This window comes from Lissotriton vulgaris, chromosome 1_1 (assembly GCF_964263255.1).
Source record: "Lissotriton vulgaris chromosome 1_1, aLisVul1.2, whole genome shotgun sequence".
Taxonomy (NCBI): domain Eukaryota; kingdom Metazoa; phylum Chordata; class Amphibia; order Caudata; family Salamandridae; genus Lissotriton; species Lissotriton vulgaris.
The window spans coordinates 1504720149-1504864327 of NC_141685.1; positions in this window are offsets into that span (position 1 = coordinate 1504720149).

Below are 144179 nucleotides of genomic sequence, written 5' to 3' on the forward strand. Positions count from 1 at the left end.
ATTATGGAGGGCATGGATGGATTGGGATTGTGCTGATTTTGCAGTGTTTTTCGATTTTTTTGTGCTCTATAACTGAACTGATGTTCCTCTGTCTTCCATTTTTTTTAGGTGCACAAGACTCAAGAGAACCACCAGTGCCAGGAAGAAGTCCTGCAGCGGTGTGTGTGTGCAGCATAACGTCACGCGACGTCACGTCTGGCCTCAGACAACTCTACAATTCGTGCAACTGCGGCCTGCTGTCTGACCTGCTCTGAAGAAGATGGCCCGCCCCCAAAGAAAGTTCTCCGTAGCTCCTCTAGCAAGAAAGTTGCTAGTAAGGAGCAGAAGAAGCAAGTTACCAAGGAGGCTGGTGTGCCACCCGCCACGTTTTTTGGGAGCAAAAAAAAAAGTACGCCTGCAGCAGCAGGATCTGCTGGGGACCAAGCTGGGAGCAGCACCCCTGCTCCATTGGGTTCAGTGCCTCCACCACCACGCCAACTTAAGTCAAAGCCCTTGAGTGCTTCAGAGGCAGTCAGTGTACTTCTCCAATCCCCATCGACCAGTGATGTTGGCTCATCGCAAGAAAGTAGCAGCAATGTCCCTGAATCAACACAGGTTGTTGTAACTCATCTGACAAGTGTTGAACAACCACAGCCGCAACAACAACACCATGTGCAAGTACACGCCCAAGTACATGTGGAAGGAGAGGCAGCAAAAGGAGATGCGCAAGCAAAGGTGCATGGAGGTTCACAAGTGCCCACAATAGTTGTTCCTCCCGAAGTAGGGGCACATTTGGAAATCGACAATGAAGCCGAGGTATCATTGGAAGCCACTCCTCCTGATGATCATTCATTGTCTTCCACATCCCTAGCAAGGAAAAGATCAAGGGGGGTGTCTACATCTTCTTCAAGCCCACCTCGTTCTGATGCAAGTGATCTGTCTTGGGAACCACAACTGCGGTCTGACAGTGAGGCACACCATGATCTGACACCGGTACCTAAGCGTAAAAGGAAGGTCGTCCAAAAACTCAAACCTATGGAGTGTGATGAGGCTCAACAAGAAGTGACAGATACTGCTGGTGATGAAGCCTCTCACGATGACGACGAGCCAGTCATCACAAAGGTCACTGCAGCCCCACCGGGCATGCAGCAAAGAGACATTTTGACCCTATCCCGAGAAGCTGCTGAGCGTGATGATGATGTCGGCGAGGAGGCAATGGAAATGGAATCATTAGATTTGGAGTTAAGTAGTACACCAAAACCTACCGCCTCCATATTTCTTCCTCGCAAGAAGGTACCCACCTCGTCCTCGACCTCAATTCGTGGTGGTGAAAGTGCAAAACGTACTGAAGTTCGGCAATCCACATCCTCCACTTCATCTGGCATTAGCAGCAGGACCACCACCACCAGTATCGCCGCCTCCTCCGGCCCCCGAAGACATTTCAAGTCTCCAGTTTGGGACTTTTTTACTGTTTGCCCAAAAAATGAAAACGTAGCCATTTGTAGCATTTGTAAGCTTCGAGTTAGTCGTGGTAAGTTGGGTTCCAACTATGGTACCGGAGGCCAGAGAGGTCATCTTAGGAGAACGCACGATGTCCAATGGTTTGTGCACCTACACGCGATCAAGGAAGCCGGAATTGCAAGCAAGGAAAGCCTTGTTTTTTCATCTGGTGATGACGAGGAGGTAGAAGACGATTCAAACAGTTCACTTACACCCAGTTCCCCTGTCAGCAGCACACCCCATGGGAGCCACACTAAGAGTGTGGGAGAGAGTGAGACATCAATGCGGAAAAGTTCATCAGCGAGCGTAACTGGGTCGAAGAGATCATCATCATCCCGTAAATCCTTGGTCCAGGGCAACATTAAAAAGATGTTGTTTACAGAAGCGCAATATGAACGCAACCACCCAATGACCCGTCTGTATAACACTAAGCTGGCTAAAATGCTAGCTCTGGACCTTCTCCCTTTTTCTTTTGTAGAAGGGGTTGGTTTTCTAGAATTAGTGACAGCGCTCTGCCCTAAATGGAAGGTTCCTAGCCGGTTCTATTTTGCCCGAGTTGCGGTTCCAGCACTACATGAAGATGTTCTGAAGGTGATTGGGGCAGCTTTGCAGAAGAGTGCTGTTCACACTATACATCTGACAACAGACATGTGGACCAGTGGCGCAGGCGCTGATTACATGTGCATCACTGCACACTGGGTCTCTTTTTCAGGGGCTAAAGCAAAGCTAAACTCAGGTGTTGACACTAACATTGTTTTTAAAGGTGCTCGGAAACATGCAACACTAGCCATGTTTGGTTTGGAGAAACGTCACACAGCAGAAAACATTTTGGATGTCTTTAACACAAAGGTCCTTAACTGGCTGTCCCCACTAAAACGCAAGGTTGGTTATGTTTCCACGGACAATGGCGCCAATATAGTTAAGGCCATGAGGGACGGTTACTATTTCAGAGTGCCGTGTTTGGCGCACTGTATAAACCTGGTTGTCCAAAAATTCTTGGGTAATAAAGGCAGTGCAGCGTACAGTGTATTGGAGACCTGCCGAAAAATGTGCAAGCATTTCAGGCATTCTTTTAAGGCCCGGAAGCAGCTGAGGAGACTGCTATATCAACGTCAAATGCCAGTGAAAGCACTCATCCAGGAGGTGGTAACACGTTGGAACTCAACCTTCTACATGCTTGAGCGTCTGTATGAGCAGTATACGGAACTCGATCAATATTTCTTTAAAGAGGATATAGAGGAGCTGAGGATGGGTGGGCCGCAATGGAACATAGTTGAAAGCCTGACACGCATGCTTCGTCCTTTTGAGTTCTTCACGCGTGCAGTCAGCAAGGAGGACTCTAATTTGGGAAAAGCTATCCCATTGTTGTACATGCTGGAGGACCAACTGAAGGAGGTGTGTTCTGTGTTTGGAAAAGATGACAAAAACCAAGACTCTTTGCTTCTGGCTGAGCAATTATTAGAGCTCCTACAAGGTGATGAACGTCTTAAAAAGATCCACTCAGAACAGCATTACATTTGTGCTACTATTCTGGATCCACGCTACAAAAAGGCGCTGGCAGGCCAAGCATTCTTTCCTTTTGATGATGAACATGTTCCAAAGTACAAACGTTGGCTAGCATTGTCAGCCAAGAAGTTTGAAACAGAACGGCTGGAAATTGACGGAAATGGCAGTACATCAGCAGGCCATCCCCAGTCAAAACAATCCACTTCTGCACCTGTGGCTGTGGCACAAGTGACCTCTCAGCCGTTAAAGACACCGGCAACCGGATCATCTGCACGAAAGACAACAGAAACATTGGAGGCTGAAGAGGATTGGCTAGCTCTGCGTGGGTTTGGTTCTCAAAAGGTCAGAGGCACAGCAAGAGCTAAGCAAAGTGGAGGAACCTTGGATGAGGACCTTGAGTCGATGGTGAAGGACTATCAGAATGACTCAACAGAGGTCTATGTTAATTCTGACCCATTGGCGTATTGGCATGGGAAAAAAGAATTGTGGCCACAGCTCACCAACCTGGCTTTAAACTACTTGTCTTGCCCACTCGCAAGCGTGTCTTCTGAACGGGTTTTCAGTGCGGCTGGTGGGATTGTAACTCCCAAACGGAGCCGCCTCTCGCCCAAAAATGTGGAGAGGTTAACAACGATCAAGATGAATCAGCACCTCATACCACCAGATTTCAGAGTACGAGAGAGCGTGCCGGATGAAGAGGAGGTGGACAGCAACATAGATGAGGGAATTTCTACTCTGTCAGGTGACACTGAGCTCACCCTGCCTGAATTCGCAGCGTATGATGACGAAGCCTTATTCTTATTCCTGGACCGTGATACCGAGCCCTGAAAATGAGACAACAAATCAATAACTTTCTTTTTCATCCTTATTCACTTTTATTCCTGTGTGTCTGTCTTTCTTTGTTGTGCACAGTTAATATAATTCAAACTTTAATCAGATAATCACAAAAACAAGCCCATCACCAGAACTGTCTTCACTTGTTTGCTAATTGATTTGAAGGTGCCGCAGTCTGCATTCCTCAGGTTCACAAGTTCAGAAGAACATGCTCCTCTATCCTCCTCCTCCAGACTCCTATTTCCATCAAAGCAGAGGGCTGGTTTACGCCCAATGAAGAAAGACTCAGCACTTGTGGGGGTGTTGTTCTACCTCTCTGCAGGTGAGTTGACGGGTCTGGGGCCATTGCTGGGAAGCACTAAAAGTGGTTTGGACCAAATCCGAGGCGGAACATTTTTTGTGTTTTTGATGACTTGCTTGCCTTTGAGGTGCTGTTGGGGGGGGTTCCATCTGTTTGTGGGTGAGTTTCGTGGTCTGGGAGCACTGCTGGGACACTCTAATCTTGATTGCATTTGCTTTTCAGGAAATCCGTCGTGGCAACCCCGACTTATGGCCTAGCTACGCAGTGCGTTTGGACCGAAGGCCCAGAAATATTGCAAGTATGAGATTTTGCTTTTGGCCTGTTTGGGGGTGTTATGCTTCTTGGCGGGTGGGTTGGCGCCGCGGGTCTTGGGGCATTCCTGGGAAAGGTCTAATACCGGGTAGAAGTGGTTGGGACAAAATCCAGGCCGATTTTTTTTTGGCTATTTCTGACATTTTGCTCTATGTAGCGTTTTCGGGGGCCTGTTTGGGGGGCTTCCTGGTGTTTGTGGGTGAGTTTCGTGGTCTGGGAGCACTGCTGGGACACTCTAATCTTGATTGCATTTGCTTTTCAGGAAATCCGTCGTGCCAACCCCGACTTATGGCCTAGCTACGCAGCGCATTTGGACCGAAGGCCCAGAAATATTGCAAGTATGAGATTTTGCTTTTGGCCTGTTTGGGGGTGTTATGCTTCTTGGCGGGTGGGTTGCCGGGTCTTGGGGCATTCCTGGGAAGGTCTAATACCGGGTAGAAGTGGTTGGGACAAAATCCAGGCCGATTTTTTTTTTGGCTATTTCTGACATTTTGCTCTATGTAGCGTTTTCGGGGGCCTGTTTGGGGGGCTTCCTGGTGTTTGTGGGTGAGTTTCGTGGTCTGGGAGCACTGCTGGGACACTCTAATCTTGATTGCATTTGCTTTTCAGGAAATCCGTCGTGCCAACCCCGACTTATGGCCTCCATACGCAACGCGTTTGGACCGAAGGCTCAGAAATATTGCAAGTATGAGATTTTGCTTTTGGCCTGTTTGGGGGTGTTATGCTTCTTGGCGGGTGGGTTGCCGGGTCTTGGGGCATTCCTGGGAAGGTCTAATACCGGGTAGAAGTTGTTGGGACAAAATCCAGGCCGATTTCTTTTTTGGCTATTTCTGACATTTTGCTCTATGTAGCGTTTTCGGGGGCCTGTTTGGGGGCCTTCCTGGTGTTTGTGGGTGAGTGTCGTGGTCTGGGAGCACTGCTGGCTATATATACTTTACTTTGCAAGAGGTTTGAAGCAAATCCATGGTGGCAGAGGGGACTTAGGGCCTAGCTGCAGAGCGCGCGCGGAGTGATTTGGGAAATTTGTGAAAAATTGACTAAGTCCCCATTTTTGTACTTTTGCTCTTTGGCTGTTTGGGGATCTTCTACTCGTTTTCTCCTGGGTTGACGGCTCTGGGGCCATTGCTGGGAAGCTCTAATACCGGATAAAAGTGTTTTGGACCATATCCCAGGTGGAAAATTTTTTGTGTTTTTGATGACTTGCTTGCCTTTGAGGTGCTCTTAGGGGGGGTTCCGTCTGTTTGTGGGTGAGTTTCGTGGTCTGGGAGCATTGCTGGGACACTCTAATCTTGATTGCATTTGCTTTTCAGGAAATCCGTCGTGCCAACCCCGACTTATGGCCTAGCTACGCAGCGCGTTTGGACCGAAGGCCCAGAAATATTGCAAGTATGAGATTTTGCTTTTGGCCTGTTTGGGGGTGTTATGCTTCTTGGCGGGTGGGTTGCCGGGTCTTGGGGCATTCCTGGGAAGGTCTAATACCGGGTAGAAGTGGTTGGGACAAAATCCAGGCCGATTTTTTTTTTGGCTATTTCTGACATTTTGCTCTATGTAGCGTTTTTCGGGGGCCTGTTTGGGGGGCTTCCTGGTGTTTGTGGGTGAGTTTCGTGGTCTGGGAGCACTGCTGGGACACTCTAATCTTGATTGCATTTGCTTTTCAGGAAATCCGTCGTGCCAACCCCGACTTATGGCCTAGCTACGCAGCGCGTTTGGACCGAAGGCCCAGAAATATTGCAAGTATGAGATTTTGCTTTTGGCCTGTTTGGGGGTGTTATGCTTCTTGGCGGGTGGGTTGCCGGGTCTTGGGGCATTCCTGGGAAGGTCTAATACCGGGTAGAAGTGGTTGGGACAAAATCCTCGCGAAAAAGCCTTTAGTTTTGGCACTTTTTGTAACTTAGGGTTCGTTAGGGTTAGCCCTAGCAGCAGGATTGCATGTGTTTCGGGGTGTTCTAGATTTTTCCAACTGAGTTCTGGGGTCTTAGAGCACTCGTGAGAATGTGTAATTTTGGTTGCAAGTCATTTGAAGAAAATCCTGTGTGGGAAAGGGGGGATTTGGCATAGTTAAAGAAAGCCTTTGCCACTATTCTTAACTTAGGGTTCGTTAGGGTTAGCAGTATTTCTATTGCATGTGTTTGAGTGGGGGGGATTTCGAGTCTTGGAGCGATGCTGGCTATGGCTACTTTTGCTTGGTTGCTTGCAAGTGGTTTGAATGCAATCCACGGTGGGTAATGGGTAATTAGGAAGGGGGTACTTCGGCCTACTTTTACTTTCAAAGTAAGTTTTGTCACCAGTTTTCTGCTAGGCCTCGTTTTTTGAGATTTGATTGGGGGTCTTCTACATTTTTGCGACTGGCTTTAGTAAGGGTCTGGGTGTCTGGGTGGGAGCACTGCTAGGAAGATCTAATTTTGTTCTAAAACACAGTTTACAGTACACCTAGCTTGAGGGGCAAGATCCGCTACATTAATTTGCCCATACTTATTTATCCTTCAAAAGGTGACTCAGAGTACGCACTTTCAAAAATATTGTACTGTCTACTAGGAAAATCAAATTGTGACTTTTTGCACTCCACAGCCTACATACCTTATATTTATTTATCAGTGGTGTTGTAATATTATATCACTTCCTGTTTTTCGTTGAATAACTACAGGCCGGGTTTCAGTCTCTGCAATGGGGAAAAAAGGATGGAGTCAGGCTTCACAGTAGCGAGCCACAATTCAGCATCAGGCAGGCAGTGGACAGGGTGTCTTCTGGTGACCAACATCGATGGACGAAGCGTCGGCTGCAAAGGAGGAGTGCCGCTAAAAGGAGGATTTTTTTACTGCAGGCAACTTACTTACCACTTCCAACAGGACCACTACAACCACATAGATACAGTATCCCTTGCCTTTTTCTCTGACTGTGACTGCATTTCTTGGATCTCTCTCTGCTTCTAAATTGATCCCTTAACACATCACTTAGTCCACTCCACTATCACATCTGCACCACACATAGTCATTTGTAAGTGCTCCTACGTAATTCGCAAGTCGCAGCACGCCCCAGGCCGTAGAGGACTGGGATGGCCCCAATGATGAAGCATGTCACCAAGGGGCAACCCTGGTGAGTGAGGGGACACCTAGAAAACAAGCAATTTCTCCTTTTCTATCTACTATACCTTCCAGACCAACCACACTGAGTGTTGTTGTGAATGGATTTATAGTGACCAGCAAGGCTCTCGGGTATCTGGCTAAGTACAGAGACCTTATGTTGAATATCGTTATCAATAATTACACACAGGCCCTGTACTGTCGCATTCTTTCTTCCACAGTTGTCGAATGTACTACTTACTTTTCACTGACATGCATGCAGTAGTGCATGCACTTTCAAAGATTGATGGATAGGTTTGTACCCAAAGAATTGTTTATGTTCCATTCTTTGTCTATGCTGTGCTTTTTTTTACAGGGTGTCTTCTGGTGACCAACATCGATGGACCAAGCGTCGGCTGCAAAGGAGGAGTGCCGCTAAAAGGAGGATTTTTTTTCTGCAGGCAACTTACTTACCACTTCCAACAGGACCACTACAACCACATAGATACAGTATCCCTTGCCTTTTTCTCTGACTGTGACTGCATTTCTTGGATCTCTCTCTGCTTCTAAATTGATCCCTTAACACATCACTTAGTCCACTCCACTATCACATCTGCACCACACATAGTCATTTGTAAGTGCTCCTTCGTAATTCGCAAGTCGCAGCACGCCCCAGGCCGTAGAGGACTGGGATGGCCCCAATGATGAAGCATGTCACCAAGGGGCAACCCTGGTGAGTGAGGGGACCCCTAGAATACAAGCAATTTCTCCTTTTCTATCTACTATACCTTCCAGACCAACCACACTGAGTGTTGTTGTGAATAGATTTATAGTGACCAGCAAGGCTCTCGGGTATCTGGCTAAGTACAGAGACCTTATGTTGAATATCGTTATCAATAATTACACACAGGCCCTGTACTGTCGCATTCTTTCTTCCACAGTTGTCGAATGTACTACTTACTTTTCACTGACATGCATGCAGTAGTGCATGCACTTTCAAAGATTGATGGATAGGTTTGTACCCAAAGAATTGTTTATGTTCCATTCTTTGTCTATGCTGTGCTTTTTTTTACAGGGTGTCTTCTGGTGACCAACATCGATGGACGAAGCGTCGGCTGCAAAGGAGGAGTGCCGCTAAAAGGAGGATTTTTTTTCTGCAGGCAACTTACTTACCACTTCCAACAGGACCACTACAACCACATAGATACAGTATCCCTTGCCTTTTTCTCTGACTGTGACTGCATTTCTTGGATCTCTCTCTGCTTCTAAATTGATCCCTTAACACATCACTTAGTCCACTCCAATATCACATCTGCACCACACATAGTCATTTGTAAGTGCTCCTACGTAATTCGCAAGTCGCAGCACGCCCCAGGCCGTAGAGGACTGGGATGGCCCCAATGATAAATCATGTCACCAAGGGGCAACCCTGGTGAGTGAGGGGACACCTAGAAAACAAGCAATTTCTCCTTTTCTATCTACTATACCTTCCAGACCAACCCCACTGAGTGTTGTTGTGAATGGATTTATAGTGACCAGCAAGGCTCTCGCTCGGGTATCTGGCTAAGTACAGAGACCTTATGTTGAATATCGTTATCAATAATTCCACACAGGCCCTGTACTGTCGCATTCTTTCTATTCTTCCACAGTTGTCGAATGTACTACTTACTTTTCACTGACATGTATGCAGTAGTGCATGCACTTTCAAAGATTGATGGATAGGTTTGTACCCAAAGATTTGTTTATGTTCACAATTGTTTGTGTATGCTGTGCTATTTTTTCTTGTCTCCCAAAACCTTTCCCAAAAACCCCCGTACCCACCCATTTTTCAAACCCTAACCCTCTTCCCCCGGGCTGTGTGGTTTTGATTGATGTGTGACTAAATGACAGCAATAAATCCACACACTTGCTGGGGAGGATAAGGTGATAGCAACAGGCTGGTGAAGAAATCCGAGGATATATTCTTACTCTGCTTGACAAAGAACCATTGCTAATGTGAAAGAACTTCAACCGAATTAGTAGTTATACTTTACCATTTGTTAGGCTACAATGTGGCACTGTTCTACTGTACTTCTGTCACCTGCTATATTCTCAGTTGTACCGTTGAATTGCTCAGGAGGACAAACCAGATTTCATTTTCTTTTTTTTCATAGGCATGCAACTGCCACTGTGTCACACCACTAGTACCACCGCTATGAGGAAATTTTATCCGACCAAGATTGCCAACCATATTCGCTGTCTCCCGTGGAGCCAGACCTGGGTCTAGCCCTACTTTCAAACACAAATTACAGGTAAGATAAGCGTTTGGTGGTTTGGGGGTATAATGGAGTATTAGTACGAGAGACGAGAGACTGAAGGTAGTACTACTAAAGTCCTAGGACTCTTGGATTCACTTCGTCTGTGAGAGGCACTTAGTGTTGAAAACATTTGGGCATTTACACTTAAAGGAAGAAAATGGAACTAAACTTTCAGGAAAACAAAATCAACGTTAAACCCCAACCCACCAGGCAAGCAGTAAGAAACGGGTATGCTCAGATAAAGTTTGAAAAAGTATATTTATATCCCTAACAAAATAATCTCCCGCAAGACCCTCCCTAACCCCAACGATTGTCCTTCAAAAGTCCCCAAAAACCCAACTCCCAATTCCCACCCCCCAAAAGTCTCTAAAAAAGGGGCAAGGGACACTATGGGCGGATGCTGTCAACTTTTTGGGCCAGGGCATCATGCTCCTGGCAGAGCAAGGCGTGCTCTACGCGGAGCCCCTCCAACTGGTTGGAAAAGTGGTGGAGCTCCTGCTGGAGGCGGGACACCATCAGGGTACTGCGGCGCAGGCGTGCCTTCAATGCCTTGTAGGTGCAACGGCTGTGAGAGGAAGCTGTAGCTGTTGTCCTTGCTACTCGGCGGTGGCGTTTGGCTTTGGCAGCCCGGCTCAGTCTGGATGGACCACTGTGCTGGGTGGCACTGGCAGCCCGTGGGGGAACGGAGGCCGATGCAGACGACGTAGTTGTTGTGGTCGACTGCACACTTTCTTCGTCCTCCAGGGCCACCAGCCGCCGATATTCGGCCACAGTGGCATCGATCCTCCGTTGCCCAGCCGCTCTAGCCAGCTCCTTCCTCCTTGTTCGTTTGGAAGGAGAACCTATATGAAGAAAGAAAGACATAGTCTGTAACCAATGCTCCTTAAGATTAACTCAATCATTCAGCAGAAATTTGTGTTGCACTACAACTAGCAACTTGCAAACGCATTACATAACTATTGAGGCCAGTATCTATCTAACCTCACACTTCTTCATCCTTGCTCTAACATTAGTGGGAGTTTAAGGAACAAATTCAACGAGCACTATGGACTTCCATTAGAGTCGACTATGAAAGTACACCAGTCTTATTCTTCTTCTTGTCTCTTGTTTTGGAAAATTGGTACGTTATCTTCTGCAAGCCGGCATAATGCCAGCGCAGTAAACTTGCACCCGAGAAAAAGAGACGCACGCCATGAGGAGTGACCTAGACTTGCGTTGCGTTACTGTACCCGTCCAGTACATGCAGGTGGTGAAGCTCTTACTTTTCTATTACGGGTGGCACTGAGAATACTCTGTTACAACTCAAGGGCTACTCCTTAATTAATTTAACTTTCACCCTACAGTGGAAATGAGTACTAGAAATGGAAAATTGAAGAAGATAAATAATCTGATTATCTATCACTTCAAATGGGATGTTTTTGCTTATATATGGGATGACTTTTGGTGCTTTGCTTTTTATTGAGTGACCAGTGATACATCCACACATGAATGACTGAGTACTACTAAACTTATTAAGAGAGGTAGGGAGTGGCCACCGTAATAACCGGATCTATGCAGTGCTTGCAATACAAACTACTGCTACTATTGATGGTAGTATTTGGACAAAATAAAAAGTTCTTTTCCTTGCCTTTCCTACACTGGAACGGACGTGCGGGTGCAGTGTTACATGCTCTTCAAAGTTACACTTAGTTCATCCACTGACCGTCTACTCTCTCTAGATCATGGGTACTCACAAACTTTCTCTCAGGGGCTACATTTACAGTGTAGTTTGGGGCCGAGGGCCGCACTGGTGGGGGCGGAGTCAGAGGGGGCGGGGCTAAAGCAAAACGATAACTTGTGACCATGAGGTTGCACACAGGTCCCTGCAGCAGATGCCCTCACCCACTGAGCCACCAGACCCAGCATTTACATACATCTCTCTCCCTCCTGCTCTCCCTCCTGCCCTCCCTCTCCATCTCTCTCTCCCTCCTGCCCTCCCTCTACCTCCCCCTCTGTCATCTCACTGTGTGTGTGTCTATCTGTGTCAGCCTTCAGCCCGGGTTGAGACCGCTTCCTCAACGCGCACACACAGACAACAACACCAAAGTACTTAACAGGTCTTTAAAAGACCATTAACACATTATTGAGGCTTTGTTTGTTGTAGCGCCCCTGCTTCTCCACCCTGACAATCACTGCTTGCCCGGCCCCACAGAGGCTTTGTTCTATTTCACCTCTTTGTGGCCTTGCATCTCCACTCTGCTCTGTGGGGGCCGGGGGAGCAGTAATTGTCTGCAAGGTCTGCGCACCGCCAAGGAAGGCTTGCCGGGCCACCACCGGCCCGCGGGCCGTACTATGAGTACCCCTGCTCTAGATACACATATGCTATCTAAGAGTCAGATAGTAGCATGATCCAGGTATATGGACACATACAGTTTCTGTGTCACCCACCCAGGCTGTTGTCCTTCCACCCATCATTGCTTCATCATTCACCCAGCCATGCATCTCATATTCTTGCCTTCCCAGCTAGTCTTCAATCTCAATAAGTAAGGAATATATAAGAGCTTACCTCTGGCCGCCACCACCACCGTCTCAACTGTCACAGCCGCCGCCTCCTCCCCTGAAGAATCGCCCTCCGCCTCCGTGTCGAGCACCACCACCTCCACACTGGCCCCGCCACCAGATGTTCCACCTACAAAGTACATTTAAGAATGTTAGAATAAAGCACTCACTAGTCTTTGGTCTAGGAATGAAGACATGTGAAAACAATGTAATTTGTGACTGTCTACGTTAAAGTTAAAAAAAATGTCCCTTTTTCCAGGGAAGGTTGTCTTGCTGCACTTTTTGGCACAACTGATGAAGGCTGTTTTTTTAACACGCACCATTTTTCTCCACACAGACAGAAGATGGACTTCTAACAACAAGATCAAGTTGAAACCAGGTGAGAGCTCGGCTCGACCACAAGAAATGTCTTCAATTAATCGTCAGCACTAACCACTTTTCCATTATCAGTTAAACGTTTAGTTTTATTATGACTTCATTTTAATAAATGTGTTTACTTTTAATAAAGCTTTTAAACTTAAATACAATCTGTGTATTTTGGTCCAGACTAGAGTGACTGAGCGAAAGGTTTTGCAATTTTTGCAAGCATGAGTCCAGATAGAACACTTCAAAAGACATTATGGACAATCCCAGAGGACTGCACTAAGTTGATAGAGCTATTGTTGACTAGAATCATGGGAGTTCCGCCAACCGTGCAATCTTAGTTAGCTACACAGACAGACTAATAAGAATAATCTAGTAATACCACAGGGAGTCATAGTAGAGGCAGGATAAGAATTTAGATACAGTCTACAAGAAGAGCAAAGACAATTTTGAAAAAAGTCAAATGAGGAACGCTAGGAAAAATAGGTACTTGTCTAAAATGAAAACTTACTGGGGCCAGCAGAGGAGCCCTCCCCTGCCCGATCCTGGCCCTGTTGAACAGCATCCGCCGCCTGCTGCTCCTGTGTCCTCCTCTCGCCCCTGGGGGGAGCTGACGTACAACATGAAAGAAAGAACAGAAAACATGGATGATTGTTGCTTGTCAATGTCAACCAAATCAAACATTTCAAAAGAACAATAACAAAATATTTCCGTGAATTTATATTGATTAAGGTTAGTTTTCATTTATTTGCGGACCTGTGACTTCGAAAGTCACGTAACTCACTAAACAAAGTACTGAAACGTTCACCTAGGACTGGCAGGCAGCAGTCCGCAGGCAAGACGCAAAGTGACAGACAAACTCCATTGTGATTTCAGTCAGATCAGTGACAACACTAACAGTTGCCTGCTACATTACCAGTCATTGAAATAGTCAAACTATCAATCCACCGCCACTATTTTTCTTATTGTCAGGGGTACAAAGGAAGGGGCAGATTTAAGCCCCTTGCGGCTCTTTTGCGCCGTTCTTGCGTGACTTTTGTGACGCAGCAGCTAAACAAAAAAGGGCGCCATGGTGCTGCGTATAATATTATAAGAACGTGACGCATTTGGGAGATGCATCCCGTTATAAAGCCCTGCGCCATCAGGGGGCGTTCCGGCGCAAGGGAGGGCATTCCTGCGCTGGAACACATCCTAATAGTGGCTGAGGGAAATCTACAAAATTTCAATCAGTCACCTTTAGGACAATGATGCGTCACACAAACCCTGCACCTGCTTGAAGCAGACGTACGGCTTGACCCAGCATTGGGGAGATAGGGTACCCCAGAGCATTGCTGGAGCTGCGCCATCGTTGTGACGCAACTCCAGCAGTAAAGCTTCGGTGACGTTTTGGGCCCATGGTGCGCCGCATTGCAAATACGGCGCACCATGTTTGGTGGTGGTAGCGGGCCGCACAATTAATGGCGCATCCCTGCTACTTTGGAGGGATGCGACGGTAATTGCAAATCTGCCCCTTAGGGGCACACTTACTTACGCGTTCTGGCGCATCTCCAGAGATGCGCCAGATCAAATGCGTCACGCAAAACTACCCTTGCGACACGGCAGATGCGCCTCATTTACAATGCGGCGCGCCCTGGCGCAAGGGTAGGCACTTGCGTGACGCATCTCGTCACGTAAGAGCGGCGCATCGCTGGAGTCACGTCGCCAACGCAATGCAACTCCAGTAATGCTCAGGGCCACCCAATACTTAACATGCTGTGTCAGTCCTTTAGCCTGCTTCGAGCAGACATAAGGAATTGAATTGACGTAGCAGCGTCGCAGAAGTGCCTGCGTTAAATCTTGTAGATTTCACGCAGGCAATTTTGCGAGGCGCACAGCCGCCGGACCGCCCACCCTGCGTACTAGGAACGCACCCATTGTGGTGCAGGCCCATGGCTTTATAACGTGACGCATCTCCCTAGATGCGTCATGCTGTAAATGACTCGCAGGGATGCGGCACGTTTACGCCGCTGTTGCGTCACGCAAGGCAACGTAAACGTGGCAACGTAAACGTGGCGCAAGGGACTTGTAAATGTAATCTGCCCCCTAGTGTCTAGCATTACGCAGTTCTGTAAAGTACACTCATACATAATAGTTACTCAGGCCAATGAGACCACGAAATAGAAAACAAATAAGCATAGTAGCAACGCCACTGAGAAGGAGAGCAGCGCACCTGAAATGCACAGAAGATTTTGAAATATAATTTAACTACAATGTAATCATCATCAGCGGCATTATTGGCTTGCTCCATGTAAAAAACAAATATTTGCAATACAACAACACAGAGCAGGAGAAAACATCATAGTAGTGAGTGATTAAATGGCTACTACTACTCACCAAGCCTGGGGATCTCCAAGCCGAGCTGGTCCAGCAGGTCGCGCTCGCGGTCCAGGAGGTCCGTCCAGCGATGGGTGACCTGGCTGTAGGTGCGCTGGACCCCGTAGAGGTGGGATATGGCCCAGCACACCTTCTCCCACCGCTTCCGACGCTCCCGCATGTTGTAGCCGCCGGCCGCGATCCTGCCGCCTCCCGCGATGGTCCTGGGCAGGCGGCGCTGGACGAAGTAGACCAGCGCGCCCACTTCCTCCGGGCTGAATATCTCCCGTCGAGTCACCTGCTCCCCCCTCAATCTCCCGCATGCTGTCCTGGCACTGGGTCCAGCACTACTCCCCGCCGCCGCTGCGGCCCTCAAGTGCCTGGGCAGCTTCACGGCGCCTGGCTTGACCATGGTCTGGGCAGGTAAGGTAGGAAGAAGTTGAAAATTAAGAAAGAATAGGATAGGGAAGAAGAAAAGAAAAGAGTTTAAAAAAGTAGTTTAAAAGTAAAGAAAAAAAGCAGAAAAGACAAAAATATACAGCTAGGAAAAGAGAGGGATAGATAAGAAGCAAAATCGTAAAAAAAAACTGAAAATAAGCAAAGGATGGCAAAGATACCAAGAGGATTAAACACCATGCCCAGACACAGGAAATGAATGAAAAACAAGATGGCCGGCGCCCGTTCACGAGCGCGAAAGTGAGTTCGCGCGAGATTTTCCTCGCGATCTCGTGCAAACCTCTAGATTTCCCGCGCGATCTCGTGCGAACCTCTACTCGCAATGCGCTTACTGCGCGAGATTATACATAGCGGGCGGAAACGGAAATACGTCACGCAAACAAAATGGCCGCGCCCGTACTCGACCTTGGGGTAAATTCGCGTGTTGCGCTGCAAGCGGCTCGCGAATACTGCAAAAAAACTCGCGAAACAACAAGCCGCAAAAAAATAAAATGCTCATTCGCACAAATTGGCGGCTTCCGCGGTCGGTTTCGCACGACGCCGCGCCCCGCGAATAGCGCGAAAAAAACCGAAAAACGATTTCAGCAAAAGCAAAAGCATTGAGCAGGTGCAAAAGGTCAACCTCATGATTTGTAACGATTCTTTGTAGTGCTTCCTGAGGGGGCCCTCCAGAATTCGGTTGCCTGCTTGCAACTATTGTGTGACCCTGCTCTGACCTTAACTGTATGCCACAAAGGTCCTGATTTACAGCTAAAGGAGCAGACAAGCAGGTGCCAGGCTGGAACTTGAAATTCTTTCAGTGACACATTAATTAGCCCCTAATTCATTATTGTCAGTTGGGGCAGGGCAGGTGTTGTTAATAAACTAACCCCAAATTAATTCATGTCAGTTCAAGCAGGGCAGGTGGGCTTGCTTTTCCCCCCCATCTTCTACAGTGATGATGAACCAGAGGGTGGCATTGATGTAACAGAGGGTGGCATGGGTCAAAGAGAGGGTGCCAGTGGTGAAACAGAGGGTGCTGGGAGGCGGTGATGATGAACCAGACGTAGAAACAACATAGTCGCGACCGTTGCGAGCCGACAAGTAAGTTCGCAATTGCGAACTAGTACCAAATCCTCGCGAACTGGCAGAAACAATTGCGAACACACACAAAAAAAAAATCCGCAAATTCGCGGGAATTCGCGGATTTTGCGGATTGCGAGTTCGCAAATCCGCAAAATTCGCGAACGCGAGATCCGCAAAATTCGCCCATGGTTACTCGAATGTACTACCATCAGTCTTATACGGGGCTGAACTATGGGGTGTTAGTAAACTGGACCCCCTAAAACATGCCCAAAATAGATTTTTAAGAATGGCAACGGGTCTGCCCCAGTCATCCCCGCGGATTCCGCTTTTATATGATTTAGGGTGCCAACCGGTGGAGGACCTAGCGAGATTTCGTCCATTGGCATTCTGGCGTCGTCTTTTGACAACGCCGGAACTCCATTACTATGCAAAGGCCTGTTTGGAGGTTAAAGATTGTTATGGTTCCTCTAATATAGGCTGGTTTAGAGACCTAAAGGCTACCCTAACAGCCCTGGGGTATGGTGACCTGTGGTCTGGCCCCGAAACTGCAACTTTTCCATCCAAAAAAGATCTAAAATTGCACTATTGGGACTGGGTGGTACATAATAGACACTTGAAAATGTATTCTAGTAGTCTTACTGGTCTGTTTATTGTCTTTAAAGACACATCCAAGTTGGAAAGGTATTGGGACACTATAACAAAGCCTTTGGATCGTAAACTATTCCACCAGTTTAGATGTGGCTCATTGCCCCTAGGGGATTTCACCAAAAAGTGGGGAGCTGGTAGGTCTGGGCATTGTCCCAAGTGCCTAGGCGTAGGTGAAAGTATAAACCACTTCTTGTATGTGTGTCCATTATACTCTGCCCCAAGAGCCAAATGGTTAAGGCCGGTATGTAGAAGCCTAGGCACCAGATCGGCTGAGGAAGCAAGCAGAATCTTAAAAACCAACTTGACCCCTATAATTGTTGTGGGGGTTGCTAAATATCTGGGGTGGGCTTGGTTGCTTAGAATCAGGTTCATCAAAAATAATCAAATGGGGGTTTAACAATGTGGTTGCTTTCCGGTAAGGTCTAGTTTATTGCTGCTGATGTATGTATGTAATTTTAGTGTAACTGTTAATCTTGTATATATTCAACAAGAAGCTTGATTTAGTGATTTATTGATTTAATACTGGTTTTAGATGTTTTCTAAATATGTATATACAGTAGTTTATGTCTTTTATGATGAATTAATCGAATAAAGACTTCTTGAAATTGAGTGATCAAAAAGTATTTTTTGTTTTTCATACTTACCGTAAAAATAATGACAAGTTAATAATACATTTTATTAAAAATATATTATCTGTGGAAGAGAAGAAAAAATTGAGTTATAATATATATTTCACAATACAAGATAATTTGTACAATATGTTATATATATTTTTTTGCTGTTCTCAGAATATATTGAATTTCACTGAAAACAGTGAGCTCAATAGTACTTATCATATAACAGCGGGCAAAAAAAAGTCAATCAATAAGATTGTCTTTAAAAAACTCATTCAACATTTTCATTAAGAATGTAAAAATTAGAAAAAACCATATCTTAAATGTTTTTTTCGAACAGCAATTTCTTACATAAGTTTGGTATATGTCCAACAATCGCAAAGTAACAAAACATTATTACTCCTTTTTTATACATTCTAAATAAAGTTATGTACAAACATATGCAAACAACATTTACCCGAAATAGTCCTTTTTCTTTGACATACATTTCCTTATGGCCAAATAGTATGTGTAAAATGAAGAGTTTGGAAGATACTTAATAGTACTCTTAAGCTTCTTTTTCCCAACCTTCTGAATCAAAAGCACCAACTTCTTTTGTACCATCTAACAATGTTTATACCTCCTCCTGATGCTATTTATCATATACATAGAACCATACACTACTAGCATGCTATCAGAATCTCAACATCATCTGGTTTGGCGATGACACTCTGCTCATCCTTTATCTTACCAAAGAGCTGTATACCATTAAAAGAAATTCTACAAGGGAATACAAAATGTCACCAACATCTACAACAACTACGGCAAATGTAAAACACCTCTGCCTCACTGATGATCAACATCTCCTGTGATAGCCACATCACACACTATCTGATCCACTTACACTATCTCTACGTCAACTACAAGAATTTTTTTAACCTGTTCACCCTCACTCACAAAGTACTTTTCCACACCAGACTACCCTTTCAAAACAGCAGTAATTTTCCAAGGCCAATTTTTCCTCCTAATATTTGGGTTGTAAAAACACTAGGTAAGAATTTGGTAAGTCATAAGGCAAACGTTGTTTAAAAATCAATTGACTATCATTGCAATGCGTCCAGCCTTTTGTAAATTTTGAATAAGCTGGGAAATGTCCTGATGTTGTGGAACGACCATCATAGAAAATAATTGCTACAGTTATAAAAGTTCTTCCTGATATTGATAATTGAGAAACAACAATTTTTTTTATTAAAGTTGTCAACTTTCTTCCATCAGGTCTACATCGTTGCACCATCAAAATGACATACTGTCCATAACTTTGTATAAATAAAGTTGATAACATTTGTGAATTACATTGGGTACAGACCATGTTTTGATTTGCTTCTCTAACTAGATTATTAAAATACACTGATTTGCAGTCTGGTAAAGTCAAATATATAAATCTTTTACTGTCTATTGTAGTACTACTTGAAAAGGAACAATTGTCACAGTCATGTTGCCATTTATAAGAAAGGTCAAAAAGATTTTCAATATATATTCCTTCATCTTGCAATACAACAAGCATATACATTAGAAATTCCTGACAATCTTGCTGAATATTCTGTGAAAATTGATTTAAACCAGAACAAATGTCTAAAACATTCCGATTATCAGAAATACTCTCTATTTTAGTTTTATCACTACTACATTTCTCCAACACAGAATTCAACAAACAACAAAATCTTTTGTCCCGATTTTCAACAATATATTGTTGTAAACTTTCAAGAAAAAGAACAACATGAACCACTACATTAGCATAGCAGTTGACACCCGAGCTGTTTTCAAACTGAAAACCAACAACCTCTTCAACTGAATCCTTTTTCTTTTTGCTTACTATCACTGGTTCCTTTATTTTTTTCTTTTCTTTACAATCTCGCTTCAATTTTTCTCATATCTTCTTTTTCAATCTACCACATGCTTTTCAAATAAAGGATATTGAGGTAAATTGTGAGCATGTTCTCTTCTTAACCTATTATACTCTTTTACACAATTCAGATCTGCACTAATCTTTGTCTCATCAATATCAATCAAGTATAATCCAGATAAAGTACTGACTCGAGATAAAGCAATATATGCCATACCCTCTTTAAAAACAGAACTTCCAATATTCACCAAAGCACTATCTACACTTAAACCTTGAGATTTATGAATAGTCACCGCATAAGCCAAACAAACAGGAAACTGTTTTTGGCTGACATATAAATCTTTTACAAGCAAAAATCGAGTTGAACAATGACTCAATTATTGCACCTCTTCAATTTCATCAAATTTAATTCTCAAAAATGTAATGTCATCTCCATTTGGGTAATTAACAAAATCAACAACATTACCCATTGCTCCATTTACTAAATCTCCTTCTACATGTAAATTACGTCGTAAAATTATACGACAATTTATACATGCATATAGATTCTTTTCTAAACCAGCAGTTTTAGATATTGACTTCTCTAAAGAATCCAATTTTGACTTTAATTTCTTTGACAAAATAATAGTAGCTTCTTCATGCTCTATTCTATCAATAGCTTCCAGTTTCATAATTTCTTGATTTTCTAACTTTAACATTTTTTCATCGAATACAGAACATTCTTGCAGAGTTGGCATCAAGCATATCACTGTTTCCTTTTCTGCAATTTTTCTATATATATTTTCTGGAACAATATTTTCGTTTGGGAACAAATTTGAAAATAATCGTTCCTGTAAAGCTTCTTTGCCATGTTCACTTACTTTTCCAAATCTTATATCTTCAAGAATACTCTTATAATCAACATCCTTTGCCTGTCACATATTTGTAATCAGTTCTGTGTATTCAAAATTTGACCAAATATTAACATTTCCAATGCTTCCCAGGCACTTTCTGGAGTCTTCATGTGTAACTGTTTTAAAAACTGGCTGTCCTTTCACAGGAGTTAGTTGCAGTAGATCTCCAAAAACTATGACGTGTTTGCCTCCAATTAACACATCATACTCTGTCATAAGGATTTGTTGCATTCTTAAATGCACAAAGGCAAGCATTAAATTTGATACCATGCTTACCTCATCAATAATGAGAAGTTCCATTTTTTTCAAGACTCTAGAAACTTCACAACAAGCTTCTCCAGATAGCTTGTGGTATTCTAATTTATTATCATGCTCTACTGGCAGCATCAATAAATGATGTAAAGTAATCCCTTTAATGTTATGTGCTGCCAACCCAGTTGGAGCAATAACAACACAAGAGAGTGACGACTCAGTTCTTCTCTGTAGATAAGTTTATTAGAAAACTTTTTCCAGTTCCTGCTTGTCCACTCACGTACAGTCGGACAGGTTTAAATGACGTACATGAGCACTCTTTTTCCTCATGATGTAAACCATGTTCAATCTGCTCTGTCACTTGATCATATATTTGTTTTTGCTCAACATTTAGTTGTTTTTCCAATTCTTCGAAGTGTACTCCATCCTGTTGAGCTTGTTGCATTGCTCTTTCCCCCTCATCCATGGCAGTTGCTGCTTCATTTTGGATAATTGCTTCTCCTAGTGGATCCTGACTCAACGAAGCAGAACTTTGACTGTCTTGAGAACTGTCTCTTTCAATCTCTGCTGCAATCGAAGTTTCTTGCTGTATTTCGTCGTTCAACATTTTCAGATAAGTAGTAAAAACAGGACATTCTATAGTATCTTTAGTTGCGTTCAATGAATCTTCATAACTGAGAAAATTTCCAAGTAGTTCCACTTCTGTACGCCAAGAATTGCAAAAAGAGCTAAATAGTAAAACTCCCTTTTGTCAGGATTTTCGCAACCCAGTTTTCGGTGATTAACACCTTGGCTGCTAGGGGGTTTTCCCCTCCTGTGCTGCTTTCTAAGTTTTCCCATTGTTCATGACAAGGTCAACTCGTCATAAGCACAGCTCAACCGTGCCTCATGACGAGCTGGCCTTGTCATGAGCATGGAAGGGGTTAAACAACCTTCAGATCCAATCACAGCATATACTCCTTTATTGATGTCTTCTGTAAAATTCCTCTTAAAAATATAGCTTTGCAGTACGTCATAGAGACAAACGTTCTCAAGATGATGACTTCTATTTGGATAGTATGTATCCAACATATTTGTCTTCAAAAAATCTGTACTGTCTGTTTCTCTCTCTGCTAAATACTCAATTTCTTGTACAGACCAAAACTCACCCAAATGATTGTTCTAGATTTGGAGTATAGACTTGTAGATGATAAATGATCTGAACATTCATAAGCTCCTATTTCTCGATGAGACAACATCTTCAAACTGTAGCTGTAGCTGTAGAATTTCTTACTTAGGCTCTTTTCATGAGAAATTTCTTCCCACATTTCCTTAAGTTCCGTCTTTTCAGATTTAGTAATGTAAGATGTTACATATCGAGCCACAGCAATGGAGTTGTCTGCAACAAATTGAATATCCATGTTAGCATTCCATAAGGACAAAATGACTGGGTTATAGTCATTTATGTATTTTGACTCTTCATTGCTTCTTAAGTTGTAAGTATTTTTCAGTGATTTTCTTGTGACAGTATGTCGCAAAGATGACATAAAATTGTTCACTCTTCCTTTTGACCTTACTGGTCGTGGAAATGCAAAACAACATTTTGTGTAGAACTTATCCTTAGATTTGAACTTTCGAGGACAGTATTTTCCACAACGATGGGTTTGAAACCGTAAGACTTGATGTCTTAAATTGTTTTGTTCTGTACTTTTTGGTACAGCACATGTAGAATATTGTTCAATAAAACTCATCACTGTATCATCTGAATCTGTTCCAAATTTTGGGGCATCTTTGATCCATAGCAGCATATGTATATGAGGAGCACCTGTTGCTTGATACTCCTTTCTCCAGAAGAAATCCAGAACCTCTCCAAGAGGAGGATTTTTTTTGTCAGTGATAAACGACATCATAGCTTCAAATCTGTGATTGAAATACCTGCATACATAAACTGGATCAAGAGAGCACAGTTCTCCAGGTGTCTTGAAATCCATACTTTCTATGTTTGCATTTGTCTCTTGAAAAAATTGAAGTAAATCTTCCCAAGCCTACTCCGCACAGCTTAGAGTAAGTAACCATGTAGGACTTCCTAAGTTTCTTAGCATACATTTCAATTCCCCATGACGATGGTACCAATACTCATTAGTACCACGCTGACATGCCATGAGATTAATTAGGTGAGATTCCAAAACAGTATCTTTCTGTTGGACTTTATCCATAAAGTCCTTTGCCGAAACATTTTGTAGATGTACTCCACATTTTAGTATATGGTTCACTGCATAAGAAAGTGCAGACAAGTCACTATCAAACAGAAGATGAAACAAATATGGAATACATTGATGAAACCTTGGATCTTCTGCATTCAATCTTGTTGTTTGATATTCAGATGCAGGAATCTGCACAGGACGTTCATCATACCGTCCACCTTTGCCTGTTGGAAATAACTGCGGGAAACAACGAGCTTCCAAGCTTTCTTCCCATACACTAATGGGACTTCCTTTCGCTTCTTTCATCTGGAATAACTCAATAGTATTCCCCATCACTTCTTTAGAGTGAAGTGGATGCACACTATAATGTTCATAAATTTCTTCAGTTCTGGACACATCCACTTTTTCAATTTGTCCTGTTTACAAATCAATGTCCTCTTCTACAGTTATTTCCTCTTCTCCTACATATACATTTTTGTAGTATTGATTATTTTTTACCAAATACAACGTTGCCTTTTTCACTTTCCTAACATCCACTAATTCTTGCCAGATTTTCTTACTCTTCGTAGGGACACCATTAACTAGAATAACTAGAGGTTCCTCTTTCACATTCTCTACACCAATTGCTTCAATATTTTTCTTTAAATCTAGAGGCAAATATACAACTCTTCCCTTTAATCCTCTCTGTAAATCTGTAGGAGGCAATTTCCCTGTCTTAGGTTCCATACGAACAATAGCCTGAAATGGATGCACACATTGAATAAGAATAGACTCATAAGTATTTAAATTCATCAGTTCCGTATTATTTACCAACTCAAGATTATTATGTACAGCTCTAGCAGGCATTTTGTTTTCATTCAATTTATTATAACAATATTTACAAATACGTTCATCAGAACCCAAATCAAAACAATTCCCTACTAACAAATAAGTGGTAATTCCTTCCAATGATTATTATTCTCCTTTTCACTTTTTAAATATAGATCAACCAACCTGGTCTGATTTTTATAATGAATTCATTTACAACAAATACAAGAAAAGTTAGGCCTTTCACCTGAAACAACCTTAAACCTGGTAATTTCTTGCTCAAAAAGTTCTGTACTAAAATTCTGTACATTTTCTTCCACATTTCCTTCTGTTAATGTTTCAGTTTCTGCACTGTCTTCTTCAGGACCAAAGTAACTAACCTCAATTTCTTAACAAATGTTGATTACATCTAATACAGATCAATGCAAAGGAGCACTGTTTAACTTCTTTAACATTAGTACTGGACTTTTTGCATAATACAACCTTCTCACTTATTTCAGTGTGATGTACTGCTAACATCCTGAAATGGTGAAAAACACTCTGACATTCTTTTTTAGAAAGGCAAGCCAGAGAATGACCTTGCAAACCCGTTTTTTCTCTCACTCTGCAAGGGTCTAACTCGTGCAAAATCGTAATCTTTTATTTAAGACTTTTCTTAGTATACTTACGTAAGAAATTGCAAAAAAATCAATTGAATCCTGTCGTACACTACAAATACTACTACAATTCCAAGTGTACACTGGAGCCTTAGGACGTCTCCCTAAAATTTCATCATCTAAAACCTCTTCTGCCTTTCTAGGGACAATTTTCTCTTTGTCAATCGCACAACCATCCTTAACTTCATAAGCACGACCACTGATGTCAACTTCATGCAACAAATCATTACTCTGAAGGTAACTCTCTTCATAAAAAATGGTTCACAACTTGAACTATGTTTCCATTCTCCCGAAAATACATTACAAAAATTAGTTCTATTAATTAGTCTTTTCCACTTACTTTTGGCCTTCATAACTTTGATTGGCTTATCTAGTGATCAAATTCTATTGATTACTAATATATACAACTTCTTTTTTACTTCAAAAGCCTTCTCAACAATAGTTTAAATATGTTTCTTTTTCTTATAAAAAGCTGTTTTTCTTTTACAATTCTTTAAATTTTTTAATAAATTTAAAACAACTGTGTTATAAAACATCCGCTTGCGAATTTCAACGAACTGATTCAAACGTCTTTTATTATACACCACTTCTTTACCATATAGTTTTCCATCATTTTTTTTCTCTGGTTTCTCTTTGCAGTTACAGATATATTTTTTGTTTTTTTCAAGATTAGCCACATCTTTTTTAATTTGTGTTATCTTCCTTATGAAATCCTTTGATTTCTTACCAGGAGCTTTCCTCTTTTTCTTCCCACGTTGTTTAGATAAATCTTGTATTTGTTTCTCTTTGGAAAACTAAGCCTGTTTATGTGTTTTTCTTCTTTCAGTCTTTGAAGGCATGCAGATTTTTCTTTCTGTAGATAATTGAAATCTGTTTTGAAGAAAAAAAACATGAACATTTAAAAAAAAATGTATAGACCACTACTAGCATACTACATAGCAATACCATAAGTAAGTTTAAAGCACAGCAGCAGTGTTTGGGCAGTGTAGGAGATCATGCAGGGAGTACTGCTTCAGGGTTTTGGACAGTGCTGTGGTGTTAGGGTAGTGTAAGGGGTCATGGAGACTATTTGGGAATTAAAAGGCCTAACACACATACTGAATATGACTTTCTAGCACTACTTTATGTTGCACTCTATGATGTAAGATTTAGTTTATACCACAATAACTTGGCTACTACCTCAAACATTACAACTGTAGAAGAAGACTCTCTGAAATCATTTTTAATTTTTCATCATAAATTTATTCTTCATTCAATTCATAATTTAATAGAACTTCTAACATAATTTGATCGGGAATTTCATCTAGTTGTTCATTAATTTCAAAACTTGATTGATTAGATTCAATCTCATTTAATACATCAATAAACTCATTGTCCAAGCTTTCATCGAGAAAATAACAGGTTATTTCTCCTGCACACATAGCTTCTTCTCCATTGTTGTTGTCCTCAAAAGGTATATTAGAATACTGTAGAACAGTGGTTTCCAAACTTTTGAGTCCTGAGGACCCCCATTGACTTACCACTGGAAACCGGGGACCCCCAGCAATGTGTGCGATTTAAATTTCAAACATTAAAAGATGAATTCGAAAAAAATAAACACATGTGCACACAAAACAAATACTCGGATTACTAAGGATTTTAGTATTTTATTTTGAAAGAGTTTGCAAAAAAATGAAAATTTTAATGGGAAGGTTGGTGCTGCATCTCTGTGATTACCTTTTAAATGATTACTTTTATTTCACAGTACAAGGCTCCTGCCAGGGCCAGAGTGGAAACCCAAAGCAGCCCTGGCAGATGTTTTCATACCAGTCCCCATACAGTGCACACCAAGTGCAGTGAGTGAGGCTGCCCACTACTAAGGAGGTTTTGGGAGGCTCTCCCCCTAAGAATATTTAGGATACAATGGTGCATTCTACAACACATGTATCTTTACATATTGAATTGTAGTAGCTTTTAGTGAATAGTAAATGATGACCTTAGTATGCACCAGGATATAACAATCTTTGTTGGCGTTCTTCAATGATTCCCTTATTATCACCCTTCAAAAATGCCTCTCATTTCTCCAAAGCACATCTGTCAAATGTATTTCAATTGCTTTATAGCATTTCTAATACCATTGTAGGATGTCAGAGCACTTTACATCACACACATATAGAGACAACGAATCATACTTGTAAATCAGTGTAGAGAAAATGTTACATAAGGCAAAGGGGACTACAAGGTGTAGGATTCACATGTCATTCATACTGGTAGGCATTTCTAAAGAGTGCTTGGTCTGGAAAAGCACAAACTCGGGATTCAGAACTTAACACAGTGGTTAGCATTGACTTTAACAATAAAAATGTATTTCCACCAAAAGAAACCCCTTTAGCAGCATCAGGATAATGACAGACTGGGAAAAAACTAAAGTTACTAACTTGTACCATGCAGTATGTAAGCGACTCTTTGATGACAGTCTATAGGTCACTGTGCTAGATTATGATTGTCTCTTATGAGCTGAAGAGTCACATAAGAATCTCTGTGACGAAGTAATGCACTGACCTATGCACATAAAATACCGTTTTTTAAAATGCATGGCACGTGTTCTTTGCAGCAGGCATTTTAACCCTCTGTGCTACATTAGATAAGTTAAACCTGCCACTGGACAAAACTCATCTCTCTCCAGCAGGGACACTAATCACTGGTGTTATCTTGACACTTTTAATGTTACTTGAAAACTGCTAATTCTACAAGGAATTTTGGAGTGCCTTTAAAACTGCTGCCTGAGGACCCCCTGGGAATGTGTCACGGACCCCTGGGGGTCCACGGACCCCAGTTTGGGAAACACTGCTCTAGAAGACTGTCTGTAATCTCAAAACTGACCTTAATCGTCTTCTCAATTGTATCCATTTTAATTTTTAATAAGGTGTTGTACCTTGCAGAAAATATAAATACTTATTTTTAATATTTTTACTAATAGATAATACAAAACTAGCTTTATCAACTATTTTAACCTTTAAAAAAGTATTATACAGAAACATTTCTCAAGTACTTTATATGATTATATAAATTAAATTAGTTTATAGGATTGTATACTTATAAAATGTCCTTACATTTTCAAACTAGTCATTGTTTATCTTTTTTTAAATAAACTAAAGCTATTTCTTCAGCTTCCCCAGGTCTGACTCACTCCATGACTGCACGCATTGCCATAATTTTAAACACATCAACTAAGCAAATTATTCTGCCACAATTTTGTGAAATGAAGTCTGACTCACACTGTGATCTTAGACACATGAATGTATGCCTTGCAATTCAGTAAAATGATTACTGCAGTGAAAGACAGTCTTGCTGGGAGTGCTGTTTTAGGTTTTAGGATAGAGCAGTGGTGTTCAGGGAGTGTAGGGGCTCAAGGTGGGAGGGAGAATGTAGAAATGAGAATTCACTGACATGATTAGTACATGCTACAAAGAGACTTGGTATGCAATTTCTATAGCTCCCCCAGGCCTGACTCAATCCATGACTACACGCATTGCCATAATTAAAAAAACATCAACTAAGCAAATTATTCTGCCACCATTTTGTGAAATAAAGTCTGACTAACACTGTGATGTTAGACGCATGACAGTATGCCTTGCAATTCAGTGAAATGATTACTGCAGTGAAAGAGAGTCTTGCTGGGAGTGCTGTTTTAGGTTTTATCTTAAAAAAGAGAGAGTTTCCCTTGTTCCAGAAAGGACTGGGAAGTACAAGACGTAAGAAAAAAAAAAATCTCCTTTCTGTGCAAACCTAAACTGTGAGGCTCAAAGCCTTATCATACCATTTAGAATGAGACCTGAAATATATACCTCTAACACAAAACTATTAAAATATTTGTTCCGATTTTATTAAAAGCCGGCATTAAATACCACAAGTGTCATAATCATTATACATATACAATACAAACTTAAAAAAAAAAATTCTTTACTTTTTGCATAGCGTACACATTATACAAATCGATTAAAACAGTTGTCCTTTAGTCGACGCGTTTCGGTGTCTTGATCTTTTTGTAAACACCTTCTTCAGGACAGGTACACAAAATCTACAACATTTCAAATCTGCAAACAAATACATACAGTTAATATCATCTAAGAGGTTATATATCTCTCCTATGTTTAATCTAGGTTTTTGTTAGATTTGATAAGGTCAAAATGGTCTTACTTTAAAAACATATGCCTTTATGGTATTCCTAGTTTTCCTCAAATTCGAACCATCTCTTGCCTTTTGGTCCTATTTTTTAAAATTTACGACGGGGCATGGACCTGTTTTGACAAAAGGGTAATATAAATACCAATCTCTATCATGGTTTTTACTAAGCATAGGACCCCCTTAAAATGATCTTTTGTTTGTCATGAAAGACCGGTTACTTACATGTTTCTGTCACACACTGGATTTATTACAATGGGTTTTGGTCATCAGTCTGAATATTTAGATGATCTTGGAGTTTTGAATTCTCCTTTTCTGTTATATCCCAGGCATTCACTGTCCCGGTTTTAGTCCCCGTGTGATGATGGACTTACTCCAGGTATGCTTACTCTATAAATAAAAGACGGATATTATTTCCTGCTCTTTATTGCATGTTATTATGGGCACGGTTTCGATCTACTTTATGCATTTATGTAAGTTTTGTTGATCTGGAGACAGGTCTTCAATTATTCCCACTTCTTACTTTTGAAAACCGTTCTATGTATCTCAAGCAGAATATGAACTTACTCTGTTTATAAGTATACCCCGTCGTAAATTTAAAAAAAAAAGGACCAATAGGCAAGAGATGGTTCGATTTTGAGGAAAATTAGGAATACCATAAAGACATATGTTTTTAAAGTAAGACCATTTTGATCTTATCCAATCTAACAAAAACCTAGATTAAATATAGGAGAGATATATAACCTCTTAGATGATATTAACTGTATGTATTTGTTTGCAGATTTGAAATGTTGTAGATTTTGTGTACCTGTCCTGAAGAAGGTGTTTACAAAAAGATCAAGACACCGAAACGCGTTGACTAAAGGACAACTGTTTTAATCGATTTGTATAATGTGTACTCTATGCAAAAAGTAAAGAAAAACATTTTTTTAAGTTTGTATTGTATATGTATAATGATTATGACACTTGTGGCATTTAATGCCGGCTTTTAATAAAATCGGAACAAATATTTTAATAGTTTTGTGTTAGAGGTATATATTTCAGGTCTCATTCTAAATGGTATGATAAGGCTTTGAGCCTCACAGTTTAGGTTTGCACAGAAAGGAGACTCTTTTTTTTTTCTTACGTTTTAGGTTTTATGACAGACCAGTGGTGTTCTGGGAGTGTAGGGGCTCAAGGCGGGAGGGAGAATGGAGAAATGAGAATTCACTGACATGATTAATACATGCTACAGGGAGACTTGGTATGCAATATCTTCAGCTCCCCCAGGCCTGACTCTATCCATGACTACACGCATTGCCATAATTAAAAAAACATCAACTAAGCAAATTATTCTGCCACCATTTTGTGAAATGAAGTCTGACTAACACTGTGATGTTAGACACATGACAGTATGCCTTGCAATTCAGTGAAATGATTACTGCAGTGAAGGAGAGTCTTGCTGGGAGTGCTGTTTTAGGTGTTATCTTAAAAAAGAGAGAGTTTCCCTTGTTCCAGAAAGGACTGGGAAGTACAAGACGTAAGAAAAAAAAAGAGTCTCCTTTCTGTGCAAACCTAAACTGTGAGGCTCAAAGCCTTATCATACCATTTAGAATGAGACCTGAAATACATACCTCTAACACAAAACTATTAAAATATTTGTTCCGATTTTATTAAAAGCCGGCATTAAATGCCACAGTGCGGATTTCCTATGGAAACTAGGTCCTAACTATAACTACCTTCTGGCGACCGCCAGTAGGTAATATATATATATATACATATATACATATATATATATATATATATATATATATATATATATATATATATATATATATATATATATATATATATATATATATATATATATATATATATATATATATATATATATATATATATATGGTTAGGAATTAGCATTTAAAAAACCATTGAAGTTGCTCCTATATAGTTAGTTGTACTAACTATATTTTCCGCAATCCAATGCTGATGATGTCACACATTACATCATTCATGACATGGTCAGTGACATCACTTATGACATCACTGATGACATCTCAAATGACATCATTGATGACATCTCATTTGATATCACTGATGACATCACTGATGACATCATCCAGTGACTGTGTGTTTCTGTGAAGTTTAAATATGTTTTACATATTGAAGAATGATTGGATGTATAAGTGTCTGGATGAAGGATTTAGTAGGTGCGTGACTGACTGTATGAGTGAGTGATTAAATGTGTCTTACTAAATGCATGGGTTAGTGACTAAACTGTCAGAATGTGTGCATCAGTATGTCTGTTGTTGTGTAAGCTGCTGCATGTGTTGATCAGTAGCTGTATGAGTGGCTATATGGGTTATTGATTGGTTGCCCAAGTATTTGAATGGGAGACTGAGTGTGTGTGTGGGTGGCTGGGAGATGTGTGACTGTGCATAGATGTGTGAGCAGTTGATTCACTAGGTGTATGAGTTCAAGAGTGCATGTGGAAACAGCTATATGGGCGGTTGACTGTGTGCATGGGTGTGTTGGTGAGTGAATGGATATCTCAGTGCTACATGTGCAAGTAAGTACATATGTAAAACACAGTGCATGTGAGAGTTGGCATATATAAATGACTATACATGAGAGCCAGTGAATGTGCGAGTGGCTATATGGATCATTGTGTACTTGTATCAGTGATTGTATAAGAGAGTAAGTATGTGTTAGTATATGTTTGAATAAGTAAGGTGTTGTGTGTATAACTGTATAGTTGAGGAAATGGGAGTGTGATTGATTCTTTGCATGACTGACTAGGTGTGTGAGTAACTCCATGGATGAGCGGCAGTGTGTGAGTGTCTGTATAGGTGTATGAGTGCATATGATAGTGTTGTATTGATGAGTGACTGTATGTATGAGTGATTCTATGGGTGAATGAGTGAATGTGTGTGTAGACCTAGAAATCAGTGAGTGCGTATGTAGTAACTGGTATTGGTGTGTCAATGGTTTCAAGAATGGTAGTCTGTATTTAACACTGGGTGTATCAAAGGTTATATTAGAATGTGAGGAGGTGCTTCGTATTATCACATGAATGATATCATCAGTGATGTGATCAGTGATGTCAAATGAGATGTCATCAGTGATGTCATCAGTGATGTCATTTGAGATGTCATCAGTGATGTCATCAGTGATGTCACTGACCATGTCATGAATGATGTAATATGTGACATCATCAGCAGTGGATTGCGGGTGCGCGAAATATAGTTAGTACAACTAACTATATAGGAGCAATTTCAACGTTTTTTTAAATGCTAATTCCTAACTATATAAGGCCTGAAATCTATGTTTTTTTTAAGTGAATTTGCAAGGTTTTTAAAATGCAAATTTTTAACTATATAAGGCCTGAAACCTATGGTTTTTGAAGTGAATTTGCAAGGTTTTTTAAAGGCTAATTCCTAACTATATAAGTCCTGAAACCTATGGTTTTTTAAGTGAATTTGCAAGGTTTTTAAATGCTAATTCCTAACTATATAAGGCTTGAAACCTATGTTTTTTTCAGTGAATTTGCAAGGTTTTTTAAATGTTAATTCCTAACTATATCAGACGTGAAACCTTTATTTTTTTTCAATAAATTTCAAAGTTTTTGTAAATGCTAATTCTATTAGCTGATAACGTTTATATATGTTAGTATCCTTCTGGGACCACCTGAGCAGCCATCTTGTTTCTCAAGAGAAGTGAGGCACAAGAGAGCACAAAACAAGAGTGGAAAATGCAAAAAGGGGGCAGGGTTGAGACCCCCTGACCCCCTGACCCCCTAGCCCTTCTCAGGGGGTCCCAGAAGGACCACCAAGTGCAAAAAAATGTTTATTTTTTTTTAAATCGCAGGGTATGCGTACCGTGCACATACCCCGCGATTCTTTTTTTTTTTTGTTTGTTTTTGCCTATGAGGGTCCTTTTGGGACCCCCTGAGAAGGGCTAGAGGGTTGGGGGTCTCTACCCTGCCCCCTTTTTGTGTTTTCCACTCTTGTTTTGGGCTCTCTTGTGCCTCAGTTCTCCTGAAAAACAAGATGGTGGTCAACACTTCCTGGTTTGGAAAGTTTGGAATGTTGACAGTCGACTGCCAGCCAATCAGAAACTCGCTCGCGCACGTAAGGGTACGCGCATGTACGCGTACAGTGCGCATGCCGTACGCTTACGGTGCGAGTACGGTGAGCGCATATAGATATATAATTTGATCAAATTCAATTTTCTCAACAACTACTGGAGGGATTTTCACCAAATATAGAAAAGCCATTACTGCATACCTGTCCCTACCATTTTGCCAAGTTTGGTGTAATTCCGTTCAGCCGTTCAGGCTGTAACCGTGTCTAAAGGTCCCATAGAAAATGGCATTTGAAAATTTTCAAATTCAATTTTCTCAAGAACTACTGGAGGGATTTTCACCAAACATAGCAAAGGCACATCTGCATATCAGGCCCTACCATTTTGTCAAGTTTGGTGTAATTCCATTCAGCCGTTCGGGCTGTAGCCGTGTCTAAAGGTCCCTATGGAAATTAACATGGGGAAAACATGTTTTGGGACCCCCCTTTTGGCCCCTGCTTGGCGAATCCCCCCGAAACTTTCAGGGAAGGAGCAGAGCGGAGCTGGCCAAAATTCTAGAAAATTACACACAGATTCCTCAATCGACGCCAAAGTTATTCCCAATAGAATGTTGAGCGCATATAGATATATAATTTGCTCAAATTCATTTTCTCAACAACTACTGGAGTGATTTTCACCAAATATAGAAAAGGCACTACTGCATACCTGTCCCTACCATTTTGCCAAGTTTGGTGTAATTCCGTTCAGCCGTTCGGGCTGTAGCCGTGTCTGAAGGTCCCATAGAAAATGCCATTTGAAAAATTTCAAATTCCATTTTCTCAAGAACTACTGGAGGGATTTACACCAAACATACAAAAGGCACTGCTGCATACCAGTCCCTACCATTTTGCCAAATCTGGTATAATTCCGTTCAGCCGTTCGAGCTGTAGCCTTGTCAGAATGTCCCTATGGAAATTAACATGGGGAAAACACGTTTTGGGACCCCCCTTTTTTCTCGGCCCCTGCTTGACGAATCCCCCCAAAACTTTCAGGGAAGGAGCAGAACGCAGCGAGGCAAATTTAAGGAAAATGACAGGCAGATCCCTCAATCGGCGCCAAAGTTATTCCATATAGAATGTTTGGAATTTCCTATGGTAACTAGGTCCTAACTATAAATACCTACTGGCGACCGCCAGTAGGTAATATATATATATATATATATATATATATATTGGAAAGGGGCGACCATTCGGTCCCCCCGAACGTATGGCAGAGTACCACGATCCCCCCGGGAAGCCATCTTGGGCGGGAGGCGAGTCTCGGCTGGTATGCCCGAAGCGGCGTAGCCGGGGCGCGCCTTTTTCCGCCCTAGAGTGGGTTGGCCTAGACACGGACGCGGCTGGCCACGCCCTTGGGCAGGCAGGGGCGGGTTTACGCCCGCCCGGAAGACGGATAAAAGGAGAAGTAAGACCAGAAGGCATCCTCTTGTTCCGGTGCTCTGAAGCTGCACCTCCTCGCTGCACGTGAGCTCGAGACGGAACGAAGAGCCAATTTTGAGCGTTGTAATCGTTCTTGTTTGTTTTTCAGATACTCTGTCGAAGAATGCCGAAGAAGGCGGGAAAGCGAATGACTACCGACCAGATGCTGCGTGTTCTCATGAAAGAGGTGACCGACCTAAAGAGGCGAATGGATAAAGACGAGGAAGGGGGGCCGAAACGTCCTTTGGCGGGAGCAGCCCCGGGAGGAAAAGGCAAGAGGCCCAGGAGGGGAGCAGCTGGGGGAGACATCCCGGGTCCCAGTACCCCGCTCGAAGCACCCACTCCCGTGCCGGAAGGAGGGAACCCGATTCCCGTAGTGGTCACTCCCGTGTCCGGGGAAGATATGCCGCCCGAACTGGCAGCACAATTAGCAGCGTGGTTGGGTAAAGGTAGCGAGGGCGCCACGGCTGTCGACACGCAGGTCTTGATGAAGCAACTGCGTGAAACTCGGGAAGCAGCGAAGGTATCCACGCCGGCTGCGGCAGTAGAGAAGTCACAGGGGACTGGTTCAGTCGCAGAGACAGCGTCCGGTTCAGGTAAGCGGCCATTGCCGATTGCGAGGGATGAGTCAGCACCCTCTCGAAGGGAAAAGTTGGGGCAGCATGTCCCTGTAGCTCTTAAAGAAAAGATATGGGCAGGGGAGTATGTAAACATCTTCTCGTTGCTTACTGATCATTATGAGATGGAGCATGTTAAGGGCCAGAAAGACCTCATGCATCCGAGTGTTTGGCGCGCAAAGATGGCCGCCTTTAAGGTAAATGAAAACATTGGCAATTGGGGCAAAGCGTGGGGAATATTTACATCGATCTTGGGGGAACGAAGGCCCGAATTGCTACCCGAATTGCCGATTTATCAGTCACGGATCATGGGGTACTCTGTATCACACGAGGGTAATCATTGGTTCTGCTATGATAATCTGTTCAGAAAGGCAAAAGAACACGATAAGAATTTAACTTGGGATTGTTATGATTCGGTGTCCTGGTCCAAAATGGAGGATACTGGTATGTTGAAATTGCCATTGGTAGGGAGTAGCGTTGGCGAACCCTCCCGCCAGTATGCGGGGACGCCCTTTCGATCAGGTACGGGTACCGACAGTCACTCGAGGCCTACCGGCAATACAGGTAAAAGGGGGGTCTGTTGGAACTTTAACAGGGGTAAATGTACTAGGCCCCAGGGGTCGTGCAAATTTAGACACAAATGTAGTGGGTGTGGGCAATCATCCCATCCTGAGTCCACGTGCAGAGCCAAAACGGGTGATAACGGGGGTAGAGGAAGCGCCAAACAGGTCTAACATAGTCCGAGGGGCGCCTTTACCTACCCCGATTGATACCTTGGCAATGATTCCCTGGCTCAGCGAATACCCGGATCGTACTTCCGCTGGGGTGTTACGAAACGGGTTTTCATATGGTTGCCGCATCCCAGTGGGGGACTTTCAAGGAATAGAGAAATGTAAAAATCAGATATCGGTCTTGCAGCATACGACCGTGGTACAGGAAAAGATCCGGAAGGAGGTTACTCGAGGTCGAGTCGCCGGTCCGTTTAGTGTACCCCCGGTGGCTAACTTTGTTTGTTCTCCTTTAGGGGTGGTCCCCAAGAAAGACCCGGGGGAGTTTCGGCTGATACATAATTTATCAGCCCCACGTGGTGCTTCCGTAAACAAAGCGATAGACCCGGAAGTGTGTTCGGTGCGGTACGCATCCTTCGATGAGGCCGCAGCCATTTTGAATCGCCTGGGGCCCGGTGCGCTGATGGCAAAATCTGATATCGAGTCAGCATTCCGGTTGCTCCCGGTACACCCAGACGATCAGCGTCTCCTAGGTTTCAGGTTTCAGGGTCATTATTACATGGATAGGTGTATGCCGATGGGGTGCTCTATATCTTGTGCCTATTTCGAGAAATTCAGTAGTTTCCTATAATGGGTCTTCACAAAGAAGACGGGTTTCCAACATGTGATGCATTATCTCGATGATTTTTTGTTCCTGGGGGCAGCCGGGGATCCGGAATGTGGGCAGGCTTTGGCTGCATTTTGTGTCTTAATGAATCAGTTTGGCGTGCCATTGGCACCAGGTAAGACTGTTGGTCCTTCGACTTGCCTCGAGTTTCTGGGGATCGAGTTGGACTCCGGAGAAGGTTGTTTCCGTTTACCAGGGGACAAAGTGTTAAGGTTCAGGTCATCCCTGCAAATGTGTATAAGTGAGTCTAAGGTTAAGCTGCATCAATTACAGCAGTAAGAGTGAGAGTTATACCAATGGCCCGCCCCTTTTCCCGCTCGATCGCTCAAGCCATGGTCGGCCTGAAGGAGGGCCATCATCGCACAAGGCTCTCGGCAGAGGTCCGCCAGGACATGCGCATTTGGTTGGCATTTCTGGCGGATTTCAATGGTCGAGTCGTCTGGAGCAAACCGGCCGTGTCCTCTGAGGAGCTGGGGCTGTGGACAGATTCGGCAGGGAGCATAGGTTTTGGTGCCATTTTTGGCACTCGTTGGTCTGCACAAAAGTGGCCGGCATGGTGGCATGGCAGTGGACTGACAAGTAACATTGCTTTCCTGGAACTTTTCCCCATCTTGGTGGCCCTGAGAACATGGCCCGAAGGGTTCAGAGATCACTCTGTGGTATTCTGGTCTGACAATATGACCGTGGTTGAGTGTATCAATAGCCAGGCAGCACGATGCAAATGGATTTTGAGGCTGCTCAAGGAAATCGTATTACTGTGTATGCAATTGAATGTGCTATTCAAGGCAAGACATGTCCCTGGGGTAATGAACCAGGCGGCTGATGCCCTTTCTCGTTTTCGTATGCAGGCCTTCTGGGGTTTTCTTCCCACAGCGGACCTGGAGCCGGCACCCTTTCCCGAAGCTCTCTGGTCTCTCGGTGCCCCGAACTTCGTAACCTCGTGGGAGAGAGTTTAGCACCCAGGACAAGGAAGGCATATGAAGGGGCGTTCCGGTCCTATTTTGCCTTCTTGGGGACTGCTAGAGAGGAGCTTTGGGGTCAGGAGGAATGGGTAGTGAACTTTCTGATGTCTTTACATCCGGCTGGGAAATCGGTGGCCACGGCCCAGAGGCATCGGGCTGCCATTTCCTTTGTTGCTAGGGCTCATGGGATCCAGGACCCGACAGCGTCTTTCGTTGTACAAAAAGCGCTACGTGGGTGGCAACGCCTTGAGGGTCGCAGAGTAGATGAAAGGCGCCCGATAGGTTTGGATAGGTTGGCCCAGTTATTATCCAGACTCCCTGCAACTTGTTCATCTCAGTTTGAGACAGTGTTATTCCGAGCCGCTTTTACGCTGGCATTTCATGGGGCTATGCGGGTAAGCGAATTAGTGGCAAGGAACAAGCAGGATGTGACGGGAGGGCTGTGCGCAGAGCACGTACAGATCAGAGGGGAGACAATGACTGTCTCGTTTTTGAGGTCCAAGACCGATCAGAGTGGGATGGGTGACTGCATAATCATACGCAGGATTCCCGGGTCCTCCATGTGCCCGGTGAAGTGTTTAGAGGATTATTTAACACGAAGGGTGGCATCATGGGGGGGGACCTTGTTGAGACACGCTGACGCCACCCCACTGACAAGGTTTCAGTTTCAACGGGTGCTTGTGATGTCGATTACAGCTGCGGGCTTGAACCCGGGCGAGTTTGGGACCCATTCCTTTCGGATAGGGGCTGCTACAGAGGCTACAGCCAGGGGTCTGAATGTGGAGCAAGTTAAACGGGTGGGGCGTTGGTCCTCCAATTGTTATAAGAGGTATGTGCGTTTGCACATGTTGTGAAGCTGTAATGATGTACTCACGCTTCTTGTTTGTTTGGTTTTCAGTTACGCAAGCCTACGAGGCGGGGCGGACTATGCAGTCGACCCAACACCGGGCCAGCGGTCAGACATCACCGGCTGTGAAAAGGGAGGTGTGGGTCGTGGGCCACTCATACGTGAGGCGTGCCGCGGACGTATTCAAGACAGGTGACATGATTCACGTGGCTGGGGAATACGGGTACAGTGTGTCCTTCTACGGAAGGGGCGGTCTCTGTATTGACCAGTTTCAGTCGTTTTTCGAGGATTTGCTAGGGCGGATGAGGTCACCGCCGTCTGTAGTCATAGTACATCTTGGGGGCAATGATTTGGTCACCACTGGTAGACGACTTCTCCTTGAGGCAATGCTTTCCACTGTAAGTTGGTTAGCAAGGAGAGTTCCAGGGTGCACGATTGCGTGGTCCCATATGATCCCACGAAAAGTGTGGCGGGGGGCTTTTTCTGTTTCAGCTTTGAATCATTCTGTAAGGAAAATTAACAACAAAATGAGTAGGTTGTTCCGTTCCAGTACACTGCATTCTATTTCGCATGGTTGTATTAATGGGGACAGTATGTATTTGAGGGATGGTGTGCATCTGTCTCGGGTGGGGAATGAGTTACTCATAGGAGACTTCATAGCCTGGCTAAAGACGTTAAAACATGACCTTTAGGTAGGAGTGTTGTGGGGGGTCCGGATAGCCGGTCAACTATCCGGTCCTGTGGCGGTAAGGTCATGATCGGTGAGCACTAATTGGAAGATCCCTATGAGTGGGCGTCACCCATTACGGATGGGAGCGCGCGGGGGAGGTGGCCATTGGCCCCTCAACGGGGAGGCGGTCCCTTCTAAGGATGGGTCGCCGAAAGGAAAGGAAAGGCGGTCAAGACCCCTTCCTGGGTAGGAGGGGTTACAGCCCCCTCCTGGGGAATTTCCCGGGGCCAGGACGTCTGCGACGGCAGATGTGGTAAGTTGTGTGGGGTTTGGGGGGGGTCTACGCTACCTTCTAGATACCTCACATGAGTCCTCGTACGACCTTTAAGTGGCGTCGAGTTTTATTGGGGCCCCCGTCAAGTCAAGGGAAATTGGTAAGTTGCACTTGAGGTACGCCTCTGTGCCGCCCCTCACAAGTGAGGGGGATATTTCTGGGTTAGGGATCTTGACACCGGTTACGACCTTGCCGTTGGCCCTTAAACGTTAGGATGTACAATTTCAAAATTTCAAGTAAATGTTTTGTAGGATGTTAGTTCGGCTAGGAGGACCTTTGTATTAGAGAATATGTTAAGGTTAGCCAAACATCGCAATGTGGTTATGAAATTGTACATAATATGAAACTGTTAATTTTGTTTTAATTTTGTTTCATATTTTAATAAATACGGCCGGGAGGGTCACTCCCTCCCGTCTTCCACAAACTTCAGAATTGTTTCCGGTTTCCCATCCTTGGGGATTTGTGTTGAGAGGGGGTGGCGGGTATCTCAGCCATATGGAAAGGGGCGACCATTCGGTCCCCCCGAACGTATGGCAGAGTACCACGATCCCCCCGGGAAGCCATCTTGGGCGGGAGGCGAGTCTCGGCTGGTATGCCCGAAGCGGCGTAGCCGGGGCGCGCCTTTTCCCGCCCTAGAGTGGGTTGGCCTAGACACGGACGCGGCTGGCCACGCCCTTGGGCAGGCAGGGGCGGGTTTACGCCCGCCTTGAAGACGGATAAAAGGAGAAGTAAGACCAGAAGGCATCCTCTTGTTCCGGTGCTCTGAAGCTGCACCTCCTCGCTGCACGTGAGCTCGAGACGGAACGAAGAGCCTATTTTGACCCACCCACCAGCCCCTGAAGACAGCGATTGGTTTTGAATAAAGTTTGATGTTAATTCGAATTTTTCGTTTGCAGGTTGTCGTATTATCGTGATGACTTTGAGTATGCAATAAAGAATGGTCGATTGGTGTTATGTTTCGCAAATAAAGTAATTCTGCTTTAGTGTCCCTGAGTAAGCATGCATTTTATAAAGTTGTTGTTGCTACTGTCCTTTAGAATTAGTCATTTGTAATTTAGTTAGCATTGTCGTATTTATTTTGGTCGGGCGGTAAGGTCATGATCGGTGAGCACTAATTGGAAGATCCCTATGAGTGGGCGTCACCCATTACGGATGGGAGCGCGCGGGGGAGGTGGCCATTGGCCCCTCAATGGGGAGGCGGTCCCTTAAGGCGGTCAAGACCCCTTCCTGGGTAGGAGGGGTTACAGCCCCCTCCTGGGGAATTTCCCGGGGCCAGGACGTCTGCGACGGCAGATGTGGTAAGTTGTGTGGGGTTTGGGGGGGGGTCTACGCTACCTTCTAGATACCTCACACGAGTCCTCGTACGACCTTTAAGTGGCGTCGAGTTTTATTGGGGCCCCCGTCAAGTCAAGGGAAATTGGTAAGTTGCACTTGAGGTACGCCTCTGTGCCGCCCCTCACAAGTGAGGGGGATATTTCTGGGTTAGGGATCTTGACACCGGTTACGACCTTGCCGTTGGCCCTTAAACGTTAGGATGTACAATTTCAAAATTTCAAGTAAATGTTTTGTAGGATGTTAGTTCGGCTAGGAGGACCTTTGTATTAGAGAATATGTTAAGGTTAGCCAAACATCGCAATGTGGTTATGAAATTGTACATAATATGAAACTGTTAATTTTGTTTTAATTTTGTTTCATATTTTAATAAATACGGCCGGGAGGGTCACTCCCTCCCGTCTTCCACAAACTTCAGAATTGTTTCCGGTTTCCCATCCTTGGGGATTTGTGTTGAGAGGGGGTGGCGGGTATCTCAGCCATAATATATATATATATATATATATATCCAGTAAAAAAGTTGTCACCAGTATCCATAAGACAACAAGCTGAGGCCCAGTTGCATTCAAGGTGAGTTTTTAATGGCAGAAAACACCCAACGCGTTTCGCAGCTGCAGCCGCTATATCACGATAGACTCGATATTTATATAAAAAACCCTTTCAGGCATAGAGTGACACATACATTATACAAAAAAATAGGCAGAGAACTCTGGGTAGTTCTCAAGTTTAGGTGGAAAGCAGCTCCTGTATAGAGCACCCTCAACACGAGCGACACCCTAATTTTGCACCCCTCAAATGCCTGCTTTTCTATCAAAGTCTTTAAGCATAGGGTTAGCGCAGTGCCATCCTTTGCCGAGATAGAAAGGGACTAAGGGCCAGAGTCTTCAAAGTGTTTTGCCTATTCTGTGTCTATGGGAAAATGTGTTGATGCTAATGGCTCAAAGTCTTTTGATATATTACATATACATATATTACCTACTGGCGGTCGCCAGTAGGTATATATAGTTAGGATTTTTTCTCTATGGGATTTATGAAAATTCTATGTCTAATAACTTTGGCGTTTGTGGACGGAATTGGCTGAAATTTTCAGGAAAATGGAACATTTTGTTTCTGAGCAGCCCCTGACAATTTGGGGGGGTTTCATCAAGGGGGGGCCGAGAAAAAAGGGGGGTCCCAAAACGCGTTTTTCCCATGTTAATTTCCATAGGGCGGTTGACCTCACTTTTAGCTCGAACAGCTGAATGGATTTGCACGAAACTTGGCAAAATTGTAGGGACTGTTAGCCCGATGTGCCTTTGCTAGGTCTCAATATATGTGCTCCAGTGGATTTTGAGTAATTTAGGTTCAAAAAAATATATCTATCTGGGCGGAGCCTAACCACACATCTGATCTGATTGGCTGTCAGCACTTCATCCAAGAAGTGTTGGCAGCCATCTTGGGACCAATATACATGATAGCACCTCATTAAAAAGCATTGTAGTTAATACAGGGTTTTAGGACTTTAGTTACATTATAAATCATTTGTTGATGGTACCATACTCGTTTTAGGAATTGTGGTGGGTTCTAAGGTGATTTTACCATGTGAAAAAGCCTTCTGCTGTGATATCATGAATATTGTTTGAAAGAAAACTAATATCTCATGATTTTCCCACAGTGGTTTGGAAGGGGATCTATAAGCTAAACTGAAAGCATATTTTCTGTAAATTCACATTATCTTTCTCAGTCATGTGAAAATGAAGTCTGATATTCTCAGTAAAACATGTACATCCAACAAGGACAGAGACTGTCAGTTGATTCCTTTGTGCTCTACTGCAGCCTCCTAAAGTGTTCTAAAGAACAACTAGAGCGCTAACAGTCCTACGTATTACAAAGGTATAGCACACCTGGAGCCATCGTGATGGGAATAAAGTGGTAACTCTTAAAACATTTAATTTAAAAAGGAACAAAATGAGGGGGTATATTATGCAATAGAAGGTATTATTAGTGCTGAAGAACGAAAAATTAGGGCACATTTTGAGTGACTTTTCAAATCCTCTTCTATTTCATTAAAAAATTCTGACATGCAGTCTCCCAAAATGGCCACCAGAGACAAAAGAGCCCAAATGTAGCCCAAATATCACCCAGATGTAGCCCAAGTATAGCCCAATGACAGAATGTCCCAGAGTGTTCTAAAGAACAACTAGAGCGCTAACAGTCCTACTTATTACAAAGGTATGGCACACCTGAAGCCATCTTGATTGGAATAAAGTGGTAACTCTTAAAACATTTAATTTAAAAAGGAACAAAATGAGGGGGTATATTTTGCCATATGAATTATGATTAGTGCTGCAGAAAGAAAAATTAGGGCACATTTTGAGTGACTTCTCAAACCCTCTTCAATTTCATTAAAAAATCCTGACATACAGTCTCCCAAGATGGCCACCAGAGACAAAAGAGCCTAAATGTAGCCCAAATATCACCCAGATGTACCCCAAGTATAGCCCAATGACAGAATGTCCCAGAGTGTTCTAAAGAACAACTTGAGCGCTAACAGTCTCACTTATGACAAAAGTATGGCACACCAGAAGCCATCTTGATTGGAATGAAGTGGTAAGTCTGAAAACACTCAATTTAAAAAGGAACAACATGAGGGGGTTAATTTTGCCATAGAAAGTATGATTAGTGCTTCAGAAAGAAAAATTAGGGATCATTTTGAGTGACTTCTCAAATCCTCTTCTATTTCATTAAAAAAATTCTGACATGCAGACTGAAACATGCACTTTGAATACCAGCAGCAGACGTCCCTGGTGAGCAGTAGCTTTACTACAGTGATCTAATGTGCAACTAGAGTGCTAACATTCAGAATTTATGGCAAATGTGTGACACATCTGAATGCCTTCTTGATGGAACCAAAGTAAACAAGCATTGAAAATGCAATAGATCTCGCCCTCGTTTAAGTTAAAGCCATTCTGATTGTAATGAGGTGGCTTTTAGCTTTGCTTTTATTAGTGTTTTTTCAACTTTCATGTAAATAACATGCATCTGTATGCATATAAGTATATGTATGCATGCATTTATGTTTGTATTTATATAGATATACAGATGATATATGTTTATATATGTATGTATATATATATATTCACTGAAAAAAACATAGGTTATAGACCATATATAGTTAGGAATTAGCATTTACAAAACCTTGAAAATTCACTGAAAAAACCATAGGTTATAGACCATATATAGTTAGGAATTAGCATTTACAAAACCTTGAAAATTCACTGAAAAAACCATAGGTTATAGACCATATATAGTTAGGAATTCGCATTTACAAAACCTTATTTTACTCACACAAAACCATTGAAATTCCATATATAGTTAGTTGCACTAACTATATATCGCGCACCCGCAATCCACTGCTGATGATGTCACATATTACATCATTCATGACATGGTCAGTGACATCACTGATGACATCACTGATGACATCTCAAATGACATCACTGATGACATCACTGATGACAGCATCCAGTGACTGTTTGTTTCTGTAAAGTTAAAATATGTCTTACATATTGAAGAATGAGTGGATGTATAAGTGTCTGGATGAAGGATTTAGTAGGTGCATGACTGACTGTATGAGTGAGTGATTAAATGTGTCTCACTGAGTGCATGGGTTAGTGACTAAACTGTCTTAATTTGTGCATCATTATGTCTGTTGTTCTGTAAACTGTTGCATGTGTTGATAAGTAGATATATGAGTAACTATATGGGTTATTGATTGGTTGCCCAAGTATTTGTATGGGAGACTGAGTGTGTGTGTGGGTGGCTGGGAGGTGTATGAATCTGTGCATAGATGTGTGAGCAGTTGATTCACTAGATGTATGGTTTCAAAAGTGCATGTGGAAACAGCTGTATGGGCGGTTGACTGTGTGCATGAGTGTATTGGTGAGTGAATGGATATCTCAGTGCTACATGTCAAAGTAAGTACATATGTAAAACACAGTACATGTGAGAGTTGATATATATAAATAACTGTGCATAAGAGCCAGTGAATGTGTGAGTGGCTGTAGGGATCATTGTGAACTTGTATCAGGGATTGTATAAGAGAGTAAATATGTGTTAGTATATGTTTGAATAAGTAAAGTTTGTATAACTGTATAGTTGAGGAAATGGAGGTGTGATTGATTCTTTGCATGACTGACTAGGTGTGTGAGTAACTCCATGGATGAGTGACAGTCTGTGAGTGTCTGTTTACACTGATTGTATCTAAGGTTATATTAGAGTCTGAAGAGGTTCATCGTATTATCACATGAATGATATCATCAGTGATGTGATCAGTAATGTCAAATGAGATGTCATCAGTGATGTCATTTGAGATGTCATCAGTGATGTCATTTGAGATGTCATCAGTGATGTCATCAGTGATGTCACTCACCATGTCATGAATGATGTAATATGTGACATCATCAGCAGTGGATTGCGGGTGCGCGAGTGCAACTAACTATATATGGAATTTCAATGGTTTTGTGTGAGTAAAATAAGGTTTTGTAAATGCGAATTCCTAACTATATATGGTCTATAACCTATGGTTTTTTCAGTGAATATATATATATATATATATTCACTGAAAAAACCATAGGTTATAGACCATATATAGAATTTCAATGGTTTTGTGTGAGTAAAATAAGGTTTTGTAAATGCGAATTCCTAACTATATATGGTCTATAACCTATGGTTTTTTCAGTGAATATATATATATATATATATATATATATATATATATATATATATATATATATATATATATATATATATATATAAATATATATATATATATATATATCATGCAAAGAATCAATCACACCTCCATTTCCTCAACTATACAGTTATACAAACTTTACTTATTCAAACATATACTAACACATATTTACTCTCTTATACAATCCCTGATACAAGTTCACAATGATCCATACAGCCACTCACACATTCACTGCCTCTTATGCACAGTTATTTATATATGTCAACTCTCACATGTACTGTGTTTTACATATGTACTTACTTTGACATGTAGCACTGAGATATCCATTCACTCACCAATACACTCATGCACACAGTCAACCGCCCATACAGCTTGTTTCCACATGCACTTTTGAAACCATACATCTAGTGAATCAACTGCTCACACATCTATGCACAGAGTCATACACCTCCCAGCCACCAACACACACACTCAGTCTCCCATACAAATACTTGGGCAACCAATCAATAACCCATATAGTTACTCATATAGCTACTTATCAACACATGCAGCAGTTTACAGAACAACAGACATAATGATGCACAAATTAAGACAGTTTAGTCACTAACTCATGCACTCAGTGAGACACATTTAATCACTCACTCATACAGTCAGCCATGCACCTACTAAATCCTTCATCCAGACACTTATACATCCACTCATTCTTCAATATGTAAGACATATTTTAACTTTACAGAAACATACAGTCACTGGATAATGTCATTGGAGATGTCATCAGTGATGTCACTGACCATGTCATGAATGATGTAATATGTGACATCATCAGCAGTGGATTGCGGGTGCGCGATATATAGTTAGCGCAACGAACTATATATGAAATTTCAATGGTTTTATGCGAGTAAAATAAGGTTTTGTAAATGCTAATCCCTAACTATATATGGTCTATAACCTATGGTTTTTTCAGTGAATTTTCAAGGTTTTGTAAATGCAAATTCCTAACTATATATGGTCTATAACCTATGGTTTTTTCTGTGAATTTCATTGGTTTTTTAAAAGCTAACACCTGTAGCTGTAAAATGTATTCTTCTTTAAATCCCAAAATATATTTTAGATGTTTATTGATAATTTTTTTTTTAATATTTTTTTTCTTCGCTTCCGGTAAGCGAACCGGGAAGCTTTCCATTAGCTCATCTTGATGCCGCGACCTAGTCCGCGAACCGGTAAACGTTTCGTTAGCGCAACTGTGACGCGCCGCGGAAGCGCGACGTATCATTGTAGCGTAATGCGTCTTATGACGCGCCGCGTTAGCGCTCCCGGAAGTGTTCCGGACCGCGAACCGGAAACGATCCGGGACGCGGCGCGCACCGCGTAACGTAAGCGGAACAGATCATGTGACTTGTTTATCAAACTTTTCATTGGTTCATTTCACTTTTGGTTTCCAAATGATGTATGACTAGGTCATGTGACCTAAAAATAACACTTTTCATTGGTTCAGAACTTTTGCTTTTCCCAAATCATGAAAACCACTCCTTCTTTCCTCACTCTGACTTTCATCTTGGTGAGAGAAAGACCATTTTCCTGTAGTTCAGCAATGGCTTCTATCCTTGCTTCAGCTGGTGGACCCCCACCACCACCTCCACCTCCTCATGAGAAGAGAGGACCACCATCTCAATTCATCTCCAATAGAGAGGAGGAAGAGGATGACCTAGAAGAAGAGGACACAGATGAACCACAGTTTATACAGGAGTTGCCCCGTGTTTCCCGACGGAAAACAAGTTTCATATGGCAGTTTTTTTCAATCCCTCGAGGGGAAAAGAAGGTCAATGCGAAGTATGCCACCTGCCTCATTTGCAAATCCAGATTATCTAGAGGCACTGAAAAAAAGTATAGTATGGGAAACTATACTATGCATCGCCATATGGCCAGGTGGCATCCACTAAACTACAGCCGGGCAGAGTTAAGGGACCTGCAAGATAATCCCCCAACAACTCCTGTGGCCAGGTCAACGTCAACTATCTCTTTGACAGGAAGAGAGGCACAGGAAACCGTGCCAAACATACAGCAAAACTTCAAACACATGAAGTTTACCTGCATATATTGTGGTGCTCTGCTCTCATGTGGGAACATGAGCGTGAAATTAATCAACATTGCGTACGAAAACCAAAATTGCCCTAACCCACCCAAACAGTAATTTTTTTTTTGCTCCTGTTGAGCCCTTTTCAATGCCTGTTTTTTGTTGTTTCCCCTCCATGAAAAACACAAAAAAAACATAAAACTGTTCTAAAAATACAAAAAAAACAAAAAATGTTCAGAAAAAATAAATAAATAAATAAAACAACAAAAACATAAAAAAAAGTTCTTTTCAGAACTACCTCCCCTTTCAAATAAAATTGCTAGAATGTTTAGCACTCTGGCAAGCTCTATTTCTTTTGGTTCGCTTTCCGGTTCGCTGCCCGGTTCGCGAACTTGAAGCGAACCAAAATAAAAAAAAGAAGAGTTAGTATAAGGGAAGTAAACAGAGAGTAATGTTAAAAGAAAGACAGCTATAGGGAGTAAACCAGAGATACTGTTTAATAGATCTATTTATTAATTCAGGATGACGATAGATTTTGATTATGCCCTTACACCATTTTTGGGACATTATTAACATGCCTATGTAACTCCCATAATCAAAATCTAAATTTGCCAACCGCAAGTGGGAGCGTATTTACAAGAAACTTGCCCCATGAGGTACGCTTTCCATTTAAAAAGGGTAAAATAACATAATAGACACTCAAATGCCTTATAAATATGACCCAAAACAACCTATGAAGCTCTAGCAGGACATATCCAGAAATGTAATTGATTTCAAAAATCGTTTTTAAACACAGCATATAAATCAATTGTATACCTGCATTCAAGAGGAAATGACTGAAAATGTCCTTGAGACACATGAAAGCGTTTTTTGGAATGCCCTAACACCATTTTTTTGACATTATTAACATGGCTATGTAACTCCCATAATCAAAATCTAAATTTGCCAACCGCAAGTGGGAGCGTATTTACAAGAAACTTGCACCATGAAGAACGCTTTCCATTTAAAAAGGAAAAATAACATCATAGACACTCATATGCCTTATAAATATGACCCAAAACAACCTATGAAGCTCTAGCAGTACATATCCAGAAATGTAATTGGTTTCAAAAAATCGTTTTTAAACACAGCATATAAATCAATTGTATACCTGCATTCAAGAGGAAATGACTGAAAATGTCCTTGAGACACATGAAAGCGTTTTCTGGAATGCCCTAGCACCATTTTTTGGACATTATTAACATGGCTATGTAACTCCCATAATCAAAATCTAAATTTGCAAAGCACAGGTGGGAGCGTATTTACAAGACACTTGCCCCATGAGGAATGCTTTCCATTTAAAAAGGAAAAAATAACATCAAAGACACTCAAATGCCTTATAAATATGACCCAAAACAACCTATGAAGCTCTAGCAGTACATATCCAGAAATGTAATTGATTTCAAAAATCGTTTTTAAAAACAACATATCTGTTTCAGCTTACATAAGAGACCATGGAATGGGCTCCATGTACAACAATAACTTGTGTTACTGCATGCCAGAATGCTACACCGAATATGCAATTACAATTTCTCAAAGAAACAAAATCTATTTGTATATCACTAGAGACAAAGCCACATTTTAAAAACACAGCTTTCTTCATCATTTTCTCCTTAAATCATACTATTCTCTATCTAAATTAAATAAATCTTTTCTCACCTTAGCAAATACTTTTTGAGTTTTGAAAACAGTCTCAGAAATACACCAAATTGTCTTCAGCAGAAGAAAAAGGATGCACTCCAGAGGCTGCAGCTATTGAAAGCACAGAAATACAGATATTCATTTCACATATCTCTCATATTAGCCAATCATAACTCTTCCCTCACTTTTTTCAAATCAAAACCCTTCCCCCCTCTGCCCTCTCTGCCTTTTTTCCATAGCAACCACCTCCTGGAAGACCTCTCATGTTTGCAAATTCACACAACAATGTTTCAATTGTACTCTGAACTCTCAGTGCACCTGCGTATCCAGTGCAATCTTTCATTAAATGTTTCTTCCTTGACCATTCAAATTACATCTTTCAAAGAACACATCCATGCACCCTAACTTTCTGTTTTCAGAAATGGAAATGCACCAATCACTGCTAATGAATCATTAGCATTGGAAATCCACAGTTTTTTTTCTTTACAAACTCCTACTGTTTCAACTGCCCTTTCATTACCACACTTCATCTGACTGCAGCACAACCTTCTCCCACCATGTTTAATGTCTGGATTGTTGGACATAGTTACATCCACTGGGCTCAAAGGTATGCTGAGAACAGAAATTTACCTAACCTCAATTTACAAGATGTGGAAATTAAGTGGTTGGGCCAAAGAGGATTAAAATGTCACCAATTGATACCATTGGTGAAAACCTTTATGCATTTGCCAAAACCTGACCTGTTAATTGTGCACTGTGGAGGTAATGATTTGGGCACTTTGACTGGGGTAGGTCTGGAAATGCTTTTAAAGGACACCTTTGAGCAATTAATGGCACTTTTTCCTCAAACTGCCTTGGTATATTCCAATATATGCCAAAGACAGAAATGGAGGTGGTCCAACCAATTTTGTCCACAAATTGAGAAAGCGAGGATGCATGTAAACAAATCTGTTTCAGCTTTCATGAGAGACCATGGAATGGGCTCCTTGTACAACAATAACTTGCGTTACTACATGCAAGATATCTACAGAGGAGATGGAGTTCACTTCTCAGATGAGGGCAACAGAATTTTCATTCTGAATTTAAGACTGTGCATTGGTACCTACTTATAAGTACCTAAATGTACCATAAACCCAAAAGCTCTTCTCAGAGCTACCCTTCATCTGATCACTCCCAATTATTATTTTTTTCTAACTTTTTTCACTAATTTTCCACAAAATACGCTCCCCGGGGCGCTACCCGGTTCGCTAACCGAAAGCTAACCTCGCGGAATTTTTTTTAAAAATGGTTTTTTTCCGCACATATAAGCCTCCTCAGCCACCCTCAGAAAACCTAGGGGGTCAAGATAAGTCTACCATGACTCCTTCTACCCATTCTAAACATTATTTGCCCTCCATCTTGTATCTTAATGCTACCGAAACACAAAATGGTGGACTCCCGTGACGCTTAAGGTTCGCTAACCGAGCCGCTTTCCGGGAAGCGGTCCTAAAAAAAGGTGGGAAAGTAATTTACTGAAAAACGACTAGAGACACTCTCATCAAATATAGATTAGCTCATACTACATAACAATCCCTTTCATTTTCACAAATTTGATTGAAATTTCATTTAGCCATTTAGCCTGTAGACCTCTCTAAGTACCGTGAGGTAAATTACTTCACAAAACCCATCTGAAGTGTTGGAATTGACAACCAATGAAAATGTTACTTTCATTTTCTACTTTTATTACCTGACATTTGATTGGTTATATACCTGAATATATATAAAGGAAGAGAAGGAAACACAGCCATTTTGACTGCTACTTCGTGAAGTGCACAACAAAAAATCAACTGATAACTTCAACTTATATTTAAAAGGTAAGATATTATTTATAAAACTTAAGTATGTTCTGTACTGAAACCTAATTAGAAAAACATTTTCTGAGAATTATATGCTATCACTCTGTAATACTTATAGAAAAAAATAGACTACTCTGTTTTAGTTATGGCAGAGCCATTCCAAGAATTTGCAAGACCATAGGCTAAAAAGGAACGTGCGCGAAGCCCCCTCCAATTTACATAAGTGGCCCCTTGCAAGGAGACCATTCACAGGCACTGAGGGGGCCCCATTGTCCAGCATTTTGACGCCCCCACAGTTTTAACTTTAAATCCACACGCATATCTCACACCTTCATAGGTGTGAGAATTGATTGTGGTCTAAAAGTTAAAACTGTGGGTGCGCAAAAATGCTGGACAATAGGCCCCCTCAGTGCCTGTGAATGGTCTCCTTGCAATTGAGGGAGCGTCTCCTTCTCCCTCCCCTATACCTCCTGACACCATCCATGGGAGGCCCAAGGAGGGGGCCCCCTGCAATAGACCTTAATTGCAGGCGACACCTTTCTTTGTGAAAAAAACACTATAAAAAATAACCAAACTGCCAATCTGTACTGAAACCCAACAATGCCCTTTCTGTACTGATATATTTTTTAAAAATTCATTTTTCAGAATTGAAAATGGAAGAACAACAAAACAACATGAAAACTGAAACAGAAGAAAAAATTGAGACACAAGATGACATGGATTTCTACGACGACACAATAAATAATGAACTTGTGCAATGCGTAGATGCAGTAGATTTTCTACTAAAAAATGAAGAAAAAAATGATCACGATTTTTTAGATTTTCTTTTAAATTTTGAAAAACAAAATGAAAAATAAATTTTAATTTCTTAATTCAAAAATTGTTTGACACATTATTTATTTTTATATGTTTATTGAATGTTAAAAGTTTAATGAATTATGACACACAATCAAAATAAAAAATAAAAAAAATTAAAATAAAGAAAACAAAAAAAAACAACAAAAACAACAAACAATTAACATACAGTATTAGAAAAGTCTATCATTCTTTTATCCTTATAGTACGCTGCCCAGAACGCTTTCCGGTTCGCGAACCTGGCGCTTACCACGCAAAAAAAAAAAAAAGATTTTTTTTTTTTACCCTCCTGGGCCCTTTTAAAACCTCCACATAAAACCTAGGGGGTCAACGAGGATCTACTATGCCCCCTTATGGTAATTTCCCCCTTTGTTTTGGCCTCCTCTTGTCTCTCGATCCTACCGAGAGACAAGATGGCGGCCGCTCCGGACTGTTTAGAATGTTGACAGACACCGGAGAGCCAATCAGCTTCGCTTCGCAAAGTTCCGATACGCGAAAAGTTCGCGAACCGGAGCGCAGCCCGGAGCGCTGTTACAGATATATATCTTGTTTTAAACGTTAATTTCTCAAAATCCACTGAAGCACATATATTGAGACCTAGCAAAGGCACATCAGGCTAACAGTCCCTACAATTTTGCCAAGTTTGGTGGAAATCCATTCAGCCGTTCGGGCTAAAAGTGAGGCCAACCGCCCTATGGAAATTAACATGGGAAAAACGCGTTTTGGGACCCCCCTTTTATCTCAGCCCCCCCTTGCCGAACACCCCCCAAATTTCCAGGGGCTGCTCAGAAACATAATGTGCCATTTTCCAGAAAATTTCAGCCAATTCCGTCCACAAACGCCAAAGTTATTAGACATAGAATTTTCAGAAATCCCATAGGGAAAAAATCCTAACTATATATACCTACTGGCGACCGCCAGTAGGTAATATGACATATATATATATATATATATATATATATTCAAAGCTCCGCAACTCTGCGACCGGAAACCGGCAGCAGAAAGCAACAAGACGGCACTCACAGCAGATATTAAACCAAGTCCGGTTTATTTTGCGCAAAGAAAATGGTATCAGACGCGTTTCAGCACTTGCCTTCGTCAGTGTCAGCTGGCGTCGGCAGTGCAGCAATTGATAAGGCTAAATTCATTGAAACAAAAGAGGGTTCAAAAATACAAATGAAAGCGCCATCTTGAAACGATGAAATAACGCTATTTACAATTCGCATTCCACATTTGTGAGCAATAAAAGTAAACTGTACATTTTTAAACATTCAATTATCGTGTTATTAGCTTATTGAGCCCTGGATGGGCTAATTAAACACAAATTCCTACTTCAGTGAAAAAGTTCATTGCTCAACTAATCTTATACTCGTATTGGTATACAGTTGAAATAACCCAATCCCCGTGATTTCTTAATCTATGGTAACAATTGAGGCCTGGATGGCCATAAACACAGATACCAATGTTAACAAAACCACACAACATAAACCCTAACTAGAGGAAAGGGGTGTGAGGGGGGGGGTGTTTGTTCTTCTGTAGGCCAAGTGATAACTACGCCTTATGTAAAGTAAAAAAGAAATTTCACTACAGACAGTAGCGTGGTTCAAAAACGAGGGAAAGTGTTTATAGGTGTGATAGTAGCTCCTCCCCTGCGTTAAGTCCTCCTGGTGACTTCGTTTGGAGGTCGATAATATATCGAGACTCCAAGCGTCTAAGTCGCCTCTTTAAGTCTCCACCCCTGGTGTCTTGAGGGATGCAGTCTAGGCTGAAAAAGCTGAGTTTTGTCCTATCGCTATTGTGGTGGCTTGCAAAATGCCGGGCCATTGGATAATTTTCATCTTTATTCGCAATGGCTCGTTGGTGCTCCAAGATTCTCAACTTTACTGCTTTCGTAGTGCTTCCTACGTACATCCGTCCGCAGGGGCACTTCAGACAGTATACCACAAATGTGGTCGAACAAGTGATAAACTTGTTGATTTTACTTTTAGAGTCCCTGTGTGGCACCTGGTAGCTCAATACCCTCTGACTATTACTGCAGGCTTTGCATGTCCCGCATGGATACGAGCCATGCATCGACTGCAGTTCTCCTTTGGATTTGCCCTTCAGTAGGTGGCTAGTGACTAGTCTGTCTTTTAAAGATCTTAATCTCCTAAAGGTAATCATGGGGTGCTGTTGTAGATCCTTTCCGATTACATTATCGGATTTCAGGATCCCCCAATTCTTGGCCATATATATATATATATATATATATATATATTACCTACTGGCAGTCGCCAGTAGGTATATATAGTTAGGATTTTTTCCCTATGGCATTTTTGAAAATTCTATGTCTAATAACTTTGGCGTTTGTGGACGGAATCGGCTGAAATTTTCAGGAAAATGGCACATTTTGTTTCTGAGCAGCTCCTGGAAATTTGGGGGGGGGTCGTCAAGGGGGGGCCGAGAAAAAAGGGGGGTCCCAAAACACGTTTTTCCCATGTTAATTTCCATAGGGCGGTTGGACTCACTTTTAGCCCGAACGGCTGAATGGATTTTCACGAAACTTGGCAAAATTGTAGGGACTGTTAGCCCGATGTGCCTTTGCTAGGTCTCAATATATGTGCTCCAGTAGTTTTTGAGAAATTAACGTTCAAAACAAGATATATATCTGTAACAGCGCTCCGGGCAGCGATCCGGTCCGCTTACTTTTCGCGAAACGGAACTTTGCGCGCAGAAAGCTGATTGGCTCTCCGGTGTCTGTCAACATTCTAAACAGTCTGGAGCGGCCGCCATCTTATCTCTCGGTAGGATCGAGAGAGAAGAAGAGGTGAAAAACGAAGGGGGAATTTAATGAAAGGGGGCAAGGTATACCCCTCTTGACCCCCTAGGATTGTTGTTGGGGTTATTAAAGGGTCCCGTGGGGAAAATAAAAAAAAAAAAGATTTTTCACGGTAGAAGCGCTTCACGGGCCGCGAACTGGGCCGCAAACTGGTAGCGAAACGGGAATTCGCCATTTTGTGCTTCGTTTTAATTGTTTAGAGACAAAAATTATCGCCACACATTGGCCACAATGCATGAATATCGCTGAAAAGTCAGCGATATTCATGCATTATCCAGCAAATGCTCTTAGCCATGTTATCCACCTTCCATTGGATAACAGAAAGCTGATTGGCTCTCCGGTGTCTGTCAACATTCTAAACAGTCCGGAGCGGCCGCCATCTTATCTCTCGGTAGGATCGAGAGAGAAGAAGAGGTGAAAAACGAAGGGGGAATTTATTGAAAGGGGGCAAGGTATACCCCTCTTGACCCCCTAGGAATGTTGTTGGGGTTATTAAAGGGTCCCGTGGGGAAAATAAAAAAAAAATGATTTTTCACGGTAGAAGCGCTTCACGGGCCGCGAACTGGGCCGCAAACTGGTGGCGAAACGGGAATTCGCCATTTTGTGCTTCGTTTTAATTGTTTAGAGACAAAAATTATCGCCGCACATCGGCCACAATGCATGAATATCGCTGAAAAGTCAGCGATATTCATGCATTATCCAGCAAATGCTCTTAGCCATGTTATCCACCTTCCATTGGATAACATGGCTAAAAACTGCTCTGTGCGTGAGCTTTTTTTTTTTTTTTTTGCTGCGTGACGTTTGTTAACGTTCGAATCGATGGAAATCAGGAAGTGTTGACCACCATTTTGTCACTGCGAGTAAATATTTTGTTATAAATTAATCCTTATTGATAAACATTGTCTGCGCCATCTTGCGTTTTTGTCCAATGCCACAATTTTGTCGTGCACGGCAGCCATTTTAGATGCCTTGACCAGGGCCACTCTCTGCACGCCGCCGATCCTCAGCATGGCTCCCCACCCTCGCAAGCATCTCCCCCACGCACTGGTCACCCCCGCTCTTTCTCTCATGCATGGGCCATATACTTACCCCCATCTGCGCTGCTCTTCTCTGAGAATCACACCCTGTGCCCGCCCGACACCTCCCTTTCACCCTATTCACTACCGCACCCTCTGACACTCCTCTTCCTCTGTGTCCGATTGTCCAGGCCGGACCTAGGCTATCACCTAGCCCTGCGGATGTAGTTTATGGCCCCAGCTGTAGAGTATCCAGACATGCCAACCTTCCCGATTCAGGCGTGAGACTACTGATTTCAGTGCTAGTCTCCCGCCTCCCGATTCCTGCAAGCAAAAACCCGGGGGCATATTACCAACAACTAGCGATAATTTTTGTCTCTAACTTGTTTAGAGACAAAAATTATCGCCGCACATCGGCGAATTTTATCGCACATAAACCTCGCTATTAGCAAGGTTTATCGCAAATGCGATAAAAAACGGCCGCAATGCATGAATATCGTTGAAAAGTCAGCGATATTCATGCATTATCCAGCAAATGCTCTTAGCCATGTTATCCACTTCCCATTGGATAACATGGCTAAAACTGCTCAGGGCAGGTGTTAGGTTTTGGAGATATTCGCGCTTAGCGCGAATATCTCCAAAAGTTGGTAATAGGAGATAGCGATGGTTAGGGACTGTTTCCAGTCGCTAAAATCTTGGCACACCCACTTTGCATGTCATTAGTGATAAATATCACTGATATGCAAAGCGGGGCCCAAGATGGTCGCTATCTCCTTTTAGCTGTCACTAACTGGTGTTAGCGACAGCTTGGTAATAGGGAGATAATTTTATCTCTTTTTTTTGGCTTTTAAAGCCAAAAAAGCGGAAATAACCCCCCTTGATAATATGCCCCATGATTTCTCGGGGGTTTCAGCTGACAGGGCTTGGTATTGTGTTACGTGCTAATTCTTCCAGGAAACGTCAGAGGGTCGATGCAGGGGTTCTAGAAGGGGTGATAAACCATTTAGGCCTCATGAACAAGCGCATGGTCTTTTAAAGATTTATGAAGTACTCGGGGCGGCGGTGTGTGTGTGCCCTCTTTCAGGAGCGGGCGGGGGGGGCACTGCCAGCAACTTGCCAGGCCAGGCAGTGTTCAACACGTGCATCACCCTTTCTCTGCCTGCTATTGCGCTCCATGCTTCGGAAAGGTAAGAAAAAGAACGTGCATTTGAGTTTGAAATGTCCGATCTTGTAGCAGTACACTTGCAAAGCCCACACATGACAATAATCCGATTCAAGGCCCCATTCACCCGATTTTTTAAACATATATAGCACTCCAACAAAGTTAGATTTTAAAACTTTATTAACATTTAACTATAATGAACGGAACAAAAACTGTAAAAACATTTAAACATTTTTCACCCAAAAAAGCAACAATGGTCAGAAGCTGTCTTTTGTGCGAATAGTCCCAAGGCAGCACAACGTGCAGAGTTCTGGACGGCACCCAGGTGATGTCACCTGGGTGCCGCACTGGTTTTTGGGATCCTACAATGCTGCTCCGAAAATTGGCGTGGGGCGTCCCGGGTGGTGCGGGGGGAGGCCTCGTCAGTAGCGGTCTGTTGTGCGAATAGTCCCAAGGCAGCAGAACGCGCTGAGATGTTGATGGCACCCAGGTGATGTCCAGTAAACTGCCGCACTGGTTTTGGTATCCTACAATGCTGCTCCGAAAATGTGCGTGCGGCGGCCCGGGGGGGGGGGGGGGCGCGTGGGGGAGGCGGCGTGAACGGGCCTCCCCAGGTGGCGGCCATCCAGCTGAGTTGCGCCCGCTCTTGCGGCTACAGCGTCTCGCTCACCATGTTGATGAGTTGCTCCCACTCTTGCAGTGCAGCGATAGGCGCCTGCCACATGACTCTTAAAATGGCGGACGGCTCTTCGGTTTTGGGCCTGGTCCACTGAAATGGCCCTGGGACACCTTGGAACTCGGACGCTTGCCTGCTAGGGCTTGGGCTCCATTCTCGAAAAGCGTCCCCTCAGCCGTGAAGATTCTACAAAAGTCTTGGGGGCCCCCGACTCCCGCAGGCTTCCGGTGGGGAGCGGCTGCCATGATTGCTCGCGGAATGACCACGACGGAGCCACGAGATGGTGGTGCTCTCATGCTGACGCCAGCTTCAGTCTGAATGATCCAGAAACAAGGTGGGGCTTTCATCGTTTGGGAAAAAAAAATGTTCTAAACCAATGAAAAGTGTTATTTTTAGGTCATATGACCAAGGCTTCCATCTTTAGGAAACCAAAAGTAAAATGATCCAATGAAAAGTTTTATAAACAAGTCACATGACCTGTTATGCGGCATAGGGCTACAAAAAGCGTAGAAAATCCGTTGGCACGTGAGGCGGCGTCAGTAGCGGACCGATGTGCGAATAGGCCGAAGGCAGCACAACGCGCTGAGATCCGGATGGCACCGAGGTGGTGTCAAGCAAATTGCCGCACTGGTGTGGCCATCCTACAATGCTGCGCCGAAAGACGGCGTGTCCAGCTGAGTTCCGGTCACTCTTGCGGTACAGTGAGTCGAACGTGCCGAGATCCGGATGGCACCGAGGTGGTGTCCAGCAAATTGCCGCACTGGTGTGGCCATCCTACAATGCTGCGCCGAAAGACGGCGTGTTCAGCTGAGTTCCGGTCACTCTTCTGGCACAGTGACTCGAACGCGCCGAGATCCGGATGGCACCGAGGTGGTGTCCAGCAAGTTGCCGTACTGGTGTGGCCATCCTACAATGCTGCGCCGAAAGTCGGCGTGGGGTGCCCCGTTGGCTTATGAGGTGATGTCAGTAGTGGACCGATGTGTGAATAGGTCGGAACCAGCACAAGGCGCCAAGATCCGAATGGCAAGTCCTGGATGTTGAGTGCCTCAGTTGAGATTTCTGAGCAGTGTTTGTAAGACTGTCTGAAGCTTATGTGCACCTGCTGCAGCTTCACTATTGCCCTGGTGTGGCCAAAGGTCGCACATGATATAGGCGGCCGGCTCCCGAGGTCCGGCGGAACTTTTTTCCTTTTCCTTTCTGCTTCTTTTCCTACAATCCGTTTCATCTGAAGACACGACCAGGTCCCTGAATGTGTGCAGGGGGACGCTATTGATTGAATGAAAATGGCGGCTTGACACAAAGCTGACTCAAGCGTTGCTGTTGATGCTATACAGACAAAAATTGGTTTTCAGTTTGTACATTCTTCAGGATTTTTTTTTCTATCCAAGTCTGATTGACAGTTTGTAGAAAAATGGCTTCAGATTTTCCACATACTACTCTTCAACATTCTTCCTAAATGTAACAATGTGAAACTCACTAGGAGAACGGCTGTTTCTGTTTCCTTTCAAAATGCTGCCAACAATATTTTCTGAATGGAAGACACCATCTTGTAGCATAAAGGGCCGAAAGGGGTTCTGGTCTGGCCGATGGTTGGTGGAGACATTTTGACTATATCTTGGACCTGCCCGGCCTCGCACAAAATGGCGCCGGTATAAATGGGACTCATAACTCCTTGCCCGCAAATGTATATCTAGAAAATGTTATTGTAAGTGGCCCTGTCGTATTTTAATTACAAAATGTACGTCCACCGATTCCGCAACTGTTAGACACCTTTGTTCTTGCAACCTAATGGCCCGCTCGTTACGTTCCTCTACAGTGTAAATGTCTCCTCATCATATACGATTTCAGTTTGCTCCGTGGCCGGCCCACGTGGTTATAGGCCCGTATTTGTATACTGATATTTTCACAATAAAGGTTTTTAAAACAAAACACGGTAGTAGTATTTACATTGGTAAAGTTTTTACTTTTAGTAACTGTTTTCGAATCAGTAAAAGGCAAGTGAAATAAAGCAGTCCAATTACATGACGGATAAAAGGTATAATATGTAGGAACGCAGTAAAGATAAATGGTCAAGGGCAGTTGTGTTTTTCATTTCTGCAACATAAAGTGATCGATAAGAATCTAATAATCAGGCGTATCGGCGACTAAGACAGCAGGCCGAGTCTCTTTTACTCAACGGCTCCGTCATGGAACGAAGAAACGCCCTTTTTCTCGAAAAAGGAATATATTTTACTTGCAGGACAGTTGTAAATTTTCCGGGAAAGTACATTAGCCTGGAATATTATAACATCTATGTTTTAAAAAAAATAATGTTCGAAAACAATAAAAAGCGTAATTTTTAGGTCATATGACCAAGCTTTTCATCATTAAAATAACAAAAGCAAAATGAACCAATGAAAAGTTTTATTAACAAGTCACATGACCTGTTATGCTTACGTTACGCGCTGCGCGCCGCGCCTCGGATCACTTCCGGGTGCGCTAACGCGGCGTGTCATATAACACATTATGCGACAACGTAGGTCAAGAATATAGTCAAAATGTCTCCACCAACCAGCGTTCGGAACACAACCCCTTTCAGCAGTCCAAAAAGTTCTGTTAAATGACAACAGAGGGGACAGGCAAGAAGAACCATCAGTCAAAGAGGGGAGGGCAAGTTCTTCTCTTCCGGGTCATGTTGGGGCGCTACCGGAACTGATCGAATTGGTAGTCTAAAGTGTTTCTGGATGTTTCAGACTAAAGCTGGCGTCAGCATGAGAGCACTACCATCTCGTAGCTCCGTCGTGGCCATTCCACGAGCAATCATGGCAGCCGCTCCCCACCAAAAGCCTGCTGGAGTCGGAGGCCCCCAAGACTTTTGTAGAATCTTCACGGCTGAGGGGACGCTTTCGAGAATGGGACCCAAGCCCTATCAGGGAAGCGTCCGAGTTCAAAGGTGTCCCAGGGCCATTTTAGTGGACCAGGTCCAAAACCGAAGAGCCGGCCGCCATTTTGAGAGTCCTGTGGCAGCCGCCTATCGCTGCACCGCAAGAGCGGGAGCAACTCAACTACATGATGAGCGAGACGCTGTAGTCGCAAGAGCGGGCGGTAAACAGCAGAATGGCGGAAGAGGCACAGTGTAGCAAAAGCGGGCGGAATGGCAACTGAAACGGTAAAGGGGCGCCCCACTACAGCGTGTCTTCAGGTCAAACGGATTGTGGGACAAGGTGCAGAATAGAAGAGTCATCAAAAGGCAAAAAGTTCCGCCGGACCCCGGGAGCCGGCCGCCTATGTCGGGGGCGATCTCAGGCTACACCGGTGCTATAAGACTTGGGGAGGGTGTCGGAGCCAAGCGTCTTCTCCGAGTCCATGGCCATCACACCGCCCCTCAGGGGCCTCCGTCAAGCTGTTTAGGAAGGTAACATATCACATTGTTTTCTAATGCAGTCAGGTCCACAAACGACACTCACTTACTTTGAGAATAGTGAAGCTGCAGTAGGTGGAAATAAGCTTCAGACAGTGTTACAAGCACTGCTCAGAACTCTTAACTATGGCACCCAACATCCAGAACTTATGCCATTTGAGAATGGCAGTGACATTGAAGCAACTCAGGGATCAAAACCATTAACGTACTTTCACGTATGAAAAACTTACTTGGGGAGGGGGCAGGAGCGAAGCGCCCCCTCCCAGTCCGCGCCACCACACCGTATGTTGAAAATCTGAAGCCATCGTTCTACAAAGTCAACCAACCTTGGATTGAAAAATCTAGAAAAATGTACAAACTGAAAACCAGTTTTGGTCTGCATAGCATCAGTAGCAACGCTTGCTATCAGAGTGCATGAGTTTCATGCTCGATCGATTGAGCTAGCCGGATCGGGCAATAAAAAGTATAAAATAGTTATGTAAATAGTTATTTAATAAAATGTTTTACCCTGTTTCTTTGCTGGTGTGTTGTCTATATTTTTAATATTTGCATAGGGTTTGTCGTTATTTTGGGCGGGGTGGGTGACGGAGTCGAGCTGTCTTGCAGCCCTCATGGTGTGGAGCTCAGTTCATCTCACTATTTTCGTATTTCTCATGAAGGGTTGTTCCTAATATTTCTATTTTAGCGAGGTCAAAAAGAGATCCAATTAGTGGCCTACTGATTTTGCTCGATTACTTTTATTTTTTTACACGATTTTTCACTATCTGCAAAGACTAAACAGAGTATTGCGACTTTGTGCTTGTTTGTAAATAGAGAATGATCCAAAGAGAACCCATTCTAAAACAGTAAATGCTTGGATAACAATCAATCAAATGGAGAGACAAGCAGGCACGACGGATTACAACGGGGGCAAAGGCCTGCGTTAACTACCGTTCACTATCTGCAAAGAGAGAGTACTACTAAGAGAAAAGAGGGGAGGGGGGGGCAGCGTTCAAAGCACATCAGCGTGCATGAATACGAAAATGTTTTTATCTATCACGTACTTGACATTTTAAAGCTTTTCATATTTGCTATTAAAAAAACATTGAAATTCACAGAAAAAACCATAGGTTATAGTGGATATATAGTTAGGAATTTGCATTTACAAAACCTTGAAAATTCAATGAAAAAACCATTGGTTTTAGGCCATATATAGTTAGGGATTTGCATTTACAAAACCTTTTTTTACTCGCATAAAACCATTGAAATTCCATATATAGTTATAAGCGCTAACTATATATCGCGCACCCGCAATCCACTGCTGATGATGTCACATATTACATCATTCATGACATGGTTAGTGACATCACTGATGACATCACTGATGACATCTCAAATGACATCACTGATGACATCACTGAAGACATCTCATTTGACATGACTGATAACATCACTGATGATATCATTCATGTGATAATACCATGAACCTCTTCAGACTCTAATATAACCTTAGATACAATCAGTGTAAACAGACAGTCACAGACTGTCACTCATCCATGGAGTTACTCACACACCTAGTCAGTTATGCCAAAAATCAATCACACCTCCATTTTCTCAACTATACAGTTATACACACCTTACTTATTCAAACATATACTAACACATATTTACTTTACTCTCTTATACAATCCCTGATACAAGTTCACAATGATCCATACAGCCACTCACACATTCACTGGCTCTTATGCACAGTTATTTATATATGTCAACTATCACATGTACTGTGTTTTACATATGTACTTACTTTGACATGTAGCACTGAGATATCCATTCATTCACCAATACACTCATGCACACAGTCAACCGCCCATACAGCTGTTTCCACATGCACTTTTGAACCCATACATCTAGTGAATCAACTGCTCACACATCTATGCACAGAGTCATACACCTCCCAGCCACCCACACACACACTCAGTCTCCCATACAAATACTTGGGCAACCAATCAATAACCCATATAGTTACTCATATAGCTACTGATCAACACATGCAGCAGTTTACAGAACAACAGACATAATGATGCACAAATTAAGACAGTTTAGTCACTAACCCATGCACTGAGTGAGACACATTTAATCACTCACTCATACAGTCAGACATGCACCTACTAAATCCTTCATCCAGACACTTATACATCCACTCATTCTTCAATATGTAAGACATATTTTTACTTTACAGAAACATACAGTCACTGGATGTTGTCATCAGTGATGTCATCAGTGATGCCATTTGAGATGTCATCAGTGATGTCATCAGTTATGTCACTAACCATGTCATGAATGATGTAATATGTGACATCATCAGCAGTGGATTGCGGGTGCGCGATATATAGTTAGCGCTTATAACTATATATGGAATTTCAATGGTTTTATGCGAGTAAAAAAAGGTTTTGTAAATGCAAATCCCTAACTATATATGGCCTAAAACCAATGTTTTTTTCATTTAATTTTCAAGGTTTTGTAAATGCAAATTCCTAACTATATATCCACTATAACCTATGGTTTTTTTCTGTGAATATATATATATATATATATATATATATATATATATATATATATATATATATATATATATATATATATATGTATATATATTTTCTCCAGTCCCGACCAAAACAATAGCAATCAGGCGCTGACTCCGTGGGGTCAAGTTCAGAAACAAGTATTTTATTTTCTCAGTGCATTAGGATTGACGCGTTTCGACGGTCAAAGCCGCCTTGCTCACAACACAGAGCAAACAATGAGTCATTGCTTTTAAACATGTCAACATTTGATTGGATCTCAAGATGGTTTCCCCGTAGTCATGGTTACCAGTTGCAAACTCACTGGAAAGTTACAGCGTTTTATGTAGTATAACTGCTCCTACTTAATAAAAGCAGCATAAAGTTTAAACCACATATAAATCATGCTATGTAAATAATGGACAATTAATCTCATTGCCGATTATGAATTTTTCGCCGAAAAACATTGCACCCTTCGCAATTATCAGGTGAAAATATGTAAATTATGTATCACAGTGTGTTTAAACAAATAAACCAGTTAAATCCGCCATGTAAGTACAAAAACCCTGGTTGTACTGAAATTGCAAAATACTGGGTCTAGTGCCCATTTTATAAACAAGAACCTTGAAATTCACAGGGTTCATTGTGTGTGTTTAACACACACAATTAGTTGTTTAGAACAATTTTGAAATTGAGCCCAAGTGGGCAATGGCAACACATTATATGAATAGTAATACATAAACATCACATTGAGCTAATTGTTAAATGCACAAACTAGCAATGTTAAAACAGTGAGAATTAATTGATCGGGGACAACCAAAAAAAATTCTGTGGGCATATGCGAATACACTACAATTCAGATAAGTGACATGTAAGATATATATATATATAATTACATTCTAATCTCTGTTATCGGAGGAATGGTTTGGGAACTTACTGGATCAATTCTGTTTACATTATTAAGGTAATCATAAATGTACACTAAGTGCTTCATCTGCATTAAGGCCATGTGGCGTCTTACTGTCTAGGAGAATGATGTATCGTGATTCCAATCTCCTAAGGGCTAATTGTCTGTTTCCCCCTCTGGCGCTTTTTTTCACATGGTCTATTACAAAATATTTTATGTTGTCTGCATTGCCTTCGTGTGTCATGTTAATATGCCTCGCCACTGGATACGCAGGGTCGTTGTTTTTTATGGCCCTAAGGTGTTGGAGCACTCTTACGTGGACCGGGTGTATTGTACTGCCCACGTATAGTTTATTACAGCTACATTGTAATACATAGACTGCGAAGTCTGTTTTACATGAGTAATTTGCTCGTATCTCTAGTGGGGTTTTTCTGTGTGGCACCTTTACCTGAGTAACATTGGTGCCATACTGACACGCTTTGCACTTAGTGCACTTAAAGAAACCATTTTTAGTTTTTAGCCATGGCAGTTCTTTCTTTTTCAACACTGGGGCATTGTCAACTAGCTCTTCCCTCATACTTTTTGCTTTCCTAAACGTGAGTTGTGGGTTTCTAGTACAGCATTTGCCTATTATCGGATCATTCCGAACTATAGGCCAATGTCTGTAAATTATGCTTCTCACTTGTTTATGGTAAGCATTATATCCTGTAATGAGACATGGGATTCCTGTGTTAGCCTCAGATTTAGGTTTTGCAGTTTTGACATTGAACAGTAGTTCTTTTCTGTCTTTTGGGTCACATTTTTGTTCTGCCTTTTCTAGTATTTTTTCTGAATATCCCCTTAGTTTTAATCTGTTGAACAGTGCAGTTTTGGAGTGTTTATAAGAGGTGACTGTACTGCAGTTTCTTTTCATGCGGAGACATTCTGCATATGGTATGCTGTCAATTAGGTTTGGGGGGTGAAAACTGGAAGCATGCAGGATGGTGTTACCTGCAGTCGGTTTGCGGTAGGTGTTGGTTTCAATTTCATTGTCTATGGCTAACAATTCCAGATCTAAGAAATTTATCCTATTAGTACTTGTGTTACAAGTAAATTTTAGGTTTAGACTATTTTCATTGAGCCTTTCAGCAAACTCTCGGGCACTGGATTCATTACCTTTCCAGATTAGGAAGATGTCGTCTATATACCGACAGTAAAACATTACATTTTCTGTCATTTCCTCCATATGTTTCACCCTGAGTACTTGCTCCTCCCACCAGCCCATATGCAAATTAGCATAGCTGGGGGCGAAGCAAGTACCCATGGCCGTCCCCTGTATCTGTTTGTATATATATATATATATATATTACCTACTGGCGGTCGCCAGAAGGCAGTTATAGTTAGGATTATTTTCAATAGGAAAATCGCAACATTCTAATGGGAATAACTTTAGCGCCGGTTGAGGAATCTGCCTGAAAATTTCCTCAAATTTGCCTCGCGGTGCTGCGTTCCTTTCCTGAAAGTTTGGGGGGGATTCGTCAAGCGGGGGACAAGAAAAAAGGGGGATCCCAAAACGTGTCTTCCCAATGTTAATTTCCATAGGGCGGTCGACCTCACATTTAGCCCGAACGGCTGAATGGATTTCCACGAAACTTGGCAAAATTGTAGGGACTGGTAGCCCGATGTGCCTTTGCTTTGTCTCAAGATATGTGCTCCAGTGGATTTTGAGTAATTAAGGTTCAAATAAATATATATATATCTATAAGCGCGCCCCGATACGCGCACCGGGTCGCGAGTTCGCGCGCGGAAAGCTGATTGGCACTCGGGTGTCTGTAAACATTCCAAACAGTCCGGAGCGGCCGCCATCTTGTGTCTCGGTAGGATCGAGACACAAGAGGTGGCAAAAACAAAGAGGGAAATGACCAAAAGGGGGCAGGATAGACCCCCCTGACCCCCTAGGTTTGATGTGGGGGCCATAAAAGGGCCCAGCGGGGCAAAAAAAGAATTTTTTTTTTTGATTTGCGTGGGGGGAGCGCCCGGTACGCGCACCGGGGAGCGGACCGGGGAGCGTACCATGGGGAAAAAAGAATGACAGATTTTTTAAAAAATCTAGCCTTTTTTTATAAATTGGAGGTAGTTCTAAAAAGAACTGTTTTTATTCTTCTTTTTGTTATTTTATATTTGTTTGTTTTTTGGAACATTTTATACTTTTTTTGGCTTTTATGAACAGTTTTATATTTTTTTTATTTTTTATGGGGACAAACAAAAAACAGGGAATTGTAAACAGCTCAACTGGAGCAAAAAAAAAAAAAATTAAGGCTCCAGCACGGTTTATAAGTTTGATGCTCTGCTCCCCATAAGAAATGGTAGTCCCACAAAATATACAAGTAATCTTGTAGTCTCCAAACTCGCGTTGGATGCATGGGACCATCTCTCTAGTTTCAGGACCCGATGGAGTGGGTTGTTTAGAGGTGCTCGGAGAAGAGTGGGGAGGGTTTTTGGTCAGTTCTCTGACCTCTGCTGCTGAATAGTTATTGGGGTGCATTCGTTGCATGTGGCGTAGCATTGTGTAATTCCCAAATGAATATTTTTTTGCAGGGTTTCCCCTGGAAAGTTCAGCGCCACAGATGAGACAGGTCACCTTTGCAGCATTAACTTTTTTGAAACCCCTTATGATTTTAAAAAACTCCCATATGAAGTGCTCCTTAGGTTTACATGGGGGATTGTCTTCAGGCAGCAACTGCCTTCTCTCCTCCTCCTCCTCCTCCTCCTCCTCTTCTTCTACACCACCAATGTGATGTTGTGGTGGTCCTTGTGGTGGTGTTGGTGGTGGTGGTGGTGGTGGTGGTGCAGATGCTCCAGCTGCTGCTGCTACTGTAGTCATTTCTCTATCAATAGAAGCAGGTCTTCCTCACTCAAAGAATAAAGTGAGAATGAGGAAAAAAGGTGGGGTCTTTTATCATTTGGAAAACAAAACTGTTCTGAACCAATGAAAAGTGTTATTTTCAGGTTACATGAGCCGGGCTTTCATCATTTGGAAACCAAAACTGTTCTGAACCAATGAAAAGTGTTATTTTCAGGTCACATGACCCGACACGCTTACACTACGCTCCCCAGTGCGTGCCTGGGGGTGCGCCCCGGGTCGCGCCCGGTGGCGCTTACGTAGCGCGTTCGTATGCGCGTGGATGCTTCCGGATGCTCTTACGCCGTGCGTATCACGCGGACGCGGCTACGCAATATGTCACAATGATGTTTTCATTCGGGGACGCTCACCGGTACGCTCCCTGGGGCGCGCCGCAAGACTGCGCTTACCGGTGCGCTCACCGGACGCGCACGGGAAGCGCTCCAGGGCAAAAAAAAAATGAAGAATACCCATATAAAAAAATAGTATTACATAAATATACAATATAGGATTCATTAAAAAAATATTATATTTCATAGCTATAGAAATTTGCTATTAAAAAACCTATGAAATTCACTGAAAAAACCATAGGTTTCACATCAGTTATAGTTAGGAATTAGCATATAAAAAACCTTTGAAATTCACTGAAAAAAACACAGGTTTCACACCAGTTATAGTTAGGAATCAGCATTTAAAAAACCTATTAAATTCACTGAAAAAAACATAGGTTTCACACCAGTTATAGTTAGGAATCAGCATTTAAAAAACTTATTAAATTCACTGAAAAAAACAGAGGTTTCACACCAGTTATAGTTAGCTGGAAATTTTACTGACATAAAACCATTGAAATTCCCACGTTATAGTTAGTTGGACTCACTATAACTTGTGCGCCTGCAATGCACTGCTGATGACGTCACATATTACATCACTCATGACATGGTCAGTGACATCACTCATGAGATCACTGATGACACCATCCTCGTGACAGAGTGACAGACCTCCTTTCAGTGTAATGTAACCCTTGAAACACATATTCAAAAATAGAAACTAACATTTTCAAAAAAATGGAGAGACCCATACCAGTTACAACAACCAATTCAGTAATACCACCATCTATATACACATCCACTCATTTACGAACAGTTCTATATAGTCACTCATACATATATTCACTCATCATATGTAGTGAAACACCTATACATCCTGTTACACACCGACAGTCATCCAAAAGTTACTCACACACATACACACACACGCAAATAAACTTTTGAACATCCATTTATTTGCATATACAGCTATACACACACTACCACCTTACTTCTATGGAAACTTACACATACTTACTCTCTTAAACAATCACTTATAGAAAGACATACTTATTTAAACAGGAACACTTACAATCTCTTACTCTCACATATACTCACTTATGTACATCAATATTCACATATACTAGATTAAAATATATGTAGTTACTCATAAAGACACTAGTGAGACAGTCATTCACTTAATAACACACACATATACACACGCATCCACCCATACAGTCCTGCACATATGTTGTGCTCAAAACACATACAAACAGAGAGTCAGTCATTGATGCATCTATGTGCTAAGTCATACCCCCACCAAACCATACAGACACTCATACTTATACTAAAAACAACATCTAATAACCCATATACACACACATGTAGGTACTCACAAACCCATGCAGCCACTTATACACAAAGTGAAACACTAATACATATATTTAAATATTTAAATATTTCTCACTAATATATGTATTCACTAAGATACACTTAATAAGCCAGTTAACCAGTCAATTTTTTAAAAAAAAACATCCATTTAGACACTAATTTAAATATTTATTCTTCCATTGACTTTTACATATACATATATAAAACATATTTATTTTTCAGAAAGACACACATTCACTGGATGGTGTCATCAGTGATGTCATGAGTATTGTCACTGACCATGTCATGAGTGATGTAATATGTGACATAATCAGCAGTGCATTGCAGGCGCGCAAGTTATAGTGAGTCCAACTAACTATAACGTGGGAATTTCAATGGTTTTATGTCAGTAAAATTTCCAGCTAACTATAACTGGTGTGAAACCTATGGTTTTTTCAGTAAATAAATATATATATATATATATATATATATATATATATATATATATATATATATATATATATATATATATATATATATATATATATATATATTACCTACTGGCGGTCGCCAGTAGGTATATATAGTTAGGATTTTTTCTCTATGGGACTTTTGAAAATTCTATGTCCAATAACTTTGGCGTTTGTGGACGGAATCGGCTGAAAGATTCAGGAAAATGGCACATTTTGTTTCTGAGCAACCCCTGAAAATCTGGGGGGGTTTCGTCAAGGGGGGGGCGAGAAAAAAGGGGGGTCCCAAAACGCGTTTTTCCCATTCATTTTTCCATAGGGCGTTTGGCCTCACTTTTAGCTCGAACGGCTGAATGGATTTGCACGAAACTTGGCAAAATTGTAGGGACTGTTAGCCCGATGTGCCTTTGCTGGGTCTCAATATATGTGCTCCAGTGGATTTTGAGAAATTAACGTTTTAAAAAACAGATATATCTGTGACAGCGTCCCGGGTAGCGCTCCGGTTCGCGTACTTTTCGCGTAACGGAACTTTGCGAAGCGAAGCTGATTGGCTCTCCGGTGTCTGTCAACATTCTAAACAGTCCGGAGCGGCCGCCATCTTGTCTCTCGGTAGGATCGAGAGACAAGAGGAGGAGAAAAACGAAGGGGGAATTTAATGAAAGGGGGCAAGGTAGACCACTCTTGACCCCCTAGGAATGATGTTGGAGTTATTAAAGGGTCCCGTGGGGCAAATAAAAAAAATTTGATTTTTCGCGGTAGAAGCGCTTCCCGGTTCGCGAACCGGGACGTGAAACGGGAATTCGCCATTTTGTGTTTCGTTTTAATTAAAATACAAGATGGAGGAAAAACAATGTGGGAAATGGGTATAAGGGGGTACGGGAGATGTATCCTGACACCCTATGTTTTCTGAGGGTGGCTGAGGATGCTCATATATGTTGATACATGTCTTCCAGCGGCTGCGCGTGAGCAGATTTTTAATTTTTTGCTGCGTGACGTCTGTTAACGTTCGATTCGAAGGAAATCAGGAAGTGTTGACCGCCATTTTGTCACTGCGAGTAAATATATTGTTAAAAATAATTGTTATAAATTAATCCGTATTGATAAACATTGTCTGCGCCATCTTGCCTTTTTTCCAATGCCACACTTTTGTCGTGCACGGCAGCCATTTTAGATGCCTTGACCAGACCCACTCTCTGCACGCCGCCGATCCTCAGCATGGCTCCCCACCCTCGCAAGCATCTCCCCCACGCACTGGTCTCCCCAGCTCTCTCTCTCATGCATGGGCCATAAACCTCCCTTCATCTGCGCTGCTATTCCCTGAGAATCACACCCTGTGCCCGCCCAACACCTTCCTTTCACCCTATTCACTACCGTACCCTCTGACACTCCTCTTCCTCTGTGTCTGATTGTCCAGGCCGGTCCCAGGCTATCACTTAGCCCTGCGGATGTAGTTTATGGCCACAACTGTAAAGAATCACCCCTCTTCAAAGGAGTTACAGTAGATCAAGGCCCCCACCCCATGAGATCCGTCACACCACACGCGTTTCTATTATCTGATAACGATCTTGTATTGGGGAGGGGATTCTCACTGTGAGGGTGTGTGGGATCGAGCCTGAAGCGGAAGATTCCAGGGATGTCTTTTTGTACATTAAAGTCTTCACAATTATGTGTCACATTAAAAATATATAGCACTCCAACAAAGTAGTATGATTATAACACTTTAATAACTTATAAATATATACAACGCTCCAACAAAGTAAACACGTTAAAAAAAAACATTTTAAACAAAGCAACAATGGGCTGCTGTGAGGTGGCGTCAGTATTGGTCCTTTGTGCGAATAGGCCGAAGGCAGCACAACGGGCCGAGATTCGGACGGCACCCAGGTGATGTCCAGTAAGTTGCCGCACTGGTCATGGCATCCTACAATGCCGTGCCGAAAAACGGCGTGGGGCGCCCCGGGGGGGGGGGGGGGAGGCAGAACGAACAGGCCTCCCCCGCCTCCCCAGCTGGAGGCTCCTCTGCTGCAGTGGGGCGCCCCTTTACTGTTTCAGTCACCATTCTGCTGTTTACCGCCCGCTTTTGCAGCACTGTGCCTCATCCGCCATTCAGCTGAGTTGCGCCCGCTCTTGCGGCTACAGCGTCTCGCCCACCATCCAGCTGAGTTGTGCCCGCTCTTGTGGCTACAGCGTCTCGCCTACCATCCATTTGAATTGCGCCCACTCTTGCGGTGCAGCGATAGGCGGCTGCCACAGGACTCTTAAAATGGCGGCTGGCTCTTCGGATTTGGGCCTGGTCCACTAAAATGGCTCTGGGACACATTTGAACTCGGACATTTGCCTGCTAGGGCTTGGGCCCCATTCTCGAAAGCGTCCCCTCAGCCTTGAAGATTCTACAAAAGTCATCGGGCCCCCGACTCCCGCAGGCTTCCGGTGGGGAGCAGCTGCCATGATTGCTCGCGGAATGGCCACGACGGAGCCACGAGATGGTGATGCTCTCATGCTGACGCCAGCTTCAGTCTGAAACATCCAGAAACACTGTAGACTACCAATTTGATCAGTTCCGGTGGAGCCCCAACGTGACCCGGTAGAGAAGAACTTGCCCTCCCCTCTTTGACTGATGGTTCTTATAGCCTTTTTGGACTGCTGAAAGGGGTTGTGTTCCGACCGCTGGTTGTTGGAAACATTTTGACTATATTCTGGACCTGCGTTGTCGCGTAATGCGTCATATGACGCGCCGCGTTAGCGCACCCGGAAGTGCTCTGGTGCGCGAGGCGCAGCTTCCCGTAAACGATCCAGAGCGCGGAGCGCGGCGCGCAGCGCGTAACGTAAGCATAACAGGTCATGTGACTTGTTAATAAAACTTTTCATTGATTCATTTTACTTTTGTTATTCTAATGATGAAAGGCTTGGTCATATGACCTAAAAATAACACTTTTCATTGCTTTCGAACATTTTTTTTCCCAAATGATGAAAGCCCCACCTTTTTTTTTCTCACTCTGACTTGTAAAGCAAAGGACCCAGATGCATTTACAGTTTATCACTAACAATGTTCCAGGCTAATGTATTTTCCCGGGAAATTTACAACTGTCCTGCAAGTAAAATATTCCTATTTCGAGAAAAAGGGCGTTTCTTCGTCCCATGAGGGAGCCGTTGAACAAAAGAGGCTCGGCCTGCTGTCTTAGTCGCTGATAGGCATGAATATCGGATTCTTATCGATCACTTTATGTTGCAGGAGTGGAAAACACAACAGCCCTTGACCATTTATCTTTACTGCGTTCCTGCGTATTATACCTTTTAAGCGTCATGTAATCGGGCTGCTTTATTTCACTTGCCTTTTACTGATTCGAAAACAGTGGCTATTATTCAAAACTTTACCAATCTAGGTACTACTACCATGTTTTGTTTTAAAAACCTTTATTGTGAAAATGTCAGTATACAAATACGGGCCTATAACCACGTGGGCCGGCCACGGAGCAAACTGGAATCGTATATGATGAGGGGACATTTACACTGTAGAAGAACGTAACGGGCGACCCATTAGGTTGCAAGAACTAAGGTGTCTAACAGTTGCGGAATCGGTGAACGTACATTTTATAATTAAAGTACGACAGGGCCAGTTACAATAAAATTATCTAGATATACATTTGCGGGCAAGTACCATGGTTGACGTTAATTCGAACTTTCAATAGTACAGTAATCAATAACACATCAGAACTTAACATCAATAGGGATGTCCAAATGTTCAATCAGTATTCGTCCCTGCCCGCATGTGCTTCAAAACTGCATACGTATCTCGTGATATCAAGGTTGGGCAACCAGTACACAACAAGGAGTTTTGAGTCCCATTTATACCGTCGCCATTTTGGGCAAGGCCGGGCAGGTCCAGGATATAGTCAAAATGTCTCCACCAACCAGCGGTCGGACCAGAACCTCTTTCGGCAGTTCAAAAAGGTTCTGTTAAATGACAACAGAAGAGATAGGCAACAAGAACAATCAGTCAAAAGAGTGGACGCTTTCGTGAATGGGGCCCATGCCCTAGCAGGCAAGCGTCCGAGTTCCAAGGTGTCCCAGGGCCATTTTAGTGGACCAGGCCCAAATCCAAAGAGCCGGCCGCCATTTTGAGAGTCTTGTTGCAGCCGCCTTTCGCTGCACCGCAAGAGTAAGCGCAATTCAGCTGGATGGTGGGCGAGACGCTGTAGCCGCAAGAGCGGGCGCAACTCAGCTGAATGATGGATGAGGCACGGTGCCGCAAGAGCGGGCGCAATTCAGCTGAATGGCGACTGAAACGCTAAGGGGCGCCCCACTGCAGCAGAGGAGCCTCCACCTGGGGAGGAGGGAGAGGCCCGTTTGCGCCGCCTCCCCCCCCCCCGGGCACCCCACGCCGTCTTTCGACGCAGCATTGTAGGATGGCCACACCAGTGAAACTTGCTGGACACCACCTCGGTGCCATCCGGATCTTGGCGCGTTGTGCTGCCTTCGGCGTACTGTAGCAGCAAGAGTGACCGCAACTCAGCTGGACACGCCGTCTTTCGGTGCAGCATTGTAGGATGGCCAGACCAGTGCAGAAACTTGCTGGACACCACCTCAGTGCCATCCGGATCTCAGCGCGTTGTGCTGCCTTCGGCCTACTGTAGCAGCAAGTGCGGGCGCAACTCAAGTGGACAGCGAGTGAAACGGTAAGAGGCGCCGCACTGCAGATGAGGTGCCTCCAACTGGGGAGGTGGGAGAGGCCAGTTTGCACCGCCTCCCCCCCCGGGCACCCCACGCCGACTTTCGGCGCAGCATTGTAGGATGGCCACACCAGTGCAACTTGCTGGACACCACCTCGGTGCCATCCGGATCTCGGCGCGTTGTGCTGCCTTCGGCGTACTGTAGCAGCAAGAGTGACGCAACTCAGCTGGACACGCCGTCTTTCGGCGCAGCATTGTAGGATGGCCAGACCAGTGCAGAAACTTGCTGGACACCACCTCGGTGCCATCCGGTTCTCGGCGCGTTGTGCTGCCTTCGGCCTACTGTAGCAGCAAGTGCGGGCGCAACTCAAGTGGACGGCGAGTGAAACGGTAAGAGGCGCCGCACTGCAGATGAGGTGCCTCCACCTGGGGAGGCGGGAGAGGCCAGTTCGCACCGCCCCCCCCCCCCCCGGGCACCCGACGCCGACTTTCGGCGCAGCATTGTAGGATGGCCACACCAGTGCAACTTGCTGGACACCACCTCGGTGCCATCCGGATCTCGGCGCGTTGTGCTGCCTTCGGCCTATTCGCACATCGGTCCGCTACTGACGCCGCCTCACAGGCCAACGGATTTTGTAGGCTTTTTATAGCCCAAAGCCGCATAACAGGTCATGTGACTTGTTTATAAAACTTTTCATTGGTTCATTTTACTTTTGGTTTCCTATTGATGGAAGGCTTGATCATATGACCTAAAAATAACACTTTTCATTGGATAGAAACATTTTTTTTTCCCAAATGATGAAAGCCCCACCTTTTTTTGTCTCACTCGGCAATCCAAAAAGGTTCCGTTAGATAACAACAGAGGGGACAGGTAACAAGAACCATCAGTCAAAAGAGGGGAGGGCAAGTTTTTCCCTTACCGGGTCACGTTGGGGCTCCACCGGAAGTCATCGAATTGGTAGTCTACAGTGTTTCTGGATGTTTCAGACTGAAGCTGGAGTCAGCATGAGAGCATCACCATCACATTTTATGTTATGTTATGTTATTTATATTTTTATAGCGCACAGCTGCCCCAGCAAAGGGGCGTCCTGGCGCTTAGACAGGCACTATAACATAACACACAGTAAAAGAAAAGGGACGGCTACTCAGAGGCGGGAAACAGGAAAGTTTTAATCGCCTGCCTAAAGGTGAACAAATCATTGAGAGCTCGGATGTGCACCGGGAGCGAGTTCCACAACCCTGCTGCAAGCACCCGGAAAGAACGGCCACCCATTCTACTCAATTTAAAACGGGGGCAGACTGCCAGATGAAGAGCCTCTGATCTTAATGATCTCAGAGGGATGTAAGGAGTGAGTAAATTGGCAAGTGCCGACGGCGAGGAAAGTTTCAGAATTTTAAAGGCCAGACACAGCGCTTTAAACTTGATCCGTTGTCTGACCGGAAGCCAGTGTAGGGCCGAGATGGTACCTGACACAGAGCAATGTCTGGGGAGGCCCACAATGGCCCGCGCCACGGCATTTTGCACCCTTTGGAGCCTGGAGGCCTCCGCCTAGTTCACCCCTAACATCAGCGAACTTCCGTAGTCCAGCCGGGATAAAATCGATGCCTGGACCACGAGCTGCTGGGTGGGGGGTTAAAAGTACTTTAAAACCGGCCTTATGCCCCGCAGGATGCCATAGCACGTGGCAGCCACCTTCTTAGTGTCGTCCGTGAAAGTGAGCGCAGGGTCCAACCAAATGCCTAGGTTTTTCATTCCGGAGGCTGGGATCAAAGTGACGCCCAGCTCTGGTGGCCACCACTGGTTGCCCCATAGCTCAGCGTGTTTCCCCAACACCAACACCTCAGTTTTGGTGGCATTCAACTGTAGGCAATCGGTGCGAAGCCAGCTTGCCACTGCCACAAGTCCAGCACGGAATCTGGGAGCCTCCACCTCAGGGTCTCCACTAAGTGTCACCGCCACCATCCAGGACTTATGCCATTTGTGCAAGGCAGTGAATTCGAAGCATCTCAGGGACCAAGTAACATACCATATGCAGAGTCCATCCCACAACCTCTGCCTTCCTTCTTACCTAGTTATTGTTCTTTCACTCCCACTCCAGGCTTTTAGTCTGTGGATGGAAAACCATGAACCTACTCTCACCTATGAAAATCTTACTATTGATGGTTTATTTTGAGCCCAAAATACAAAGGCTTGTTTGGATCGATGTTGCAGCAGGCTGCCATGTAAATAGTTATTTAATAAAACGTTTTACCCTGTTACTTTGCTGGTGTGTTGTATATATTTATAATATTTGCACAGTGTTTGTCGTTATTTTGGGTGGGGTGGGCGGCGGAGCCGAGCTGTCTTGCAGCTATCATGGTGTCGAGCTCAGTTCCTCTCACTAGTTTCGTATTTGTCATGAGGGGTTGTTCATAATGTTTCTATTTTAGTGAGGTCAAAAAGAGATCCCATTAGTGGCTTACTGATTTTGCTTGATTCCTTTTGTTTTTTTAACGATTTTTCACTATCTGCAAAGACTAACAGAGTATTGTGACTCTGGGCTTGTTTGTAAATAGAGAATGAACCAAAGAGAACCAATTCCAAAACAATAAATGCTAGGATAACAATCAATCAAATGTAGAGGGAAGCAGGCACGACGGATTACAACGGGGGCAAAGGCCTGTGTTACCTACCCTTCACTATCTGCAAAGAGAGAATACCCCTAAAAGAAAAGAGGAGGGGGGGGAGGGCAGCGTTCAAAGCACATCAGCGTGCATTAATACGAAATTTTTTTACCTACCACGTACTTGACATTTTACAGCTTTTGATATTTGCTATTAAAAAAACATTGAAATTCACTGAAAAAGACCATAGGTTATAGACCATATATAGTTAGGAATTAGCATTTACAAAACCTTGAAAATTCACTGAAAAAACCATAGGTTTTAGACCTTATTTAGTTAGGCATTAGCATTTACAAAACCTTAATTTACTCACACAAAACCATTGAAATTCGCATATATAGTTAGTTGCATTAACTATATATCGCGCACCCGCAATCCACTGCTGATGATGTCACATATTACATCATTCATGACATGGTCAGTGACATCACTGATGACATCTCAAATGACATCACTGATGACATCACTGATGACAACACCCAGTGACTGTATGTTTCTGTAAAGTTAAAATATGTCTTACATATTGAAGAATGAGTGGATGTATAAGTGTCTGGATGAAGGATTTAGTAGGTGCATGACTGACTGTATGAGTGAGTGATTTAATGTGTCTCACTGAGTGCATGGGTTAGTGACTAAACTGTCTTAATTTGTGCATCATTATGTCTGTTGTTCTATAACTGCTGCATGTGTTGATCAGTAGCTATATGAGTAACTATATGGGTTATTGTTTGGTTGCCAAAGTATTTGTATGGGAGACTGAGTGTGTGTGTGGGTGGCTGGGAGGTGTGTGACTCTGTGCATAGATGTGTGAGTAGTTGATTCACTATATGTATGGGTTCAAAAGTGCATGTGGAAACAGCTTTACGGGCGGTTGACTGTCTGCATGAGTGTATTGGTGATTGAATGGATTCTCAGTGCTATATGTCAAAGTAAGTACATATGTAAAACACAGTACATGTGAGAGTTGACATATATAAATAACTGTGCATAAGAGCCAGTGAATGTGTGAGTGGCTGTATGGATCATTGAGAATTTGTATCAGGGATTGTATAAGAGAGTAAATATGTGTTAGTATATGTTTGAATAAGTAAGGTGTGTATAACTGTATAGTTGAGGAAATGGAGGTGTGATTGATTCTTTGCATGACTGACTAGGTGTGTGAGTAACTCCATGGATGAGTGACAGTCTGTGAGTTTCTGTTTACACTGATTGTATCTAAGGTTATATTAGAGTCTGAAGAGGTTCATTGTATTATCACATAAATGATGTCATCAGTGATGTGATCAGTAATGTCAAATGAGATGTCATCAGTGATGTCATTTGAGATGTCATCAGTGATGTCATCAGTGATGTCACTGACCATGTCATGAATGATGTAATATGTGACATCATCAGCAGTGGATTGCGGGTGCGCAATATATAGTTAGTGCAACTAGGAACAGTTCTCACTTCAAAGAACTGAGAACAAAAGAAGAAGACGGGCCAAAGCAAGAGCAGGCAGGAGACGCGACACAGGCGGAGCGACCAACGGACGTCAGAGACCAGAGACCAAAAAGGGAATGCAAAAAGACAAAAAGACTGATTGAAGAGGTGTAAGGAGGCGGAAATGCAGGAACGGACGTGCGAGAGATCTCTCTCTCTCTCTCTCTCTCTCTCTCTCTCTCTCTCTCTCTCTCTCTCTCTCTCTATCTCGTTCTCTCTCTCTCGCTCTCTCTCTCTCTCTCTCTCCGTCATTTGACGTGGAGCTAAGGACAAGCAAAGTTTTGTTTACAAGAAACGGGGAGGTGTTGTGCCCAGGTGGCACTAGGACCCTTCAAGGCAAGGGTCAGGGACAAGGGACACCGGACACCACATCCGGTCAGGGGTGGGATCAGGGACACACACAAGGACCGGACCTTGAGGCGAGAGGTCGCAGGATGAGGGGCGCTGTATGACCCACAATGATCGATATGCAATAAAGGTACCTGTATACCACCACGACGTCTGACGTGTGTTCTGTGGGTTCAGGGAACACGACATCCATCATGTGGTTGCCAGAGTTTTACTGGAACTCCGCTTAACACAGAGTTGGCAAATGTCTGTGAACTCTACTGATGGAACAAAATGTATCACCCATCCATAGAATGAATGATGAGTCTGCTAAGTAACACTTGTAACATGCTTTTAAACTACTTAAAATAAACCAATCTCAGTGTACCTCACCTTCAAGGGCATTGAACTTAATATTGTAAAAGAGTCATGCTGTGAATAGAACCAAGAGGTGCAATAACCAAGAAGTGCTTTTTCCAGGCACCTCAAAGGCAAAGACTAAAAAATAAGAAAGTCATGGTAGCACAGAGAGAAAGCTACCCTTGTCTTTAAAACACCAGCTGGCCTAATTAACCAGAACAGCATCTGAAGCAGGTAATATAATTAGTATGGGGATCGGAGAAGTTTTTCCAATTAGCAGTACAGAAGAAGGAAGGTAATGAGGTGGCAAGTTGTTGCTGCTCTGTGTTTAAATTGGACACCACTTAATTGGCCAGCAAATCAACACAAAGAGCAACTCCTCTAAACCAAGGGGACAGGGTCTACAAGATAAAGTAAAGTTGCATTCACTAGATTTGCTGAGCTTACCTTCATTAGAGCATACGTGATAAGGAGGTAGGGTTTCCTCTTAGGGTGACATATACCAAAGAAACAATCAATGGACGGAATGCAGGAGAATATAACCATCCCAGTTGGACCCAGCTATATGCAAATCAGTCTTGACCCTGTTTCTTGTGGGAACAGTCCTGCCCGAACTTCCAAGCCAGGTCCTCAGTAGACGAGAAAGAAGCATCCTCTGACCTGTTTCAGGGCATCACTCTTCATCAGCCAGGCTAGCCTGAATCCAGTGATGTAGTGAGCACAGGACCCACGTATGGGCATACCCTTCCCACTTAGGGCGACACATACAGAAGAAACAATTGGTGGACGGAATGCAGGACAATGCATGCATTTGCCCCAGGCAGAAGGATCTAGGTTTAATCCATCATTCTTTTGCTCACCACACCACCCCAGTTTGGACCGCACTATTTGCAAATCAGTCTTGTGGGAACAGTCCAGCCCAAAGTGCCAAGCCAGGTCCTCCCTGGACCAGAAACAAGCATCCTGGGACCTGTTTCAGGGCATCACCCTTCATCGGCCAGGCTAGCTTGAATCCAGTGGTGTAGTGAGCACGGGACACACGTCTGGGTATACCCTTCCCACTTAGGGTGACACTTACAAAATAAACAATTGATGGATGGAATGCGGGGCAATGCATGCATTTGCCCCAGGCACAAGGATCTAGGTTTAATCCATCATTCTTTTGCTCACCACACCACCCCAGTTTGGACCCAGCTATTTGCAAATCAGTCTTGACCCTGTTCCTTGTGGGAACAGTCCAGCCCAAAGTGCCAAGCCAGGTCCTCCCTGGACCTGAAACAAGCATCCTGGGACCTGTTTCAGGTCATCACCCTTCATCAGCAGGCAAGCTTGAATCCAGTGGTGTAGTAGCATGGGACCCACATCTGGGCATACCCTTCCCACCTAGGGCAACATATACAAAAGAAACAATTGATATACAGAATGCTGGACAAAGCAAAAAAATCACCTCCAGTCACAGGGATCTGGGTTTAATCCATCCTCATTTTGCTCACCACACCACCCTAGTTTGGACAAAGCTATATGCAAATCAGTCTTAACCCTGTTCCTTGTGGAAACAGTCCAGCCCGAACTGCCAAGCCAGGTCCTCTCTGGACCGGAAACAAGCATCCTGGGACATGTTTCAGGGCATAACCCTTCATCAGCCTAGCTCGCTTCAATTCAGTGGTGTAGTGAGCCCAGGACCCACGTCTGAGCATACCCTTCTGCCTTAAGCATCCTGGGACCTGTTTCAGGGCATCACCCTTCATCGGCCAGGCTAGATTGAATCCAGTGGTGTAGTGAGCACGGGACACACGTCTGGGTATACCCTTCCCACTTAGGGCGACACATACAAAAGAAACAATTGATGGACGGAATGCTGGACAATGCAAACATTCACCCCTAGTCACAAGGATCTGGGTTTAATACATCATTCTTTGCTCACCACCCCAGTTTGGACCCAGATATATGCTATTCAGTCTTGACCCTGTTCTTTGTAGCAACAGTCCAACCCAAACTGCCAAGCCATGTCCTCCCTGGACTGGAAACAAGCATCCCGGGGCCTGTTTCAGGCCATCATTCTTCATCAGCCAGGCTATTTTGAATCCAGTGGTGTAGTGAGCATGGGACCCACATCTGAGCACGGGACCCACGTCTGGGCATACCCTTCCCACTTGGAGCGACATATACAAAAGACAACAATTGATGGACGGAATGCTGGACAATGCAAACAATCACCCCCAGTCACAAGAATCTGGATTTAATCCATCATTCTTTTGCTCACCACACCACCCCAGGTTGGACCCACCTATATGCAAATCCGTCTTGACCCTGTTCTTTGTGGGAAGAGTCTAGCCCGAACTGCTACGCCAGGTCCTCCCTGGACTGGAAACAACCATCCTGGGACCGGTTTCAGGACATCACCCTTCATCAGGCAGGCTAGCTTGAATACAGTGGTGTAGAAAGCAGATGGGACCCTCGTCTGGGCATACCCTTCCCACTTAGGGCAACACATGAAAAAAATACAATTGATGGATGGAATGCTGGACAATGCAAACATTCCCATTGGACGCAGGGTCAAGACTGATTTGCATATGGCTGGGTCCAAACTGGAATGGCATGGTGAGCAAAAAAACAATGGATTTAGGCCCAGATCTCTGTACTGGAGTGAATGTATGACATTGCTCTGCATTCTGTCCATCAATTGTTCTTTTTGCATTTGTCACCCCGAGTGGGGCGGGTATGCCCAGATGTGCTCTCCATGCCACTGGAGTCAACCTATACTGGCTGATGAAGGCTGAAAGCCCGAAACTGGTCCTAGAATGCTTGTTTCCAGTCCAGGGAGGACGTGGCCTGGCAGTTCCTGCTGGACTGTTCACCGACGAACTCAAGAGCTCCAAGAAGAACTGCCGGGCCCTCGAGAAAGCCTGGCTCAGAGACCTAACTACAGACAACATGACCACCCTCAAGCTCGCCACTCGAAAACATCACCAACTGATCCACGCCACCAAGAAAACCGCATTCAAGGAACGACTGGACAACAACGCCCACAACAGCAAGGAACTCTTCAACATCGTCAAAGAGCTCTCAAACCCTAACTCCGGAAACAACGACATCACTCCCTCGCAAGACCTCTGCAACTCGCTCGCCTCGTTCTTCCACAGCAAGATCACAGACATACACAACAGTTTCAGCACACAGCCGACGTACCCTACGACCGTACCAACGCCCCCCAACCGACCCCTGCCCTCACCATGTCTTCAACAAGGCCGACTCCGTCATCGCACCCCATCTACGGGACATCATCAACGCCTCCTTCGACACCGCCACCTTCCCAGGGAGCTGGAAGCACGCCGAACTCAGCGCCCTACTGAAGAAACCATCAGCAGACCCCACTGACCTCAAAAAATACCACCCCATCTCGCTCCTTCCTTTTCCTGGCAAAGTCATCGAGAAGACCATCAACAGACAGCTGTCCGCCTTCCTCGAGACGAATGGATCCCTCGACCACTCGCAGTCCGGCTTCCGGGCCAACCACAGCACCGAGACCGCCCTCATTGCAGCCACCGACGACATCCGAACCCTGCTCGACAACGGGGAAACAGCGGCCCTCATCCTCCTCGACCTCTCCGCAGCGTTCGACACGGTCTGCCACCGCACCCTAGTGCAGCGCCTCAACAACATCGGAATCCAGGAGAAGGCACTGGAATGGATCATCTCCTTCCTCGCCGGAAGAACACAGAGAGTCCCCCTCCCCCCGTTCAGATCAGAGGCCACCGAAGTCATCTGCGGCGTACCACAAGGATCATCACTCAGCCCCACGCTGTTCAACATCTACATGAGCCCCCTTGCGGCCATCACACGCCAACACAACCTCAACATCATCTCCTACGCCGACGACACCCAGCTGATCCTCTCCCTCACCAACGACCCCGCCACCGCCAGAACCAACCTACACGAAGGGATGAAAGACGTAGCCGAGTGGATGATGAACAGCCGCCTGAACCTGAACTCAGATAAGACGGAAGTCCTCTTCCTGGGATCTTCGCCCTCCGCCTGGGATGACTCCTCGTGGCCCCCTGCCCTGGGCAGCGCACCCAAACAGACCACGAACGCAACCTGGGCTTCATCCTGGACTACTCCCTCTCCATGACCAGACAAGTCAACAACGTCTCCTCGTCATGCTTCAACATCCTATGCATACTACGTAAGAACTTCCGGTGGATCCCCACCGAAACCAGGAATACGGTCACCCAGGCCCTCGTCACCAGCCGACTGGACTACGGCAACTCCCTCTACGCCCGAACCACTGCAAAACTCCAGAAAAGACTCCAGCGCATTCAGAACGCCTCAGCATGCCTCATCCTGGACATTCTCCGACACAGCCACATCTCCGCACACCTAACGTTCCGACTCCTCACCCACGCACACAAAGCTCTCCACAACCAAGGCCCAAGATACCTCAACGACCGTCTGACCTTCTACACTCCCACCCGCCAGCTTCAATCGACCAGCCACGCCCTCGCCACCGTCCCCCGCATCCGAAGAGCCACAATGGGAGGAAGATCATTCTCCTACCTGGCTGCCAAGACGTGGAACTCCCTCCCCATCCACCTCTGCCTGACCCAAGACCACCTCGCCTTCAGGAAGCAACTCAAGACCTGGCTGTTCGAGCTGTAGCGGACCCCCCTACCCCAAGCGCCTTGAGACCCTCCGGGTGAGTAGCGCGCTATACAAATGCTTTGATTGATTGATTGATCTGATTGATTGATTGATTCCCATTGGGTGCAGGGTCAAGACTGATTTGCATATGGCTGGGTCCTAAGTGGATTGGCACAGTGAGCAAAAAAAAGATGGATTTAGGCCCATATCTCTGTACTGGGGTGAATGTATGACATTGTTCTGCATTCTGTCCATCAATTGCTCTTTTTGCATTCCTCTTAGGGTGGCATGGGGAAAAGAATTATGTTAGTTCTGCTGCCCATGTTATTACCATAGGTGAAATGCGGTGTTCTGCTACCTGACCAAATGTAGGTTATGATTCCATCATTTGACCAGAAGGTGCATTGTGCAATCTAAGGTACTGTAGGCGATATCACCCAATCTGTGGATAATTTTGTTTTACAATAAATAAGTACATTGTTACTCAAATTTGAATTAAAAAAACTGCACCACAAATAAAGCATGAATAAAGCATTACATAACACGTACCGTTGTATTAATCACCTCTTTCCATCTGAGGCAGAAGCCTGGCAAAACTCTACCATATTGCCTCTGACTACTGTGCCTAAATATTCTTTTGCTCCTGAGGCGGAAGCCGGGTGATAGCCTGTTCCTGCTTTTAAAAATATTGTGTTATTCATTGCTTTTTATTTGTGGCGTAATTTGTGTTTTAATATTTCCCAATCGTTAATTCACATACCGCATTGTCTGCGCGTGTCCCTCCAAGCTCACAGACGATTAGGTGCTGTGGCCGGAGACGCGTGATCAGCCCCCTCACGATTTCAGGTTAGAACTACAAGTCCCAGCGCCCTTACGCTATAGAAGGGACTACAAAGGGAGGAGGTGCACTGAGAGTTGCGAGATTCCTCTTTCCATCCGAGGCAGAAGCCTGGCAAAACTCTACCATATTGCCTCTGACTACTGCGCCTAAATATTCTTTTGCACCTGAGGCGGAAGCCGGGTGATAGCCTCTTCGTGCTTTTAAAAATATTGTGTTATTCATTGCTTTTTATTTGCGGCGTAATTTGTGTTTTAATATTTCCCAATCGTTAATTCACATACCGCATTGTCTGCGCGTGTCCCTCCGAGCTCACAGACGATTAGGTGCTGTGGCCGGAGATGCATGATCAGCCCCCTCACGATTTCAGGTTAGAACTACAAGGCCCAGCGCCATTGCGCTAGAGAAGGGACTACAAAGGAAGATGGCCACCGCTTCGCGCAGCGAACGCGAGCAGCGAGCGTGCCATAGTGGCGCCGGAGTCGAGCCTGTGTCTAGCCCGTCTGCACTCGTCCGCGCCGAGGATGGGCCAGGGGCCAACCACTATGCACAGGTGACGTATTTATCTAGAGAGAATATCTTAGCCCTGAATAAATATGTACACACCAACTGCAACCATGCTCTTAACGTAGATAAGTGGGCAGGCCCCATCAGCTGTCCTTGGGGTAAGAAAGAGCTAAATTGAACCGGGTTTTGTGCTAGTTGTCCTTAAGAGAGAGAAAATTAGAAGCTAATGACTGAACTCACACTATAATTGTACTGATATATTCTATTATTTTATTTATTTTTATATCATCTTTTTTTGTAGAAAGTGTTTTTTTTATCTTATTATAAATTAATACATACAAAAAAACAATACATATAATATAATAGGTGTGAATAATAAAAAACGATCCATTTGATTTATAAAATACAGAAGTGCATTCCCATTTCAACGTGTTCCGGCGTGAGCCTTCTTCAGGAAGTCTGTATTCATGCACAATTATGTTGACTAAGAAACAAAAGATAAATGTCATTAGCAAACTAGAAAATTCTCATTCTTCACATGATTTAAATTACATATCTGTAGATAATTTGTTCAATCTGAATCAATCTCTCTTATCACCTGGTGACAGTAGCCAGACTAAGCCCAACAAATTCATTTATGTACATATAAAATTAAAACAATATAATACATCTATTTGCCTATGTACAATACATAATTGAATCTCACCACAAAAATTATAATGATATATACAATAACTCACCGCAAAGTTTATAAATGCTCTATACAAAATATACATATATACATCTATTGAATAAGCCTGGCTGCTAGATGGTAGAGAGCACAGGAAACAACAATTATATGCCTATAGGTGAAACTGATAACCAATTCATATTTAATTTAAGGAATAAATTTGGCTGGGAAGTCGCATGGGGAGGAGGGGTCCCTCAAATAAACAAGAGATCGCTGATAAGGATGAACTCAATAGCAAGAAGGAATATTAATCTGCATGTAGAGGCACTTGTAACTTATTGGAAAGCACAACAAATTCACGGATGGGACAATCACTAACAAAAGATGATAGGCTGGTTGGAGTGATTACTTACAAAAGGGCTGGTGACAAAGCCATGGTAAATGAAACTATGACAGTACTTTATTGTGAATAAGTAGAGTTGGCGAACTGGGATCCGTAGTTCTATCAATTATAGGGTTCACCAAAACTATAGTGCGTGTTGCCTTATATTTACTGTAACGAATGGGAGAAACATAACACATAGGAGGGTACAGTTAGTCTCGATCAGAGCAAACTATTTATCAATTGATCTACATGTCACTAATGATGTACCTGATAGATAGACTATATTATTCCAGAAAATAAGATGAGCCCTTGGAGAGATAAATGAGGATAAAGAACAGATGGGGGGCCCACTCGAATTTACTAAAAAACATAAAAGGTACAAAAATACAGACATGGTATGTAATTCAGTCTCATGTTGCTCGAGTCTAATAGCCACCCACAAAAAATGGCAATACTCTTCTTACCTTAATAAGAAGATGTATTCCAACTGAACATGATGTTATGGTGTGGTTGAGGATGACTGAGATTCGTCATAAGTACTGTATCTACTCCATCTGCAGAAGGTAATGTATGTAAGCAATGTGAATTGCCATATGAAATAGATAGACAGCGCGCTGAATATAGTCCTATGATAAAAGATAAGGACTGAGAGTTCAACACTAGTTAAATAGAGGCACTGGTTGTTCTAATCAATGAAGGTCCATTGTTGATATTACTGGCAAAAACATGGCAGCCTGGGCGCCAGCAAGGTAAGTGCGACAAAGATGAAGCAAAAAAACTAAGCCATATGCACCAATATTCGCCCTAAATGGAGCTTTATGATTTAGAATCAGAGACTGGCCATTCTGCAATATTGACAGTTCCGGTATTATTTACTCGTAATCATTTAATATTAATAACACCGGTAACATGGTTGATAGAAAGCCGGCACAGCAACTTACGGGGTAAAGGTATCCCTAACACAGAGGGAAAAAAACAATATTAACAATGCTGGATCGAGCTCAACCTGTCCTGCCCTAATGACGAAGAAAAAGTGGTCCGTGTAGAGCAAGGCTGAACTGCAAGGCTTATGAGTACTTACTATAAAACGGATGGCTTCATGCATGCAGCGGGCGTCTTTCTGCAGTTCTTTGTACGCTATGGTTGATGAAGTTAGCCATTTTAAAGTGTGAAGACTTGGCGCCAAAAAGGACAAATCTCACGATAGTGCGCGGTGAACAGAAACACTGATATGTGCTACGGAAGCACACTACGACAACAGAGAAATGTGGGCGCCATCTTAAAGAAGGTCCAAACTTGCTGTAGATATGCAAAGCTACTATAAAGATGAATTGTCACACTTGCTTAGGGATATGAAAGTACACTCACTAAATATTTGAACTAGCAAGAACTAACAGACCCAAAGATAGTATTATCGGGGTCTTTAACAAGTCTTGCGATAATTGCTTAGGGATGTAAAGGTATACTCGCTAATTATATTAAACTAGCTAGGACTACCATAAACCCGAGGATAGTATTATCGGGTTCTATAAAAAGTCTTGCGATAATACGCAGTAAGCAAATCCAATAATGTGTGTTCAATGGCACACTGCGATATCAAAAACTTGTGGGCGCCATCTTAGAAAAAGTTCGAACAGACTATGGATGTGCAGAGTTACTGAGGTATTGGATGGTTTTATTTGCTTGAGGATATAAAAGTACATTCACTGAATGTTAAAAATGGTCAGGACTACCAAAGACCCGAAGAATATATAATCGGGCCCTTCTTGTAAACATTATGTTATACAAATTCCGCTTTGATAATGGAGAAATTACTCCACTGAAGTGAACTAACTATAAGGTGCGAGTGTTATAAATATTGGAACTATCACTATTAGTGGTACAATTTCCCCTCTGAGACCTACCCAATAACATGACAATTGAGCGCCCCTCATAGTTCTGCCAAATGTAAACTTAAGAGTCCTAACCGGATGGGTCATTTCTAACACATCTGTAGGGATGATCAGTTAAACACAGGACTAATGGAAAACAATAAAACAAAGGGTACTAAATAATACTGTAAGACGGGGGATTCTAACGGGATCCTAGTGGTGTCCTATATGATTACTGAAGAAGGAGTCATGGCGGAAAACCACCAGTTAGAGAATCCCTTTAATGCAAACCTCTAAATAATCAATATGTATTGGAAGTATCATCTGTAGGCACAATTCAATAACAGTACATTAAAAATATCTGTATCAGTAAGTGTCAGGTTATATCCAATCTAATCAATAGCCATAATTGAAATTTATATTATAGCCTGTTCCCATGGTATTTCTGCATTTAATCCTGTTACTGCTGTCCCCAACAGAAAGATCCAGTAAACCTCTCGTAGTTTCCTGATCTTATCTTGATCTGAACCTGTCTTTGGGCGTATCCTCTCCAGGATGTACCAAGACATGTTATCAGGTGCATGGTTCTGCTCTAAATAGTGAGAAACCATGGGGGCTGTTAATTTGTGTGTCCTGATTGCAGACCGGTGTTCTGTCAGTCTAACATTCAAAGCCCGACTTGTCTGTCCCACATAGCCTTTTTGACAGGGGCAAATGATTAAGTAGATCACGTTGGAGCTCTTACAAATATTGAGATCTTTGGGTTTAATGAGTTGTTTGTTAATTAGCAAAGTAGGCCCCTGCAATACTGAGGCACATGATTTGCAATTAGAACAGCTGAAAGTGCCTGTGACCGGTAGTGTATTGGTCAATGATTGTTGCCCACTTAAGGTTTCTTTTCCCATGCGGGAACGTACTATGTGATCTTTTAAAGATGTGTTCCATTTGTATGCGAACATGGGTTTGGATAGCCGATTTTCCTTTGGTATGTTCACATTTAATATGGGCCAATGGGAACAAACAGTTTGTCGAATTCGTTCATTGAGAACTGAGTGTTTGGTAATAAACACTAGATTCGGAGTTGTTTTATCTTTGCTGGGTGCCAACAGTTGCTGGCAGTCATAAAAGCGAGCCCGCTTATATGAATCACAAATTATTTTTTTAGGATATCCTCTTGACAGAAATTTGGACTTCATCATAAGGGATTTGTCATCATAATCTGATAAATTTGTACAGTTACGCCGTAACCGAAGAACTTCACCAAATGGGACACTGTTTTTCTGTATAGTCGGATGGTAACTGTCGTAATGAAGTAATGTGTTTCTTGCCGTGGGCTTAACAAATAAATCCACAGCAAGAGCCCCATCTAGATATTCTACTTGTGTCCTGTCAATATGGTGAGTGAACTTAATGTTGTTATCACGCAGATTTATCCACTGAAGGAATTGATCCAAAATATCTTCATTGTCAATCCAAATGAAAAATACGTCATCTATGTATTGTGACCAATTGGTCACAGATTCATAGAATGGCGTAATTTCATTGAAGATGAACTGATTTTCAAAGAGAGACATGTAAATGTTAGCAATAGTTGGAGCGCATGAAGCACCCATGCTGACTCCTTGCTGTTGCTTAAAGAGGTTACCATTGAATTGGAAGATGTTATCCATAAGAACAATTTTGAGACATTCTAGAACGAACACGCTTGGACATATGATGTTGTATTTTTGCAAGAACCAGTGGGTTGCTTCCAGTGCTCCCATGATGGGAATGTTACTGTATAGTGCTTCTATATCCATAGTGACTAACAGTTGGGAGGTGTTGCAAAATTGTACATGTTCCACTTGGTTAATGATGTGTCTGGTATCCTGTACATATCCCGGAATACGGGAAATGTGAGGACATAGAATAGTGTCCACATATTTGGCCAAAGGCTCTGTTACTGAGCCAATGGTGGTCACTATAGGTCTTAAAGGTGGGTCAGTTCTGTTTTTATGGACCTTCAGAATTCCATAAATGCTTGCTAATTTAGGGTTAGTTACATTTAGGTATTCCCATTCCTTTTTACATATTTCTCCATCCCTAAGGGCTTTGTCCGTGAGTTTTCTAATTTTGTTCTTCGTCTGAGATGTAGGATCTCTAGTTATTGGAGCATAAAAGCGAGTATAGCTTAACATGTCTTCCATTTTGGCAACGTAACTGGAAGTATCATAAACTACAATCCCGCCTCCCTTATCACACGCTTTAACTATTAGATTCTTATCTTCTTTGATGTTTTTTAAAGCTTTGTATTCTGCCACAGTAAGGTTGAAAGGTGTTTTGAGAGTGTAGTTAGTAATATTCATAAATATGTCGTAGATGATTTGTTCAAAGATGGCAACCTGGGGAGGTAATTGGTCTATGGTAGGGGTAAAAATAGATTTAGGTCGTAACCCTGACCGATTAGACACCTCTGATGTCTCTTCTTGTCCTAAGAAAAAAAGTTTAAGCCTGATCATCCGCAAGAAGGACTGTAAGTCTCTGAACAGATCGAATTTATTCAATCCAGAATGTGGAGCGAATGTGAGTCCTTTGAATAGAACAGAGATGGCGGACAGTGAAAGATTTTTTTCACTGAAGTTAAAAATTGGAAGATGATCTAATTTCTCCAGTATCGGTTGTTTCTCGTTTCTAGATACTGGTTGTACATTATGGGTTGATGTACTGGGAACTGGATGAAATCTGGTGTCGGAGCATTCTGAAAGCAAGGTTGATAATGTGGCCTCCAATTGCCTCGTCTCATTTGGCAATTCCCTAAATAAAGGGGCCTATTTTGGTATCTAGTATTTGGTCTACCCTGTTGTTAGGTGTCTTCATAACCATCAGAACCTGATTATTCTGAGAAGGTGTTAACTCTTTTGCCAAATTTAGATGGTCTGTTACCCCAACTATCTATTGGGCCTTCAGAATTGGTGAAATAATGATCTGAAAGATAGGGTAGGTGGTCTCTTTTTTGAAAAAGTGAATGTCTGTTTGTAATTTCTCTGTTTTTCTTTTGATTAAATAATCTGAGTATGAGATAACATCTTTTTCTACATCTTCCAGTTTTTTCTTCACGTCCTCTACTATGCCTGAACTTTTGATTTTCTCTTCCAGGTCTGCGATTTCTTTTGCTAATTGCTGTAAAATGCCTTTAGATGTTTCTACAATTAGCATCATGTAGTCTCTGGAGCACCTCTTGGCTATTAATGCCCAGCGTTCCAAAAACTCCCTGATATGTACAAATAGACCTGGTATATTACATACTCTAAGGCCCTGCGGGATAACTCCCGCTTTCAGGTATTGGAGCATGAAATGTCCATGTTGTTCTATCTGCTTAAGTTTTTTTCTTAGCCCTAATAAGGTGTTTTCTCGTCATTTTTGTCTTGTCCTAGGGTGGTGGAATCACCGAAGGAAACAGTCGCGCCGGAGTCGAGCCTGAGTCTAGCCCGTCTGCTCTCGTCCGCGCCGAGGACGGGCCAAGGGCCAACCACTATGCACAGGTGACGTATTTATCTAGAGAGAATATCTTAGCCCTGAATAAATATGTACACACCAACTGCAACCATGCTCTTAACTTAGATAAGTGGGCAGGCCCCATCAGCTGTCCTGCCTGTAGACACACATTTGAACCCTACCACCCTAATGTAAAGAAAGAGAAACCTAACTATATGAAATGTGGTCTGATAAATGCACGTTCAATGTGCAAAAACTCCCTCCACATATTTGATTTGGTCAATGAAAAAGAGCTGGATTGCCTATTCATTACAGAAACTTGGCTGCGTGAGTGGTCTAACCCAGACATAGTTCCTGCTCTACCCCCTGGTTATTCTATTTGCAGACAAGATCGCGTAGAACAGCGTGGGGGTGGTTTGGCCATCATTTATAGGGACATCTTTAAATGCTCAATTAGGGAGCTTCCAGATATTGGAGGAGCTGAGAGCCTAAATTTCTGCATACAAGTGCACGACACTCACTTTTTCGGGAGCATTGCTGTATCGCCCTCCCTGCCAACCCACGCAGTTTCTTGCCAGCGTAGGGGAAGTGCTGGGTGATTTGACCCTCAGATACGCCAACTTTACCATTGTTGGGGATCTGAACCTCCATTCAGATGACCCCAATGACTATTACTCCTCTAGTTTCAAAGAAACTTTGCAGGTTTTGGGATTAACGCTCAGGACTTTAGAAGCTACTCATAAGGCGGGACACTCCCTTGATTGCATTAGTTCCAATCTAGATGAAATGATGGTAAAAGACCCCGTACCACAGACTTGGATGGACCATTATTTTATTGAATTCAATATTGAATTAAAAGGAAGGAAAATGATGGCAAAGGAGGTAGCAAATAAAGGGAATACCCTACCTAGTTGGGGAAAAATCATGGAGCACCCTGATCTTGGTAGTTGGGCCAAGGAAAGTAAACCAACTCTCTTAGGGAACACCACCATAGACTACCAGACGTTTGAGAGATGGATGACAGAGATCGGAAATAAAATTAGAAATCCAGAAAGAGCTAGAGGTTCCATAGGGAAAAGGAGATTTTCCGCTCCCTGGTTCCTGGACAAACTAAAAAAAACAATTGGTGGAAGTTAGACTTTTAGAGCGTAAATGGCGACGGAACTATGAGAATGATGCAAAGGAGATATATAAGAATGCTAGGAGATCATATCCTGCCTCTATTAAAGCTGCAAAAATCAAGTACTTCACTTCCCGCATTGAAGCATCCAACAACAAACAAAAAGAAATGTTTAAAATTGTTAATAGCTTCACTAAACCTAAAATTCTAACCCAAGAGATTCCCCCGTCTCAGACTTTGTGTAACGATATAGCCAACTATTTCACCCAAAAAATAGATACGCTCACAAAAGACTTTCCCCAATTCGAGAAAGAAGAGTCTGGGAAGGAAACTGATATAAACCCTCATCATTCCAGATGGGAAAACTTTGGCCATATTAGTCTAGATGACTCCCTTCAGGGAATTTCTGCCCTTAAATCAGGATCCCCTTTCGACCCCTGCCCCCTACGCTGCTTAAATCCATAATACAGGAGGTTAATCCGTGTATTAATTCCATCATCAACTCGTCCCTTCAATCAGGGGAGATTCCCCCACAATGGAAGGTGGCGGCAGTGAGACCGTTGCAGAAAAAGATGCTACAAGACCCTACAACTTTGTCCAACCTACGACCCATCTCTCTTCTCCCTGCCATCTGCAAGATTACAGAATCCTATGCTAATAAACAACTGATGGCATTCCTAGAAGAAAATGACATTCTGCATCCCTGTCAAGCAGGTTTCAGGAACCACCATTCCACCGAATCTGCACTCCTGTCATCTACCGAAACCATTCGTGCTGCATTGGATCAGGGCAAGCTGGCTGTCATGATCCTATTAGATCTCTCTGCAGCATTCGACGCGGTATCCCATGCTATCCTTTTACATCGCCTTGCTAATGCAGGCATAGCAGGAACCGTGCTCGAATGGCTTAAAAACTCTCTGGCGCATAGGCGCCAGATCGTTATGTTGGGCGATTTTTGTTTGGAAGAAAAAACTATGAAAACAGGGGTTTCGCAGGGCTCTAGTTTGAGCCCCACTCTATTTAACTTATATATGGTCCCCCTATTAAAATTAATCTCTTCCTTTAACATCAGTACTATCGCCTACGCCGATGACACCCAGCTTGTTCTGACTCTTGATAAAAATCAATCTAATGCAGAACTGACATTGAAAGAATACCTGTCAGCAACCTTTAGGTAGATGACACACAACCACTTAAAATGTAACTCGGCAAAAACAGAGATTGTACCTTTTGGTCCTAACAACTGTTTTTCTCCACAAGATTGGGGGCCTGAAAAGGTAGAAGCTCCCCAAAAGACTATCAAATGCTGCTCGAAATCTGGGCATTAAGTTTGACAATACTCTGTCATTTAATCAACAAGCCAAAGAAGTAGCAAGGGTATGCTTTGGTATCATCAGGAGTCTCAGAAAATGTTTTGATCTTCTCCCTCTGAGTGCCAGACGTACGGTTGCTGTAGCTCTAATAACATCCAGGCTGGACTATTGCAACAGTCTGTATGCAGGGCTAAATAAATCAGCCCTGCACAGACTCCAAATGGTCCAGCATACAGCCGCTAGGTTGGTCCTCAGACTGCCCAGAAAGTCCTCGGCCTCTACAGCTTTGGATGCCTTACATTGGCTCCCAGTAAATAAGCGCATCCTGTTCAAGGTTCTTACCATCACATACAGAGCCTTCCACCACCAAGGCTCACTGTATTTGCGCAAGTACTTCAGACAATACCATCCGTCACGGACACTCAGGTCCTCCACAGCAAACTTGCTCTATGTTCCCAGGTTTAAAATGACGACAAGAGGAGGAAAATCCATTGCAGTTATTGGCGCGAAGGCATGGAATAATTTACCTCCATTCCTGCGCCAATATGCAACAGAGCAAAAATTCAGAAAATTATTAAAAACATGGATCTATTCCCTGCCAGACTCCGGATGCATGGTGCTTCTATGATCCTCCCTGCAGACAGGTAGTTTTACCATGACATTTTGCTGCCAACTGACAATCAGGAATCTAAGCGCCAAGATACTCCCTGGAGAGGTAGCGCGCTATGTAAGTGCCAATTCACATCACATCACATCAATGTATCCACATAAAATGGATTTTTAGCCCAGTTAAAACTAGAACTCTCTGCTAGAGATCCATCCCTTTGGATTCAGGAAGATTTCAGTGATCTCCTTATAGCAGCTGGTTCTTCTCTATCCCTCGCTTCCTTTCCCCTTCCAATGCAGGTTTACTTCTGCTAAAGTGATCACTAATGTGTGGGTATCATTTATTCTAGTGAGTGGAGCAGATTGTCTTCGGACTATGTTAGCCAAGACTCACAAATCCTGACAGTATGCTTGTAATTAGCAGAAAGAAAAAGCGGATTTTGAAGTACACAAATATCTCCGTTCAGTAAAAACAACTAGTTGGCAAGGAGATTTTGAAAGCATTACTCGAGTTGCCCGTAAATTCAAAACCAAAAGCAATATGGCGTGTTATTAAAGGGGCAAAGATTCCATCATGTGCTTAAGGGAAGGTAGAAATCCTGACACGTTTTTATTGAGAGCCCATTGAAATGGGGAAAGTGTGTGTCCGGCTATACTAAAAATATAGTTACTGCCTGCAAAGGGTCTGAAAATGTAACCAGGATTCCTTTCAGTGAAAGTTGTATTGTATTTCTTCAGCAGATGTCAATACATCTTTGTTATGACTAGGACCCATTGTGATATAGTACATATGCATATTAAAACATCACCAACTTTAAAACTGTATATACTATTCTATATGAAGGAGAGTGAAATTGAGGTATTAAGAGCTCATTAGTAAATTATTTTGCATTCTGTGACTAGTGAGATTCTTATCATAGCTGGATACCTTATACATTGTACATCGTGCCAGTGAGTACTTTAGAGTGATTGTAAATACACGTGATACCTTTTATTCTCAGTACAATTAATTTATCTCTGACCATATGTAATCGCGTTTGAGAGTAAAAGGGATGGGACATACATGGTTTATTTAAAACAAGGCACTGAGAAGAAGAATTAGCTACATAGTCTTTGCCATTGTGTTGGCTCCCCATACCTAGGGGCTTATTTACAAGCCCCTTGCGTCACTTTTAACATCTGAAAAAGTGACGCACTGGCGGCGCAAGGGGATTGAATACTATCCCCCTGGTGTTTTGTCTTTTGGGTAGCTGAGGTGAACTGACTAAACCTGTTATATGTGCTCTGAAACGGGAACCTGAGGGTTGAACACATATGATAAAACCTACTCACTGATATACCATGTTGTTCTAAATGGGAACGGCCTTCGAAGATCTTTTAAGACCGCGCAGAAACGGTTCTTAGTTCATTTTCTATTTCAACAAGCATACAGGTGCACCAGTGACCAGCTTTGCATGCTTACTGTGAACACCATGAGCAGAATGCATTTTGTATTGGAGCAATATTTTTATTTTATTTTCCTACTTTTGGAGTGCAAAATAATGGGGTCCTCTGAGACTGAGAAAACATTACGTCGGAGAGGTTCTACTTAGAATTAGGAATAGATTCGTGTGGGCATAATTGAGACCATGAAAAGGTATGCTACCAGCTATTGGTCTTTAAACTGACTTGAACTGTGGACATTTAGGGGCATATTATCAACAAATAGGGATATTTAAGTAGGCTTAGCAGCAATTTTTTTATCGCCGCGAATCACCGGATTTTATCACTGAGATAACGTGCTATTAGCAACGTTTATCTCAAAAGCGATAAAATTCCCGGCGATAGTGGCAGAATCCGTGAATATCGCTGAGAATACGGCGATATTCACGCATTATCGCTAACTGGGTCTTAGCCATTATATCCACCTCCCTTTGGATATAATGGCTAAGAACTGGTCTGAGCAGGCGTTAGTTATTGGAGATATTCGCGCTTAGCATGAATATTTCCATCGCCACGCCTGTGTTGGTAATAGGCGATAGCGATGTTAGCGACTGCTGTTAGCGACTACTTTCAGTCGCTAACAGGTTGGGTACGCCCACTTTGCATGTCATTAGTGACATGCAAAGCGGGTCCCAAACCTCACGCTATCGCCTACAAGCTGTCGCTAACTGCTGTTAGCGACAGCTTGCTAACAGGGCGATAGAATTATCGCCGCTTAGCGGCCGAAAACGGACGCTAAAGCAGCGATAATTTCCTACCGCCCCGCTTGATAATATGCCCCGTAGATCTCAAATGTAGACTGTTGAGTGTTCATAAGAGCAGTCTCCTTGGAAACCTATGAAGGCTGGAAGCCTAGCATGGGTGAGGTGTGTTATTTGATGTATTGAAACTATCCATTTGAGCAGCATGAAAGTATGGAGCAGCTCAGTCAGTGCTTTTAAAATACCATTGCAAAAGCTGATTATAATAAGAAGTATTTTAGATCATATTTTAAAGAAATAACCTGCCTTTTCATTATTAATGTACTGCACTTTCCATTGGCCATGATGCCCCCTATTGAAAGTGAAGCTCGGATTTGGATTTTCTTTTTTAACGGATCTTTGTGTGTGGATGGTCAGGAAGTCTCCTTACAAAGAGCTGGCTTAACTTTGAATAACTTAGCATTGTTTATGGACAACGAATGAGGCGTGGGTGTTATATACTAAGGATTAGAATTGGTGCTGGTGTTGAAAAAAGACAAGGCGAGCATCGTGTTAATTAACTTGCCATTATAAAAGCTTCCAGGTGCAAGCTGTGTAGCTCCGCGTGAGCACCGCACACCTTTTAGTAAACCTAGGGGCTGATTTACTAGCGCTGTTCGCTGCCGGTACGTCGCCTTTTCCTATGTTAAAAGTGACGCGCCGCAGTCGCATGGGGCTTGTAAATAATCCTTTAAGCCATTTGGATCAAACTAAAGGATTTCGTTTATTCTATTCCTCAAACGAAACATTCCAACTTATAGTTATCCTTGATACAAGAATCAACATTGTTTATTTGTTTTCTGTGGTGTGCAACTTAGAGCTCAAACGCTACTAATAAGCAAGCTCTACCCATAGGTGGATGTATTCTGCTTTTGGGTGACCATCAGCCTGTCTTACTCAGACTTTGACAGTGTGAAAGGTCAGATATTTTCACGCACGTAATTCAAAGGAGTGTTCAATGAATACTCTGGGAAACAAAGATTGTGTTGATTTTCGATGTAATAATTGTGAACATGAGAGTTTGATATAACTGTGCAAACTGCAACCCCTATAATCGTAGAATGCTACTTTAAAAATATTTAAGAAAGCACAACAAGCTAGCAAGTATAATTGGATAGCTAAGCAGCAATATGAATGAGTAGCTATGTCCTTGTTTTTAGTTATAAGAATTGTTGTTTTTGTTGCTCTAAAGCGTTAGTGGAGATGTTTTAGTTTGGTATGGCCTACTCCTTGCTTGAACTAGGTATTCACCTGTTATGCATGCAAGCCTATTCAGAAAATGAGAATTGTCACCAAGCAATGAGAAATGTAAATGTGTTTGTACTTCCAAGTCCAAGTCTCTGAGACACTCCAACATGGTTACAATCGAAAATAAAATTACATTTTAGCCTCTTTGTTCCTTTCCTAGAATACGTCAACTAAATTATGAAATTGGCATCAATGATAATTCAACCAGTGGATTTCCTGTATGAGGAAATCAGTGTCATCACTATTTAATATATAGAATTTCTTTAAAATTGAAATGGTGACATCATGAGGTGCTACTTAAGGGCTGTCAACGTAGATCCAGGTGAGTTGGATCATTGCTATAGTTACAGGATTATAACTCACTGTGAAATATTTTATTGCAATATGGTCTCTCTGTATGTTCATTTTATGGGGCAATTCGGAAAATATGGCCTGAGTCCAGCATTCTTGGATCTACACTGTACACTTTTGAATTACTGTGTGTTACACTTGGCATCCTTTGTGTTGTTTCCCGTTTGTTTTCTTGCTCTACCTCCTGAATTTTTTACTGTGATGGATTTCGTTTTTGCTGGCTTAGATGCATTAGGCACTTTGCCACTGCTGATCAGTGTCAAAGGGCAAGTGTTCCCTGTGTAAATTGTAAGTATGATTGGTTGATTGGCATATTTGACTCACTGGTAGGACCCTAGTAAGGTGAACTGCGTGTGCCAGGTCCTGTAAGGCAAATACAACACTGGTTGTGCCACCCACATGACTAGCCCTGTAAATGTGTATCAGACCATACACTGTAGTGTCTTTGCACCCACTTCTCAACTGCTATATTGACCTGACAAGTGCACCCACTTGACAGGCCTTAACCTTCCCATTTCTGACATGTAAGGCAGGTAAACGTGCAACTCAGGTAGTCCCAAGATATCCCCATGGTCAGGGTGCAGTGTATGCTAAAGGTAGGACATGTACTAGTGTGTTTTATATGCCCTGACAGTGGAGTACTGGGCATTTCGTGTTTTACTATTGAAAGGCTGTCTGTCCCATATGTTAGCATAGCAGCTGCACTGTAACATCTTACAAGTGTAACTTTCCACTGGGACAAAATAGAGAAACAGAGTTTAGGCTCTCAGGTCTAACACATCTTTTAGTAAAGTTGGTTTTGTATTCACTGCCTTATTCTAGGGTGACAGGAGCTGGGGATGTGAATTCACTCTAAACAGTCACAAAGGGAGTTGAGGTGTGTCCCGCCTTTCCTGGGCGACTCACAACTGGACTACACAGACCTGGTTTGCACTTAGAGCAATGGGAGGAGTTTCACTAGCACATGAATGGTCTATGTGTCCTTTGCACAATGTTGTCTCCACCTCCTGTAGCAAAACTGAGTCAGTGATGACAGAACCGGTTTGAGCTGGTTTCAGAGACTCCTACCACAAACAGAACAAAGAGAAAATGGGCTATTAGTATTGGACCTTAAACCCCAGAGAATTAGATCTCTTCTTGGCTCCAGAGGAACCTCTCAAGAGAAGAGCTGGAGAGTTGTAAGGAGGCGTACTTCCCATTTTCTGTGTGTGCTTTGCTGGGTTGACTGCAGTTGCTGCTTCTGCCAAGGAGAGGACAAAGGCTGGAACTTTGCTGTGAACCTGCTTGAAGAATAATTTCTAAGGGCTTGTGTCTGCTTGCCTCCTAGTCCGAAGTGTCAGGGCCACAAAGAAGTCACATGCACCCACTGACCAGCACCTGGACACCTATGTGGACTCCTGCAAGCAAAAGGGTCCAAATTCCATCTCCTGAGAATTGTGTGGTTGGGATTGCAAAGCAGGAATAACAACTTGGATGGCGTCAGTGCTGCATCCAGTGGCGTTGTGGCCTGCATCAAAGCTCCGAAGCCCTTCAACGCCTGCCGAGCCTTGCAGTTATCACCCGTCCCAGCAACACTGCTCGAAACTGATGCCCTCACTGCCAGCGCCACCATCACGTTATCAAGGAGCTGAAAACTGATATGGGGAACTCCATGAACTCTTCAATGTTGCATCACTTCATCAGAACCGATGCCTCATCATCAACACCGGTTAACTTCTCCTGCCCGGTATTTGATTCCTTGCTTCCTCATGGACTCGACCCTATGCCTCTCCTGTGGCAGAAAGAAAACTGCTTTGCCTTCGCACTGTTGCCTCACCTCCGCGACATTGCACATTTGGTTTTTACTTTGTTTCCAACGTTCTGTTGTTTGGGGGGGCCATGTGACTACGTGTCCTACCCATGCACTTCTCGGTCAGCACTGTACTTTGGATTTGTGCCTGTCACAACATCATTAAAGACTCGAGTGGAGCTATTTGTTCCTACAAGTTCTATTTTTGAAGTAACCATTTTAAAAGTGATGTTTTGATACATGTATGTTCGAGTTCTGTCATTTTGGTGTTGCTTGGTTTGGATAAAGATACTTTATTTGCTAAACTGATTTGGTGTTCATTCGTGGTGTTTTCACTGGGTTACTGTGTGTTTTTGGTACAGATACTTTACACATTGCCTTTGGGATAAGCGTGTCTGCTCATGTCAAGCTACCCTTTGGACAAAGGTGCATACCACCGCCAGCTAGAGACACTGTGAGAAATTTTAGACTGACATTATATGCTGTGAAAAAGAATAATAGTAGACAACATTATCTATATGACATGACTTTAACTTTCAGAAAAGCCAGACGTTCCTTAGTCTGCATTGGAAACAGATCAAAATATTTGAGGGTATGCACAGATTCATATGTGTCAGTTGTATGCAAGTATGTATGTATGTGGATATGTAGTATTGGTACAGTGCGCATCTAAGCTGTAGAGCAATGTACAGGATCAAAAACATGCATACAGTTAACAAATGTTTTAAGAGATAGCTGGGTTTTGGTAGCAGACGTTGACTGTTGCTACATTATGATGGTTTGTTTAAATGTGTGTCTTCAAGATTTCTTAAATTGGAGCAGTGCCGGGGTGGTCCTAATTGAAAGAGGGATGGTTTTGCAGAGCTATAAAAGGAGTGTTGTTTTTTTTACACTTCTTTGCCTCTGTCATATGGCGTCCTGATTGACAGCCACCACAGATGGTAAGGTTTTAGCCAGATAGTCTGGAGGGCTGATTTTTTCAGCTTTCTAAATGATGCACCTAGTTTTAAAGGTAGTGCTTTCTGGCAAGGGCAGCAAGTAGAGTTCCAAGAGGTTTAGGGTGATATAGTCATATTTCTTAAGGGCATTGATAAGACATGCTCTGGCATGTAGCATGTCCTTTAGAGGCGACAGTTTGGGGCCTGGGGGTCGCGGAGCAGGGTGTTGCCACCATCCAGATGCAAAGGAATGAAGGCTCAATCAGCAGATCCAAAGTTGATTTCTGGGAACAACTTTTCACTATCTTCAGGAGAGAGAGCAGCTACTAGCTGACGTATGTTTGCTTGGCAAGTGCTCCTTGAGGGTGTGTTTTGCGTGCAGGGAGAAACAAACTGACTTGGATTTGGTGAAAGTTGAGTTTGAAGTCAAAAGGTTCAACTCTTTAAGCCAGGTTTGGAATTCTTTTTGCTGATTGTTACTAGCAAATAATCGTAATTCTGTTTGGGATATCAGTTAGAAAAACCAAAAAGGGTTCCATGTGGGAACTCTGAGGTGATAAATATCTTCTGGGACGTGTACGTGCCCATGTAAATGAATGGTTACGTGCCCATGTAAATGAATGGTTGCATAGGCTGACAAAGGTCTAGTGAAGAACATTGCCAGGGACTCTCATTCGAGACTTTAACGTTTAGAAAATGGCGGTATAGTCAATGATGTCAACTGAGGCTGAGAGGTCAAGCAATCGCAGGAGGCAGGGGGGCAATATGTAATAACTGGTTGATTGTATGCTAACTTTAAAGTGCGCATCGTTTATCAATTTACACGGATTTACCAATCTAAGACTATGGAGGAGAATGTAATTTCCTTACTGCTGAACGTTATTGACGTGATATCCTAAATGAGAAAGTAGGCCATATGTTTTTGGTCAATGTGAGACATATTGCAATAATTTGCTTAAAACCGTAGATCTTTAACTTTCTAATGATAAAAGATCATCGTTTTAAACTCAGATCCTTAGTGCACTTTTTCCTGAAACACACACATTCAAAACATGAATTGAATTTAGCCTGGAGATTTAAACAAGCTCATAATTCTTAAGTTTCAGTCAGGCAAGAATTCTAAAAAATGATTTCCTGCCCGTACTAGAGAACAGGCCTTTGTGCTAATGTGCCTAGAGCAAATCTTGCCGCGGTTTCAACACAGCTTTTACGGAAAACATTTTTCATTAAAGATAACACGGTTGCAGGAGTTTTGAAGAACGTCTGAAGAAACCCTTTCTGTCGCTATGATAAGGGTATACCTGTTATCTTCACAGGCATGCGTGTGCGCTGGATCGACTGATACATTAGAATACCTTTGTTCCTCTTAGTGATAAATATATACTTTCAGATCGATATTGAGGAATACACAGGTAAGAGATCAAGATCTTTGTGCTGAACTGCCTTGTATTTCAATTATGGTTCAGAAATGAAGGCTAAAGGGGGATGTAACTTCGAATGTAGGCGAAAAGAGATAATTGGGATGTGAGCCCCTAATTTGGGCTCACATTTAAAATACTTGTCGGCAAACGTGACAGAAAAGCCAGTACCAGTTGAAAAGGCCCGATAACAGAAATCTTTCAGTGAAAGATAGCTGCATATTCCTGGACCCTGTTCTCTAAATAGATAGGAAGGTACTTTTTGCTTTTTTGGATAATGAAAAATTCTCGCACTTAGTGTGGCCTTCCGCTATAAGCCAACATAGCATTCGTCAAGCTTCTTTAAGATGATAAGACACGTTTTTCGTACCAGATATACCCACAACTTAGCGTTTGTTGCAGCTTCGAGTTTAATAAAAGTCTTTTGGTCTAACCGATGCTCATGGTAATCTTAGCAAGAGCTGGCCATGGATCCCACCTCTATATATGTCAAAATACTTGGGAAGATGCAGATGATCTCCTTTAAGGCCAGATTGAAAATTTCAATTGACGCTTACGGTGTGGTGGGTCTCCAAAATATGCCGTCCATGTACAATCCAAAGGTTTTACGGAAAGGACATTAAACTATGAGGCCATTCTGAAAGCATAGTGTTTGAAATATAATTATGTCATATGAAATAGCATAGCATATGACATACCATAACATAATGTAACAACACAACATAGCATTCCATAGCATAACATAGCAAACCATAACATAGCATAACATAACATAACATAACAATACACAACATAACACAACATAGCATAGCGTAGCTGTTAAAAAGAATGTCTCTAGTTGGCAATGGTTGGCACCTTTGTCCAAGTAGGGACACGTCTTCCTAGTCAGGGCAAGGGAGTTACACTCCTAAAATAACCCCTGCTCACCCCCTTGGTAGCTTGGCATGAGCAATCAGGCTTATCTCAGAGGCAGTGTGTAAAGCATTTGCACATAACCAAAAGTGATACAGTGAAAACACCACAAACGGACACCACACCAATTATAGAAAAATATCCAATACTTTATATATTTCAAATAAGATCAAAACGATAAGAATCCACCATACAGTACTTAAAAATAAGCACTTTGCAAGAATAACACTGAAAACGCAGTTCCTTGGAGTCTGTAGCTCCGTCCAGGGCTACTGCAGGCTGTAGATAACAGTTCCGTCTGACCACGTGAGTCAGGGCGTCGGCAGACTTGAGAATAGTACTTTTTGTCCAGTGGCTGACACGTTGGTGTGAGCCAGTCGTGACAACCATCACAGTTGCTATGCGAAGCATAGGGGTGCTGCGTGCGGTGCCCTCAAGGTACGGTGCAGGCAGCAGCTCAGTGACGGTCGTCCAATTATGTCAGAGTGAAGGTGTAGTTCGGTGAGGTGCTGACAGATTGCGGTGCAGGTGACAGAGCCGGTTGCGAGGAGCTGGCATCAGTTGGTCCGGACTGCGGTATGGGCCGGGTCTGTGCACCGTGAGTAGGCCTGGGTGGTGAACTCCGTTCCGTTTGTGGAGTTTGCAAAGTTCACTGTACTCTACGTTACGCGGAGTTCTCACTTGGGTGGAGGGACCCCATTCCTAAATACTCCTGATGGTTCTTCCTGAATGCACTGCTGCACAATAGACTAGCGAGAGACGAATTGCACAGAACCATAAATGAGTACTTTCAACTGAATAATCCTCAAGATACCTCTCCCTCCAACATTTGGCACGCGTTCAAGACAGTATTGAGGGGTCACTGTATGGCAGCAAAAATGGCACTTAACAAGCAACGAACCGTGGAAGGATGAATCGATAGCCAATTGCAGCGAGCAGCAAGCAGGAGCAGGAAGACGCGAACCACGGACTGCCGCTGACTGCCCTGCCTCTTTCTCTCTACGGGGGACAACACCCGTGGACCTCTGGAAGCGTGTGGGCAGCAGGCAGCGTGCGGCTAGCTGGGCAACTAAGTCAAGGGGGGCTAAGTGTCGAGTCTCAGCCCCCTCAGTGCTCCGGTTGATTCTGTGAATTGCCGCAAATTTGCCCCTGGATCGGCAAGACCCGCGAGCCGCCTCCTAGTGCGGCGGGTGCCGCAAATTTCTTCCTCATGCGGCCGGGGTGGCAATTCTCCTTTTTTTTGGAGTGGGGCGGGAGCCGCAAATTCCTTCAACGTGTGGCGGACCCGCTTTCCTGAGTGCCTCGCAGTCCAGCGACAGCGAGGAGCAGAGTTTCACCCTCCTTCCTGCATCGTGTTGTATGAGCAGTGAGCAGCAGCAGTAACAGTAGCGGCATCGCCGGCGTTGGTGTCAAGTGGCAAACGGTAAGCGGGGGGGCACTGTAGTGAAACCGGGAGACTGTGGAGGCCCTCCTGATGCCCCTGCTGGTGAGCTGCAAGTCGCGGTCCTTCTTGAGTGAGAGCCGCTTGAACTCGCTTGAACTCACTTGTGGTTGTAGGGCTAGCAGGGAAGGCTTAGGATTAGATTAGAGACGCCACCTCTCTCCTCCCTGCCGCCATGTGCTAAAGCAGGATTGTGGGACAACTGGGCAACAGGAGGCCCGTGAGCCCTGTGAGTCCCCGTGTGTCCCAGGATCTGCAGCAGGTCCACAATAGAAAAACGGGATCCCTGGGATTATCATAAGGCCACAGAAGCTGCTGAGCTTGCCTCTTTTTGCACTCGATTTGCGATTCTCATCAGGTGTTTGAAGGAGGAGGAGTCACGAGAGTCGGTACAAACCACTATTTCTACATCAGCGGTCATTACAGCCAGGTGCAGCGTGGTGCTGAGTGTGGGTACACACGGACAAACTGTCCCCATTTTTCAGCATCCCTGTGAGGGTATAACAAAGGACCACCAAGGGACTACAAATCGGCAGAGCTATGAGATCAGGAACAGTTAGACTGGAAACAAAGTCCAAACCGCCTGCCAAACCTAAAACAAGGAAAAGGAAACAGGGCAACCTAGAGTTGAGCGCCTCATCGAATTTAGGACACGTCCAGGCTACCAACCTCGAAGCGTGCAACAACACTGGTGAGGACCATATGCTAGCAGTGGTGGACACCCCGTCACCCAATTAATCTCTAACCCCAACTGAATCATTGGACATGTTGTAACCTAACCAGCCTCTAACCCAATTCGACTTAAAAAAAAAGTACCCATCAGGCATCTTTGGCCCCCCTGCCGCTTTGTCCAACTAATGTTCCCTTCAACTCACAAGGGCCCGCACAAAAGCCATCACAAGTAGCCCTGGGAAACCTGGTAACTATTGACGGAATGCCGCCAAAGAAAAGGATATGTTCATATCAGCCTAAGATCTACACAAAATTCTCCTTTCTCAAAGACCTAGGGACAGCCATATTTTCAAAGACAGGGGACATCAGTGGCCTTCAAACTCCACTACTGAAAGGTGCAGCAGTTGATACCAACTCGACAAAGAGCCTAGCAGGCTCATCCAGCTGCTCAAATGACTTTTCTTCACCTAGCAGCGGGGCAGCCACACTGGCATCAATACCCCCACAACCAACACCAACAGACCCAGGGGACATGGCCACATTCAATCCTATAACTAGTCACGCTTATACTACCACCTGTAACTTTCCGGGAAACGGGTCAGGCAGGAAGAACCATATGGTTGAACAGGGTATTGCAAACGAAGCGGAAATAACAGAGTCAACATGTGTGCAGACATTATCCACCTTGAACCTGACTCAACCGAGTAAGCACGGATTATCTTCCCTGAGTAGCCAAGAGAGGTCTCAGGAAACTAAGGCCATGGTTCACAGGGAAGTGGAAAGAGAAGACTCGCCTGGCCTCCATCGTGTTAGCAGTTCCCCAACTCGTGAAACCATTGGTATGGAAACTCGAGGCGCATGTACGGAGCCACCAATGGAGCCACCAAAGGCCTTAACAAGAGAAGAAAGCGGGCACCCTCTGACCCATTCGCCAGGACCCCCTTTGACGCCCGCAGTAAAACTCCAAGGCAACCTGAGTAGAATAATTGAGCAACTAACTCCAACTATTGAACTTATGGTGCTAACAACATCTCAACGAGGTACACTGTTGCAGCTTAATGACAACCCACCTATAAATAATTCCATAAACAATGAAATGTCTTCTATTTCTGTACAAGAGTGGGAGGAACTGGTTGCGGCCTACAATGTCAAACCCCCGAAGAGAAACTGAAGATCAACGTCTCCCCAAGACCAGAAGGGGGCATCAACTTAGGCAATTCAGTCCCGGATACCCTGTGGTCTACAATCCTATGCACCTTGCAACAGTCGGTTACTGCCTTGGACTTTCAGTCACAAAAAATGGACTTACAGCTCACCGTCTTGCAGTCAATGGCTGAGTCAATTTCAGGGATTGACTGGAAAATCTTGGATTTAAATGGACTCATAAAGAGGGGCCAAGACGCAGTCCTTGCAGAACACTCAGCTACTATCCACCCCCCCTTATTACCCCCTCTTAGATAAATTATCGTCTTTACCATCTATGTTAGGGGACCTGATAAGCAACTTAAAAGCATCAGCCCTCCAACCATCAAAGCAACATACATCTGACCCTCCTGCAGTCCCTTTGGTAACTGCTTCAAGTCAAGAGATCAAGTTGCCAAGTGACCAGAGCCTAGTCACCACCCTGCTGCCCCAAGCCTCATCCACTGAGCTACCGGAAATAGGGGAAGCGATCGTTATCACGAGTACAACTGAACCTTCGACACAAATCAATGCAAAGTCCCGCAGAAAGAACAAAAGGAAAGGTAGGAACCGTACCCTGACAGGGGCAAGGTTGAATATAGAAAAACTATCACCTCCCACTGTGGTTTTAGACACTGACGCCCGGAGCCCGTCACCCAGTACCCACCGGTCCCACTTGCCTGAAACCCGAGACAGCGCGCCAGCAGAGTCCCCATCACAGTGCTCAACATCAACACGTAATCCCATAAAAAAGATGACATCAATAAAATGCACCAAACAGAAACTTCTACAATTCAAAATAATCCTGCCAGGCCTGACTCAGGACAACAGTAAAATCAAAACGGGTGAAGAAGCCGCAATAAACAGTTGGAACGCGACCCCTCCGGTTACGACCTCGGAGACATGTTCGGAGTCCAAGTCGAAAACAACTACTACCACGATTATGACTTCGGAAACTTGTCTTGAGTCTAAGCCGAAAACAAACAGTGCCCTCTGGGATACGAAGCTAGACAACGACCAAGGCAGGGGGTCACTCGCCCTAGGTGCATCATCCTCTAGCCACGCCTCTGATCAAGCTTCCCAGGCCATCAAGAGCCTACCAATGGTTCCAATAAAAGTGCCAGGTCAGAGCATTCCAACCTCAATTTTGTTCATCCCAGAATATATATCAAGAGGGAATGACGACACATTGAATAGGGGGAATATATTAAGACTCCTACACTCTTCACCAAATCTAGCAAACATCAGCTCGAACGACCTTTTACAAGTAGGGTTCCAATCCAACATCTCGTCCCATCAGCCTGATATTACTAAAACTACTTGGATCTCGCCGGAGATAGCTAACAAAATCTTGAAAGAGGAGGCAATGTTTCAGCAATGGCGAATTGCTTTGAAGCTGGAAAGGCAACCCGGCTATCCAACTCCGCTCTTACCCTCCATTCAACCTCAGCTTCAAAAAAACTCAATTTCAATATTAAAGGGAGCTAGGAGCTGCTCACCGGGGCAACGTTACCGACATATTAAAAGTCCCCAACGGGGTACATATCGCAATCAAGATACGAACTTGTCATTATCAACAGACCCTAACTGGAGATGCATCCAGCGAACTATTGCGACAACGATCGCTGATGTTTGACAGAATGGGCAAATGCCCTTTAATCCCTTGGTGGCACGCAGGACAATAAGAATCTGTTCATGGAACATCAATGGCTTAGTTAATAAAAAGAACGAACCAGAGTTCACACAATATTTAACTTCATTCGACCTCCTGTTAATTCAAGAAACCTGGGAAGACAAAGCATATGATTTACAGGGGTTCACTTCATTCTGTACGCCAGCAACCAAAACTTCAACTTTCGGCCGTGGTTCAGGAGGACTGATGGTATTCGCTTCGATAACAACAATAGGCGAAATCAGGGCCCTGGACTTTCATATAACCCCTCCAAGTGTCATACAGGTGGTAAAGCTCTCACTCCCTCTAATAAAGCAACACCAGGAAGTTATCATTATAAACACATACATTCACCCCAAATGGAAACAAAAATCGGTGGAAGAGCTTAGGCAGGTTTTCCAAAAAATAAGGGACTCTGGGGAGTCTGACACCTTCATCCTGGCTGGTGACTTTAACATGCTTCTCATCAGCAATGAGCAAGGTAATGACCTCTCTTATGAACTAGACACAGTATGGGGCGTGCCGCCACAAGGGTGAACAAAAAATAACAACTTAACAAAACATTAAAAAAACCTTCTTTGGCAATTGAATACTCATAATTTAAGGGCCCTAAACGGACGTTATGCTGAAGATGATCCACCGGCAGCCACTTTCCACTCTAGCACACAATCTTCGCATTTGGATTACATGTTCATGTCCTTAGACATGTTCAGCTGGATAACTTCATTTAAAATAGAGGTGAACGACTTCAGCGACCACCTTCCCTTGGTGGCTGAGATAAAATCCAATTCGGCAAAGGAAAACAAATGCTACATTGGCCCAGAAACAGAAGTAAGTGCAAACTTAAAACGGATACGGTGCAATCCAGACAACATTGACCTTATTTGTTCAACAGCAAAAACCCTCTTACATCAAATTCATTGCTCATCTAAGTTGGCGAATGTCTGGAATGACTTCATCATTACCATCGGGGAACAATTGGGTAGTACCAGGCCTACCAATTCTTGCCTTGTGAGGGGATTCTCAAACACGAGAAAGATGCGGTGGGATATGAAAACACAAAAACGCTTGATTAATCAAACTCTGAGGCGGATACGAAAGGATCAGGGTAGCCCTAGTTTGCAAGTTGTACTTAGGGAAGCAAAAAAGCAACTTAAACGGCTGATATGGGCAAGTCAAAAACAAAGGAATGAAGATCTCTGGGGGAAACTTGTCCATGAAGGAAAACAGAAAAACAGTTCTAGGTTCTTGCAAATGGTGAAAAGAATCCAGAACCCTGACCACCTGGGGCAAAATTCGCACATAGCAGAGGAAGTATGGACCAAATACCTATTGTCACATTTTAATAATGACAAAATAGGAGATACGACAACAAAGTCTCCCTGCATGGAAATCACAAACCCAGGCCGTGATGGTAACTCCAGCAATCAAAGCGGGACAAGCATGTGTGTATTGAGGGAGTACAAGGGCATGACCTCCCCACAACCAGAACATTTAGAAGGGGAAGGAAGACCTATAAAGGACAAGGAGATAGGGCTCACGGGATACACCCCAGCAGACATCGAGCGGCGAATCACCAAGGGAAGACCGAATGGGGCCCCGGGTCCGAATGGAATCCCCCCCACGTTGTACAAATCTGATGTAGCCTTTTGGAGTGCATCCTTGGGCCAGGTCTTTTACGAGGCCAGACTTACCCTATCCCTTCTGGACTCCTGGCATAGGTCCGTCATCAGTCCAAAATATAAACATGGAAGCAAGAGTAATCCAAACAGCTTCCGCCTCATCGCTCTGCTTGATATAGAAGCAAAATATTTCAGTGGCCTCATTCTGGAAGAACTATCGGAGTGGGCGTCCAAAAAAGCCATTATCCCTCCTAACCAAACAGGTTTTCGTAAAGGCCAAGGGACAACAACTAACATCATGGCCCAATCCCTATTGATGGGCGAAGCAAAAACCACCAAGCTACCGCTATACCTCTCATTTATTGACTACACGGCGGTCTTCGACCACGTGGACCGAAACAAACTTTGGAAAAAATTATTCAATTGGGGCATTCCGAAACATCTCCTAGACGTCCTAATACTGCTTCACTCGAACACCTGGATTAAAATCAAACTTGGAAATGGCCAGCACCTCTCGAAGCAGATTAAGACAAGTAAAGGTCTAAAGCAGGGGTGCTTACTAGCGCCAATTTTATTCAACCTGTTTATTTCGGACTTACCAGAAGAACTCGACAAATGCCGCAATCACGCACCCAAACTAGGAAAAGTCACCCTCCCTAGTCTGTTATATGCGGACGATTTAGTGCTGATAAGCCGGTCGCCAATAGGTCTCCAGCACCTTTTGAATTGTACCCATGCCTTCTCGGTAAAGAATGCCCTAGAAATAAACCTCAACAAATCTAAGGTCATGACGGTGAACTACAGGAAGAAAAGGATCCCTTGTTGGTACCTGAATGGAGTAAAGCTCGAACGGGTTGCCACATATAAGTACCTTGGTGTTGTGCTTGATTCTAAGAACACGTCTAGGCCTCAGCTCCAGTCCATCCGAGGGAAGGCAATAATGACCCACCTCGCACTGAAATCTCTAAAGACTAAACTCCCTGATCTTACCCTTAAACCTTTCCTTGAAATCCTCTGAGCGAAACTTCAACCAACGCTCACTTATGGGAGTGAATCGCTGCATGGGAAGGACGCTGCACTATTAGACACAGTCTTAGCCAATTGTTACAGGGCCATCTTTAATCTTCCCAAATATGCGTCTCCGGCCCAAATACGTTTAGAATTGGGGGTGGTCAAACAAACACTAGAAAGACGGAGCGCATATGTAATTAATTGGCGGAAGATCTGTGATGTAGACCCGGACTCCTTAAATGCCAGGGTCTGGGAAGAGCTACTTAGATGTCGCACTTCACTGCCTAGGGATTACCTATTTGGATCTCTTGATGTGCTAGGCTTATCCGACATTTGGGAAACCGCCATAGACCACCAGTCCTTCAAAAAATTGGCAAAAAAATCTGCTTGAATAATTTCGACAATAGAAGATAAGAAAGACCTAGCCAATAGGGCGCATGGCTGGATAACGGTGGGAGACTACGGAAAAATACGGCCACAAGCATATCTTAATATCGGGATGAAAATAAAAATCAAAGAAAAGTTTCTAAAACTGCGCCTTGGAGCCATCCCAATATTACCACATCTGCCGCCATGGGAGAGAATTCATACCTCGGCCTTATGTCGGCTATGTAAATCCGGCAAGGAGGACATTATCCATGTGATATGCATCTGCCCGAGGCTAATGGACCTAAGACATAAGTTGTTGCTACCTTTTTTTAGATTATATGCCGTTCGGACCTGTAGGCAGGCATTTATACTGTGTTTTTCCTCCAGCGATATTAAATTGAATTGTCAGGTTGTGAAGTTCTTCGATTTAATGAAGGAAAGACTCAAGCACACTTGAAAGACTTATCGGGACTTAATAACAACCTTGAATTGATAATAGTAATTGCTGTATTTTAAATCATTTGTATTGCCATATGGCGTTTTATATTTTTGTAAAGATTTTAATTAATTACACACAAAATAAATATTACTTACTTACTTACCGTGGAAGGTCTGAAGTTAGAATCGGAGCTTAAGGCTCTAGAATGAATACACAAACAAACCTCACTTTAGCCCTTCAGCTTAAAGTAACATTGGTGAAGGGGAAATACATTCAATTTATGCTAACAGGGCAGAGCTGACACTTGTATGACTAAAACAAACATCATATACACAGGTTAACAAGGTTGGAGCCCATTTAGCGCAACAGTGGGAAAAATAATTAATTGGAAATATTCGGAGCCCCACAGGAGACCTGGAGACAACTGACTCCGGGAAAGCAGATATTTTTGGACACTTTTTCAAAAACTGTAAACCGCTGCAACCACAAATTCCCTTTTTTTTTATTTGTTTTTTATTAAGAACCAGTATCAGCATAAGACAAAACACTTAGCATAAAGACATTGAATAAAGTATATACATTTGGATTCAGTGAGAAAATTATAATACAAACAATAACAGATATAGTATGCGAAAATTAAAAGAAAAAACAGAAAACAGAAGAGCAAATGTATTAACGGGGATTACAAAAACAATAATATAAGTAGACAGAGTCTCGTTTAACTCAGCCAATTCCACTAGGAAATAAACCTTCTTTCCAAATAGAAATTGGGCGCCAAAGTTCTTTGCCACAAAGTTTTGTTTTAAATCCCCTGGTGGCAAATACTGCAGATTCATAATTAAAGATGGCAAGAAAGCGAGCTAACCACATTTGAAAGCTAGGGGGAAGATTATCCTTCCTACGAGCAGATAAAATTAATCTCAGTACAGCTGTACCTATAAATAATAACCTTTGTTCCGATTTAGTCAAATTTAGTGAGCTATCATATCCCAGAACATAAAGGGTGTCAGATTCAGGAAGTTTATGCTGGAAAACTTTCTCCCAAAAAGACGCCATCATATATTTTATAAGAAGAAGTTCGGGGCAGCTGCTAAACATAGGAGCTAATGTCGCTGGGCCTTGTGAGCAGTGTGGGCATTGATCAGTTTCCCTTTAACCCCACACGAATAGTTTGGCCGGGGTAAAACATAAATCATAAATTGTTTTATACAATTGTGCCCTTAAATTGCTAGCCATAAACAAAATATTGCTCATATCAAGTACTTTATCTATATCAATATCGGGGTTATTTAATTTTACCGCCCATTTAGTTTCTGTTTTCTCGATATCATCCTTAATATTTGTTAGTCGAATATCATAGAATGTTCCTATCCTAGTTTTTGCAATATTGCATGCTTCTATTAGGTCGTTCTTCTGAAGACTAATTAAATCCCTTTTAGCTTTTAATTTTGCATGAAGTTGTGCAAATTTGAGAAAGTCCCCTTCAGGAAGACCAAATATTGTTTTTAGATCTTGAAATGTAGTATGTGGGCCATTTACCCAAACATCTTTAACTGTTCTTATGCCCAGTCTTTGCCATTTCCTAGCCGTTTGCTCAAAATCGAGGCCAGAAGTAATAGTGATTTGGAGTAGGGGCGTGTACCCGTTAATTTTGCCAATCTGCATATGTTTAAGTATCTGGTTCCAGATTAGCCAGGCACTTTTAGTGATTTCACCCTTGAGTTGTTTGTAGTGGGCATTTTCAGTTTTTCTTAATAGGAGGCCATTGGCTTCCTGCCCAAGTACCAATTCATAAATTGTAGGGATAGTGGTGTTAGTAGTACCAAGACAGACGGTGATTCTAGAATCATTGGTTTTAAATGTTTTAAAAAAGCTGCCCAATGATACAGGATAATATTCGGTGTTGTAAGCCCACCTCTGTTGAACAGAATGGATAGATAAGACAGTGACCATCTGATTTTCCCATGTTGCCAAACAAATTTAGAAGTGAGCTTGTTGATTAACATAATTATCTTAGGATCTACAATTAAAGGGATTGATCGAAAAAAATATAGGCATCTCGGTAGTATATTCATTTTCAAATAATTCACCCTACCAATAATGGAAAGATGTAAGCCATTTACCCTGTCCAGATCTGTCTTAATCTTATCTATAAGTGGATCAAAGTTGTTTTAACTAAAGTCTTGATATTAGTAGATAGAATCACACCAAGATACACTGCAGTTTTTGCTCTTCTTGTATCTAGGCATACAGTGTTGTCTGTGCACAATACAATGGTTTTTCCCATATTCAAAGAATACCCTGAGTAGTTGCCATATTGCAGAGAGAGCTGTTCAATTTCGTGCAGCACTTCTATCGGGTGAGTTGTTAATACCGCAATGTCATCAGCGTATGCCAAAACTTTAGTTTCATATTGATTACATATGGTTGGCTTGATAATATTATTTTCTAACAATTTTAGGATAAGGGGATTTATATAAAGAGCAAAAAGTAACGGTGAGCAAGGACACCCTTGTCTTGTGCCTCTTTTAGTGTTAATAAAACCAGATTCCAAACCTAATATTGAAATTCTTGCTTTAGGTTGATGATACATGGATTTTATAGATTTAAGAAATTTGGGGCCGAAATTCAGACGTGCCATGGCAACCCACAGAAAGTTCCATGAAACACGATCAAAGGCTTTCTCAGCGTCAAGCAGGATCATAAACATCTGGCCCCCCGTGATAAACATGGCATCAAATAGGGCAATAGCCCGGCGAATATGGTCTGTGGTCCCTTTACCCGGAACGAAGCCATGCTGCCACGGAGAGACCAGGTGCCCAATGATCCCGCTGAATCTGAGAGCCATCACTTTGGCATATAATTTGGAGTCCGAATTTATCAATGAAATGGGGTGATACGAAGTCAGCTGCTCAGGGGATTTTCCCTTCTTAGGAAATACTATAATATTAGCCTCATCCCAAGAACGTGGGGGAATGCCATTGTATTGAACACCCAAAAGTAAATCCAATAATTGGGGGCTTAGCTGAAAACTAGGGGTTTTATAAATTTCAATTGGCAATTTGGCAGGGCCTGCTGCTTTACCAGAGGCTAAAAGTGATAGAGCTACTACAACTTCATCTAATGTGATCTCGTCTTCAAGTTCTTCTCTCATCGCATCGTCTAGTAAGCTGGTGGCTGCCAAATTATTAAGAAAGCCAGCCAGAAAGGTATCAATGTCTTCTTCCGAATTATTCACTTCTTCAGAATATAAGTTTTGATAATATTGTTGGAATTGTAGAATAATATATGTAGGCTGGACGTACGTCCGTCCACCATCTACAATAGTAGTAATATTATTAGAAACATTTTTTTGACGTTTTTGTAATGCCAATTGTTTACCTATTTTTTCCCCACTTTTGTAAACCTTCTTTCTATAGGCTCCATAAGTTTGAGCGGCTTTTTGGCTTAGATCCGTATTAAGTTCAGCTTTTAAAACCGCTACCTGAAGCCATTGATTATTGGAATCTTTGCCCTGTTCAATCAGGGAGGTATGCTCTAATTCAGCTTTAGTCAATTCAGACAGTTTTATTTCATAAAAAATTCTAGTTTTGGTTCGTGCAGCATATTGAAAGCTGGAGATCTCTCCTCTTAAAGCAGATTTGTATGAATCCCAAACTACGTTTCTAGACGCACTAAAACGATTTATATTAAAAAACTCTTCAGTCCATTTTTTAATGTATGAAATGAATTCAGTATTAGAGAGTAATTTCCTGTCAAATGACCAAGACCGTTGTTGAGTAGAAAGAGGAGTGATAGTAATTGCAAGGATTAGTGCATTGTGGTCTGAAATTATTCTTGGAATTTTTTTTATATTTGATTGTGAAATGAGATCTCCAGTAGCAAATATGTAGTCGATTCGAACCTGTTTTTGATGCGGATGAGAGAAGTAGGGAAATCCTTGATCGTGTGGATAGTTGTGTAACCACATATCAGTTAAGCCAAGATTAGTTATAAGCCTCTTAACAGCTTTGTATACTCTGGGTTTACGTCCTCGATATTTTGTTTTGGAAGAGATATTGGATAATGGTGGTATTAATGAAATATTGAGATCGCCACACAAAACTAGCGGGCCCTGCCAAGTAGGTAATTCGATCTCTAATTCTTCAAAGATTGTGGGATCATCTTGATTTGAGCCATAAACCGTGCAAATAGTTATACCACAAGCGAGTTTAGCAATAGCCCATCTGCCATGGGGATCTGAAAGGTGTCGTACCCTTGGTCCAAGATTATTTTTCGCGAGTATTGCTACCCCCCTTATATTCGAGGATTGTGTGGAGACCCCCAATAAATTGTTCCCATTCATAATTAACCACGATTTTTTGATCCATGGCACATGGGTTTCTTGGAGACAGAGTACATCTACTGGAGTTAATTTAAGCAACTCAGCCAAGCGTCTTCGTTTATCCCCTGTTAATAGCCCTCCAACATTCCAAGTTTGAATATTTAATCTACCCATTGTCTATAGGAAATGATTGTAGCAACGCCTCAAGCATATAAAACTTTATTATACAGCACTTATCTAAATCTGTTAAAGTTCTATTTGGTACCCTTTTAAGTGTTTCTTTTGCTGAAAAAACTGGTTCTTTTTTTCCTTTTGTGTATTCACCACCCTAGGTGACCCTCCCATGCCCCCCCCTAGCAACACCGCCACCCTTCCCCTGAACCCCCTCCCATTCAGTGGGCAATCAGACTCACACAGAGTCTGAGTGATGTAGTCACAGCATAGTATCTAAGCTACCGTTTTAAAAGGTATTTGACTCATAGAATTACAAAAAAATAAAGAAAGGAATGAAGGAGTGAAAGAAGAAAGACAGAAAGAAGCGGATCATTTATACAATATTAGTGCAGTACTAAAAGTGGTATACCCAGGTAATAATACATATATTAATACATATGAAACCTTGTCTAAGAGTGTATTAATCCATTGGTTAAATTTTAAGAGACAAGCGGCCCCTTTTTTTATACAATTACCGCATATCTACAGAGGACAAGGCAGTTTTCAATTTTATTCGTATTCTGATCATTTTAGGAGATCTGATCTAGGTAAGCCTTTGCTTTGATTTCTGATTGAAAAAATTTTGTAAGGCCGCCATGTACGATTTTTAACTTTGCGGGGTTATTGAGATATGCTTGTGCACCTTTATCTTGAAACGGTTTGATCAGGGATCGAAGCCGCCAGCGTCTTTCCACAGTAACGTGGCAGAAGTCTGGTCTTGAAAAATATGCAAAGTCGTTATACTGCACTTTGTGGTCAGGTATTGCTTTATCGGCAACAATCTGTCTTACCAAAAAATTCCCAAAATAAACTAAAATAGCGCTGGAATATATGCCCGGTTTTGTAGGGATATTAAGTGGCATCCGGTGGGCTCGTTGAACCTCTACATTCAAGTTCCAATCTTTGAGGGCGGGAAGGGACTCTTCTAGTAGTTTAACCATGAAAGTTCGGGTAACGCCCCCATCAAGTTTCTCCGGACGCCTAAAATACGAAGATTGTTCCGACGTTGCCGGTTTTCAAACTCCTCCAGCTTCCACTTAATATCTACAAGCTCAGCATCTTGAAGTTTAGCATGCTCGGCATTCAACATAATTTCTTTCTCATTAGTCACAACCCTGGCCTCCATCTCAGTGACTCTTTCACCTATCAGAGTACATGATTTAGAGAGTTTTCTAACAACTCCTTGCATTTTTCGAAGTGCAGCTCAAGATCTCTTGCTATCTTGAGCAGTCTCTTCTCTATGAGCTGCTATGGCTTGCAGAATAGTCTCTACAGCTGATTGAGAAACCTCCAGATTTGTTGAGGCATTTGATGTTGCGGCTGATTGCGGAGGTAGGTTAGGAACCGCCTGATTATCCTGAGAGCCCTTTTCCAATATCCTATTGGTGGCTTTAGGTCTGGCTCTGATCGTGTTAATGTTAGAGTCTTGCTCATCTGTACTTTCATCATAGGAACTGAGCGGCGGTTCAGATTCTTCAAAGCCCTCCAACGAATCAGTTTCATCTGACCACTCCTCCTGAACATTTAAACCATTCTCATCAGAGAAAGAGTAAAATTCACTAGGCTCTTTCTCCTTCTCCTTCTCTTCAGGTAATTGATTCTTTAATGTGCTCTCCCCTGTCGCTATTTGACTTAATGAATGGGCCCCATCTAGCAAATCTGAGTCCGCACAGTCAGCAGTCTGTTGTACAGGGGGTGCATTCGAGAGTTCAGTAAGTGCTGTATGGAGCCCACTAGGAGACACTTGTCTGGATTGGACCGTCCCCGGTGGGGTTGAATCTATTTGTACCCCCAAAACGTTTTCCCCAGCCCCTGAAAAAGACATACTATGTTGTGCTGGCTCTAAGACCTGATTTGCACTAATCGGGATCTCCAAAATATCAGAGAGAGGAGTCTGAGCAGATTCATTGATGCTACTTACAGTTTCGGTGTTCACAGTGGGAGGTTGTAGTTCAGGAGTAGCACAGCTTTCTGTAGATGAATTTTCATGAAAATGTCCTAATTCCGCGGTGGTGATAGTGGTGGAGGTAGGAGATAAGGTGGGAGTCTCATTTGTCGTGTTTCTCTTGTTGGAGCCACTCAGAAGACCTTTCCTGTGAAACAAATCCAATACCGTGCCACCAGTTGAATTTAATTTTTTACGGGCGGCGTGGAGATCCTGTCTTGCTGTTGAATCCAATGTAGCCTGCTGGCTTCGTGTCTTAGATTTGCCAGAGCTAGTTGGTAAGCGTGTTTCTTCATTTTTCGTCAAGCAGCTCCTCCAGTTGCTCATGCTGCTGGCGTTCAGCTTCCTTACAAAGAATCCTGGCTGCTTTAGCCACCCGTGCTCTAGTTGCTGCGGCAGATGCAGAAGACTTTGCAGGCATGTTCTTAATCAAACCCGGATCTATGTCGGGTATTTTCGGGTATTTCTTCACACCCCGTGGTTTTATTGTTTGTATCACAAAAGTCACTCCAAATTCCGCTGTAGTCACTTCACAACTGCAGTCAACACAGGGGTCCGCAGCTACAATGTCGCCGCAATCTTCGAAGTCAGAGCAAGGTTGATCCCGCCGCAGCATCGGAGTTGGAGTCAGAGTCGGAACCCCACCCTGCAGCACCGAGTGCGAGAAATAGACTACAGCTGCGGTTGGGAGGGTCAGAGAAAGCGTTTGCGGCACTGCGGTGAAGCCGAGCGAGGCTTCCGGAATAGTGGAGGACTGGAGCCGCTCGCAGAATTCGTAAACTTCAAAAAGAAGCATACGGATCTCTCTCGGCTCAAACAGTTCAAACAGTTCAACGCCAGTAGTTTACCCAGTTAGCTAGTTCGCGGTCAAGCAGGGAAAGTTAACCGCAATCCTTCAATACTTCGGCATGTTAGTCTTTCAAGCGGAGCTCAGACACAGCGCTGCTTTCACGGTCTACGGACAGACCGCCATCTTGCCGTACCCCGCAACCACAAATTCCCAAGGCCAATTAGATTACCTAGACAGAGTGAAACTACCGAAAATTACAGAAGCACAAAACAAGCAACTAGCAGACTCCATTTGTGAGGAGGAGGTACAGCTTGCTTTAAACACCCTTCAGCTTTTTAAATCTCTTGGGCCAGATGGGTTGACAGCACGCTTTTACAAAACATTTTGTGCAGAACTGGTTCCACAATTAACTTCCCTTATTAACCACATAGCCAAAGTAGGACGGGTAACGGCGTCTATGAGCGAAGCCATAACCACAGTTATCCCAAAAGTAGGGAAAGACCCAACATTATGCAGTGCCTAGTGCCCTATAGGGCTACTAAATCTAGATGCAAAGCTCTATTCCGAAATTCTAGCTTCCTGATTGAAGAGCTGATGCCCAAACTAATCCACTCGGACCAATCGGGATTAATTAAAGGCAGACAGACCCATGATAATGTCAGGAGAATCATCCACCTAATAGAGAAAACACTCGGAGAATGTATTTGAACGTGTGGGACTGGGCGTTTCTCTTTGCTACACTACGGGGATTCCGCTTCAATGAGACAATCATCCCCATGGTCAGGGAAAATTACGCTGTGCCTAGTTCCAGATTTGAACAGGCTGAGTGCAAAGCCTTTTCGATTGGAAAGAGGGACCAGTCAGGACTGCCCACTTTCTCCTCTCATCTTTTCCCTAAGCATCGATCCCCTTGTAGCTATGGTCCAAGCCAATCATTTAATCAGAGGGATTACTTTTTGGGCAGAGGAGCATAAGATCTCCTTGTTGGCAGATGACATCCTGCTTCACCTGACAGACCCACAAAACTCATCGGATGCTCTACAACACAAACTTCGATCATTCGAAGAGGTGGCAGACTTCCGTATGAATCTGGAAAAATCCTTCCTACTTAACGCTACCAGATAAAGTAATGGAGGCCCTAACCTCAACAAAACCCTTCCAATGGGCGAAGAAAAACCTCACCTATCTGGGCATCAAACTAACTCCTAGGATATTATAGCTGTTCAAAGCTAACTATCCACTGCTCCTACATAATCTGAAAGTAGACCTAAAGAGATGGGCTCCAATGTAATCGTCCCGGCTTGGGAGGATCAACGCAGTTAAGATGGTAGTACTGCCCGGATTCCTCCACCTGTTTCAGAGCCTGCCTATAGAGCTTGAGATCGACTATGAAAGGGCAACCAAAACTGCGCCTAAAACATTTATCTGGCAAAATAAACGGGCCCACCTCCCTTTAGATTACGCCGAAGGCCCAGAGCAGAGGGGGCTTGGGATTCCCTGACCTCTATCTTTATCATAAAGCCACTCAACTCAGAGTCATTGTTGAATGGTCTCAAAGGGAGTCAGATAAGCACTGGCTCCACATGGACAGGGCAAGTGCGGAAAGAGTAATCTGGGACTTACTTTGAAAACCAAAAAAAGATTGATCCCCTAACGCATATCTTAGCACCCCAACAGAGACTACACTAAGAGCCTGGGAAGAAGTCCTCCTAAAGACTACAAACAAAAATGCTCAGCACATACCAATATATTTAAAGTATCAAAGAGTAATATAGTACAGTCTATGAAAATGCAGTCTAGTATCAATCACAATCATAGTGAATACGCTCCCACAGCCCAATAAATTTGCTGGAGACTTCGTTGTATCAAAAAAACTTTTCTTCTTTCTTTATTTTGATAGATGATATTTTCAATCAATTATTGAAAACATGATACATGATCATAGCTGACGCGATGCGTTTCGTCTACACGCGACTTCTTCAAGGCTATAAAAATATACAATGATAAGACTGATGTTATGTAATATTTGTACAAAAAATAGTTTATATAACATTTAGATAACATATTTATTCAGACAGTCTAATGACCTAAAATAAACAGAAAAATGATCCTGTCTATAAAAGTTTGTTTATGTCTACAGGTCAGTGTGGGCTATGGGATGATAGGAGCATATTAAGAAGACCTATAAGCAATAAACCTTGATTTTGCATTCAAACAATCATCTATTTAGTTCTACAAAAATCAATTTAAGGTGTTGAAATCGCGGGGATTTTGCTTTAAATAGGTTTTCATAAATAGGATAATAAACAAATCACCCAAGAAAACAGGGAAAAATGCAATAACCAAAAGAATCACCTCAAATGTGACTCTTTAGGGTAACCTTTTCTGAAGGAATTAAAATACAAACAGAACATCAAAGTTTCACAATAATTTCAATACATAGCATTATCATCCTACTTCTTCAAAATATGAAATAATATTCACCCATTACAGACTCCTAGTAATTTCTTTTTTTTAAAAGAGCTGAAGGAAATGATGCATGACAAATATGATACAGACTAAAAACTAGCGAGTCTTAGATACCTTTATTTATAATCCTTTGTCCGTGCTTTCCAATGAGTCTTGCTCAAAAGAGGGCCCAATAGTTTAATTTGCCACATGTATCATTTCTTTCCATTGTTACAATGATTCTCATCTCTTGGCAAAATCTTACAATAAAAAAGAAGACGTTTGACAAAAAAGGAGGTAAAGCTGCCCCAAAGCTCTTACTTCTTTTCTCCAACTCATCAACAAGCAGTGGCTTACCATGTCAAAGACTGCCAACGAATCAGGAAACACTAGCATGACTAAGTGACCCTTTTCCGGAATACTTTGATCCAATTCACCATGACTACGGGACCTGTTTCAGTTCTGTGTGTGGGTCCAAATTCCAATTGTGGGGTGTGTAAATATTGTGTCCTATAAAAATGGGATCTGTTTAGATGCTATGGATTTTAAAAACCTATAACAGATACCCCTGCAATAAAATTTTAGAATCTACAACTGCGCTAATATCCAATGGGTTTGACAATATGTTGACAGGCAGTGCCTTTTTTGGGATTAAGGTGAAGGTTTTTTCATTTTTGGGGAACATCTTTTTAGTTGAATTCGTTTTATATCCATTCAATTTAACCTACCTCATGCTGAAAAGTATATTATTCGAAATGTTAATGAACATAAAAGTGAATTAATAAGTTGGAAGTTATTGTGCAGATTTTAGTTACTTTTGCAAAGTGGCATAGATTTTTACAGTTAAAAGGCCATGTAAACAGCTTGAGCTTTGTCCAAATATACTTAAATCATCAGGAGCAGCCCATTAAAATGTATGAAACATTAGGGATTACCTATAGCGAAATACCTTTTCATTTATGTAATGAAACATTACAGAAAAATATTTAGAGACGTTATCAATTATTCCTCTTTTCCAATAATTACAATAATGGATTGCATCTCAACACACAGATGAGAAAAACCCCATGGGGAATTCTCCTGAAATTGTAAATAGCACACTCAGATTATATAGCAATCAAAAATATGCTGTATTGTAAAATATATGCAGTTTAAAAGTGTACAAAAGTGAATTCATATTTGGAGAAAATGACTACCCACTTCAAGGAATAACAACATTTTCTGTAAGGATTAACCCTCAAAGTTATCAAATTAATCTGAGCTTAACCGCCTGGTAACTATGGCACAAGCAGACCGGCTTAACATTGGGCAAAGCACCAAAAACAACAATTAAGTCAAAACACTAAGGGGTCGATTACGATTTCAGTTTTATAGCCTCCGACCTTAGGTCGAAGGGTTTACTACAGACATCGTCAGTTTCACTTCCGATCGGCTGATTACGAAACAGTCAGTCGGTGTTGAAACTGGCCGATCATTCTGGCTGACTTCAACAGGCTAATGGAGCCATCGACCAGTCGGACCCGGCCCGTAATCCATATTGAAGGGGGTTTAAGCCGTCCGGATTAAGATGCGCGGTTCCTGGCAGGGCTTCAATGCCGGCCTTTCTTACATGGAAACCCTGTCGGAAAGCATGTTTGGGGGCCCCTAGCAGGGCCCCCTTCCCTTGCAGACTCTGGTTGGGGGCGAGGGTTAATCCCTACTCTCTGAGGCATGCAATTTAAGGTGCCTTGAGGTGCCTGCGACAGGGTGCAGGGATTAACACCATCTCCCATTTCTCAGTGGAAGCTTGTGGTACTGCTAGTTTATGGCAATAACACAAGCTCCCATAGAGAAATGGGAGAATGCGACCTCACCATGTACGGTCGCATCATAAGTAGGCAGTCTGGACCGCCAACTGGAGGGCAGTCGGTCCAGTTCCCAGCACAGTGTCGGTAATGGGAAAATCTAATCGATATGGTAATAACCCCCTGAGCAGGAAAACCCCAAACTAAATTAGAAACAAAGTTAAAATTAATAAACAAAATGACGACAAAATGACAAAAATCTAATAAGAAAACACACAGATAGGAATTTTAAAACTTTTAAGCAAGAATAGTGCCAACAAGCACTAATGGTCTCATTTATGAGTACTGATGCATCGCTGAAGTTCCGCTGGGATGTCTCAGAAAGGTTTTGCTGCGGTATGAAATTCCTACACTCCTTGGATGCGTTGCATTTATGGTACTGCACATTTGAAGTGATGCTAACCTGCTTGCAATCTTTGTGCTACAAAAAAGCTTGGCGTCACATTGGAGTGCACCAATCATCAAAAGACCTTCAAAAAACGTTTACATTGCGACAAAAAAAAGAAACCATTTCCAACACATCAAAAGGAAGAAATGGAGAAGGCAGCAGCAGTTAGAGCAACAGCACCAACAATCCTAATACCAGCCAGAATGTCCTAACAGAGTTATTCAGAGTAATTTCAGTGTGGAAGAGAAACAAACTTAATAACAGAAGTGACAAAGAATGAACACCTCTTTGTCACCTCAAAATTTGCCAATCAGGAAGAAAGAAGGCATTTGGCAGTCCATAGTGGAGAAGGTAAACAATGTAGGGTAAACTTGAAGGACAGTGCCAGAGTGCATAACGCGCTGTCATGATTATAAGCACAGGACCAAGGAAAAACTGGCCAAGAACCTGAAGTCAGACATGCTGACCAAAGGAGGAAGAAAAGATGACCAAGAAGTGCAGGACCCCCTGGAGCAGCAAATGGCGTCAGTCATACCAGCGGAGATGGTGGCAGGAGTTTCCAGAGAAGGCAGTGCTGGGTTCGAGAACAAAGAAGCTCTACAGGGTAAGTGGCAATAAGGGACAATATAATTAAACATGCAATGCAGTGCAGTGCAGCTAGATACATTCCCGTGCTGCACTGCGCAGTGTCACAAGGGAAAGGGTGGGAAGCTCTTACATTTTCATTCATACATAACATAAATGTAAGTGCAGTTACATATTATACAGCCCAGTCCACCTCTGTAAAATTCCTCTGGCCCATGTGTGATATGCTGCCGCAGTCCAAGTTCTCAATTGCATACTGGCACTGCTATTGGAATGTATGACGAATGACCAGGACTACAAGTCCCACAGTACAAAGCAAAAAAAACTGGACAGGAGCAGCATATCATGCATGTGCATTTTAAACAAGCTCAACCTGACTGTGACAATGCAGGACCCCTTGCCCCATGAGGCTAGTGTGTCTATCTCGGTCCTATACAGCCACAATTGGAGTGTAAAGTGATGCAAGGGAATGAGGGTGCCATACGATTCATTACTTACCTGAGAGGGAATCCAGGTGTAGAGTATGTGAAGTGTCTCCAAGTACGATCATGTAAAGAGCCACCTACACAGCCACTAGCATGAACCTACACTTCATGAGCTATCCTGATGTATGGAGTGAGATCACAAAGAAGCCATGTTAGAGTCCACCCTACTTCCTGTCTTGTGCAAATTAATACTGGGGGTGGGGGTGAATGCAAGTGATGTACACTAGAGGACCATGAGTGTTTGCAGGAAGCTTTGATGGTGTGTGAGCTTGAAGGACCCCTGGTAGCGTAGTGAAATGTAGATGTGGTAGAGTACATTGAACTGGCAGTGTGTCTGAATAAAGAGCCATCGGATAGCAAGGAAGTCAGGTGGTCTGGATGATATTAGGGCACTGCTGTTTCTAATTCTGACACACATGTGTAGCAGCTGTGAAGAGATGGTCCAAACAAAGAGCATTGGTGTACTACATCCTACAGGTGATGTGAGTCTGAGTGAAGATGTAGCAGGTGTCAAGAGGGAGCCGTAAAAATAAATGTCTGACTATGCCACATATGCTGAAGCAGGAGGATGTGAAACAAGTAATAGTGAATTGACAGGATGAGCTCATTGTCCAGGATGATGGGCAGGTTTTGGAGATGGTTGGAGGGTGAGGTGTCGGGGTCTAGTAGTGTGACTAACCAGGGTAGATGCATGTTTATTTATTTAAGGAGTTTTATATAGCGCTAGCCTGACCCGAGGGTATTGGAGCGCTTCACAACAGTTTTTGAGTAAGATCCATACAATAAACTATATTCTGACATCTAAGTTTGGTAGTCCAAGCGTGCTGAGCAAGATACATACAATAAACAGTATTCTGACATATAAGTTTGGTAGTCCAAGTGTGCTGAGCAGCATTCAGGTAGTACGTGAGTCCTGGGATAACCTCGTATTGTGCATGTTGTCTTGGAGTTGAATCAATAAAGCAGGGCTCAACAAAATAGGTTCAAAAATCCAAGTGTGCTGAGCAGCATTGAGGTTATCCGTGAGTCCTGAGATAACCTCATATAGAGAACGTTGTCTTGGGGTTAAATCAATTAAGGGCGGGGGAGCAATTGGAATAACAGGGAGGAGGAGAGTCTTGGAACTACTATGTCAGGAAGAGATGAGCAGCATTAAGGTAATACGTGAGTCCTGAGATAACCTCTTAGTATGCATGTTGTCTTGGGGTTGATACAATAAAGCAGGGTTAAACAAGATAGGTCCGGAAATCCAAGTGTGCTGAGCAGCATTGACGTCATCCGTGAGTCCTGAGATAACCTCATAGAGACCAAGTTGTCTTGGGGTTAAACCAATTAAGGGGGGGAGAGCAATTGGAATAGCAGGGAGGAGGAAAGTCTTAGAGCTACAATGTCAGGAAGACATGACGAGCAGGGAAAACCGTATTGATGCCGGCTGTCCATTCAGGAGGGAACGGTTGAGGAAAAAGATCTTAAGTTGTTTTGAAAATTTTGTGAAGGACGGGATGGTCCTGCTGTCGGCTGGAATGACGTTCCAAATTTTGGGTGCATTACCGGCGAAGGATCGTGCAGCAGTTCTTTATTTGCGTGTTTCGAAGGGGGTAAGTAGTAGGGTAATGGAGCTCCTAAGGGCCCTTGTCCGACCAGCCCTCTTGAGTTTGGTAGCCAAGTACTCAGGGTTACCTGTGTGAAGGGCTTTCTGTGTGAGGCAGGCAGTTCTGTATGTGGCACATAGTTCTATTGGGAGCCATTTTAGTTCTCTGAGTGCTGATGAGATGTGATCGTATTTCCTGATTCCAGTGACAATTCGGGCTGCTGCATTGAGAGTGGTTTTGAGGGGGGCTAGGTGCATGTGACAGAACGTCATGACTACTATCGTGTGAGGTACAGCTACAGCCATAGCTCCCACATACAGGTAGCCATGTTGGTCACTTGGATATGGTGAAATTGTTTGGAGGTGTTGGTGTCAAATGAGACTCAATGTATGATTTGGGTGTCATCAGTGTGTGGCAGTTATTTCAATCCCTAGAACTAAACAGTAGCGACTCGTGGGGGGAATACCGCAGGGCGGTGGGGTGGGTTGGGGCGGGGGAGGGGCAGGGTAGGGGGTAGTAAACTCCAGCTCACGGCCAACTGGAGTAATCTAAATAAATAAATAAATAAAAGAATTCACTGCATGCGCTGAAATGCCAAATGCGTTTTAGCGCGCGCAATAAAATGTTATTTATTTGTTTGCATTACTCCAGTTGGCCGTGAGCCAGAGTTTACTACCACCCCAACCTTCCCCTCCCCCACCCCACCCCACTGCCCACAGCACTCCCTTCACGAGCCGCTACTGGAACTAAATGATGATTGACAGAGGAGTCATGTACAAGAACAAGTGAGCAGGACTGAGTGAAGAAATGTGTCATAATGTGTACATCACCAACTTTTGTACTGACAAAATGGGGTGAGTATCAGTGGTAGCTATTTTAATGTTTGCGGGGCCTATCTTCATAAGAGATGCTTCACAGTGCCTAGTGTTCTGAACTAAGGAGATGACTGTGTGTGTGTAACTAAATTATATGATTACACACAAATAAGTAACTCATGGTTAGTACATGCCCTTACACATTCTGCAGTGTAGGAAGATCACTTGCTGTGTAGAGCTGTGTGTGTGTGTGTCAAATATGAGCTCATGGCCATATGAATGCATTAAGTGCATGAAAGCCAGCACAATAATGCAGATTGGCATTGTGTACTGTATGAAAGACAGATTACAGGTCCATATCATATAGATGACTAAACTTACTTCAGCTTCTCAGGCACTGTGGCCTAACTAATGGATAGAGGGAATACAAGCACCCTGGGGACTAGTTGCTATGTGCACAGTACTGATGTTAATAAGTAAACCTTAAATCAGTATAGGCACCATGAAAAAATAAGGCTAACCATCACTGTAAATGTGGCCCATATTAGCACTTTCCCTCTCATGCAGCTCAGGCCAGCAAGCTGCATAAGTGTGTTGCAATGTGTGGAATGATACGAAAAGGCACCATGTCCCACAGTGGTCTAGTGAACAATGTAAAGATATTGCCATTTGAAAGGCAACTGCAGTGTAACTTGGCCTCATTAACTTTCAGTAACATATGGCATACAAATCAATGTTTAACATAAATAAAATGTAAATAAAATCTGCATGTCAGCGAATTACCTATGACAAAATTTATCATAGATCATCATTAACATATACCAATGTCATTGCAGAGGGGCGAACAACACCTCCTGTCCAGCCGCTTGTAATGGATGCCGTCCATGGATGATTACACCTTCCAGCAACTCCTGGACTTCATTGGAACAACTTCTCCTGTCATGTCATGGGATGACAGTGTTGCTGGGTCTCCAGAGGAACCACCTGCCACAGGGCATGCCTCATCTGCTAGCCCAAGCCCAGCTCTGGACCCCAAGGACCCCCAAGCTGTCTTTCATTAGGAGTGGAAAGAGTCCAGCAGCTGCTCGTTTATGATGTGCAGGCTATTAAAAGCGCCTACCATTGGTTCCATAGGTTGGAAAAGTCTCTGGGTGACATTGCTAGTGTCATGAGGGAGAGACAAGTGCAACAGCCTTGCAAATATGATACCAGTGAGGTTGTCATCCAGCTAGGGGCCATATGTGCCATCTTGCAATCTATAGTCCGCAAGCAGGATTCTACATAGCAACTAAAGGTATCTTCCACAGAGATGTTGCTGCCTTGGGACAGCGGAGCCACAAATTTTGCCCATGATGCACGTGTGCCTCAAATGCCCCCCACACATCCACCATCACCTTCAGGGGAGGCACAACACCCATCAGCAGAAGAAGATGTGAACTTCCCCAGTTTCCATCGGCAAATTTCCAGTCAACATTTGTCAGTGTCTCCTGGTCAGTTTCTTAGTGGTCCTGTTTTTATAATCATGCCACCTCCTTTGTCAGCTGGTACTGTCTCTGGCTCTTTTTGTTTGCGCACCTGTTGATCATTACCCTTGTCGATTGTTGATGTGGCCTACCTTCCCTAATGGCAATTTGGACCTCCTTCCTGGAATCCTCCTCAACTCTGCATGTCACATGACCTGTATATACATATGGACTCTGTCTGAACATACTTTGGTCACTATCATTGTAGGTGTTGTTACACCAAAAACATGTTCATTCGGAACCAGGCACTTATAAATAAATGCACTCCTTTGAACCAACATGTTGTATGTCTCTTGCTGAAAGGACTATGTAGGCCATGGTGGATGTGTATCCGCTGCACCCACTGTTGTGTAGTTTCCATTAATCAGTAGGAACTGCATGCTTGTGAACAACATAAACGTTGGGATGGTCCTATACTGATTCCATACACCCCCACGGGATGATTCCCCATAGACCAGCTACCTCACAATGCCACCATAAGCACCCCTAACATAGGCTGGGAGTGAAATGTCCTGGCAACTACTGAACTTGATAACCTTGTTCCCTCAGTAACCATGGTGACAGATCTACAACCTTCCTTCATGCACTCGTGTTCTCCTTTGCTCAGAAAAAGATACAAAGAATACACAGAGGGATGTTTTCAATCTTTATTGAACCAACGTGATTTTTGTACAGACTATATGTGCTGCATTGATCAATAGATAGAAGCAGATAAATGTTATAAGAAGTATCAAGACAGTGAACAATACAAAAAGATCCACCATTATGCTGAAACAATGTATTTATGCAAGCATATGAACTACTACAACAATCTGTAACTCTCCTACTATGTGGACCCTTCCATGCGTGTTTAGGGTATATATGTATGTTCTGCCAAGAAACCCCTTACTGTATGATCCAACCGCATTACCTGTTGGGTAAGAATGTTGGACCCTGTCTTGGTCAGGAGCTGGACACCCCTCACAGAGATGTTAGTCAGCGGCTGGCCAAAAACATCAACCTCTAGAAACCTCTCATGTCAACAGAAGGACCTCCTCTGACTTTGCCCAGGAACAGAAATGTATTTATATTTTAAATGATTGTGTTCTACAGATAGCTCTGTCACCATATAGATGAATATAATAAACTTGCACAATGTATGTGCAGGCCTTGTGCATAGTGCCAGGGCAATATTATACTGTTCTTGCAAAGTTGACTCATGTCAGCAAGGATTGAGTTTCCAAGAATCTAACTCAAAGTGTTATTAATGCAAATGTGTGTCAAACGTTTATGTTACAAGTGAAGGCAACTTTAAGAAAGCCATGTGTTCATGTAAAATGGCAACATTTCCTTCTAGGCCTAACCAGGACACAAGACACCACTTCTTAGCATCTCAAGTAGAGTGAGCCAAATTCAGAATCATCTGGCCCCTTTGCAAACTCACCAACAACAAGTGCATCCACTTCACTTCAAGGGAATAATGCGGAATATGTTGTATCCCAATGGATGGCAGGGCGTGACAATAAGCTGCAGCTGCCGGACAGACACATAGTGCAAAACCCTATGAAACATACAAATGCCTACCTGCAACAAAGGGGGTCTGTTTGCCATTAACATTGTAGTACTCATTCACAAATAACTATGAGATCAGTGAATATGGCAATGTCACCAAACATATGACAATCACAATGCTTTCACTGAAGACATCCTACAGTACACAAGTTATCATGGCTGCACTGTTATTAGGCAGACACTCATGCACATACTCCTGCACAATTGGCATCATACCTGTGCCACACAAGGATGTGCTAGGGCAGTCCTATGCAAAGGATGTAAAAATGCAATAAATACAAGAGATTATTGTTAGGTTCAATGTCAACTGATAACGTTTCTAGAAAGTTACACCAAGATACGTAGGGTAAATGGGTTCCTCTGCCCCTAAGAGACCTCATATGTTTTTAGGGTGAGTGTACCCACATATGACATCTATTGTATGAAGTACACGCATATTCTGGCATAGGCCCAAAACCACAGAACCTGGAACAAGGCAGCACTTCCCCAGGGGAAGAGGACGCGGGAGACTCATTTGCTTGAAAATAGAAAGTACTCATCAAAGTGACATGCATGAAGTGCTACACTTAGCAAAAGCCGCAGACCTGCCATATGTCGCCTGGAGTGGTGCACTTATGGCCGGACCTGCCGTATATATAGCTTTCCACAGTTTGTCCCCAAACAAGCGCACTCATCACCATTAAAACAGATTGAAAAACAGCAGTCTTGCGAGATCTTTTAAAGTGCCGCTGCCCGTGACCAATGAAATTAATTCTGAAACGTGTTGGGCATTTAACATTTGGGAAGAAACCTACTTACCTTTGCCCTGCCTGAGCTTTATAGTGGTCCTGGTGAGAAGTGTGCTTGTTTGGGGATAAACTGTGGAAAGCTACATATACATAAGTGCACCACTGCTGCTGACATATAGCGGGTCTGCAGCTTTGGGATTGCAAAGCCATGCGGACACCTGGGATGCTCTCATGTTGGCAGTACGAAGGAGTATGGTCTCATCCACCTTATCACGGGTATGAGTGATTTTAATGACATTAAAGCAGCACTGTATAGAGAGACGTGCACTTTGGGGACTACGTTTACCAGCATGCATTGTTGAACATCTGACACTCATTTGAGATTTATTAAAGCAGATTGAAAAACAGTGCATCGTAGTCTCACAAGATCTTTTAACGCGCCGCTGCCCGTGACCAAGGAAATTAATTCTAAAATGCTTTGGGCATTTAACATTTGGGAAGACACCGACTTACCTTTGCCCTGCCTGAGCTTTATATTGGTCCTGGTGAGGAGTGCGTTTGTTTGGGGACAAACTGTGGAAAGCTATATATACGGCTGGTCCGGCCGACGGTGCACCACTGCTGGCGACATATGGCAGGTCTGCGGCTTTGGGATTGCAAAGCCATACTGACTCCTGGGGCGCTCTCATGTTGGCAGTACGAAGGCGTATGGTCTCATCCACCTTATCAAGGGTATGAGTGATTTCAATGACATTAAAGCAGCACTGTATAGAGACTTGCACTTTAAGGACATCTTTTACCTGCATGCATTGTTGAACATGTGACACTCATTTGGGATTTATTAAAGCAGATTGAAAAACAGTGCATTGCAGTCTTGTGAGATCTTTAATTGTGTTGCTGCCCTTGACCAAGGAAATTCATTCTGAAACTCGTTGGGCAATTAATATTTGGGAAGAAACCTACTTACCTTTGCCCTTCCTGAGCTTTATATTTGTCCTGGTGAGGAGTGCGCTTGTTTGGGGATAAACTGTGGAAAGCTATTTATACGGCTGGTCCAGCCGTAAGTGCATCACTGCTGGCGACATATGGTGGGGCTGCGGCTTTGGGATTGCAAAGCCATGCGGACTCCTGGGATGCTCTCATGTTGGCAGTACGAAGGCGTATGGTCTCATCCACCTTATCAAGGGTATGACTAATTTCAATGACATTAAAGCAGCACTGTTTAGAGAGACTTACACTTTGGAGACTGCGTTTACCAGCATGCATTGTTGAACATCTGACACTCATTTGAGATTTATTAAAGCAGATTGAAAAACAGTGCATTGCAGTCTCGTGAGATCTTTTAATGTGCCGCTGCCCGTGACCACGGAAATTAATTCTGAAACGCGTTGGGCATTTAACATTTGGGTAGAAACCTACTTACCTTTGCCCTGCCTGAGCTTTATAGTGGTCCTGGTGAGAAGTGCGCTTGTTTGGGGACAAACTGTGGAAAGCTACATATACATAAGTACACCACTGCTGCCGACATATGGCGGGTCTGCAGCTTTAGGATTGCAAAGCCATGCGGACTCCTGGAACGCTCTGATGTTGGCAGTACGAAGGCGTATGGTCTCATCCACCTTATCAAGGGTATGCGTGATTTTAATGACATTGAAGCAGCACTGTATAGAGAGACTTGCACTTTGGGGACTACGTTTACCAGCATGCATAGTTGAACATCTGACACTCATTTGAGATTTATTAAAGCAGATTGAAAAACAGTGCATTGCAGTCTCACGAGATCTTTTAACGCGCCGCTGCCCGTGACCAAGGAAATGAATTCTGAAATGCTTTGGGCATTTAACATTTGGGAAGAAACCGACTTACCTTTGCCCTGCCTGAGCTTTATATTGGTCCTGGTGAGGAGCGTGTTTGTTTGGGGACAAACTGTTGAAAGCTATATATACGGCTGGTCCGGCCGTAGGTGCACCACTGCTGGTGACATATGGCAGGTCTGTGGCTTTGGGATTGCAAAGCCATGCGAACTCCTGGGACGCTATCATGTTGGCAGTATGAAGGCCTATGGTCTTATCCACCTTATCTAGGGTATGAGTGATTTCAATGACATTAAAGCAGCACTGTATAGAGAGACTTGCACTTTGGGGACTATGTATATATATATAACGCCGTGTTACTCGAGCATCCTCTGCCCCACCTGATCGAGAGTTACGTCGCCTGAAAAGACTCCTCGAGCCGAGTCTCGTAATATCAATCCAAAAGATGACGACGCTGTGTGCGATTTTTATTCTTTTATTTCTCCGCTGCCAAACGCGTTTCGACTGCCGAACAGTCTTGCTCACTGGTCAATTAAAATTCAAAAAGCGGACATTTAAAAAAAAATCATTACGTGTGCTTGGAACTACAAAATGAACATAAAGAACAGACTTGTAGTTTTATCCATATTATTGAAGTTACCTATACATTGATGCAATGTTTATCAGTTGCACAGCCGGAATGGAGTCAGACTGGGTGTCTCGGATGTCGGTAACAAGGTGCTCGGGTGAGTTCATTGTATATTGTGATCGTCACAAGGGTACTCTATTCAAGGTTCCATTTAGGACCTTTTATTGGTTCTCTTTCCTGATCTATGTATCTCCCCTTTTTCCTCATAGAACTGTCAACTACCGTACCATAATTGAGGCCAATCTTTTGCCCCATGGGTTTGATTAATATTCGGAGTTGCGAGGTGTTACAGGGGAACTCTGATTGAGTTTTCATTTAGGACGGTTGACTGACTCCTTTTCCTGATTTATTCCTCCTCTTCTTGTTAGAAACTTCGCCAACAATACCTAAATTGAGGTTAACCTTTTGCCCCATTTGGTCCGATTTCCGAAATTAAAACGCCTTTACTAGTATTTGACCATCAGAATATATAGGAGGTGAGAAGTGGTCTGTTATCAATCCCGTTACATAGTCCTGTTATAGATGACAAGTCCTACCCTCCAATTTTTTATATGTTTGTATTTATTTTGGTAAATATAAATATTAAGGCCTGAGTTGCAGGTATTTTTCACTACTTCTTCAAAATGGGTCACTAATACCCAAAGAGGTATCCCTTTATAATATCACCACCATATGACTAGTCCTCTTTGCCTTTTGTGGTAGAAGTTTTATTTTATTATATAAATGTGCCTCTCGTGGTATCTTTTTAGACATTGGTATTTCTCTATGATATGTCAATTTTTAGATACAATGATTTATTTTGAGATATATGTATTACCAATGTTGTGTTTTATATATGTTTTTTAAATATCTTTTATATGTTCTCTTTGGTAAATATGTATTTTTATGTGTAGGTTGGTTATGTGAATTTCTTGGGTCGTTTGCCATTATCCAGGTTATTATTTTTGTGAAGGTTTGTTATGTGAAACTTTTTTGTGGCATCTTATATTATTCATTTTGTTATATTCTTTTTGTATGTTGGTCAATCTAATATTGATGTTATGTTTTGTCTTAAATGTTACAGCCCTAATGATGTTCCCTCTGGCAAGAATTGGGAAAGAAATGCACTGGCTGTGTGCCAGTTTTAAAGATTTATTGAATAAAAAGAAGCAACTTTGGAACAATTCTTAACATTTGTGAACTGACTTCGCAATAAGTGCACTTTCCATTCTTTTTGTGACCAAGGTGCTCGGGACTCGGCAGACTTGGAACCACGATAACCTGTGCAGCATTGATTCTCCCAGTTGGAAACAGGTGCTGCATTGATCCTTCAGCTGCAGCACAGCGATGCATTGGTTTTTCAATTTTACAGCAAGCTTGAGCTGGGAACAAAAGGCATGGTGATATCTGTGCTTGGATTTTCTTATTCTTCTTGCAACAAAGCCACCTCCAAGGGCCCAGAATTGGAATTGGCACCACTTGGCAGGTCAAAACCCCAGCAGAGGAGTGCAGGGGCAGCAGGTTAAGTTTTTCATAGTCTTGAGACCTCCAACAGGGGACACGCACACACACACCCTTGGAGAACCTTGTTAAGCAGGATACAAAAGCAAAGCCAATTCCTTATTCTTTTCCAAGACAGAAACAGCAAGCAGCAGGCCAGCACAACAAAGCAATAAGCATAGTGACATTTCCCCTCCTACAGCTTCCCTAGCTCTTCTTCTTTGAAGAACATCTTCTTAGTGCAGAAGTGTTCTAAAAATGTGGGGTATAGGTTCAATACTTATATCTCTTTTGACCTTTGAAGTAGGCATACTTCAAAGGTTAGTCTTTGTAGTCCACAGGTCCTGCCTTGCCCTGCCCTGGCTCCAGACACACTATAGGCAGGTGGAGGATGCATTGTGAGAGAACAGACACAGCTGTATTCTGGTGTCAGTGACAACTCCTCATACTACTCTAGTTCAGGAAGACCCATCAGCCTGATGATGGGCAATCAGGATATGCAGGGCATACCTCAGCTCCCTTTGTGTGACTGTCTAGAGTGAATGCGCAAACAGCACAAATGTCAGTCTAAACCAGATGTGGAGTCCAAAGACAGGCAGAGGCACAGGATGGTAAAGCAAAAAATTGTCCACTTTCTTTGATTGGCATTTTCAAACACACAATGTAAAGACCAACTTCACTAAAATATGTATTTTTAAATTCTGAGTTCTGGGAGCCCAAACTCAAAATCTCTGTTTATTCCCAAATGAACATTACACTTGTAAGATGTTACAAGGCAGCTCCAATGATACTCTATGGGAGAGATTGTCCTTGTAATAGTGATTAACAAAATTGACAATATTTTACTATCAGGACATGTAAAACACACTAGAACGTGTCCTACCTTTTACAAGCACTGCACCCTGCCCATGGGGCTGACTTGGGCCTACCTTAGGGACTTACATATAGTAAAAGGGAAGGTTTAAGCCTAGCATGTGGGCGCACTTGCCAGGTTGACACTGCACTCACAGATACTGCATAGGCAGGCCTGAGAATTGTTTGCAGGACTACTCATGTGGGTGGCACAATCAGTGCTGCAGGCCCACTGGTAGCATTTGATTTACAGGTCCTGGGCACACACAGTGCACTTTACTAGGGAATTGGCAGTAAATCAAATATGCCAATCATGAGTAAATACACAGCATAAAAACCTCATAAAACAATACATGAAAACCAGTACGTATACCCAAAAGGGCCTTTAATGTGGTGGTGACTTGAAAGCAGCTCTCTGAAGTGCACAAGTATCCCTTTCAATCCAGTCCTGTCTGCCAGGCTGCCTGTAGGGGGTAATCAATCCTTTGTGTGGGGACAGGAAACTGAATATTCAAGTGAAATATTAGTCCCCCTTCCATCCCGCCCAGGCACCGCCATCAGAATGCAGAAGTATGTAGATGGGGACTCAGACACACCTATCCTTCCTGTGTTGTGGCTGTCTAGAGTAAATGCTCAACGTGTAACTGTCAACGACCCCGGATGTCTGTTGGAGAGGCTGTCAGTCACACAGAGCAGTAAGTGCAGAGAAATGTCCACTTTCTAAAAGGAAAACACACAAGATGATAAACGGAATGTTATACAATGGCAAAACATTCACCCCCAGTCACAGATCTGGGTTTAATCCATCGTTATTTTGCTCACCAAGCCACCCCAGTTCAGACATGGCCATATGCAAATCAGTCTTGACCCTGTGCCTCATGGGAACAGTCCAGCTCGAACTGCCAAGCCATGTCTTCCCTGGACCAGAATCAAGCATCCTAGGACCGGTTTCTGGTTATCAGCCGTCTTCAGCCAGGATAGCTTGACTCCAGTGGCATAGTGAGCACGGGACCCACGTCTGGACATACCCTCTGATATCTTATCACCCCCTCTCTGCGATCTTATTTTAAGGTCATCCCACAAGTTTTAGAAATAGGACAAGACCACTTACAGAGGGATTACACCTCTCAGAATCACAACTCGGGGTTAAGGGCTATGGCATCTTCTGAGCAGGACCCTGCCTTAGTGTCAGCCTTAGCCACAGCTACAGCCATAGCCTCAGCCCCAGTCCCAGTCTTAGTGCCTATTGACTCCATCAATCCCATAGATGACATGGTGCTACTGGAAGAACTGCAGGAAGAACTTGATGCTGATTCCACATTACAAACAGTAGCACTCCTCAGCCTAAGAGAAGGTGAAGAAGCACACAGTGATCAACCCGGGCCACTAGACTCTACTGGGGTTCTTGCTGCCATGACGAGCAAACAGGGAGACCCCTCTAATAACCTAACTTCCGATGCCCCTGAAGATAGACAAAATGCCGAGCCCCTCTCTGCTCCAGATTCGGTCCCGAGTTTATTGGATGGTAATCATCAACCATGTCAGAGAGAAGAGGGAATTCTAGTCTCCACCCTGGTACCTATTTCAATTGCCTCTTTGCAACAGATGTTTGCTTCATTGTCTGCCGAGATCAAGGAAGGTTTTGCAGAGTCTGCATCAAACCAAAGGGACATAAGGAGTTTTTGTGAGACTCTTGATGAAAAGATTTGTAATCTGTCAATAAGAACACAAGCCCTGGAAGAAACTGTAGGTCAAATATCTATGCGGGCTGAAGGCACTCAGGAAGACATACAAAAGTTAAAAAGGGAAGATTTGGCCATCTCAGAAAGAATGGAGGTTTTGGAAAATAACGCCAGGCGCAGCAACCTGCGTATTTTGAACGTTCCTGAAGGTAGTGAAGGAACAGATATCAAAAGGTACATAATTTTGTTATTAAAAAATTCTCTTAACCTCCCTCATACTCCTGAGGAACTTGCTTTGGACATTCAACGAATGCATAGGAATCCTTTCAGACATAATCCACAAAGGGCCAAGCCAAGGAAAATCCTTGTTAATTTTCATACCTATTCTGTCAAGGAGCACATTTTGAATTTAGCCCTAAAGCAAAAGTCGCTAGTAGGCAAAGGATTTAATTTCCAAATACGCTCTGACCTGTCAAGATACACTCTAGAAAAGCAGTGGGAGCTAGGAAGAAGAATGGAAGCCTTTCGCAAACTAGGTGCAACAGTGCAGATGGGCTTTCCCTCATCTCTTAAGATAATGATGAACAATAAAATGCACAATGTTCGCTCGGTACAGGCAGCTGACGAGCTTCTAATGTCTTTAGGTGGTAGGAAGGAGCAATAAAGGGTTCCAGCTCGGGTCTGCGAAAAGGAAAGAAATAAAAGGGAAAATAATTCATAAATGCACATAACCTATAAGTAAGAAGTAGAAAAGGAAAAAAAAGAAAAAAAAAGTGGACAGGAAAAGGGAATAAAATATAAAAAATAAAAAATAAAAATATACATAAATGTATATATCGTCACTTAATAATCAAACAGTATAGCACTATGTAATCCATGCTTGTTATATTTATAATAAGGCGAGCTACCACATTATAATAAACAGTGAGACACATGAGGTGGGGGTCGGGGGAGAGCTAGGAGCACTTATTTCCGGAATCTTCCGGGTAGTGAGTTCAGGGGTTTCCCATGGGAGGGGGGGTCATGGGGGGGTAGGGGGTGGTAGTAAAAAAAGAAAAATATCCATTATCGATAAAGCTCCAGTCGACATACTTTGTAGCTATTTTCTTCCAACCGTTCTTTTTTTCCATAGACAGATATGCTTGTTATGTTTGATAATCAACTTTTATTTTAAGAAACATGAGTAGGCCTAGGATTTTGTCCTGGAAGGTTAATGGTCTCCGCACCAAACCTCGAGCTAACAAAATCATACAGTACCTTCGGGATGTGGATGCCGAGATCATTATACTCCAGGAGACACATTTAACCGAAATTGAGATATCCGAGTTAGAGAAGAAAAATAGGTGGATAAATTCCTCAATTTCTACGTCTCAATCACTAAACACGCGGGGGGTTACAATTTTTTTTTTTTAAATCTTCAAACTTAAATTTAAAGATTCTTCAACAAAAAGTGGATAAGGGAGGGAGATGGGCCATAACAGCTGTAGAGATAGGAGGGGCGGCTACAACACTGGCTGGTTATTACGGGCCCAATTGCGATGATCCTTCCGCACTAGAATCCTTATTTCAACACCTCTTGAATTTCCCAGAGCCGGTGATCATAACTGGCGATTTTAATATCACTATCAACCCTTTACTGGATAAGTCTACAAATAGCAGACAACAAGTTCCCTCCAAATCTAGGATTTGCCTATTGGGATTAATGAAACAATATGGTTACGTTGATATTTGGAGGCTGAGAGAGGGCCAAAAACAGTGTTTTTCTTTTAAAAATCTAAAATACAGACACAGCTCAAGAATAGACTTTATCCTAACAAGTAGATCTCTGGTTGACTCCATTATTTCAGTAGATTATATTCCATCTCATCTATCGGACCACTCAGCAATGAAGCTAGAAATGGAGTGGGGAACTAAGTCTTCTTCCCCGAAACTTTGGTCATTTGACAGGTCATTTCTCACATCAGCAGAAGATATAGAATTCCTCCAATCCGAGACTCGCGAATTCTTTACTTTCAACATGGATTCAGCCCCAGTAGGCATAGTATGGGACACCTTCAAATGTTCGCTAAGAGGAACAGTTAAAAACAGGGTAGCTCATAGAAGAAGGCAGTATAGGGAAGAAATTTCTTCCATTGAGAATAGTATGTCAGTTATCCAGTCTTGTATAGATACTGACAGATCTCTAGACAATCATAATCTGTCCCTGAAACTGGCAGAGCTAAATGAGCTTAAAAACAACTTGTCCTCGATAATGGAGAAGCGAGTCTTGCAGAAATGGGAGGCAAGCAAACTCTCTCATTTCCAGTATGGTGAGGGAGCGGGAAGGTTGTTGGCCTGGAAAGTTAAATCAGACCGGGTTTGTAATAACATCGCCTCAGTAACATCGGATAAGGGTACCTTCACCAGTGACGCTGAAATTAGAGAGACCTTTAAAACATTCTTCCAGTCAATATATCAGGAAGATCTTAATATCAATACTAACGATATTGGCAACTGGTTAGACGGCATTTCCCTTCCCTCCCTGTCAATTGAACAGAGCAAATCTTTGGAAGAAGAAATAAGTCTTGCCAAGGTAGAGCAGGCCATAAGAGGTTCTAAAGGGGGTAAGGCAGCAGGAACCGACGGTCTACCGAGCGAGGTATACAAACATTTGATCTCAGAGATATCCCCAATCTTAACAGTCTTGTTTAACCAAATATTGAGGGAAGGGGTAGTACCGCCAGCCTCTTGGGATAAAGCCTCTATAACGCTTATCTTAAAGCCAGGGAAGCCCCCTTCCGACTGTGGCTCATATCGGCCTATTTCAATCTTAAATGCCGACTATAAAATCTTTGCCACTATATTAGCCAAACGGCTTGGCCAGGTTGCTCCTAATATACTTCATTTGAATCAAAAAGGGTTTATAAGAGGGAGACAACTAAATGAGCTTACTTACGAGTTAATCGGATCTATTGATGTGGCTATAAAGGAGACTCTCCCTTTGTCTGTTCTGACGTTGGACGCCACCAAGGCCTTCGACAGGGTAAATTGGTTGTACCTGTCGGAGGCCTTGAGGGGGTTCAACGTTGGAGATAGATTTCATAGGGCAATAGATCTGTTATATCGAAGTCCTTCTGCTTCAATTTTGATTAATGGGGGCCTTACAGCGCCATTTAATGTAACCAGAGGAACCCGGCAGGGTTGTCCCTTATCTCTTCTTCTTTTTGACTTGTACATAGAACCTTTTGCACAAACATTAAGAGACAGCGCACTTATTAAACCCTTTATTTTTGGTGATTGGGAAAAAAAGGTGGCACTTTATGCCGACGATATAATGATTTTCACGTCAGACATCAATACAGCTTATCCAGAAGCGATAGATCTTGCTCTTAAATTTGGGAAAGTTTCTGGATACGAAGTTAACGCCTCCAAGACAGAATCCATGACCTGGAACACAGTCTTAACTACTGTTAACAAGTCATCTAGACCTCAATTACGTTACTTAGGGGTAAATATAGTTAAAGACATTGACCGAATCGCTTCCTTAAACTTTTCTACAATAGCAGCACAGTGTCGTAAAAATATGAGGGATTGGGCACATCTTCCACTTACCATCCTAGGCAAGGTTAACTTAGTAAAAATGTGTATCTTACCTAAGGTTTCTTTCTTATTTAATTCAATCCCACTCTTTTTTTATCCCAAATTAATTTCTAAACTACAAAGTGCGATTTCAACTTTCATTTGGAACAGTAAAAATCCAAGAATTTCCTGGAAGAAAATACGACGCCGCAGAGAGAAGGGAGGGTTAGCGGGACCGGATCTTCAGATCTATGCATGGGCCTTTCAGCTCTCACACACTCGCATGTTGCTAAAAGTACCAGCAGCAACAGGGGTAGGCCAAATGTTCTCTATGCTATTGAATTGCGAAGGAATCGAACAGAGCAGTTTCTTGTTCAAATTCGGAGACCCAAAATTTTAAACAAAAATAAAACTAAAGACCTTAAAGGGGATAGCTTCCACATGGTATAGAATGAGGCAGGCAATTAAACTAGGTTATTATTCAGAGAGAGCTCCAATATGGGATTTACCATCTCCCCCAGCCTGGGCAGAAGATACATTAACCCAACCATTAAGAGTGGCTGGCATCAATACCTGGGGTGATTTGTTTATGGACGGCACACTTCTCCCTTGGGACTACTTAATAAACAAGGTGGGGCCAAATTTGTCCAGATTCAAATGTATACAAATTTCAAGCTGGTCCCATGTATATAATACACAGACATCCCGAAGTAGCAGTTTACCTATAGGAGCCATCAGTGATTTAGTAACGTGTCTGCTAGATAGCCCCCCTGCAAAAAAGGAAATATCCTTGTGGTACAAGAAGATCATGGAGGAATTAGATGGTAACTTTTGCCTCCCAGCAACATTATGGGCCGACGCATTGCCAGATGTAGATTTGGAGGAGCTTTGGTTAGCTTGGTGTGAGGTACTGTGGGATCTGGTGAAGCCAGCTTGGCTACATCGGAATCATATCTTCACAATTCACAGGGCCTATTATTCTCCTTTGAGACTGTCAACATTTTCATCGACAGGTCCGGTTTCGTGCCCAAGATGCCAAATGGTTGCCGCATCTGATATTCATATGTTTTATGAATGCCCAGAAATTACAACATACTGGGAGTCAATAGGAAATGATTTATCTTTGGCATTGGGCTCTCATCTTTCCATAGATCTTGCTCTTGTCATTTTTGGCCTCAAGAACAAAGTACGTAATGCAGCTTCCAACCTCATATTCTACTCCATTTTGGCAGCTCGCAGAGAGATCTGTAGACATTGGAAGGACGCCCAGCCTCCCACAATTCATGGATGGCGAACCTCGGTACTCCAGATCTCTAAATTAGATCTAGCTAGAGGTGGAAATCCAAGTAGAAGAGCTTTTTGGTTACAGTTGGCACGGTCATGTTGAGCCTGGGGTTTTTTTTTTGTTTTTTTTCCCAGGAGTCCTACGATTAATGCGAGCATTGCCAACCATTGTTTTTAACAAAGAACAAATGGGGCTATGGTGTCACGGGTACTATCTTCCAACGAACAGCCCTAAATGGGAATTTCCAGGCCTGTGTGAATGTACTGATGGGATTTGGCCTTCACTCCCTCTAACTAAGATTTCCCTCCCAGCTAACGCTGAGATGGTACTGAAGCACAGCCGGTTTTTCCTATCTCTGTGGCATATTCCGGATTGGATAGATTGGAGCTATGCACGCAAATGAGGATATAAAAAATAAAAATAAAAAAATAAGTCCAATTATTTATATGCTCAGCCGATGCATGGAAACAAACCTATTGGACAGTCATGCTCCATGTTGCATTCACACTGCAAAATTGCTGTGCATGTGTCGACATCTCAACATCACCCCCTATTGTCTGTACTCACACCTACATGTCTTCAGCTATGAGAGCTACACATTGGTATTTACTGTGTGTGCCACACTTGAAGTATGAGGTGACAGAACCCCACAGATAGAAAGTTAAAGGAAACTACTGTTACGTGGCATGACATCCTTACATCCACTAATTTAGGTACAGCAACACAACTACTGTTGAACATTGTTCGGCAATCTGTAGATGTATCAATGACATGCAAATGCTCAACATCAACCTCGAAATGCACCCTGACATGATGCTCACTGATGTTCATTTCCAGTTGATGCCTCAGAGCCTGACACTTATGCTGATGTTACCTGGCCACATGACAATGCAGACGTTGTGAGCCTTCTGAGCATTCAAAGTAGGTTTAACACACACTTACCAGTTCATTTGGAGCACCATAGAGCCTGCCGTACTGTCCAAGGACCTCCTCCACCTCTGTGGTGAAGGTATGGGCCCTTAGGTTCTCAGTACGAGCTATGACTGGTTCCAAAGATGAGGTACAGCAGCAGTTCATGCTGAAGAACGGCAAGCATTAGGAGAAAAGGGGTCCCAGTTACGGAGGGGTGCGAGTGATCACAACCAATTAATTAAACCAAATGAACAAAAATACGTCTATAATGTTTTATTCACATTATAGGAAATAACATCAAATATACTCTCAAGCATCGCGGTTGCATTAGTGCCCCTGGGGGTAAGGAGGACGTGAAGTCGTGAGGGAGGTGTAGGTAGGGGATAGTGACAATAAAAACACGTATATATCAGACGTTAGTACAAATTCAATGAAAGATATATAACAAAACGATCACAGTCCAAACCAATAGTTCATAGTACACATGCCCCATTGTCAATAATATACAGGAATAGTGGGTAAGGAGAGGCTGTGTCATAAACCGGGGGGTGTGTCGACGTTTCGACCCCAAGTAAGGCAGGAACCAATGAAGTCCTTGCATGAGGGTCAAAAACAACAAAGAACAACAAAGAATTCCCTTTTCGTAAGTTTTTTGGAGAGGGAAAGCTCCCTCTGAGGGATTTTCAATCAACAGATTAAGGATGGACCATATGATATATTTACGGTTGCACAGAAAATAACAAATTTACACAAGTGAGATTATATAACACCCCTGTCCTAATGAGAATATGCACAATACCAGGAGAAATTGCATAAAAATGTCTTTATTAGGTGATTTTACCGACCAATTGGTTAAAAACAAGATCATTCACATTTATTTATCAGAAACATTAAAATCTTAAAAAAGCTGAAAAAGTGTCGACGCGGCGTTTCGGTGATGTCAGTTGTCACCTTCTTCAGGACAATATTTCACAAATTAAAATCACTACTTGGTAGTTCAAAGATCGCTTTTGTCAATTCGCGATTTCTGAGTTGTTGTTCGTTTGGCACTGTTACTTGGTTCTGTGGCCTTTCCCTTGAGGATAGAGTTTTCAATTCCCACCGGACTGGTGAGACGGTCGGTGCAGATGCCCACTCGAGACGCCAGATAAAGCCTCCAAAACAAAAATAATTGGGGGAAAAAAGCCAGGCTTGAACAAAAACTACTGCCCAAGAATTAGAGGGAAGATACAGAGATATACATCTGATATCTAAATTAAGGGAAACTTCCCCGTTCGGCTGGGCAAGGAGTAAATACCACCGTCCACCGCAGGATTGTAACGAAACCAATCCAGAGAAAAACCTTGAGCAGATCTAACAATCACATCGAGAATTGAAAACTCTATCCTCAAGGGAAAGGCCACAGAACCAAGTAACAGTGCCAAACGAACAACAACTCAGAAATCGCGAATTGACAAAAGCG